At 38.1% G+C, this 124,845-nt stretch overlaps 2 protein-coding genes and 1 long non-coding RNA gene across 3 annotated transcripts; 2 read left to right on the top strand and 1 right to left on the bottom strand.

Annotated features, from left to right (window-relative positions):
• Window positions 1-9,499: 9,499 nt before the first annotated feature.
• LOC117334348 (ADAMTS-like protein 4) lies at window positions 9,500-99,121 on the bottom strand. The gene is made up of 11 exons (XM_033893907.1): window positions 98,841-99,121; window positions 22,787-22,976; window positions 21,929-22,098; window positions 20,241-20,814; window positions 19,711-19,840; window positions 14,730-14,934; window positions 14,219-14,389; window positions 13,319-13,501; window positions 12,538-12,720; window positions 12,228-12,381; window positions 9,500-11,641 (listed from the first exon to the last, which is right to left on the bottom strand). The coding sequence occupies exons 1-11, from the start codon at window positions 98,877-98,879 to the stop codon at window positions 11,520-11,522; spliced, it is 2,121 nt and encodes a 706-aa protein (XP_033749798.1). The 5' UTR covers window positions 98,880-99,121; the 3' UTR covers window positions 9,500-11,519.
• A 6,108-nt stretch (window positions 99,122-105,229) lies between these two features.
• LOC117334347 lies at window positions 105,230-107,420 on the top strand. The gene is made up of 3 exons (XR_004534130.1): window positions 105,230-105,931; window positions 106,045-106,115; window positions 106,682-107,420. It is a non-coding gene; the product is annotated as an uncharacterized LOC117334347 (long non-coding RNA).
• A 5,197-nt stretch (window positions 107,421-112,617) lies between these two features.
• On the top strand, window positions 112,618-114,836 carry LOC117333932 (glycine-rich cell wall structural protein-like). The gene is made up of 3 exons (XM_033893350.1): window positions 112,618-112,696; window positions 113,285-113,511; window positions 113,688-114,836. The coding sequence occupies exons 1-3, from the start codon at window positions 112,618-112,620 to the stop codon at window positions 114,834-114,836; spliced, it is 1,455 nt and encodes a 484-aa protein (XP_033749241.1).
• The last annotated feature ends 10,009 nt before the right edge of the window (window positions 114,837-124,845 follow it).

Here is a 124,845-nt window from a genome sequence, read left to right as displayed (position 1 = left end):
CTCCTCCAGGGGACAGAACCCAAAGCCTTAATCACAAGGGCGAACGCTCAGCTAAAGGCCAAAAGTGAGGCATTGTCAAGGGAGACATTAGGAAGAAGAAAGTTGTTAAGAAAGAAGATATCATCCAAAATTTAATCGCCTCAGACAAATCATGCAACAGGAACAGCAGGTACGATTCCTACGCCCTCCTTGCAAGGTTCCTCTTGTCAGAATATTATGAGATGGATGTTGTTACTCTTTCGATGTGATATGCATTCATTGTCTTACTCTAGCGGTCAAGTAATTAATAGTAACTAGTAATTTAAGTTGCGTTCTGTTACATCCACGCCATTATTTAGGTCACCTGTCAATTTCTATTAAATCTTTTGAGTGAGGAAGATAATGCAAGGATCGTCAATTGCCCCAACCTTCAATGTTCCTATCCTGTTGTGTTTAACTGTTTTTTTTTTTTTTTTTTTTTGATTGTCCAAACCTCTCTCCTGGATTTCCCCACTTTCGGTCCTTAGCATCACAGATCTAGGAGGGCAAAACGGTTGCATGGTGTCCTTAAAACCACTGTAGGGACCTAGAAGGACGAAAAAGCTGTTTGGTGTCCCAAATATCAATGGCAAGACCAATAAGAACGAAACAACTGCATGGTGTCCCTAACATCGCTGAGGAATCCTCGAAGGACGAAACAGCTGCACGATGTCCCTAACATCACTTACGAATTCTCGAAGGACGAAAACGATTAAAGAAAACGATTGAATTGTTTACCTTCTTTCAAAGAGCACTTTCCTCTAGATTTATTCTTTGTGGTAAACAAAGCGAACATTTGTTTTCAATTTTCACAATACATTAATATGGATAGTATCGATTCTATTCAAATATCTCATGAATAGCAAAGGGATCTTACTAGTATGTAAGTTACGTAACAAAACAATCCGTCGCCGAGTGTGGTAGCCTATTTTCTCTATCACCGCACAGAACATCGACTAATTAAGATCAGAGTCCATGACCAGAATTCAGTATCGGAATTTAGAAGATGGCGTCAATGTAACATTCACGTTCATTAAAGACTGGGTTGTATAGCTGCATTGACAAACAAACAATACTCCACTTTCTACATACACAAACAAAGACCGTTCCGATTGATGGTTTCTTTAGAAACATATGAAAGTAATAAAACTGAACTATTTATTCAACGTGTCGTGAATCTGCATCACCGTGGTATCCCAAATGTCATAAACACATGAGTCTAATTGTATTCAATTCTTTGACGGTTCTTTGTCTTTCAGGTAATCAAAAGAGCTGGTTTCTGTGCTGTTTTGTGAATTTGACCCCTGTTATATTGAATATTGATGAAGGCAAAGTAGTTTCGAAACTTTGGCGGGCGTCTTCCCACAAACTTTCCAGCCAAACATCTTGATTTACCTCGTGCTTCATAATGATCTCATAATCTAAACAAAATAATAGGTAAATTCTTTTAAAAGAAATTATTAATTCGCCTGTTACTTACACTGTAAGATTAAAAAAATCAAATTCATGTCCACAAGCATCGGTGATATTTCCCAGTACTAGAAAGAAAATACTAGCGTTGTACAGTCTTACTTTTTGTTATCTTATAGAACTATCAGTCACTCTTTCGTTTCACCCAATGACATTGTAACGTCAACATATATCTACATACGTATGTCATTTAAAAAGTCGGGAGAGGTAATGAAAGAACCGGGAATATTATCTGTTTAGCAATATTGTTACTTCTGTTGTATAGTTAAAAACACAAATTTAGTATTAGACTTTTTACAGCGAAATATGCTGGAAATAAAGAAAATATGTACATACTCGGACGGGAAAACAAAATAATAAATAGATATATTTCCCCCTTGTTATTTGGAGTATCATCTTTATCATATATGTGCAAACACATGCATTTGCTTCCGAGAACAAGTAAATCTAGGTAGGTGTGGTATTAATGGCATTCATAATCAATATGAATGCCAACTGGACAGAGGCAAATTCCATGAAGCGCGCTATGCTTATATTTACCATCTGCGAATTTTTTATGTGTCGTGCGATTTTTTTTGAAATTTTCAAATTCAAATTTCAGTTGGCAGTTCATAAGCTGGTGAACTCGCAACTGAATTGGTAGGGTTATATAGTGGCAGTGCCATACAATGGTAAATATATATATATATATATATATATATCTAAATTATATCTTTCACAAGCAATGCTTTGTTCAGCTAGAAAGTCTGAGCGTGGTAGCTGGCCACAGTCTAGGTACTGCCATCGTGAGTTGCTTTATATATTCGGGAAGAGTATGTAAGTAAGGTCTACTAGTCTGTTTCTTTCTCCTAGATGATTTTGATTAACTTCAACTAGCTGAAGACAATGACAGTGGAGGAGGACAAAAGAGGCTATTGACATTAATTTTGGACAAATATGTTGAAGAGAGCAGTTTTGAATGAACATTTCCACTCAACGATGATTCGGGAAAAGGATTGGTTTCTTGCAGATTATATATAGGCCCTATATGTCAAAGTGTATATGAAACTATGTCCAAATGGGGTCCTTAAAAAATATAACAGCACCAAAATAACACCAATACATAAAGGAATAATGTGCGGTTATTACCAGTTGGCCAGACGATGAATTCTTTCATCAAAGCCATGACAGCGTCGATAACACGGGCTTTTACTCAAGCGACACTACTAACTGTGATGTTGAACCGATCGGCTATTTCCCAATGAGAATCCTTATTCGCCATGTACCACACAGTTACCAAAACCTGTTTCTCTAATTTAATGGGTTCACGACCTTGCTCGTGATACAAAGGAACTTTGTCTGTGGCATAAATCAAATTTGTTAATAAGTTAAATGATCTTCGCGTCATTCTGAAATGTGAACGGAATTCAAGATCATCATATTTGGTAACCACATTCTCGACATAAAGCGGAACGCGGATTCGTTCCCGTGTCATACAAAACACAGCAGCTGCAGTTTGTAGCAGGTCATCCTCCTCATCGTCAAAAATGATATAAAGGAATACATCGCTGTAGCAATGGTGTTGGTGTCCGCCATGTTGGATTTCGCGTGGGCAGAACGTGAATTGGAACGTCATGTACCATTAAGCGGACCAGTTCCAAGTTGGCACAACCGGAACGTTCCGGTAAATGGAACACGCTGTATAGGTCTTTAAGTTAATCAGAAAACTAGATTAAATATTAGAAGAAAAAAAAATCTCCTCCATGATCTTGAATATGGGTCAAGGTCATTATTTTTTTTGCAAACTAGTTGCGGCATCCCAGAAACTTGCTAGTCAAACACTCTGATTCTATGCCTGTTGGATTTTGAGAAGAAGTCGTTTAGAAAAAAAAGTTGTCACCGAACGGATAGACTGTCCACCAGCCCCTAAGTTTTTTGTTAGAACTGCTCCAATAAATTTTAATACTAGATTATCTCCCCCTAGTTTGAAACTTAGGTCTAGAATCAGACATATCCTAGTGATCAAAATCATAAAGGTCAATTTTATTTATATTTTTTTCTATTCTAGAGACAGGGAGCCAGTCTATCGAACGGACAACAGACAGAAAACGGACGTCTTACAGAACGGACAACAGACAGAAAACGGACGTCTTACAGAACGGACAACAGACAGAAAACGGACGTCTTACAGAACGGACAACAGACAGAAAACGGACGTCTTACAGAACGGATAACAGACAGAAAACGGACGTCTTACAGAACGGACAACAGACAGAAAACGGACGTCTTACAGAACGGACAACAGACAGAAAACGGACGTCTTACCGCTAAAATCCGTTGTACTCGTAACAGGATAAACAACACAGTTGTACTTGTACCAGGATAAACTAACAAAGAACGTTCCGATTGGTGGTTTCTTTAGAAACATTGGAAAGTAATAAAACTGAACTATTTATTGAAAGTGTCGTGAATCTGCATCGCCGTGGTATCCCAAACGTTATTAACACAAGGGGTCTATTTGTATTCAATTCTTTGACGATTCCTTGTCTTTCAGGTGTTTTGCAAATTTGACTCCTGTTATTGAATATTGATGAAGGCAATGAAGTTTCGTAACTTTGGCGGGCGTCATCCCGCAACTTTCCAGCCAAACATCTTGATTATAGGTCTTTAAGTTAATCAGAAAAATTAGTTTGAATATTATAAAAGAAATCGCCCCTATGAACTTGAATATGGGTCAAGGTCAATATTTGTTTTTGCAAACTAGGTGGGGCTGTATTCCAGAAACCTGCTAGTCAAACACTATGATTCTAAAACCTTTTGGATTTTGAGAAGTCGTTTCGGACAACTGACGGAAGAGGGACGTCTTACCGCTAAAATCCGTTATTCTCGTAACAGGATAAACAACACAGTTGTTCTCATATAACAGGATAAACAACACAGTTGTTCACGTAACAGGATAAACAACACAGTTGTTATCGTTACATGATAAATAACACAGTTGTTCTAGTAACAGGATGAATAACAGTTGTTCTAGTAACAGGATGAATAACTGTTGTTCTAGTAACAGGATGAATAACAGTTGTTCTAGTAACAGGATGAATAACAGTTGTTCTCTTATTAACATGATAGACCGTGTAGTTGTACCCATAACAGGATAAAAGATACCTAAACAGTGATTCTCAGATAATATACCACATATATACATATGCAGCACTCCACAACAGTACAAATGTTTTAGGACGGTTTAACCGCGGTGTTTCGGTCGTTCTACCACTAGTGTGATGTTCGATATAATTTATAGCTTTGGACACGAATTATATAATTTTTACGTATCTAGTATCCCAATCACGCGAAAATGCATTATTACGATGGTATTTAATATACAAAAAAAAACAGTTAACAGGCTATCTTAATAATGTTCCTATCAATAGAATCAACCAAGATTGACATTGCATTACAATGTTTTGACATGATGAACAAATATATTGTTCACAGATTGTAGTGTGGTAATAAAACTCTACATGTACGTCATCTGAAATATACAGAGCAATTTAAAAATCTACATAATAAGAACATGAACTAGGATAAAACTGGCACCAAATACCATGATAGTTTCATTTATCAAATATACATTCTGTAAAGGTGCGTTTAATAATGGTTGCTTTTGTTGTCGAACAGACATATACAAACTGCAAGTAGACTCCATATATCTAACGCGTCCAAGTCTTTAAAAAGTCGACAAAAAAGATAAGATCTTCACGATTCCCCAAAGGTTTTTGTTTTTTTAATTTATTATCTACAGCGTCGATGGAATAGCGTTGATTAGATATAGATATTACCCCGGACAACAAGTAAGTCACCGCTCGGGTGTAATAACACGAAATTCTGTCGACACATGCAAACTTTAATCTCCCTATATGGAAACAGTACTAGTTTTATCACCCCTTACGTAATTACCTGGACATTTAATCAACATGGCGGAATAGTTTATGTTGAACCTGAGTAGAAGAAATCGATTGGTACCGGTTTGTACGCAGCAGAGAGACCTGGTTTATCAAGGCGGAATACTGAGCCGTCTGGTTCATTTATTACATTTAATATTATTCATTAACATGCAACTCTAATCAAATAAAGACTGAATTGGGTAGCATTATCAAATAATAATAAAAATAGTGCAAACTAAGGTACTAAATGAAGCACCGTTAATTAAAATTTTACATGGCAAAAATATGTATGACGGTTTTCGGCAACCCCACCTAGGCTAGTTGACAATATTATGTTTGCGTAAATGAATATAGACCGTAGGTTGGGGACTTGTGCCAAGTCAATGTTCTATAGTCGCTAGTAGGCTAACTACATTTTGTTGGAATTACTTTCTTTACGCTTTGTTTTGTATGTTTTAAAGTCATGAACAAATGTCATCCTTTTGTTTACCATGACTGTTCTTGATAAGAGTGTATCAATATCTTGGTGAACAGGGTGATCTTCAGCTTGGTTCTCACAATTTTATCTTGTAAACAAAAATCAGAATTAAACGTTCTGTTTTCTACCTCTTTACGTTCTGGTCATCGATCCAAGTTAAAAAAAATGATTTTTTTTGTCGAAGTGTTCAAACAGAAGAGCAAAATCATAACCACAAAAAAAGAAAGAAAGAAAGAAAGAACGAAAACCGGAAGTGAAGCGATGTGTTCAGGCAGGGTATCTGCTTCCAACACCACAAATGGTTCTTGTCAAGATAGCTCTCCCCATGCAAAAGAAGTACTATGATGCAATGGTGACAGTGTTGGAACCAGTCGTTTCTTTGTTTGCTTGCCGGGCTTATCGCTCTGTGAACAGCCAGTGTCACCTTGAAGCGGGGTCTGCTTGTAGTAGGTGGTGACTACCTCACTGAACAATATACGGGAAGCCAGTCGCATGCCATCCAGAACAATGAGGGTGGAATATCTTGCCTACAGACGGGCCCGTTTCTCAGCTTCTCGAGAAACACAAAGAGACACAGGGCGTTGAACCACGCACCTCAGATCTTCACCTGAGGTTACGAATACGTGGCCGGCCATTAATTATCGACTGAGCTGCCATGGCCCTGTGGTTTTGGCTGCAGCTATAGCGGTTATAAAAAGCTGCTAGCAGACTTTGACCAATGGACAATCCATGAGAATGTAGATGCACACATTAGTCAGCTAATTCCGTTTATTTTTTCACCCAGATATTCAGTATCATCATTTACCAGCAATAGTATGACTTCATTGTGAGAGGCTTGGGAATTCGTGAAACATTACACAAGTTTGAAATATTAGCTTTCAAATAACATTTTTCAGTCGATATATGTCATGTTTCAGCTAATTTATTTTCGATCTCAAGAGAATCTCCTCCAAGACCTGTTACATCATCGTCATTCATTTTACCATCTGAATTGTGCGGATATCTTTCACTTAATCCACTGTTATGTAATATTCAGCAATACAACCTTTCGTTGGGGACGATAGTTGGCATGATTGTCTCGTAAATTTGATTTTTAATGGATGACACCACTTATCTGAATCAGTGGCATTACCAATTCCATTATAGACGCCATTATAGTTTATGATTGGCGACATAACCAAAAAGTTAAAAAAAAAATTAAAAAATAAAATAAAATAAAATAAAGATACAAAATGATAAATCGGTGCCCCTTAGTCACTGTCACGTGAGTTCATACAAACAATTAAGGTTTGTTTATAATATTTTTTATTTCATGCACAAAAGTCATTTACCGATATTTTATAAGGTTCTGTTCATGTTCATGAAGGTTTAAAGGCAACCTTCCCTTCAGTCCAGGTCTATGTTTCCGATACATTTACGGAGCAAAACGTCTCGTGAGGCTGCAAGCAATGGATGCAGAACGTCATACGATGCGACAGGTACATGTAAACAAGTGCAAGCAATGATTGCGAGGCGCACCGGCAGCAGCAATCATACTATGCACTCATTTTTATAAACCAAATTAGAAGGGTGTGGACTTACAAGGTTTCCAAAAACTTACCCCAAAATCTTTAAAGTGGGTTTTGGTCCACAAAATGGTAAAATGCAAAAAAAATCACATTTTTTTTCTGCATGATTTTGCCATATTATCCCTCCCGGACCTCTAATGAAATAAGGTGTATACTTTTGGACTAACAAGCTTTCCAAAAGCTTACCCCAATAAGCCGGGTAGGGAGTCACAAAAGGACCCTGGGTAGGGGCACTTAATGACCATGGATAGGGGTCACTAAAGGACCCTGGGTAAGGGTCACCAAAGGATCCTGGGTAGGGGTCACTACAGGATCCTGGGAAGGGGTCACTCAAGAACCCTAGGTAGGGTCATGGAATCACATCATCATAAATAGATCTATAGTGGAAATCCAAAGTACAAACCGAACACCAGAATCGGATACCAGACATGAAGAAAAGAGACGAAGAATCAGGGAGTGCACTAGGACCGTTTGGTGTAATTTATATTGGTAGTATTGTCATCTCGTTATTATAATTATCTAGCGTCTGCTGTTAACCCCATTTGGCCTTTCAATGGGCCAGAATACTATCAGTTCATAGTCAGGGTATTTGGTTGGCGACCAGCCGCAGGGTTCAATTTCCGATCGGATGTAGAAAGTTGTTTAGGTGTATTAATCATAACTAATTAAGTCATGTGTAACACAAAATAGTTTATTTCTATTGTTAAACATAATTACACATATGTAATCGTCACAAGTAACAGGTATATTCATTTCTCAAAGCGCTAACTTTTACAAATGCTTGTTTTGATCAACTCTACATGTAAATGTTCTTCTCTTCATAAGGCAGATTACAATTTATACATTATACAATACATTGTATTTATTGACACATAAAGTATCAAAACAATTATTTTGATATTATTGTATATTGCTCAATATATTTTCCATGCATAATCTTTATCAGTTATATTTCATTACTTATGCATCTACAATAGAATTTTATATAGCTATAAAAAGGTGAAAAATTTTCAAAATCACAATTGTATAACCTAACCTAAAGTTGTTTGTACAGTACATACACTGTACAAGTATACATTTGTACCTGTTTCTTATTTTGAGGGTATTGTAATGAAGACAAAACAAAGGTAAATAAAAAAAATTGTCACCAAATGTCTTTGTTTTTAATGCATCGTATTCGAAGACTGACACATCAATATTTCAAATTCCTTCTATGTTCTCTGTGAAAATAAATATGTGATATTTTTAAACACATAGTATGTGTGAGGCACAGAGGCTCCGTTTTGGGATTTTGAGTTATGTATCTCAGTAATCATACATATTATAAAAAAACTTATAAAATTGGGGTATCAAGGTTTTTTTTGTTATACATTAACACCTCCAGTATTTAGAATGTGTATAGATTATAATAGCTGTATGACATTACCCAAACTGCCCCTGTGGTGTGACAAACACGATCTTACATCACAAGTGTCAGGGAGATAACTCTTGCAAAAACCTTGTCAGTCAAAAAGACCATAAAAGAATTAACTTCCACGGTAATCATCAAATTTAATTCAAAGACTACAAGGAAACAAATTATATTTTGTTTAAAAAAAGCAGAGAACCCAGAGAGACTGAGAGTGACAGTCAGACAGACTGAGAGAGAGAGAGAGAGACAGAGAGACAGAGAGACAGAGCATAAAGAATAGATAACATACACATACAGGGAGAGTGCTTAACATCTATTTCCTTAAAAACATACTGTAGCAAACAAGTGATAAAACAACATTCATCACTATACTGACAGTATATAAAATACAAAAAAATGTATTACTATACTGACAGTATATAAAATATCAATATACTGACTGTATATAAAATATTAATAAACTGACAGTATATAAAATATCAATATACTGACAGTATATAAAATATTAATAAACTGACAGTGTATAAAATATTACTATACTGACAGTATATAAAATATTACTATACTGACAGTATATAAAATATTACTATACTGACAGTATATAAAATATTACTATACTGACAGTATATAAAATATTACTACACTGGCAGTATATGATACATGTAATACTGCATATATTTGCAATAATAAAATTTTTTGAAAAACAAGTGCCCCAAAAAAGTGTATATGTTAATTTGCAAACAAAACATGGATATTTCAGTTTATCTTAATAGCTAGCAGGTAAACTTTTTTGTTTCTAAGAATCGGAATTCTGAAGAAAAAAAAACAACAAAAAACAACAAAAACCCCACAGTACTCCATCGATCTTCTCATTAACTCAGGTATTTACGATAACCATGTAAATAATTACCAACATCAAAAATGTTACATCTGATTAATCCTAAAAAGAGTGCATGTATTTAGATTATCAATAAATCTGAAAATATCAGATTATTACGTAAGATTTATAACCTACAGCCCAGAAAAACTGGGTTTATCATTGTAATAAGGGGAGATAATTCAGATAGGAAAAAGTTGATAGAATCCTTTTATTGAGCATAAAAAGCAGTTAAATCAGAAAAATAAATATCTACAATACACAATGATAACAATTACACACTAAATTGCATAGACAAAGTACATACATTTCTATATACATATGAATTAGGTACTGTACCAAACAATATTCTCTCAAATCAAGCAAGATCTGGTGTCAGAAAAATTATTAACCCAGTGATTCTACATGTATATCCAAATTCTGTGGAATCATAAAGATAAGAAAGTGTGAGCAGTAACTGGATTGTGCAACAATGCATAGAATTTATTTTCAGTTTTTAAAATAGGAGAAAAAAATTGAATAGCGTATACATAACATCAGGTATGAGGAAAACATCATGTCACTGTAACAGCCACAGATACAAGATCACAGCCCAAAGATTTTGTTGCAGTCAGAAAACAGTAGCATTTTGGCAATGTCTAGTAGTGCTTATAGATTTGGGTCTGGTTAAAATATACCCAACCCTTCAATAAGAACAGGAACATTTATTAGCATATTTTTCACAATTATACTGATACAACCCTTTTTTTTCAGAGATTCAAATCAGTTGTAGGCAAGAAAACTTGAATACAAAATTGTCTGACACTTGAATTTTACAAGGCTATACTCTTACTTGACAGAGAATCTCTGTAATTATTGCTATAACAGCAGTTTGATGTATACTTTTGCATGAAGTAATTCTAAAACATTTATCATTAAGACATCTAGGTATTTATACAAAATTACAAAAAGCTACTGTATTAAATTTTCGGTGCGGTTTTCTGATTGTCACAGGAACAGCTGTATATCTACGGTTTTTCTGCTGTTGTATAAACATCCCAGTAGGGTTAGCCATAAACTGTGTATAATATGATTTAGGGAGCTCATAACTTTACGTACAAAATTAAAAAGCTAATCTATACAGGTATATCAATTTAGGTTATAACGAACTATACAAGTCTATCTCTCCTATATATCCACTGTACAAAGTTTAACATGATTTGGTTTATTTTAATTTAAACTCTTTTAGGTACAGGTTTGCTCCACTGAATTCATATCATTCAATCAATTTCCAATCTCAATTAAATTGCCAATATACCAACAAAAAAAAGACAAAAAAAAATATTATGATGGCATTCACAATTTCAAATGAGAAACAGTGATCATTCAGGCGTTGACACAACATATTAACATCAATATATATTCACAGAACTTTCCCATCTATATACATACACACAAAATGCTGCAATATTGTCTTGGGACTTCAAATGCACAAATTGGACTCGATATACCTTTTGCATTCACTATATCAATGCTAAATATGTCTACATTGTATCACACTAAAGCTCCTCTCATAAGACTATTTTTAGTCTTAACCACCAAACAAAAGCCTTAAAATACCAGAATCTTGAGAATATTCACACAGTGACCTATTTTCAAGATCCTATGACCCTAGGATCTCTAACTACTGAATACTTTGACTGAGGTCCTCCATCGTTAGGCGATGTGTCTGGAATGCGGAATATCTTTGTAGGCAGATATGTGTTTAATATCAGTTTATGTGTCAACTGTTAAGTCAGTTAATTGTTTTTTCATGGTAACATGCAGCACAACAAATCTTTCTGTAGTAGTCATAGCGACAAAGGCGAGCCTGAACGACCAGCTGACAGTTACCATAGCGATTCTTACAGGAAGGATCTGAAAGTCAACAAAACAGGAGATTTAACTTGACAAGCTGACATGTAATTCAATGATGCTGCTTCAGTTGAGATATTTTTTCTCTACAATTCGCTTCTACATTATATAAATATCTAGTTCTTAACCTGTTAACCTATATTTCTTTTTCAGTTATAGTTAGTTAGTTAGTGGTTTAATTACCACCTACATGACTCCGTCTATTGCTAGGTTTCGTCTCACCGACTATATAGTCAGTGTTCTGTTAATTGCCATTGAAAGACAGAGTTATAACTTAGAGTCAGTAGAGAAGACATTATGGTTATACATTTCTAATTTATAATACTGTATCCCGTAATTATTTCTATTTCTAAATTATGGTATCCCGAACTCCATTTCTGATATATAATTACCTGGACTCCATTTCTGATTGAATGTTCCATTAATGAGGACGAGGGCTTATCAGGTGTAAAATAAAGCCATCATTTCTTTTTTTGTTATGTAAGAATGGGATTATCAACTCGTCTGATGTAAAAATAGGCATTCCTGCCTCCTTGTAAGGGGGTAGATGGGCTAATTAGTGAATAGAAACTGATCAAGGATATGTTACCTGTGTCTGACAGACTATCAATACATTCCCTCTGATTACAGGTGTCTCTTGATGGTGGGCGGTCAGACTGGTCACAACTGTTTGAAGGCTGTTTATTTTCATCCAGACACATCACAGTACGTGTCACCTGACCCTCTCCACAGGTCACAGGGCACTGCAAAGTCATAGTTCATATTGCAGGCGTGAGGTCAAATGGTAACAACATCAGTTGGTAAATAATTCAATCATCAATCCAAAATGTAATGCATGCGACCATTAATTCATAGGGCAAACCGTCTTTTCTGTAATATAAGGGAGACAACTCTCTTACCTGTGTCCATTCTGACATGTGCCACTGTGCTCCACAGGAAGACTTGTGGCAGGGTTCCTGGGATACTGGTTTTGTACTGTTATCACACAGATCATGTGACACAGCCCGGCTGTTCTGATTGGTTCCCACAGCCAGACACAAGACATGACGCGACTTCACACCTTCACCACAGGAAGTGGAACACTGGGGGGTAAATTGGTAACAATTACATGGACATAATAATGATGTTACCACATACATGTACAGTAAAACCTCGCTATATCGCCACCTTCTGTATGTGTATATCAGCAGATGATGCAGGATATGAAAATATTTTCAAACGTTCAGATATATTTTCACTTCTTCACTCTTTTAGAATGTACAAGCCCTTGGCAATTATAGCTAACCATGTCGGTTTCATTGTGATAATTTAAACAGGTCCCCTGTGCTTTCCTAGTTGTGTCCTTGAGCAAGACATTTTACTCAAATTACTCTGGATTGCATGCGACAGGCCTCCCGTATGTTGTTCAGTGAGGTAGTCACCAGCTACTACAGATAATCCCCACCTCAAAATGACCCTGGCTGTTTTGCACAGAGCAATAAACCAAGCAAACGAAAAAACAATGCAAGAATTTACATGTTACCTCATGGTTATCTTCAATGTCATTTGTCTAAAGTTGAACATTGGATTAGAAGGATTTCACTGATATATTTTCATTTTCTCCAATACAAATTCACACCCACTGAATGCATGTGTGTTTGTGAAGTATTGATTGGGAATGGTAAGAGTTATGTCCCCTACCTGACTCCAGGGGCCGGCAAACCAGTCATAACCACAGTGACGTATACTCCTGCTATTCTGACACTGCTGTTGGTCCCTAGGCCGGCTGTCAAAGTCACAGTTAACATCAAGGGCCTTATAGCCACGAATGGTGGCACAGTGGACGCTCCGAGTCTGTACTCCTCCATTACATGACCTGGAACACTGTCCAGTCACCAAAGATAATGATATTTATCATAAATGTTTTGTATGAGGGAAATCATTACAATTCTTTAATCTAACATAGATGATCCTAAATTCCTGGCTCCAGCAACTAATTCAATATGTAACAATTAGTGTATATTCATGAGATTCATGAGAATTGGATACAAAATTGTCATTAGAAAATGGTCATTAAATGTTCTATTTATAGTAATGGTGACCTTATTTTGACACTAGTTTTTGATATGGAAATTCATACCAGGAGTATATGATTATCTAATAATGCATGTGTGGCAATTGGATTAAAAGCAAAAGGTTCAATGGGCTTGTATCACATACCTATACTAATAATGCAATTTTAAAGTTGATCAAAGACATTAATATATTGATGCTAAGCTGAATTCCACTTTATTCCAATATGACAGTGAGCATACAAGGTAATCATTTTAGCTAAGCCCTTTTTATCCCAGCTAGCGTACTACTGGCCCAACATTATGAGCCTGCATGGCTGAGACTCAAACTTATTCAGAAAAACAATTAAATACTAAACACTCATTTGACCTTTGTGACCTTAAATATGGGTCAAAGTCATTCAATACCAGAATGCTACTGGCCTAATTTCATGACCCTAGACCTTTTGGTTTTTGAGAAGAATTGTCAATGCCAGCTGCTCTAGTTCCTTGGACACAACTCTTGGAATTTGAAATGTCTGATGAATACCTCGTGTGACCACTTTGAGAAGAACCAGTGATGTTCGCATGGCCCCTGGTTGCAAGTCTCTGTATCCCGAGGGGTGGGGGAGTCACATAGCTCTGCCCTAACAGGTCTGTCGCGGGAGTCGACACACTGGACTGTTCTCTGTTTTTCTCCGGTACCACAGTTCACAGAGCACTGTGAACAGAACCTCTCACTCTTTGACATGATATTCTAATAATTTCCGTAAGAAGACATCAAACTTGTAAGAACTGAGTTACGTGGTAGACTGAAAATTTGCACGATAAATAATAGAAATATTTCAGATTTTTTTATTGTGCATGTACAATTACATTCAACAGCAATGAACTTTTATACAAGCGTAAAGCACATACTTTTTTATAGTGGAATGCATGTATGGCAAGAGAAATGGAATCCTGATTTAAGATGGTTATGTTTTGGATTACACTACATGTTTAAACTACCTGTTATTTAGTTCATCATTATTCTACATACTGATTGTTTAAGTAAGATGTACCTGTGCCCATTCTCCAGTCTTCCATCGACTACACGGCTCATTCTCACACTGTTGTACAGTGGCAGGTTTTTCTCCAGCATCACAAAGAGATGCGGAAACACTGATCTGATTCTCCCCGGAGATCCGTCTCTGACACTCCACCCGCCGTGACTGTGTTCCCCGTCCACATGTCACCGAGCACTCCAACCAGGGGTGGAGTTCCCACCTACAACAACATAAATTATAGAGTCATATAAACTCACCTAATTAAACACAAACACAGCAGGATCTGGGCCCAGTTGTTCAAAAGGTTATTAGCTTAACTGGTTGATTAGTGAAAATCTAATTTCACCTTTACTTCAAATCCTATGTGTGTATATTCTTCAAAATAAGCAGGTATGAAGAGACTGATCAGTGTTATAGTTTCAGAAATTTTTGGTCAAATAAGTTTTACCAGAAATTATTTTATCAAGATTTTAATCTTGCTGTTAACCTGTGATATAGCCCGATCACCTTTAGAACAACTGAGCCCTGATGGTGTTTCTAATGATTGTGATATACAGAGGATAAATTTGATAACAATGAGATTTATGATAACAATGAAAAGGATAAGTTAATTTGGTGACCACTTGCTTGTTTAGACTTAAAATCCCATATGAAACAGAAACAAATATAAGATTCTGTTTATCACATAAGGAAGATCTACAAAGTAATTAAAGTGTGGTTAATTTACAAAGTAATTAAAGTGTGGTTAATCCACGAAGTAATTAAAGTGTGGTTAATCCACAAAGTAATTAAAGTGTGATTATATATAATCTACAAAGTAATTAAAGTGTGGTTCATCTACAAAGTAATTGCAGTGTGGTTAATCTACAAAGTGATTATAGTGTGGTTAATCCACAAAGTAATTACTGTGTGGTTAATCCACAAAGTAATTAAAGTGTAGTTAATCCACAAAGTAATTATAGTGTGATTATATATAATCCACAAAGTAATTAAAGTGTGGTTAATCTACAAAGTAATTACAGTGTGGTTAATCTACAAAGTAATTATAGTGTGGTTAATCCACAAAATAATTAAAGTGTGGTTAATCAACAAAGTAATTACAGTGTGGTTAATCCACAAAGTAATTAAAGTGTGGTTAATCCACAAAGTAATTATAGTGTGATTATATATAATCCACAAAGTAATTAAAGTGTGGTTAATCTACAAAGTAATTATAGTGTGGTTAATCCACAAAGTTAATTAAAGTGTGGTTAATCCACAAAGTAATTAAAGTGTGGTTAATCCACAAAGTAATTAATGTGTGGTTAATCCACAAAGTAATTAATGTGTGGTTAATCTACAAAGTTAATCACAGTGTGGTTAATTCACAAAGTAATTAAAGTGTGGTTAATCTACAAAGTTAATTACAGTGTGGTTAATCCACAAAGTAATTATAGTGTGGTTAATCCACAAAGTAGTTATAGTGTGGTTAATCCACAAAGTAATTAAAGTGTGATTAATCTACAAAGTTAATTACAGTGTGGTTAATCCACAAAGTTAATTTCAGTGTGGTTAATCATCTACAAAGTAATTAAAGTGTGGTTAATCCACTAAGTAATTAAAGTATGATTAATCTACAAAGTAATTACAGTGTGGTTAATCATCTACAAAGTAATTAAAGTGTGGTTAATCCACTAAGCAATTAAAGTGTGGTTAATCCACAAAGTAATTAAAGTATGATTAATCTACAAAGTAATTAAAGTGTGGTTAATCATCTACAAAGTAATTAAAGTGTGGTTAATCCACTAAGTAATTAAAGTATGATTAATCTACAAAGTAATTAAAGTGTGGTTAATCCACAAAGTAATTAAAGTGTGGTTAATCCACAAAGTAATTAAAGTGTGGTTAATCCACTAAGTAATTAAAGTATGATTAATCTACAAAGTAATTAAAGTGTGGCTAATCCACAAAGTTAATTACAGTGTGGTTAATCGTCCACAAAGTAATTAAAGTGTGGTTATTCTACAAAGTAATTAATGTGTGGTTAAACCAGTACAAATATCTGTGGAGGAGTCAAACCTCATATAGGAAATTCTGTATAGGCACAAAACATTTTCAGGCCGATTTAAAATCTCTTAGATGACAAAATGTCAGTCCATATTTCTGTCTTCTTTTATATGTCACAGTGGGCACCTACAGCAAATCAGTGTTTTGCTAAGTGTGATTAATTAAAATACTACCTCATAATTCTATATATAGTCATTAATGATCATTGTATTCTCATACTCTGGTACATGTCTAGTGTTTAAATCCAAACCAAGTAAGCAAATTTTTTAATAAGTCAATGTCAGTTCAATAATATAGTCTAAGCAAGTAGAACATCTGAACCTATTGTACTAATATATCAGAAAAATGTTGCTAAATGCTAAAACAGCTTTAATGGTACAAATTAGATAAATCAGGCAAAATTATTTTAGAACCTTACTGGTACCGGATATGTATTTTTATCTAAAAATCGTCAGAGATGCTAGAACATCTCATTGCCCCCTCATCACCCTTCCTTTTTCACGAAAAAAGTTTCTTACTGGGTAAGTTTGTACTTGCATGGGTGTTATCAGGGAGTAAATGAGAATGGAAGGCATTTTTGGAGACTTCTCAGGTTAATTGCTTATTAGAGAGTTTTTGTGATCACAGGGAAGAAAATATGTGGTTACTGCTGGTCAAGTTCAGAGAACGTCACTTAATAGAGTTAAAATATCCAGTGTATAGCAAAAAATGCTAGGAGGGAATTGAAATGGTTGCTTAGAACAGAGGGTTGCCTAAAAGAGTTGATTGCTTGGACAGACTCAACTGTATAACCATTCTGTACTAAAATGTAAAAGCTCACTTTCATTTTAGCTTTGCAGTGCATTTCAGAGTACACTGTATATATACAATGTATTCCCTAATTTTAAAGCCTTCAGGTGTTTTTTTCATTGAATATCAGAAAGCAATGTAACAAAAAAAAAAAAAAAAAAAATTTTACTTATATAAAAAAAAAAAAAAATCAAATTGTTTCTTACATGTTAAATTTTTTTTTTCAAAAGTTACTACATGGAGGGGATAATAAAAGTGTATCAAAGCAAGCATACAGGACAAAGCAATACATGTCCCTAGCTAGCTACTGCAGCTTCCAGCCCCCACTTAAAATGGTAACAATGACCTTGATCTTGACCCCAAATCCCTGAAGATATTATGGTCCTTTATCATTGTGTGAAGTTTGATAAAAATCAATTAAGGAATGAGGCCACTAGAGCGCTGACAAACTTTGATGTGATGGAGAGGAAACCTATAGTCTCCCTGACTTGGTTTCACCTGTAGGGAATTATATATAATGAGCCTTAAATACAGGTGTGTGGTCTTATTTTGCAATGGTAAAATACCACACTGGTATATATGCTCAAATGGATGTCTATCACCTGTAAAACACTATAATTAGCAAAATGGGGACATAAATTTTTCAATTACCAGGTGAATTTACAGCCAGAGTAACAGAGAGTGGATTAGACATCGGATGTCAATTGCATCTGTCATCTGTGTGTGACCAGAATGGGGACACTGCTAAGAATCTCAGGTAGACAGCATGTTCCCATATAAACTGTGTATAGATACAATGTTAATCCATGTAATATGTGTTACAGAGACAAGGTCGCGTGTACTTTAGGGCGGAGGTGTCACACCTCCATGTTTAAACTTATACCTGCCTCCTCATCATCTTGTCAACAGGTAAAGCAGGTAGCTCTAAATTCATTTCTCACGTAAAATCACGTGTAATTACGTAAAATTACGTTACCTGAGTGGGTGGCTTAACAAAGGTGTTACTGGCACGATCAGATTTCAGATACTACACTTAAAACTCATCTATCTCATCAATTAGCATTTCATTACATGGAATAATGTTTAATTTAAAATGTGATGCTGCAATTACAGCTCCATCTAATGAAGGCAATTTTCACATCAATGTCTAAATCTGTTAAAATGAATGATTTCAACATGCATTTAAGAAAAAAATATCAGATGAATACTAGTGTAAATAAAAAACTTGATAGCAACAACATCATTTAATACTACACAGATCTGCAACTAAAACTGTACATCTAAAAAAAAAATTCTTCCTGGGAAAATTTTTTTTTGTTACGCAGGCTGTTTTTAACCTTCAACATGGTTTACAACAATTCTTGTTTAACAAACCACTACTCTGAGGGGATTTTCCAGTTGGAGAGTTTATCTGTCACTCTGAGGGGATTTTCCAGTTGGAGAGTTTATCTGTCACTCTGAGGGGATTTTCCAGTTGGAGAGTTTATCTGTCACTCTGAGGGGGAAATTCCAAGCTGGAGAGTTTATCTGTCACTCTGAGGGGGAAATTTCAAGCTGGAGAGTTTATCTGTCACTCTGAGGGGGAATTTATCTGCTGGAGAGTTTATCTGTCACTCTGAGGGGGAAATTTCAAGCTGGAGAGTTTATCTGTCACTCTGAGGGGGAATTTATCTGCTGGAGAGTTTATCTGTCACTCCGAGGGGGAAGTTTTCCAGTTAGAGAGTTTATCCGTCACTCTGAGGGGGAATTTATCTGCTGGAGAGTTTATCTGTCACTCTGAGGGGGAATTTATCTGCTGGAGAGTTTATCTGTCACTCTGAGGGGGAATGTTCCAGTTAGAGAGTTTATCTGTCACTCTGAGGGGGAATTTTCAAGCTGGAGAGTTTATCTGTCACTCTGAGGGAAAATTCAGTTTTAATCAACCTTTAAGGGCTGTAGGTTTTCCTGTAAGTCAGGATGGGCATGATTAAAAAAAAGAACATCTCCTAAATTCAGACGGAATTTACCGTTAGTTATACATAGTCACAAGGCATTCCTTCTGTATTAATAATTAGCCATTAGTTTCACCATGACAGTGGTCAAGATCCTTTATTTTATTTTATATACATGTAGATTTGATGATAAAAAGGGTAGAATGAGTTTAGAATAAAAACAAATTTACTCTGGAGGACATGGTGACTTGTTACATGTGACGGTCTGTTTGGCGGGGCGCAGTGTTATGTCACAGTTGTCATCCGTAACCTGGACCTGTGTCGTTTTCAGCACACACACAATTTCTGTCTCCTGTGTACCTGAACATTGATCAAAAAAGAAAATATAATCTAATCATAACAAAAGACCTAATGGGCCTGTGTCCCTCAACTTTTACCAATCCAAAGTACAATAAATTTAAAAGTACATGTATGTAGATTACAGCTCACCCATTTATAAAGGATATATTACACAGAAATCGTGAAAATTTTAATCATTGACAAAAAAAAAAGTACATGTAACTATTTATGGAATCGGGACAATCAGGGTTAAGCTATTAATATTGATACAGATTTAACATTCCTTAGTTATCATTAAACTTATTGCACTCCAAAGCATATGAATCGAACCATTCGAGATAAGAAGCTGTAAATATGTTCAATATTGTTATCCTTAACCAGATCTGTTATCATACATAGCCTTGCTCCTTTCCTACCTTACCTGATCCACAAGAATGTGTACAAGCAGTGAAGCCTGATATCCTCCATGAATACAGACTCTGAAGGACAAGAGAGTTGTCCGACCCTGTTGGGATCTCTAGGGGCCGACTCCTGCCTCCCTCCCCACCGGTCAGTTCCTCCGTGTGGTCAGTGTACTGTGGGATTACCCCATATCTCACACTTTGTCCTGCTGACCGTAAAGCCTGGTAACCGGAGTCTGTTTCCAAAGGAGACACATACTCTGGGTGTGGTTGGAGGCGAATATTTCCAGGTTGTTGTTGATCAAATCTACCCTTTGACCCCAAATATGTAGATGGCGGCACAGCTGATTGGTGAGAAAAGCTGGAATCAGTCTTTATACTAGAATGCTCTTCATTGTTATTCTGATTCAGAGCAGTGCTTGAATGGTTTTGTGTGTTTGAGGACGGGTGATGTGTCCGGCGATGATGATGACCATGGCGATGCCTATGAACGTTTTGCCCGGCGGGGACCAGATTGGTGGGAGATGTATACTCCACATTGGGGGGCAGGGTGAAATCGTATGTGATACCTTCATTTGTCCATGCATACAATAGCTGTGGAACAAAAGAAAAAACATTTGTTAAATATGTACAAGATTAGAAGCATATGTGTTATCAACAAAAGGAATAATAAAAAATATCCTGGCCATGTTAGGGCTTGAACTACTGACCTCTGGCTTACTATTGGTGTACACTGTCCCTACAAGAAGGCAAAGGTAATTTTCTATAAGTCTGAAGCAGCTAAGGTAATTGACCTTACATACTGTAGTACCCTCTTCTCTGGGTAGTTAGTGGTAAGTAACTGATATTGTAATTGTTGTTTAAAGCATATTATTTAGCAGAAAGACAATGTGATTTATGATTACATCAATAATTGTTGAATGCAGCTTAGCTGATTTTGTTTACAAATGTCGTAAACAAAATAGGTGCATTTCAGTCATTTTTTATGGTTGCCAGGAGAATAGGGAACAGTTTTATATAGAGTACACTTTCTACTTTTAAACATCATTGCATCAGCATGTCTTCTATTTTCACCTGAATTAATGCTTCTGATGAATGTAATATGACTAGAAAAAACTTTGAAAACAATTTGAGACTGAATGAATTTCACAGCAATTTACTATGTAGTCAAATGATACATTATATATATATATACATGTGTGTGTATCAGACATACTAACTGTACTAAAGTAGGACATACCTGTACTAAAGTGGGACATACCTGTACTAAAGTGGGACATACCTGTATTAAAGTAGGACATACCTGTACTAAAGTGGTACATACCTGTACATAGTGGGACATACCTGTAATAAAGATGGACATACCTGTACTTTAGTGGGACATGCCTGTAATAAAGATGGACATACCTGTACTTTTGTGGGACATACCTGTACTTTAGTGGGACATACCTGTACTTAAGTGGGACTTACCTGTAATTAATTGGGACATAACAGTACTTCTGTACTTTAGTGGGACATACCTGTACTTTAGTGGGACATACCTGTACTTAAGTGGGACTTACCTGTAATTAATTGGGACATAACAGTACTTCAGTGGACATACCTGTACTAAAGTGGGACATACCTGTACTTAAGTGGGACATACCTCTACTTTTGTGGGACATACCTCTACTTTTGTGGGACATACCTGTATCATAATTAAACATACCTGTACAGTAACCTTATGTTTGAGTGGTCCCCGTGCCCAGATACACTCGTTGGGACACCTGGAGCTGTCTCTGTCATACTGAAACCGTGTTCCTGCCCCAAGGTACTCCCCTGGTTTGTTCTTTACCCATCTACCATTCAATATCCAGTGCCCTTTGTTACCTTTTAAAGCTGTAAAATTGGAAAAAAAGAATGCAACTATCAAAATCTTGAAGCTCATCCAGGAAAAATGCAACAGGTGTGGTACATTATATCTCCTGAATTGTTCATAAATACCTGTGTATTTTGTGGTTGAATCAATACCCTTTAAGATGATTACCTTCAAATACTGTACATGTAAATGTATTTATGTTTTAATATGTCAGAGTCATCTTCCTTAAGTTTGATGTCACCATACCTACATTATAGGATTTTCCTTAAGGGTATATGCATCAGAGCATATTTGTTATTTGTGTAAGAGTTATCTCCCGTATGATTGATTTGATGTCACAATAAATATAGGGTTGCTAAAGGGTACATGTATATGTATCAATACATTTGTAATTTGTCTTAGAGTTATCTCCCTTACAATTTATGTCACCATAAATATAGGATCTCCCTTAAAGGTATATGCATCAGTACATTTGTGATTTTTGTAAGAGTTGTCTCCCTTACAATTGATTTAACTTGTGATTGTGATTTGTGTAAGAGTTATCTCCCTTACATCAATATTTACTGATCACTATTATATCTTATTTAAATGAAAATTATCAAATTTAAGATCATGGATGTTATCTTCCAAAAGTGTACCAAACCCCCTTAAATAATTGATGTTTGGATATTTCAGATAAAGTACTTATAATTACATCTTTTTACTTACCCAGGTAGTTCCTGCTGGTTTTGAGTTCTGTGATATTGACGTTACACGCCCCTTCTGGTATATCTATAACAGGATGGTAGCCCTGGCTGAGATATTTGACAGTGTAGATGCCGGTGATCTTCCGACATCTCAGTATGCCACGGTCACATTGGGAACAAGTACTCTCACCCCTCACCAGTGAGCATGCCACCTACACACATAAAAATAAATATAGAAATCAGACTACTATAAACAATTCATTACACTCAAATGATACAAATGTGTAAGTTTAGCAAAATATAATATTAAACATGCCAGCTACACACAATAAGTTTATACAGAACAGGTAGGTAAAATACTGTATATTTGCTGGCTGACAAAACAGGTCAATTAAGGTGACAGGGATTTTTCTCACTGGTTTGGGAAGGAGCCTTTTTGTCTCATTTTGGTAAGAAAACTGATGAACTGGAGAACATTTTTTTAGAGTATATGGTGGATTTTGGGAATTAAATGGCTTAAATATGAAATAATTTCAATCTGGAATGGGGCCTGGAATTAACGGCCCCAGAAAGCCCTCAGAAAAGCCCTGGGTGACCATATATTACAGGTCTTTCTTAGACTAAAACAATTACCCCGATAACATTTTTGACTTTTTGAGGTGATAACTGGTGGCCATACCAGAGTCAGCTACAAATAAGTATGAGTATGTACAAGTGTATATGACTCGAGTGTGTCTGGCAAGAAAATGTCTCTCAAGATGGGGAATTATTTTATAAGTCTTCCATCATGGCTAAGGCGAACAAGGTCTGTCAAATAAGTACTTGGTGCTAAGATGAAGGATATCGGATCTTATTTACATAAACAATGGGGTAATGGTGCAGATGATATTTCATCGATCTCTTCCAAACAACACAAACTACCCATGAAGGTTTTCTCTATGTGTTCTATCAAAATGTAAGGTATAGTATGAACACACAGTAAGAGTTGTCTTTCTTTGTTTAAACTCTGCACAAAAAAAACCAAAAAAAAAACATGATGACATGCAAAATGTTATAAAATACATAATTATACACTACATTCCAAATATTTTAAAGGTAGATAGCAGCTATATTATATTCTGGAAATTTGATACCAGAAATCGAGATAAACTTCCTTTTAACATTCGTATGACAAAATCTTCATATTAAACACACACTATCTACTCTCATTTACTCACACAAGTCATTCCAGTAAAGGTTTAATAGCTTTATAAAGTTCACCAGTTATGATACCTTCTGAAATTTCAAGCATAGATGATGAATGAAGAAAGATCATTAAATGCATGGTTTTATGCTTTATTACATAACTGATCAGGGTCAGTCAGTCTGGTGCCAAATGGCCTGCGGTGTTCCATTATCTTTACAACATACCCTAAATATTTCCTTCTCTATCTTAACTCCAACAAGTACATAGTCATCAAATCTAAATAAACAGGTTACATGTCCTTTTTACGTTTATGATTGAAATAATTTTTTACCTATATATGTGTCCACACTGGGGCTCAAAGCACTGACCTCTTGCTTTCTTAAGGGTTTGACTTACAGAATATATTTATTTGAAGTTGTAGGAATCTTTGAAGTAAATTAAGACACACTAACAAAATATAAGGTAACCAGGACTACATTTATAATGAGACATCTCGATCAACAGGGGTGTAACCATGGTAATAGTTATAGACATAACCATAAACAGGGGCGTAACCAGGGTAATAGTTATAGACATCACCATAAACAGGGGCGTAACCAGGGTAATAGTTATAGACATCACCATAAACAGGGGCGCAACCAGGGTAATAGTTATAGACATAACCATAAACAGGGGCGTAACCAGGGTAATAGTTATAGACATCACCATAAACAGGGGCGTAACCAGGGTAATAGTTATAGACATAACCATAAACAGGGGTGTAACCAGGGTAATAGTTATGGTCATCACCATAAACAGGGGTGTAACCAGGGTAATAGTTATAGACATAACCATAAACAGGGGCGTAACCAGGGTAATAGTTATGGTCATCACCATAAACAGGGGCGTAACCAGGGCAATAGTTATAGACATCACCATAAACAGGGGTGTAACCAGGGTGATAGTTACAGATGTCACCATAAACAGGGGTGTAACCAGGGTAATAGTTATAGACATCACCATAAACAGGGGTGAAACCAGGATAATAGTTATAGATGTCACCATAAACAGGGGTGTAACCAGGGTAATAGTTATAGATGTCACCATAAACAGGGGTGTAACCAGGGTGATAGTTACAGATGTCACCATAAACAGGGGTGTAACCAGGGTAATAGTTACAGACATCACCATAAACAGGGGCGTAACCAGGATAATAGTTATAGATGTCACCATAAACAGGGGTGTAACCAGGGTGATAGTTATAGATGTCACCATAAACAGTGGTGTAACCAGGGTAATAGTTATGGATATCACCATAAACAGGGGTGTAACCAGGGTAATAGTTACAGATGTCACCATAAACAGGGGTGTAACCAGGGTAATAGTTATAGATGTCACCATAAACAGGGGTGTAACCAGGGTAATAGTTACAGACTTCACCATAAACAGGGGTGTAACCAGGGTAATAGTTATAGATGTCACCATAAACAGGGGTGTAACCAGGGTAATAGTTATGGTCATCACCATAAACAGGGGTGTAACCAGGGTAATAGTTATAGACATAACCATAAACAGGGGTGTAACCAGGGTAATAGTTATGGTCATCGCCATAAACAGGGGTGTAACCAGGATAATACTTACAGACATCACCATAAACAGGGGCGTAACCAGGGTGATAGTTATAGATGTCACCATAAACAGGGGCGTAACCAGGATAATAGTTATAGATGTCACCATAAACAGGGGTGTAACCAGGGTGATAGTTATAGATGTCACCATAAACAGGGGTGTAACCAGGGTAATAGTTATAGATGTCACCATAAACAGGGGTGTAACCAGGGTAATAGTTATGGTCATCACCATAAACAGGGGTGTAACCAGGGTAATAGTTATAGACATAACCATAAACAGGGGTGTAACCAGGGTAATAGTTATAGACATAACCATAAACAGGGGTGTAACCAGGGTAATAGTTATAGATGTCACCATAAACAGGGGTGTAACCAGGGTAATAGTTATGGTCATCACCATAAACAGGGGTGTAACCAGGGTAATAGTTATGGTCATCACCATAAACAGGGGTGTAACCAGGGTAATAGTTACAGATGTCACCATAAACAGGGGTGTAACCAGGGTAATAGTTATGGTCATCACCATAAACAGGGTGTAACCAGGGTAATAGTTATAGATGTCACCATAAACAGGGGTGTAACCAGGGTAATAGTTATAGACGTAACCATAAAAAGGGGCGTAACCATGGTAATAGTTATGGACGTCACCATTAACAGGGTGTAAACAGGGTGATAGTTATGGACCAGCAGGGTAATATAGTTACAGACGCCATGATCAGAGTGGCATAACAGGGGCAATAGATAGGTGTTAACACCATAGCAATCAATCAGCAAGGGTACAACTAGGGCAACAGCTCCCATGTAGACCTCCAGATCAGCCATGGCTTACGCAGGACTATATATTTATGAGATTGATTTATTTAACATCAGATTTCACATAAATGAATGGTCTTTATGCTACAGAGAAAAATTACATCATTATATTAGCAAAATGAGATACACAAAGTACATGTTTTATCTGGCCGATTTAGCCAGGAACATAATTATTACATTAATGTGGAATCATCAGTCAGAAACAAATTCAATCAGGAAACAATAAAGATAAGAACTCATTCACTAATGTTAATAGTGTTCATAAAACAGTTAAAGATAGTGGGTTATGTAATGTACAAAAAAGGTAGGACCAATCACTCCACACTCACTGGGAACATGTGTGTCTGACTACAACACTCACTGGGACTGTGTGTGTCTGACTACAACACTCACTGGGACTGTGTGTGTCTGACTACAACACTCACTGGGACTGTGTGTCTGACTACAACACTCACTGGGACTGTGTGTCTGACTACAACACTCACTGGGACTGTGTGTGTCTGACTACAACACTCACTGGGACTGTGTGTGTCTGACTACAACACTCACTGGGACTGTGTGTGTCTGACTACAACACTCACTGGGACTGTGTGTGTCTGACTACAACACTCACTGGGACTGTGTGTCTGACTACAACACTCACTGGGACTGTGTGTGTCTGACTACAACACTCACTGAGACAGTGTGTGTCTGACTACAACACTCACTGGGACTGTGTGTGTCTGACTACAACACTCACTGGGACTGTGTGTGTCTGACTACAACACTCACTGGGACTGTGTGTGTCTGACTACAACGCTCACTGGGACCGTGTGTGTCTGACTACAAAACTCACTGGGACCGTGTATGTCTGACTACAACACTCACTGGGACAGTGTGTGTCTGACTACAACACTCACTGGGACTGTGTGTGTCTGACTACAACACTCACTGGGACCGTGTGTGTCTGACTACAACACTCACTAGGACTGTGTTTCTGACTACAACACTCACTGGGACTGTGTGTGTCTGACTACAACACTCACTGGGACTGTGTGTCTGACTACAACACTCACTTGGACTGTGTGTGTCGGACTACAACACTCACTGGGACTGTGTTTGTCTGACTACAACACTCACTGGGACTGTGTGTCTGACTACAACACTCACTGGGACTGTGTGTGTCTGACTACAACACTCACTGGGACCGTGTGTGTCTGACAGTCTCTGGGACCGTGTGTCTGACTACAACACTCACTGGGACCGTGTGTGTCTGACTACAACACTCACTGGGACTGTGTGTGTCTGACTACAACAGTCACTGGGACCGTGTGTGTCTGACTACAACACTCACTGGGACCGTGTGTGTCTGACTACAACACTCACTGGGACTGTGTGTGTCTGACTACAACACTCACTGGGACTGTGTGTCTGACTACAACACTCACTTAGACTGTGTGTCTGACTACAACACTCACTGGGACTGTGTGTGTCTGACTACAACACTCACTGGGACTGTGTGTCTGACTACAACACTCACTGGGACTGTGTGTCTGACTACAACACTCACTGGGATCGTGTGTGTATGACTACAACACTCACTGGGACTGTGTGTGTCTGACTACAACACTCACTGGGACTGTGTGTCTGACTACAACACTCACTGGGACAGTGTGTCTGACTACAACACTCACTGGGACTGTGTGTGTCTGACTACAACACTCACTGGGACTGTGCCTCTGACTACAACATTCACTGGGACCGTGTGTGTCTGACTACAACACTCACTGGGACTGTGTGTGTCTGACTACAACACTCACTGGGACTGTGTGTGTCTGACTACAACACTCACTGGGACTGTGTGTCTGACTACAACACTCACTGGGACTCTGTGTCTGACTACAACACTCACTGGGACTCTGTGTCTGACTACAACACTCACTGGGACTGTGTGTGTCTGACTACAACACTCACTGGGACCGTGTGTGTCTGACTACAACACTCACTGGGACTGTGTGTGTCTGACTACAACACTCACTGGGACTGTGTGTGTCTGACTACAATACTCACTGGGACTGTGTGTGTCTGACTACAACACTCACTGGGACCGTGTGTGTCTGACTACAACACTCACTGGGACTGTTTGTCTGACTACAATACTCACTGGGACTGTGTGTGTCTGACTACAACACTCACTGGGACTGTATGTGTCTGACTACAACACTCACTGGGACTGTGTGTGTCTGACTACAACACTCACTGGGACCGTGTGTGTCTGACTACAACACTCACTGGGACTGTGTGTGTCTGACTACAACACTCACTGGGACTGTTTGTGTCTGACTACAACACTCACTGGGACTGTTTGTGTCTGACTACAACACTCACTGGGACTGTGTGTGTCTGACTACAACACTCACTGGGACCGTGTGTGTCTGACTACAACACTCACTGGGACTGTTTGTGTCTGACTACAACACTCACTGGGACTGTGTGTGTCTGACTACAACACTCACTTAGACTGTGTGTCTGACTACAACACTCACTGGGACTGTGTGTGTCTGACTACAACACTCACTGGGACTGTGTGTCTGACTACAACACTCACTGGGACTGTGTGTGTCTGACTACAACACTCACTGGGACTGTGTGTGTCTGACTACAACACTCACTGGGACTGTGTGTGTCTGACTACAACACTCACTGGGACTGTGTGTGTCTGACTGCAACACTCACTGGGACCGTGTGTGTCTGACTACAACACTCACTGGGACTGTATGTGTCTGACTACAATACTCACTGGGACTGTGTGTGTCTGACTACAACACTCACTGGGACCGTGTGTGTCTGACAGTCACTGGGACCGTGTGTCTTACTACAACACTCACTGGGACCGTGTGTGTCTGACTACAACACTCACTGGGACTGTGTGTGTCTGACTACAACACTCACTGGGACTGTGTGTCTGACTACAACACTCACTGGGACTGTGTGTCTGACTACAACACTCACTGGGACTGTGTGTGTCTGACTACAACACTAACTGGGACTGTGTGTCTGACTACAACACTCACTGGGACTGTGTGTCTGACTACAACACTCACTGGGACTGTGTGTGTCTGACTACAACACTCACTGGGACCGTGTGTGTCTGACTACAACACTCACTGGGACTGTGTGTGTCTGACTACAACACTCACTGGGACTGTGTGTGTCTGACTACAATACTCACTGGGACTGTGTGTGTCTGACTACAACACTCACTGGGACTGTTTGTCTGACTACAATACTCACTGGGACTGTGTGTGTCTGACTACAACACTCACTGGGACTGTATGTGTCTGACTACAACACTCACTGGGACTGTGTGTGTCTGACTACAACACTCACTGGGACTGTGTATGTCTGACTACAACACTCACTGGGACTGTGTGTGTCTGACTACAACACTCACTGGGACTGTGTGTGTCTGACTACAACACTCACTGGGACTGTGTGTCTGACTACAACACTCACTGGGACTGTGTGTGTGTGACAACACTCACTGGGACTGTGTGTGTCTGACTACAACACTCACTGGGACTGTGTGTGTCTGACTACAACACTCACTGGGACTGTTTGTGTCTGACTACAACACTCACTGGGACTGTGTGTGTCTGACTACAACACTCACTGGGACTGTGTGTGTCTGACTACAACACTCACTGGGACTGTGTGTCTGACTACAACACTCACTGGGACTGTGTGTGTGTGACAACACTCACTGGGACTGTTTGTGTCTGACTACAACACTCACTGGGACTGTATGTGTCTGACTACAACACTCACTGGGGCTGTGTGTGTCTGACTACAACACTCACTGGGACTGTGTGTGTCTGACTACAACACTCACTGGGACTGTGTGTGTCTGACTACAACACTCACTGGGACTGTGTGTGTCTGACTACAACACTCACTGGGACCGTGTGTGTCTGACTACAACACTCACTGGGACTGTATGTGTCTGACTACAATACTCACTGGGACTGTGTGTGTCTGACTACAACACTCACAGGGACCGTGTGTGTCTGACAGTCACTGGGACCGTGTGTCTTACTACAACACTCACTGGGACCGTGTGTGTCTGACTACAACACTCACTGGGACTGTGTGTGTCTGACTACAACACTCACTGGGACTGTGTGTGTCTGACTACAACACTCACTGGGACAGTGTGTGTCTGACTACAACACTCACTGGGACTGTGTGTGTCTGACTACAACACTCACTGGGACTGTGTGTCTGACTACAACACTCACTGGGACCGTGTGTCTGACTACAACACTCACTGGGACTGTGTGTGTCTGACTACAACACTCACTGGGACTGTGTGTCTGACTACAACACTCACTGGGACTGTGTGTGTCTGACTACAACACTCACTGGGACCGTATGTGTCTGACTACAACACTCACTGGGACTGTGTGTGTCTGACTACAACACTCACTGGGACCGTGTGTGTCTGACTACAACACTCACTGGGACTGTGTGTGTCTGACTACAACACTCACTGGGACTGTTTGTGTCTGACTACAACACTCACTGGGACTGTGTGTGTCTGACTACAACACTCACTTAGACTGTGTGTCTGACTACAACACTCACTGGGACTGTGTGTGTCTGACTACAACACTCACTGGGACTGTGTGTCTGACTACAACACTCACTGGGACTGTGTGTGTCTGACTACAACACTCACTGGGACTGTGTGTGTCTGACTACAACACTCACTGGGACTGTGTGTGTCTGACTACAACACTCACTGGGACTGTGTGTGTCTGACTGCAACACTCACTGGGACCGTGTGTGTCTGACTACAACACTCACTGGGACTGTATGTGTCTGACTACAATACTCACTGGGACTGTGTGTGTCTGACTACAACACTCACTGGGACCGTGTGTGTCTGACAGTCACTGGGACCGTGTGTCTTACTACAACACTCACTGGGACCGTGTGTGTCTGACTACAACACTCACTGGGACTGTGTGTGTCTGACTACAACACTCACTGGGACTGTGTGTCTGACTACAACACTCACTGGGACTGTGTGTCTGACTACAACACTCACTGGGACTGTGTGTGTCTGACTACAACACTAACTGGGACTGTGTGTCTGACTACAACACTCACTGGGACTGTGTGTCTGACTACAACACTCACTGGGACTGTGTGTGTCTGACTACAACACTCACTGGGACCGTGTGTGTCTGACTACAACACTCACTGGGACTGTGTGTGTCTGACTACAACACTCACTGGGACTGTGTGTGTCTGACTACAATACTCACTGGGACTGTGTGTGTCTGACTACAACACTCACTGGGACCGTGTGTGTCTGACTACAACACTCACTGGGACTGTTTGTCTGACTACAATACTCACTGGGACTGTGTGTGTCTGACTACAACACTCACTGGGACTGTATGTGTCTGACTACAACACTCACTGGGACTGTGTGTGTCTGACTACAACACTCACTGGGACCGTGTGTGTCTGACTACAACACTCACTGGGACTGTGTGTGTCTGACTACAACACTCACTGGGACTGTTTGTGTCTGACTACAACACTCACTGGGACTGTGTGTGTCTGACTACAACACTCACTGGGACTGTGTGTGTCTGACTACAACACTCACTGGGACTGTGTGTCTGACTACAACACTCACTGGGGCTGTGTGTGTCTGACTACAACACTCACTGGGACTGTGTGTGTCTGACTACAACACTCACTGGGACTGTGTGTGTCTGACTACAACACTCACTGGGACTGTGTGTGTCTGACTACAACACTCACTGGGACTGTGTGTGTCTGACTACAACACTCACTGGGACCGTGTGTGTCTGACTACAACACTCACTGGGACTGTATGTGTCTGACTACAATACTCACTGGGACTGTGTGTGTCTGACTACAACACTCACAGGGACCGTGTGTGTCTGACAGTCACTTGGACCGTGTGTCTTACTACAACACTCACTGGGACCGTGTGTGTCTGACTACAACACTCACTGGGACTGTGTGTGTCTGACTACAACACTCACTGGGACTGTGTGTGTCTGACTACAACACTCACTGGGACAGTGTGTGTCTGACTACAACACTCACTGGGACTGTGTGTGTCTGACTACAACACTCACTGGGACTGTGTGTGTCTGACTACAACACTCACTGGGACTGTGTGTGTCTGACTACAACACTCACTGGGACAGTGTGTGTCTGACTACAACACTCACTAGGACTTTGTGTGTCTGACTACAACACTCACTGGGACTGTGTGTGTCTGACTACATCACTCACTGGGACTGTGTGTGTGTGACAACACTCACTGGGACAGTGTGTGTCTGACTACAACACTCACTGGGACTGTGTGTGTCTGACTACAACACTCACTGGGACTGTGTGTGTCTGACTACAACACTCACTGGGACTGTGTGTGTCTGACTACAACACTCACTGGGACTGTGTATGTCTGACTACAACACTCACTGGGACAGTGTGTGTGTGACAACACTCACTGGGACAGTGTGTGTCTGACTACAACACTCACTGGGACTGTGTGTGTCTGACTACAACACTCACTGGGACAGTGTGTGTCTGACTACAACACTCACTGGGACTGTGTGTGTCTGACTACAACACTCACTGGGACTGTGTGTGTCTGACTACAACACTCACTGGGACAGTGTGTGTCTGACTACAACACTCACTGGGACTGTGTGTGTCTGACTACATCACTCACTGGGACTGTGTGTGTGTGACAACACTCACTGGGACAGTGTGTGTCTGACTACAACACTCACTGGGACTGTGTGTGTCTGACTACAACACTCACTGGGACTGTGTGTGTCTGACTACAACACTCACTGGGACTGTGTGTGTCTGACTACAACACTCACTGGGACAGTGTGTCTGACTACAACACTCACTGGGACAGTGTGTCTGACTACAACACTCACTGGGACTGTGTGTCTGACTACAACACTCACTGGGACTGTGTGTGTCTGACTACAACACTCACTGTGAAACTGTAATCATGCATAAAAACATCAACCTTTGTTATTTAATGTCATTATTGCTGGACTTTACTTGATGTATCACACAATGTTGCTTACATCTGGCAATATGACTTCAAATAAGCCTGGGCTTAGTGTTCAACAAGAGGCCCATGGGACCTGCATAGCTCACCTGGATTTCAGTGATTTTGTGTCCCACCCCTTAAACCTACAGGAAGCAATGTTGATTGTTTTTACATAATGCTAAATCAGACCAAATCCTTTCATCCCTATTGAAGAAGGCTAACAGAAATATTAGGTACTTTGCATAAACCTGATAATCAATATTTGTCTGTCCTTAGAGACTTACAGACCAACAATGGACTGATGTTTTACACTACAATCATTCAACATGTCATCTAACAGAAGAGGTCAAATGCATCAAGGTCTCTTCAAATTTTACACTTGGTATAAAATGTTATCAAAACAAGACAATTTTGCAAATTGCAGTCCCCAACTGAATGTGAAATCATTTGAATATATGCCAATTATACATAGAGGATGAATTTGTGTAAGGAACTAATTCTACACACTGAATAATCAGTAGGTCACAGGAAGCTTGGTGCAAGTGAACTTATGCCCAAGTAAGATGAACCAATATCCCAAGTAAGATGAACCCATACCAAATAAGATGAACCTATACCCCAAATAAGATGAACCCATACCCCAAATAAGATGAACCTATTACCCTAGAAAGATGAACCTATACCCAGGTAAGATGAACCTGTACCCCAAGTAAGATGAACCTATACCCCAGGTAAGATGAACTGATACCCCAATTAAGATTAACCTATACCCCAAGTAAGATGAACCTGTACCCCAAGTAAGACCCCAGGTAAGATGAACTGATACCCCAATTAAGATTAACCTATACCCCAAGTAAGATGAACCTGTACCCCAAGTAAGATGAACCTATACTCCTAGTAAGATGAACTGATACCCCAAGTAAGATGAACCCATACTCCAAGTAAGATGAACCTATACTCCTAGTAAGATGAACCTATACTCCAAGTAAGATGAACCTATACTCCAAATAAGATGAACCCCATACCCCAAGTAAGATGAACCCATACCCCAAATAAGATGAACCTATACTCCTAGTAAGATGAACCCATACCCCAAGTAAGATGAACCTGTACCCCAAGTAAGATGAACCTATACCCCAAGTAAGATGAACCTATACCCCAAGTAAGATGAACCTGTACCCCAAGTAAGATGAACCTAAGATGTCCCAAGTAAAGATGAAACATGAAACAAATAAGACGTTCCAGTGACATTAGTTGGGCTGGAGATCAGACCTGAACATTTTTTTAAATGTAGGTCAAAGGTTAAAATGTAGGTCAGTGTGATATACTTTTGGTACATGAAGCACCACCTCATCTAGGTGATCCCAGGCCTCAAGTATGAAATTCCAGTCACATTTAATGTAGGAGACTGAGCCAGGACAAAGTGCTGAAGGATGGAAGAAAGGACAGACACAGCGAACAATATAGTCCCCTTGGCTCCCAGGGGAACTAAAAATAGCAGGAAACTTAAGCTGCAAGGTTGGAAAATGTTTCATTATTCTTTTTCTCATAACAAGTTTAATTCATTATACCTGTAGATAATGATCAGTATAAAAATATCTGCTATATTTGCTTTTAGTTTAGTAAAGATTGAATAATAGTTCACTTTTCAGAAAGGTACGTGCACTACAAAGGTTCTGTTGTTAAATTGCTTTTATATTTGTTTTAGGTTGTTAAACCTTCATTTATCAACTTTAATCACTTAGGAGTCAGGTCAGTGTGTTAAGATAAATCGCTAGCCATTGAGATCAATCAAACCTTACGTATTAAGAACCTGCTAATGATCATCAATCCTCTCTTATGTCTCGAATAACTAAGTATAGGGTCCCTGAAGGTTGATTCTTATCATAACGGGTGTACATTATCCCAAGGTGTGAATATGCCTATCTTTAATTTTTTGGCGGTACATTATTAAGAATCTAAGCCATCATTAATTATCTGTTAGTGCATACAGAACAGGACAGTCACGTAATTATATATTAAACGTGTCCACCTCTAAGATGGACGAGTTGTAGTATGATTCACACTAAATATATAGACATATCATGTTATACATCATCAGTGGTGTATAATGTGCTGTAAACTATAGGTCTCGAAGTGTCTCCATCACAACTGCACCAACACAAGAACAATCCACCCCGATACCTTCCTGTCACCCAGTCATTTAGGACGATCATCCTGTACAGTGCTAATAAGGTACTATAATTAGTTGACATAATTATGATGGATTAAATTTTGGAATTGTTTTGCACATAATCTTCACAATAATTATAATATAATAATTTGTAACTTTTTATAAACTGCTATAACACAGCAACTTACTTATCTCAAAGTGGTTCATATATTATCATCCATGGTTAATCGGCCTTTAGCTACATTTTGTACCAGCCAATGTCTTTTCTCAACTCCCTGAAGGACATACAGTCGGAGCTGCCATTTTGGCACTAATGGCTTACACACGACATTTCTTGCACTGCCCTACCTTGTATTCATTTACAGCTGAGTCGACTTGAACACAACGGAGTAAAATACATATCTTAATTATCTTAATTTATTAGCCCTGCATAGACCAATATAATGTGCCTCAAATAAGGCTATTTAAAGAAATTTGTTGGTTTAGACAGCTTTGTATACAAGTATCAAGAAATACTTGATGTAGATGGCAATGTTAATGTTACAACAAAAATAATCCACTATAAAAATTAGTGATAGCTTGTGATTTATTCAAAAAGATCAGTTAAAACTAGGTCAAACTGCAAATGTAAGGAATCTTCATATTTTTTCAATCAGGTTTTTTGTTGTTTAATTAACCTAGTTGTTATTCTATTCCCATGTATTAATTTTTCATTAACTTTTTCTAGTTTCAGGTTTTTCTGTTTAGGTCTTCATGGCCAGGAGCCGATCTTTGTAAATAAGAATTCCTGCTGTTTGTGCAGCAATGTTTTCCCTCTGTGGATTTCATTGATTTATATAACACTGCACACTGAGCTGTGTTGAGTACACAAAATTTACCCCAGATCTTTTTTAGTTTATATGTCAACAAGCACAGTACCCTATATATATTTTAAGAACAAAGCCGACAGACAAAAGTTTAAAAATGCCAAGTTGGTAATGTCAATAGTCTTCAAAGTCAGAGCACTTTACACTGTCAGAGAAAGGCTATCAGTTCTAATTTCAAATCACTGTAAAATTTATGCTTCTACCTGCAGCACATGTATGAAAGTAATTTATACGGACGTACATTGAGCTAAGTGTTGGCCATGACATTTCTTGTTGAGCTATTTATACTACAGACATTTAGATCTTCCATGGCAGTTTACATTAATCCGGAGACTTTTAAAAGTTTGTCAGCTGGTAGATTAATTTTGTAGTTGAGGATAATTTCTTAGGCATATAGCATGTAGATTTTCATAAAAAAACAAATGTGAATCATTGAGGAATTTTCAAATTTTCTTCTTAGATTGATCAATAAAAATAAATCATTTTGAGCAAAAATGACAAACTGTTTAACATTGATTGTGCTCAATGGGATCCATTGGTACACCTACACTTGTGTAATCCTACATATCAGCATTTTACCACTTTTCCTATGAAAAATTCCAAACATCTGCAAAATGTTTGGATAATTTGCAGGGATATATATTTTTATAACTGTTATTCAGAACTATTGAATTATTTCAAAAATGGACAAGCTAATTGCTGCTGTTCAATATATACATATGTAACATAATTGATTGTTCTAAGCCCATGCACTTCCAATTTTGAGTCAAAGTTTATCTTATTGTTCAGTATAATTATTTACATGAAACTATGTCATATATTTGTACGTATTTTAATTTGAGGGAGATATAAATTCTTCACAACTTCACTAAATAAAACATTTAAAAATTTCTTGGATGAAAGTAGCAATTTTTTTATTTATTTTTTTTTATCATTGAAATTGAGCTCAACACAATCAATGTTTCATGAAATATATGGCAATATAAAAAAAACTATAGGTAAAACGAAGTGAAAATTGGAAATATTTATTTTCTACCTCAAAATCACCCAATGAATTGACCCTTAGTTGATGGTATAATTTAAACAGATACTGTACCAGGTAATTTTGTGATATGACCCATCAGACATAAAAAAATTATACCACAACATTGTGTCACAGACAACTGTGATCAACAAGACAAAAGTAATGAATGGAAGCTGGCAGTGTGGTACAAAAACGGGCATCTCAACTTACTGATTAACTACTGTACCCATACATCAAAGTCACACAGATTTGTTATTCTATACTCCTACAACAACATCAGTCTTCAGTAATATCATTGAATGTGTAATGAACAAAGACGTCCGAAATCCAGTGTCAAAAAATAAATGCAATGAATGTTTGACTCCCTCACAATTCCTTTTAAATTGTTTGTAAAATACCCTGAAACAAATGGAACTGCTCTGTCTTAAATGCAATTTTACCCCTAATGTCTAAGTTTGACAAAATGGTGTGTGACATAAAATTGAATATCTTAGGACAATCTGACACATGCCACAGTAATCGATATCACCAATCTCAGCGAGCCGGTCTCCATACTATACCGGACTGGTACAGGAAAATATCAATTTCTGAAAGTGTGCTCAATAATATTTTGAACTTTGATATCTGGACAATTCATCACTGATGAAATGAATGAAATGAATTAACATTTTTGTTTTATTTTGAAACACACAGTCATGATCACACAGCTTCTTGTAACACAGGGTAATCCTATTTGAGTTGAGATTTTTATTCTCTACACTACGGCACGTGACTATACGGACATTTTTCTGTCTATTGAACATATAACAAGGACAACCTGAAAAGATTAACAAAGAGATACCGTAACATTTTTTTTGTTTTGGTTTATTTTTGTTTAGCATCCTTATAACAGCCAAGGTCATTTAAGGACATGCCTAGTTTTGGAGGTGGAGGAAAGCCCATGTACCCAGGGAAAAACCACCAACCTACAGTCAGTACCTGACAACTGCCCCACATAGGTTTAGAACTCGCAACCACGAGGTGGAGGGCTAGTGATAAAGTGTCTGAACACCTAAACCACTCAGCCACCGCAGCCCCAGACATATAGGAAGGCAATTGCAATGTTACAACTGTCATACAACACCCATATATAGGAAGGAGAGTATTTATTTTTTACATTAAGTCTCATTAAAGAGGCAGAATTAATAAATCTTTCATTTTGTTGAAATTCCATTTATTTATTTAATATTACTGATTGAACATATGGAATTCTACATCATCAATTTGTCACAATTAACATATCTTTGTTGGAAATGTTAAGAATCTTGACGCCCAACAATATTTTTGTAAGGAAAAACAATCTGATACAAAAAAAAAAATCCTTTTGAAATACCTTACACCAAGTATTGCACTTTGTTGACCTGTACATGTATACATATCTTAGACTCAGAAAAGAAGTAAACTTTGCAGTATAAGTAGACAGGTCATGTAGCCAACATTTTTCATCAACCATATCACAGAACGTAGGAATTTAATTGATAGTATATTCTGACCCTTTTTATCTGGCTTCATGTCGAAAATGTCATGTGTCACAAAGAATTTAAAAGTTTTCTTACAAATAAGGTGTCATGCACTCCATTCTACTGCAGGGCTCAATGCTTAATGAGGTAGAAATCATTTGAAGTTTTGGCTTGTTTTTATCCCTCTACAGCAAGGTCAAGGTTGTTTAGTTTAATGAACCTGTTTTTTTATTTTTGGTGCAATGTTACAATCATATCTTTAGGTCAAGTCACCTAAAGGAAGACATTAAATGACTACAAAAACTTTGATGAAGCATGCTAATTATTGTGAAGGGAAACCAAATGATGTAAATTTCTTAAAAAGCATGCTAATATTACAGGGACAAAAAGATGATGACCTTCCCCAATAGCCATAGTATCAATATGTTTGGTATATTAGTACTACAGGTTTAATATGATGTCTTGATCATTTGTTAGTGCATTTGTTAATACATGTATATGAAACCTCTACTACACCTCATTACAAGTAAGTAAATGTACTTCCTGATCCCAATCTATGGTCGATAAAACTACATAACTAGACACCAACAACCAGACTGTGATATTAAAACAACTCCATTATCTTATAGGCACTGAGGACAGAATTTGTGAAGCAATTTGTAAATGGCTAATTTACATATCTGTTATGCCAATTTAAATAAATTTTTACATGTTACATCAGGAGCAGACCATTTACCTAATGTTAAACATTTCTGATGGCCTTTTCACAGTGATTGACTTTCATCTGTCACAGATGTTTGAACCAATGTCACTGTTTATCATCCAGCTTATACCTAATCTATACTTTTAATTACCAGTTTTTTTTACATTATCATATACTGTCTGCCTACAAAACTAAGGCTACAGAGAAAAAATAGACCAAGCATGTCCTAGGGTGGCTTGTACTTTACTTTTAACCATCCAACTGGTTCATTTAACTCTTCTGTGGATGAGATAGCCCATTAAATGTCTTATACAACAATTTTGTTTGTTTCTCATTTAATGGTAGGGTATTTTAAAAAGTAGTCTCTTGGTAGTAGCTGGTGGCTACCTAACAAAACAACATACAAAAATACTGCCAATGCTATCACGAACAATTTTCGGTAAAGCATTTTCCGAGCATTACTGAAATAGCAAAATATGTTGTGTACATGTTACTAAAATAGCACAAGATGGTCTGTTAATGTAACCAAAATAGCACAAGATGGTCTGTTAATGTAACCAAAATAGCACAAGATGTTCTGTACATGTAACCGAAATAGCACAAGATGGTCTGTTTATGTAACCAAAATAGCACAAGATGGTCTGTTAATGTAACCAAAATAGCACAAGATGTTCTGTACATGTTACCAAAATAGCACAAGATGGTCTGTTTATGTAACCAAAATAGCACAAGATGGTCTGTTTATGTAACCAAAATAGCACAAGATGTTCTGTACATGTAACCAAAATAGCACAAGATGGTCTGTTTATGTAACCAAAATAGCACAAGATGGTCTGTTTATGTAACCAAAATAGCACAAGATGGTCTGTACATGTAACCGAAATAGCACAAGATGGTCTGTTTATGTAACCAAAATAGCACAAGATGGTCTGTTAATGTAACCAAAATAGCACAAGATGTTCTGTACATGTAACCGAAATAGCACAAGATGGTCTGTTTATGTAACCAAAATAGCACAAGATGGTCTGTTAATGTAACCAAAATAGCACAAGATGTTCTGTACATGTAACCAAAATAGCACAAGATGATCTGTTTATGTAACCAAAATAGCACAAGATGGTCTGTTGATGTAACCAAAATAGCACAAGATGTTCTGTACATGTAACCAAAATAGCACAAGATGGTCTGTTTATGTAACCAAAATAGCACAAGATGGTCTGTTTATGTAACCAAAATAGCACAAGATGTTCTGTACATGTAACCGAAATAAGCACAAGATGGTCTGTTTATGTAACCAAAATAGCACAAGATGGTCTGTTTATGTAACCAAAATAGCACAAGAGGATCTGTTCATGTAACCAAAATAGCACAAGATGGTCTGTTTATGTAACCAAAATAGCATAAGATGGCCTGTATATATAGCCTCATGCCATGAGAAACAAAAATTGTCCCAGGTATTGATCAAAACTACATTGTCCAACAATCTACCCACTGAACAATTGTGACTTCCAGTACAATGATAGATTATACTTACATAAAATGAAGTATACAACAGGCTAGACATTGAGGACAACATTCCAACCCTTTAATACCTTTGAACTTTAGATGGAATTGCTCTGATTCTGCAAATAGGTCAATACATATCTGGCTTCATGTATTTTTCTGACTATTGAATTATATATAAAAGTAAGGCTTCTGTTAAGTTGCATATCTCCCTGTGTAAATGTTGATAAACAACATGTACTAGCAGTTTGGCTGTATTAATGAGAAGTCGCCCATTGACTTGTTTCAGACAGGTGTGTAATTTGAAAGGAAGGAAAGTTCAATTGGTCCTAATTTTACATAATTTGTAATCAGAAGCATTGTTGACTGCAAGTTGCATATCTCCCTGTGTAAATGTAAAAACAACATGTACCAGCTATTTGGCTGTATTAATGAGGCCTGGGAAGTCGCCCATTGACTTGTTTCAGACAGTTGTACGTGTAATTTGAATGGAAAAAGTTCAATTGGTCTTTATTTTACATAATTTGTAATCAGACGCATTGCTGATTGAAGGTAATGCCAACTGTTGGCCATTTTAGGTGTGTTGATTACAGCTAAGAATGTAGCTCCTGAAGACCTACATTAATCACACAGCTGAAAAATCTGTCTCTCTGTATAGTCTTCAACAAAAAAAAATAAAAAAAAAATAAAAACCTTCAGGAATGCAACAACAAAAACTTGTGCACATTTCTTTATAAAAACGACAACCAACCAAAAACCAAAGAAATGTTACCAAACAAACAGTATCAAACAAAAAAAAATATGGAATGAAAATAACATTGTGTGTAACTGAGTGTGAAACTTATTGTACAGACAATGGGAGGTAACTGATTGTATAACAAAAGGGGTTAACTAATTGTATAGACAAAGGGATATCATTTATTGTATAATATATATATATAAGGAGGTTACTTATTGTATAACAGAAGAGGGTAGTTTATTGTACAGACAGGGGAAGTTAACTTGTTGTATAACATAAGGGGGAGTATCTTATCATACAGACAAGGGGAGGTAACTGATTCTATAACATTAGGGTTAACTTATTGTGTAGACAAGGGAAGGTAACTGATTGTATAACATAAGGGGTAACCTATTGTACAGACAAGGGGAGGTAACTTATTGTACAGACAAGGGGAGGTAACTGGTTGTATAACATAAGGGAGATAACTGATTGTATAACATAAGGGAGGTAAGTTATTGTATAGACAAGAGGAGGTAACTGATTGTATAACATTAAGGGTAACTTATTGTATAGACAAGGGGAGGTAACTGATTGTATAACATTAGGGGTAACCTATTGTACAGACAAGGGGAGGTAACTGATTGTATAACATAAGGGGCAACCTATTGTATAGACAAGGGGATATTAAGTAACTTAATATATAGACAAAGGGAGGTAACTGATTTTGTATTACAAAAGTCTATGGACACAGAAGGAACCAAATTGTGTGGGCTTCTGTTTTAGAGCTGTTCATCCATATTTAAACACTTCACTTCTGTCTTTGTTAGTCGTGACATACAAATCATTATATCAATTCAATATGAATGATAAGCCGAATCACTACAACAACTGAGTTGGCGACTGGAGAGTTGGACAAATATTTGTTATTCTGGCAATTTTTCTCCATTCTGATCCGGTTGTGTGGTAACAAACCCTGGAGTCAGGAAGTGGATGACACTCAAAGGTGTTTTATCATGTAACATAGCAATGTTAAAGGGACCGCAGCTTACTCTCACTAACTCTCACTGACTCCTAATGACTCCTCATCCTTCATCCAGAATCAGCCTACGATCAGATCTACGTTTAACTAATGTACAGAAAATAAAAATATATTAAGGGATATTCGACCAGATTTCAACATGGGGCATTCTTCAGCTTTCTCCGTACACAGCTTGTTCACGAGTTCCCTGCTGTCCAAACATGAAATGTACACTGCCCTGTACACAGTTTGGTTTTCTCAGTCCCCCTGCACGCTTGCTATCACTGTCAGCATCAGTGATGATCAATATCAGTTGACAAGTGCTATTTAACGGTTATAAAATAATCATTGAAAATTTTGTCAATTTTCGGCAACAGATTAACAGTACGAAATACACCCTGAAAGAAGAGAGTGACAAGTCAATTAAGAGAAACACATTAAGTTCTGATACAGAAACATGCTCCAACAGCAAGTTAAGGTTGTTATCCTATAGCATGGTAAATGAAGCATCTCTAAAAATGTCTTCAATCCAATCCTATTCTACTACATTAAAATACCAGAGCAATGCATTAGGTCAACTTTGTTATAATTCAAAGAATAATTATTTTGTTTTCTGCTCTTATCAAAGTATATTAGCATCTTATCTAAATGAATAAGATAACTTCAATTATCGGCAGATTGTTGACTTTATTGTGTGCCAAGTGTCTGTAACTCGGTAGGAGTGTACAGTTATCATACCTAAAACTTTGTTGTGTATGTCTGACATTAGGGCAGAGAGTCTCGGGAAGCTACCACACAATATACTGGTGTTTGTCAGCAATCATTTAAAATGTCTATAAATACAGTACTATAGGAAAAGTACAAAGAGGTCAGGATATTGAATGGTTTCTCGTTTAATATAACGTATTATATTTCATGAGTATGACAGAATATCGATATTTTCACGAGTGCGCAACAAGAGTGAAAAATATCGAAATATTCTGTCATACGAGTGAAATATATGTTATATGAAATGGGAAAGCATTTAATTTTCTTTTTATTGCATCTAATAAACTTAATTAAAAACAAAATTAGAAACATCAACAAATTATAGTGTCAAAAAGTGTGGGAATTAGTAACATAATTCATGATGTCACCTCTTTGTGATGTTACTGCTGTTATCGGAGAATCTGTGCATGAATAGCTTGAACGTCAAGTGAGCATTTTGTCAAAACCTAGTCTGAATACTTCAGAAAAACAGCAAAATAACCAATTTATCCATCTTTGCTTCGATTAGAAAAATCGGCAAGTTTCACTGAGGTGAATATAAAGGTTCGCTCTGATTGGTCAAAAACGAAAAACTTACATTTTCACTGCAACCATGGTAACATTTCATTGATAGCTATCATGTGACCATTGTAGCATTTCATTAATAGCCATGCATGTGACCATAGTAATATGATTTCATTCATAGAAATGTGACCACAGTAATACAATTTCATTGATATGTAGCCATGTTGCCATGGTAATATGATTTCACTGATAGCAATGTGACAATATGATTTCATTGACAGCCTGTGACCATATGATATTATTTTATTGATAGACATGTGACCATAGAAAATTGATTTCATTTATTGCCATGTGACCACTGTAATTGCAGGGTTTCACTGGAACTGTCCATACATTTAGGTCAACCAATCGTCAATAAGTTAGTGTTGAATATAGTTCGCAAAAAAGAATGAGTGAAAACTCCATCAATAGAGGGTATTATTCCCTGTGGAGTTTCCTTGGTAACAAATACAAACGAAAACTGTCATGATTATTTCTGACATGTTTACGATATACTCTATCAATCTTGGTCCCAGATCAACCAAGGTCTGTGTCCTTTGTAACTTTCACATATCTGAAGGACATTCTGAACGTCCCAAATTATTTCTACAGCCAACTGGCTATACATGTGTCAGCTCATTATTGCTTCATGTATAAATATTTAAACCCTAATACATGTAATCATTACATTCCAAAGACATCCCACCTCACAATTCCCTCCTCTGTATCCCTCTGGGCCTCGTGAAACACATAGGTACTTATTAGATTCCCTCAAACAAGATGGAGTACAGATCCTTACAATGAAATTATTTAGCAGGCTCAACAAAGCCACTTTAAAATGGAATTTAAAAGTTAAACTAGATAAAAACAAAGTGAGCTCACACAGAGAATTTCAGCCCTTGACTATGTATTAATACAGAGCCTCTTGACTGACTCGCCACACACTTATTTCATTTCGTTTTATCGAAATAGTTTTATCGAAATAATATTTTGCTTTATCGAAATAATAACCTGTTTAAAAGAAAAAGTATTTTGATAAAATGAAGTAGTATTTCATGAAAGCGAATTGATATTTTGATGTAACATAATACTTCGGATTTTTAAAATGAAATACATGTAGTATTTCAATAAAATGAATTATCATTTGATATAATGAAATAATATTTCTATAAAACAAAATAATATTTCAATAAAATAAATTGAAATAGTATTTCTTTAAACCAAATTATCATTTTGATAAACTGAAATGATATTTTGATAAAATGAAATAATATTTTGAAATAACAAAATAAAATAAGTGTGTTGCATGTCAGTCAAGGGGCTCCGCTCATGACCCTTTAATCCTAATTAATAACATCAACATCTAATTATATGTAGAACTGTAAAATAAATCTGTTGGTTGCTTGTCATTGAAAGGCAGGAAGGATAATGTTTAAAAAAAGGTTGTTGGGAGGAAGGGGGTTATGAAATGTGTCATGCATACACCCTTTTTGAAATGTGGACAGATGTGAACGTTGACCTTGAATGTTGACTACTTAAATCCCAGCAGATGTTGAGCTTGATATTATAATACTATGGTTGGAATGTGAACAAGATCTATTGGAAATTGTTGAGGATGTCTTGTATGAAATCTGTTTGGACGATGTATACATGATATATTACAAAGTGTTGTAACCTCCCTGAAGTTTAACATTCCTTGATGATTACAAAAAAATTTATTTGATGTCCGGCCCTTACTTCTTTTTCTATTTTCTTTATACCCAGGTAGTGTAACACTGTTGTAGTATTTACCGACTATCTCCAAACCTCGATAATGTTGGATGTTCGTGCTAATCATCACGTTTATGTCAAGTTTACATAACAGATCACCAGCTACGTAGATTTGTCTGTGTCTTGTGATATATCCAAGGTGCTAGACAATCTGCCAAAGAGAGCCGCTAGACCACTCAAAATTAGACTCGATTTAACTTTTCAACCTGAAGGAATCTCTAAAGCGGAAGACATGCTAGTTTTACATGACAAATTGATATGTTTTTAGATTATTTTAAAGGGGTTTACACTGATTCGATTTGTCTACTAAGTTCGTTGTTATCAAAATGTTCATGTTTACACTTCCAGCAAAGTTGCATTATCACTTAAGTTAACGTGAAATTTAATTCCGTGATCAGATATTCTATTTGAAATGTCTGACTTTTGAGTTGGGGTGGAGAGAGACTGTCGGTAAACACTTGTCTGTGAATAACAATACTGCTATTATCCACATTGATTTAAAACACAGATTCTCAGCCTTTAACAAATTATAAAGACATTTAAAACTATTTGCTTATTCAATTGCATGCATACAATTTTTGACATTATTCAGATATTTTATAGAAATACCATTTAAGTCAGATCAATTGTCATTAGGCCATATCATGTTTCAAATCAGCAACCATTTTAATTCTAGATAGAAAGCCTAACATAAAAATACTACCTGCATGGTTTCTGGTAGTTACCTATTAATCCAACACTGCCACAGTCCTCCCTCCATTAACACCTATACAATCCAACCCTGACACACTCCTCCCTCCATTAACACCTATACAATCCAACCCTGACATACCCCTCCCTCCATTAACACCTATACAATCCAACCCTGACACACCCCTCCCTCCATTAGCACCTATACAATCCAACCCTGACACACCCCTCCCTCCATTAACACCTATACAATCCAACCCTGACACACTCCTCCCTCCATTAACACCTATACAATCCAACCCTGACATACCCCTCCCTCCATTAACACCTATACAATCCAACCCTGACACACTCCTCCCTCCATTAACACCTATACAATCCAACCCTGACACACCCCTCCCACCATTAACACCTATACAATCCAACCCTGACACACCCCTCCCTCCATTTATATCTATACAATCCAACCCTGACACACTCCTCCCTCCATTAACACCTATACAATCCAACCCTGACACTCCTCCCTCCATTAACACCTATACAATCCAACCCTGACACACTCCTCCCTCCATTAACACCTATACAATCCAACCCTGACACACTCCTCCCTCCATTAACATCTATACAATCCAACCCTGACACACCCCTCCCTCCATTAACACCTATACAATCCAACCCTGACACACCCCTCCCTCCATTAATACCTATACAATCCAACCCTGACACACCCCTCCCTCCATTAATACCTATACAATCCAACCCTGACACACCCCTCCCTCCATTAACACCTATACAATCCAACCTTGACACACCCCTCCCTCCATTATCATGTATACAATCCAACCCTGACACACCCCTCCCTCCATTAACACCTATACAATCCAACCCTGACACACTCCTCCCTCCATTAACACCTATACAATCCAACCCTGACACACCCCTCCCTCCATTATCACGTATACAATCCAACCCTGACACACTCCTCCCTCCATTAACATCTATACAATCCAACCCTGACATACCCCTCCCTCCATTAACACCTATACAATCCAACCCTGACACACTCCTCCCTCCATTAACATCTATACAATCCAGCCCTGACACACCCCTCCCTCCATTAACACCTATACAATCCAACCCTGACACACTCCTCCCTCCATTAACACCTATACAATCCAACACTGACACACCCCTCCCTCCATTAACACCTATACAATCCAACCCTGACACACTCCTCCCTTCATTAACATCTATACAATCCAACCCTGACACACTCCTCCCTCCATTACCACCTATACAATCCAACCCTGACACACCCCTCCCTACATTAACACCTATACAATCCAACCCTGACACACCCCTCCCTCCATTAACACCTATACAATCCAACCCTGACACACCCCTCCCTACATTAACACCTATACAATCCAACCCTGACACACTCCTCCTTCCATTAACACCTATACAATCCAACCCTGACACACTCCTCCCTCCATTAACACCTATACAATCCAACCCTGACACACTCCTTCCTCCATTAACATCTAAACAATCCAACCCTGACACACTCCTCCCTCCATTAACACCTATACGATCCAACCCTGACACACCCCTGCCTCCATGAACACCTATACAATCCAACCCTGACATACCCCTCCGAACATTAACACCTATACAATCCAACCCTGACACACTCCTCCCTCCATTAACACCTATACAATCCAACCCTGACACACCTCTCCCTCTATTAACACCTATACAATCCAACCCTGACACACTCCTCCCTCCATTAACACCTATACAATCTAACCCTGAAACACTCCTCCCTCCATTAACACCTATACAATCCAACCCTGACACACTCCTCCCTCCATTAACACCTATACAATCCAACTCTGACACACTCCTCCCTCCATTAACACCTATACAATCCAACCCTGACACACTCCTTCCTCCATTAACATCTAAACATTCCAACCCTGACACACTCCTCCCTCCATTAACACCTATACAATCTAACCCTGACACACTCCTCCCTCCATTAACAACTATACAATCCAACACTGACATACCCCTCCCTCCATTAACACTTATACAATCAACCCTGACACACTCCTCCCTCCATTAACACCTATACAATCCAACCATGACACACTCCTCCCTCCATTAACACCTATACAATCCAACCCTGCCACACTCCTCCCTCCATTAACACCTATACAATCCAACCCTGACACACTCCTCCCTCCATTAATACCTATACAATCCAACCCTGACACACTCCTCCCTCCATTAACACCTATACAATCCAACACTGACACACCCCTCCCTCCATTAACACCTATACAATCCAACCCTGACACACTCCTCCCTCCATTAACACCTATACAATCAACCCCTGACACACTCCTCCCTCCATTAACACCTATACAATCCAACCCTGACACACCCCTCCCTCCATTAACACCTATACAATACAACCCTGACATACCCCTCCCTCCATTCACACCTATACAATCCAACCCTGACACACTCCTCCCTCCATTAACACCTATACAATCCAACCCTGACACACCCCTCCCTCCATTAACACCTATACAATCCAACCCTGACACACCCCTCCCTCCATAAACACCTATACAATCCAACCCTGACACACTCCTCCCTCCATTAACACCTATACAATCCAACACTGACACACTCCTCCCTCCATTAACACCTATACAATCCAACACTGACACACTCCTCCCTCCATTAACACCTATACAATCCAACCCTGACACACCCCTCCCTCCATAAACACCTATACAATCCAACCCTGACACACTCCTCCCTCCATTAACACCTATACAATCCAACCCTGACACACTCCTCCCTCCATTAACACCTATACAATCCAACCCTGACACACCCCTCCCTCCATTAACACCTATACAATCCAACCCTGACACACTCCTCCCTCCATTAACACCTATACAATCCAACCCTGACACACTCCTCCCTCCATTAACACCTATACAATCCAACCCTGACACACCCCTCCCTCCATTAACACCTATACAATCCAACCCTGACACACTCCTCCCTCCATTAACACCTATACAATCCAACCCTGACACACCCCTCCCTCCATTAACACCTATACAATCCAACTCTGACACACCCCTCCCTCCATTATCACGTATACAATCCAACCCTGACACAATCCTCTCTCCATTAACACCTATACAATCCAACCCTGACACACCCCTCCCTCCATAAACACCTATACAATCCAACCCTGACACACTCCTCCCTCCATTAACACCTATACAATCCAACACTGACACACTCCTCCCTGCATTAACACCTATCCAATCCAACCCTGACACACCCCTCCCTCCATTACCATCTATACAATCCAACCCTGACACACTCCTCCCACCTATACAATCCAACCCTGACACACCCCTCCCTCCATTAACACCTAGTGCTACACACTCTGCCCTCTGGACACCTATATTATCAAATTATTACATATTGCAAAACATGTATACAGTTAAAGACAGTTGCCAGTTAAAGACAAGTGGTAGTTATAGACAGGTAGAATTCATACACAGGTGATATTTGTAGATAGGTAGTAGTTATTGACAGGTGGTACTTGCAGACATGTAGATGTTTTGACAGATAGTAGATATAGACATGTAGATGTTTTTGATAAGTGGTATGTATAGGCATGTAGATGGTATAGACAGGTGATATTTGTATACAGGTAGCAGTTATAGATAAATGGTAGTAATAGACAGGTAGATGTTTTGACAGGTGGTATTTGTAGACAGGTAGATGTTTTGACATGTGGTACTTGTAGACAGATAGAACTTATAGACAGGTGGTATTTGTAGACAGGTTGTAACTGGTAGACATTACAGACAGGCGATACTTGTAGACAGGTTGTAATAGGTAGACATTACAGACAGGCGATACTTGTAGACAGGTTGTAATAGGTAGACATTACAGACAGGCGATACTTGTAGACAGGTTGTAATAGGTAGACATTACAGACAGGCGATACTTGTAGACAGGTTGTAACTGGTAGACATTACAGACAGGCGATACTTGTAGACAGGTTGTAATAGGTAGACATTACAGACAGGCGATACTTGTAGACAGGTTGTAACTGGTAGACATTACAGACAGGCGATACTTGTAGACAGGTTGTAACTGGTAGACATTACAGACAGGCGATACTTGTAGACAGGTTGTAATAGGTAGACATTACAGACAGGCGATACTTGTAGACAGGTTGTAACTGGTAGACATTACAGACAGGCGATACTTGTAGACAGGTTGTAATAGGTAGACATTACAGACAGGCGATACTTGTAGACAGGTTGTAATAGGTAGACATTACAGACAGGCGATACTTGTAGACAGGTTGTAATAGGTAGACATTACAGACAGGCGATACTTGTAGACAGGTTGTAATAGGTAGACATTACAGACAGGCGATACTTGTAGACAGGTTGTAATAGGTAGACATTACAGACAGGCGATACTTGTAGACAGGTTGTAACTGGTAGACATTACAGACAGGCGATACTTGTAGACAGGTTGTAATAGGTAGACATTACAGACAGGCGATACTTGTAGACAGGTTGTAACTGGTAGACATTACAGACAGGCGATACTTGTAGACAGGTTGTAATAGGTAGACATTACAGACAGGCGATACTTGTAGACAGGTTGTAATAGGTAGACATTACAGACAGGCGATACTTGTAGACAGGTTGTAATAGGTAGACATTACAGACAGGCGATACTTGTAGACAGGTTGTAATAGGTAGACATTACAGACAGGCGATACTTGTAGACAGGTTGTAACAGGTAGATGTTATAGACACATTTGATTTACCTAGAATTTGAGGAAAAACTAGAACTGTCTCCAGGATGGCTGACTAATACATCCGCAATCTGCACGAGTCAATGGTGAATTGGAACTGTTAATTAGAGGCTAACTAAGATAACCCAGTAATATAGTGACCAGTTGCCATAGCAACCATAATTTTGAGAAAAAGAAAATGGCATGCACATCTACACATGGTCCTGTATATTTGCGTGAAGTTTCATTGAAATCGGCCCTTTGGTTTAGGAGTTGTCCGGACAAACTGAAAGTTATGGTTCTTTTAGGAAAACCTGTTTATAGTGACCAGTTGACATAGCAACCATAATTTTGAGAAAAAGAAAATGGCATGCACATCTACATATGGTCATCTATACTTGTGTGAAGTTGTTTAATTGAAATCAGCCCTTTCAGTTTAGGAGAAGTTGTCTAGACAAACTTAAAGTTATGGTTTTTATAGGAAAACCTGTTTATAGAGACCATTTGCCATAGCAACCATAATTTTGAGGAACAGAAAGTCACATGCACATCATCTACTCATGATCATTAATATTTGTGTGAAGTTTCAATGGAATCGGCTTATCAGTTTAGGAGGAGTTGTCCAGACAAAATGTGCCTACAGACAGACAGACAGATGGACGGACGGGCAACCTAATTCCAGTATACCCCCCTAACTTTGTTGCGGGAGTATAATGAATGACGTGTGCAAGCCCTACTGTGAGAGGACATATATTTGTAATATATAAACATGTTTTGCCTGAATGAAAAGATATTAATCAAATAAAAAGAAAAAGAAAAAAGAATTTGAGAAAGAAATTCTATTGTAGACTTATATATGTCTGGTATTATTACTCCAGACTAAATAGTTTGTAGTGTTAAAACAGATCTGATATTGATTGATATACAGCTAAATATTTACATGTATTCACATACGTGACAAATATTTTGTACTTATCTTATAAAATATAAACATATCTAGCCTAGAGTTGGCAGTTTGTGTTTAAAACATGCGACATTCAAGGCATGTTTCTCACTCAACGAGACTAGTGTCTCACTCAACGGGGCTTCAACTCACATTTTTCACACTTTTTATTCAATGAACTACACAGAAACCTGAAATCAGTTTACAATTAATGTCACAACAGATTTTATAAAGTTTATTTTAAAAAAGGAAAAAGAGATAATTATAGCACAGTATACATCACATATGATTTTGTTTAGCAGCAAACAGCCATGAACTCTTTAAACTATGGTCACGAGACTGTCTTGTTCACACGTTCAGTGACAATCCCAAGGTATATTTAGGTTCAGCCTTCGTTCAGCATGACAACCACCAAGAAAAGGGTTTGTTTATAGAAAAGCTCTCAAGTTTTAATCTCCTAGAAGATTTGCACTTCAGAATGTTTTTTTATGTGGGATTCTCCCTTGTAATATATTATATATAAAAGATAAAGTCACACAACAAAGAACATCTTCATGGTTTAGAGTTATCTCCCTTTGTAGGTACTCCAAGCCCCTAATATATGTGATGTACATGTGATTTTAAAATTCCTGGACAGCAACATTTTAAATGAAGGATTTGTATTGAGTATAAGTCCTGAGTTCAAATGCTGGTATTTCTTGTTTAATTTTTTCTTATTTTATCATTTCATTTAAAATACAATAAAACAAATCTTTAATTTATGTGAATACCAGACATGATGTGCTGTATATATACCACACATAGATTATAGATACATACATGTAGTATATCAGCAGTCATAGAAGTTTAGCATTTCTCAACTCTGTGTCACTAGTAAAAATATTTTTTACCTGATGGCTATCTTTTACATTTAAAAGAAAAACTTTTTCCCCAGAAAAACATAACCTCAAATTTTAAGAAGTTTCAGAAGTGAAATCAATATCCCTCCTTACTGTATATAGCTAATACTTTAATTGGTTTGCCTACTGACCTATAGTACTTTATGATAGACAGGTATATGTCTGAAGACTTCAGTCGATGTTTGTGAGTTTACATTGAAAGGAAATATGCAGCAAGCATGTATCTGTAACAATGAGGGACAAACCATTAGAGACTATTCGGGTGTGTCTCGGGTTCACTAAGTGGAGAGCAAAGCCTGCGCACACATGTTTACATACAGCTGAATACCCCTCTGGTCCAAAATGTATGACAAGCTTAATATTATCTACAGGGAAATAATTGATATTTTCTTTAGAATTATTACACAAAGAAAATACATATATGAATATTGAACTTAAATGAACATCAAAACTTAATTTTCATCTTAGTTTTAATTTACAAAATTTAGTATATTTTTATTTCACTTTCTTTTGGGAAGATATCAAGAAATGTATCTCGTTAAGTAAATAGAGCTTGATTAACGATGCCACATTAACAGATGCAAGAAAGATATGCACCATGAGTTAGCACACAATTACAGTAACACTCCAAACAACTGGTACATACACATACATTATTCATACTGATGTTTCACAGTTCACGGAGATTGTTTTACTTACTCTCTCATTAGAATTCAGATGGGAGAGCATGTCTTTTGTCAGATAGAGCCGCTTTTTGAGCTCTAAATGTCAATTCCAATTCATAACTTAAGACAGATTTTGTAAAGTTTTACAGCTGCAAGAACTAAGAATATATATATACATGTATTTTTCATAAGGTAAAAATCACAGTGATACATTTTCTTCATGTGTTGATTATTTTTAAATGTCGCCTAGAAATCTTGTTTTTTGTTGGTGAGAATGGACACAAAATAAAAGATAACACAAAAAACACACAATTATTCATGCAAACACCATTACACTCTGTTTTGTTCAGGTGTTCATATCAGGTAAACTTATTTATGTCTGGTGTGTGCAAACAAATGCACAAGTACATATTCTTAATGAAATTTCCAGTCCCATTATAAGGTGGAGATAATCACATCCAATAATCATATCTTTAGAATTTGGAAGTCAGAGAACATACAAAACCTTTATGCAAACAAACAGGAAATATTTTATATACAATTGCTATTGTTATAAAACATTATAAAGTTAAACTATATTATTTTTTAAGTTTTAACTGCATTTTTTATTTGAAATTAAAGTGTTTTGATTTGGTAGCTATAGTGTAGTCACTTTAACTAAACTATTTATGATTTTGTCATAATATTGGTTTAAAAATTGACTGCTAACTTTTTTCGTTTTTTTTTTTTATTTTTCTCAGGTCAAGTAAATCATGTATCAACCTTATCAAACGACTTTAAATGTAAAATATATGTAGGGTTTTATAAAATACAGGTATAAAGATATATAATGTAATTATATTACATTATAATACAGTATTTTTAGGATAACGTTTTTTAGCACCGATCTGTTCTGTATGACATTTATGGTTGGCGTGAATGACACAGCTGTGACACAAACCACCCTGCAGAAAAACTTATAATTTAAACAGCAAATACCTACTGGACATATTTCAATCTTTTTTTCTGCTGCATAACCATGATAATATAAATTCTATCTATTTTACAGCAATTCTGAATCATGTTTTATCAACTTATATTTAATCACACATACTTGTTGCTCCACATATGGTATTCCTAGTTTTATAACTATCCAATACATGTATTACTCAGCAAAACAATTTTATAATGAAAACGGCAACAAAAATATAAGTACATATTCACTGTATTCACTTAAAAAATTTGCGAACAATTGAAGTGAACAATGAAATTGTATGATACATTGCTCAATTTCTTTACAAATTTCATGCCTGGGTTCCTCACAAAACATATTCTGTTAGTTTACACACCCTATATACATCAGAAGAGTTGTACGCCTGATAAGCTTACCTGAGTTTTACATAAAGGAACTAACAATATTATTTTTTAATCTTTTCTTAAAGAAACCAGTTGATTCTTATGTTTTTTTATGCAAAAACAATTGTTATAGAGCCACACACATGTAGATCTCCAAAGGCATTGTAGATTATAAAGAAAACATCAAGGTATCTTTTTATTTTTGTATACTCAAAAGATAATGCAACTTTGTTTACCTGTACACAGGTGTGCACTGTCATCTGATGCATCCTATTAAACACAGCCAGGTATGACCAGGGTCCCCCCAGTCTATACAGCTTAATTCTATCAAATTCTTTACCTATAAATTATTCTCCAGATTTTTTTTCTTAATTAAAAAAAAAAAAAAATGTGGAGATGCAAAAATAATTAAAATCTTCACTCAGACACCAAAAAAACATAATTTTCTTAAAAATGTTTTATTTTTGATTTTGAGATAAAAATTGGTTATGCTAACCAATAACAAGTGCTGTTGATCCAGAATGCTCATCATCTGCTACTATGGTGCATTAATTATACGTCTACCATAGGCAACCACAGGTAGAGAGTGACAGGTAAGAGACAGGTGCTCGTTACAGGTACATATTATACTCAACAGGACTTAAAATATCAGTGATATGTTTAAATTTTAATCAAAATTCTGTTTACTTTGTAAATTAACTAACATAAATCGTTTTCCTACAATAAAAAACTAATTATACAGAATAAATATAGTTAATATCATACCTGGTAGGATTACCTGTCTAAGTCCTCACAAGTAATTAAAGTCAAGGTGTTAAAATGGAGGAGGTCCATACTGTTTTTATGTTAAATACTTCAGATTCTCAAAGAAACACATATAACATACATCTTGAAATATGATCAAGCCTTTTCATCGGGCTTGATGTCGACAGTGTAAGTAATCCTATTTCAGAAATATTAAATTGGATGAGAATACCCCAAGTTGTTATGCAATGGCAAGAAGAATGTAGTAAATTAGAAAAATGGTCAAACACCCAAAGGACATTTATGTGTTAAGATAAAAGCTTTGAGACATAGCAATTGCTTGGCTAATCTAGGTGTATAATTTAAAGTCTACAGGAGATATACAAGACACCCTGTTCTGTACATCATATATACATTACTTATAATGTCTACACCAGTCTGTCACATGTTATCAGCTTGTCTCTGATGACATATGCTATCAGTGTCGGTATCATTTTGCCAATGTATGTATTTAAATATATACTATCAGAAATCCTCCACGGAAAGTCCAAAATGGGTCTCAGGTGTATCTTAAATGTAATACAGGTGGTCTTTTAAATGCAATATAGATGGTATCTTAAAAGCAATACCAGTAGTCTCTTAATACAAATGGTCACTGAATGCAGGTGGTCTCTTAATATGACACAGGTGGTCTCTTAACACAGGTGGACTCTTAACACAGGTGGACTCTTAACACAGGTAGACTCTTAAGACAGGTGAACTCTTGATACAGGTGGTCTCTTAATATGACACAGGTGGTCTCTTAACACAGGTGGACTCTTAAGACAGGTGGACTCTTAACACAGGTGATCTCTTAACACAGGTGGTCTCTTAACACAGGTAGTATCTTAACACAGATGGTCTCTTAACACAGCCGATCTCTTAACATAGGTGGGTTCTTAACACAGTGTTCTCATAACACAGGCATCCTCTTAATACAGTGTTCTCTTAAAACAGACGTTCTCTCAACACAGGTTGTCTCTGAACACATGTGGTGTCTTAATACAAATGGTCACTAAATGCAGGTGGCACACTACAGACGGTCTCTTAGCATAACACAGGCAGTCTTTTAATACAGATAGTCTCTTAATATAACACATGTGGTCTCTAATACAAATTGTCTCTTAAAACATGTGGTAACTTAACACAGGTGGTCCCTTAACACAGGTTGTCTCTTAACATAGGTGGTTTCTGAACACATGTGGTGTTTTAATACAAATGGTCACTAAATGCAGGTGGTCTTGCACTACAGATGGCCACTTGATATAACACAGGTGGTCCTTTAATACAGTGTTCTCTCTAAGCTAATTGATCTCTTTCATAATACAGTTGGTTCCTCAACACAGGTGGTCTCCTAATATGGGAAGTCTCTTCATACAGGTGGTCTCTTATTACAGTAGGTCCCTTAATATTGATTGTCTCCTTAACACAGGTAGTTTCTGAACACAGGTGGTCACTAGGTCCAGGTGGTCTCAGAATACAGGTTGTGTCTTGATATAGTACAGGTGGTCTCTTAATACAGGTTGCCTCTTGATAAAGGTGGCCTCTTAATACAGCAGATCTCTTAACACAGGTGATCTCTTAATACAGGTTGTCTCTTGACACAGGTAGTCTCTTAATACAGCAGGCCTCTTACACAGGTGATTTCTTAATACATGTGATCTCTTAATACAGGTGGTCTCTTAATACAGTGTTCTCTTAATACAGGTGGTCTCTTAATACAGGTTATATATTGACAAAGGTGGCCTCTTAATACAGCAGGTCTCTTAACACAGGTAATCTCTTAATACAGGTGGTCTCTTAATACAGGTGGTCTCTTAATACAGGTGGGCTCTTAATACATGTGGTCTCTTGATACATGAGGTCTCTTAGCAGAGGTGATCTCTTCACAAAGGTGGTCTTTTAACACAGGAAATCTCTTTACACAGGTGGTGTCTTAACATAAGCTCAGTCAATGTACAAATTATACTGGGTAATTATCATATAGGTCTCTCAAAACGGGTGATGTGTGTTGGGAGAACAACTTAGGTTTAGTCAGTAATCAAATAATTATGATGTTAAACATTTTGCTTGCTAACATTTCCAATCTAAAATAAACAAAGGGAACAAGCACATTTTCTGCCATATGCATTAATTATGAGAAATTATATTTGTATACCATTCTCATAGAGATTTTGATATTCATTATCCCACACTAGGAAAATTTATCTTTTATTTCAAATTTGCATATTCACTCACAAAATAATCAGTTGAAATTTTGTTCCCTATATTTTCCTATTTGCTCGTTTTTAAAGACAGATACCGTAGTTCATATCTTGCAGCCATTCATGTTGCAAAGCATGTCAGCTTAGCATACAAGGATTCACATCAATGATCCTATCCCCTTCTAAATGACCTCTGCAGTCTGCATCAATGATTTATGAATCAGATCTTTTTATCTGGCATATCATACCTCAGGATCATAATTATAAAAGGTGTGTACAGAAATGTGAGATTTCGTCATATTAACATGATACCAAAAAATGACAGGCAACATCAAATACTAATACGAACATGAGAATAATTTCCATGACAAAAGAGTAACTGGTGGGATATTTCATACTGGAACATCTTCAAGACAAAGTGGACAAGAACATAAATATATAAAATACACAGTGTAGACAAAATTTACATAGGAAATTAAGAATGCACATATTAGAATATCTATACACTGCTTTACATATGCATATATAAAAACAAGGTTCTAAGAAAAAAGGTGCTCATAAAACAACATACTGAGACAAGAAATGCTCATGTAACTAGGGCTTGAGACAAGAAATACTTATTTAAGAAGGTCCTGAGACAAGAAATGCATGCTGATTTTAAGAGTTCCTTAGCCAAGAATTTGCATTCTCATACTCATACAACAAGGCCAGCTCTGAGACGAAAGTGCTCATTTAACAAGGTCCTGAGACAAAAGTGATCATTTAACAAGGTCCTGAGACAAAAGTGATCATTTAACAAGGTCCTGAGACAAAAGTGATCATTCAACATGGTCTGGAGACAAGAATTGGTTTTGATGCAACATTAGGTTCTGGGAGAAGATGAGACAAGGTCCAGAGACAAATAGTGATCATTTAAAGAGGTCCTGAGACTAAAAAACGGCTTGTGCAACAAGATCTGGAGACCAGAATTGGTCATGTAGTGAGGTCCTCAGACAAGAACTGCTCTCATAACGAGGTCCTGAGAGAAAACCTGGCAATGTCACAAGGTCCTGAGAGAAACACTGGTAATGTTACAAGGTCCTGAGAGAAACCCTGGTAATGTTACAAGGTCCTGAGAGAAACCTTGGCAATGTAACGACCAAGGTTCTGAGAGAAAACCTGGCAATGTCACAAGGTTCTGAGAGAAAACTGGCAATGTCATGAGGTCCTGAGAGAAACCCTGGCAATGTCACAAGGTTCTGAGAGAAAACCTGGCAATTGATAAAACGAGGTCCAGAGAGAAAACCTGGCAATGTCACAAGGTCCTTTGAGAAACCCTGGTAATGTCACAAGATCCTTTGAGAAACCCTGGTAATGTCACAAGGTCCTTTGAGAAACCCTGGTAATGTCACAAGGTCCTTTGAGAAACCCTGGTAATGTCACAAGGTCCTGAGAGAAAACTGGTTATGTCACAAGATCTTGAGAGAAAACCTGGCAATGTCACAAGGTCCTGCGAGAAACCCTGGTAATGTCACAAGGTCCTGAGAGAAACCCTGGAAATGTTACAAGATCTTGAGAGAAACCCTGGTAATGTTACAAGGTCCTGAGAGAAACCCTGGTAATGTCACAAGGTCCTGAGAGAAACCCTGGTAATGTCACAAGATCCTGAGAGAAACCCTGGTAATGTCACAAGGTCCTGAGAGAAACCCTGGCAATGTCACAAGGTCCTGAGAGAAACCTTGGCAATGTAATGAGGTCCTTTGAGAAACCCTGGCAATGTAATGAGGTCCTGAGAGAAACCCTGGCAATGGAACAAGGTCCTGAGAGAAAACCTGGCAATGTAACGATCAAGGTCATGAGAGAAACCCTGGTAATGTCACAAGGTCCTGAGAGAAACCCTGGCAATGTCACAAGGTCCTGAGAGAAACCCTGGCAATGTCACAAGGTCCTGAGAGAAACACTGGTAATGTTACAAGGTCCTGAGAGAAACCCTGGTAATGTTACAAGGTCCTGAGAGAAACCTTGGCAATGTAACGACCAAGGTTCTGAGAGAAAACCTGGCAATGTCACAAGGTTCTGAGAGAAAACTGGCAATGTCATGAGGTCCTGAGAGAAACCCTGGCAATGTCACAAGGTTCTGAGAGAAAACCTGGTAATTGATAAAACGAGGTCCAGAGAGAAAACCTGGCAATGTCACAAGGTCCTTTGAGAAACCCTGGTAATGTCACAAGATCCTTTGAGAAACCCTGGTAATGTCACAAGGTCCTTTGAGAAACCCTGGTAATGTCACAAGGTCCTGAGAGAAACCCTGGTAATGTCACAAGGTCCTGAGAGAAAACTGGTTATGTCACAAGATCTTGAGAGAAAACCTGGCAATGTCACAAGGTCCTGCGAGAAACCCTGGTAATGTCACAAGGTCCTGAGAGAAACCCTGGAAATGTTACAAGATCCTGAGAGAAACCCTGGTAATGTTACAAGGTCCTGAGAGAAACCCTGGTAATGTCACAAGGTCCTGAGAGAAACCCTGGTAATGTCACAAGATCCTGAGAGAAACCCTGGTAATGTCACAAGGTCCTGAGAGAAACCCTGGCAATGTCACAAGGTCCTGAGAGAAACCTTGGCAATGTAATGAGGTCCTTTGAGAAACCCTGGCAATGTAATGAGGTCCTGAGAGAAACCCTGGCAATGGAACAAGGTCCTGAGAGAAAACCTGGCAATGTAACGATCAAGGTCATGAGAGAAACCCTGGTAATGTCACAAGGTCCTGAGAGAAACCCTGGCAATGTCACAAGGTCCTGAGAGAAACCCTGGCAATGTCACAAGGTCCTGAGAGAAAACCTGGCAATGTAGCAAGGTCCTGATAGAAACCCTGTGTCACAAGGTCATCAAGACAATTATCACCATGTCTTAAACACATTTCACTATCTATAAAAGGAAATCATATTTCAATGAGTATGAAATCTACAATAATAGTTGCTTTAAGTGTATAGAGACCTTTAGATTTATTGACCATGGAAATTCTTACTTTAAACAGTCAAATAGGATTGTCAAGTCTTTTCTTTAATATCGTACAAACAAAAAACACTGTTATGCAACTTTAATAGAACATGTCCGTATTTGAAATATAAAATCAATACTCCAGAGATAATTTATTGGACAGTTTTATTAAAATACATAAATGTTTGTTTGAACAAAATTCTGGCTAAGTCTGCATGTCCTCCAGAACCTGTATAATCATAAATGTGTAGTTAGCATATATATTTTTTATAGAAAGTTTCATGAATTTGACATTTTAGGTAACTGTTTACAGCTACTAAAGCTTTAAGGCACATAATATTCCCATCGCTGTGTTTGACATTGGAAGGTAATGCCGCTCAATTTACTCAATTCTGTTCAAACGATTAGTATGTGAAATACCCTGAATTATATATATGTGTACAAAGCATGACAATTCCAGACAGACAATTAATGACATTATTCTCCAGACAAGAATAACGATAAATCAGGAAATGAAGCTAAGAATGGCATCATGTTAGAGTGCAACACTCCCTTATCCTATATAGTGACTAGCTACCCCCCACCCCCACCCCTTTAAAAATGGTAACAGTGATCTTGACCTTTACTGAAAAACCCTGAAACTCTAATTTGTCCAAGATATTATGACTCTTTATCATTGTGTGAAGTTTTATCAAAATCCCTCAAGGAATGAAGCCACTAGAGTGGTGACAAACTTTGGCCTTATGTACATACGTATATTTGTACAATATATATAGTACATACAAGAGGTTGCAGAAGAAACCAACCGAACTATCGCAGTGCTCCTGTATAATGTAAGTCACAAGTACTGTTCATTAAAAAACATTCCACAATTCCAAAAGGTATTTGCATACAAAATTTGGCAAGTGTTAGAAAGAGCTCTAACAAATGCTGTGATGCATGAATGAATTAACAGACAAACTAGCAGAACGAGGGCAAACTCATGACTCGCTGTCCCCTATGCCAGAGTTTCCACTGGCCCTGACACCATGTCTGGTGTAAAATGGTGCCAGGACCAGAAGAAATTCGGCCTACAGTCCCCTATATGGTAGTTGGGTGATACACAATCATCACCAATTAAGTTTTCATATAAAGGTAAAATCTAGAAGTGTTCTGATTCAGAATATATGACTTTTTATAGATATACAACTATAAGGACTATCTTTTTACCATTACACATGTAAAAGGTGATGACAGAACAGTTTTGAGATAAGACAGTGACAGAGTCACCAGGAGTTTCCAGGTTATTTCCTCTCAGTGTACAAACCAAGCCAATCAAACACAAGCTTCAGCATTAATTCTCGTTGAAAAATACCTCACCCTCAGTGGCATTTCTCGGCAACCGTCTGAGGACCTAGTGTGATACTTATCCTAATTGTCACCTTTCACCTCCCCTTTTTACAAACCACATTACCTATCATCTCAAAACACTATTCATAAAAGGAACCCTGGGTATCAGATTTTACCTTGACCAACACCGCTCTAATCTTTAAAAAATCATTGTATACCAAAAACCAGACAGTGCAAATCCTGATTTCTGTACAACACACTTGATCTACACAACAAATACTGTCGTATTTTAAGGTCTAGGGTATGTGTTTTGTCAGTACATATACCTTGGCCACACTATATTAGTGGACTAAAACATTTTTAGTCATTCAGCTGGGCAAAATTCATATAGCCTTTCCCCAACAAAATTTAGTTCTTGTCATTGAGGACAATACATGAACCATTCTTCAACTGTTCATATTCAATTTTCAGGAAAGTTCATCAACTTGAGTTGTTGAAAATTTCTTTAACAGTTTATTGAACAGATCAAGAACAGTTCATGAACTTTAAAGGCTCATGTCCTTGAAACATTTTAAGAACAATTCAGGAACTTAAAACTGTAAAAAGAACCTTTTAAGACCAGTTCAAGAACAGGAATATAACTTGAAAATCACCTACAACTGCTAAATTTTGCTTGCAGTTAATTTTTGAAATGGAAGTAGTGCTGCTATAAACCCTGTGAGCTTTCACATCCTAGAACAGAGTTATTGCCCTTTATTTACTGTGTATCAGTTGGTCAGAGTTATTGCCCTTTATTTACTGTGTGGCCTCAGACCACAATTATACTTCCGGGTCGTTGTACACGAATGTAGTACATATTGAAATTTCAGGACTGTTGCTAAATATTTTTTCCTGACTTAGCTGTTACAGATATGGACATAATTTTAGCACAGATTTATAGTGCAATATTTAATCTAGTGGCAGAATTTTGTTTTGACACCATTTCCATGTTTGTTTGTGAGGCAGGACACGGGGAGTTATAAGGCTTGAGTAGTAATATTTTGTGATTTTCCGGATTTTCCTACAATATAATAGGGTGGTTACACTTAAATATTAATAACTTTGTTAAATGCCGGTCATGGGGTACTTTCCAGCTCACTGTATGTTCAGCTTGAATAGTTCTACACGTGATGTGAAAGCCAGATTTTTTGCAAACTTCTGAAATATTTTAATTTCGATTTTTCTTTGGTAGAACAAAGAGGGAAATTAATTGTGGTCTGAGGCCTGCATAGAACGCACCTTTCCGATGTAAACATTCGCGCGTGGACCTTAAATTAGAAACATCGCGAACTTTTAACATTTCCTGTGCAGTTGTGTGTATTTTACCTATATGCAGATGACATTTCACGTACTTTCTGTGAGTTTTTAATTAATGACAGCTTCATTTTAGTAACTACACCCCCAATACACCTCGTTTCGATGATCGTTTCTATTGCGGATCCTTGTCTCTGATCACACTGGACATGTTTGTCGAGAAAACATGTTGGTATTTGTGTTTGCTACACATTTCTAGTATACGCTTTGAGGTTACTTTAAAGTTTCAGATGTGTACTAGCACTGTTTATGAAGATAAACGGTTTTGCACTATATTTTGGTATAACTTTTAGGGTAAAAACCGTAATACTGTTAACCGCAGTTTTGCTCATTTCACTATTTACATGTACTGTACAAAGTCAGGGGCTATATTTTCCAATAGTACATAGTGTGCTGACATGTTAAATGACTGGCCACATAGCAAATGTCGATTATTTTGTAAAATTGTGATTAAAAAATCATGATTATTATTTGAATTAATCACAAAATCTTCTAAAATTTCACATTTTCTGTCAAAAATCTTTTCTACATGCAACAAAGCAGGTGCTGTTGTTATAAGCTGGGCATAAAGTGTAATGTATGTATCTTGTGATGTACTGTAGTGGTTTAAATTAATTTTAATTCAAAATTTGAAAGAAAACAACACGATATTGTTCCCCCCTCCCAAATATTTGAATTTCACTCAATGTGATATAGTGTATACATTCTAATTCACAATATTTCAACACATTTTTCTCAGAACAGGTTTTTCCTTTATTATTTCCTTCGTTCTATGTAAGCGAATGGTTTAAATATGTTTTTTGGCATTTTAAACACAGATCATTGAACATTTGGTATTCATGCAAAAACAGATGATAGGATTTTGCCCTGTCCAAGGACATGGTCTCTCAGAAGGACACATAATGTAGATATACAGTGAAAATTTACATCAGACTTGTGAAACTTTAATTGATAATTAAACATTTCCTCTGTCACAAAGGGAATTTGTTCAATTGTGACCTTTGTTTTAAAGTATTCATGAGTTTAAATAGGTTCAAAGTTTGTCCGTCACGCCACTCCAGATTTGGGTCTGAAAATTAGTCAAGTATGAGGCATACATATGCACATTAAACTCACTGTAATTTCCATACTTGTGCAAATATATTAATTGTCTTTGCATATTTGAGTACAGATTTAGTATCACTTTATATAATTGAAGTAATGATTTTAGAAAAATGAATTTAACTTCAAATTTTAAGCATTTAAATGAAATTTTTCCTTAAAAAATTGTAAAATCCCATTTTAATTTTCAAAAAAATCATTGGAAACTTGAATTTATGCCAAAAATTTAAACGGTGAGATGTTGTGTAACTTCCCAGAATTACTTAACATGAAAATTCAGTCACATTACTTGGTGCCAGTACAAGTTATGCTCTCTTTAATACTCTGAGGTAGACTTCCAGAACAGTGTACCCCCAGGGGACCCTTGACCACTTGACCACTAATTACCTGATTACTACTAAGTGACCCCCAAGTGTGTCTATGTAAATAGTATCTTTAAAAACTGGTCTTTCAGAATATAAAAAGTTAGACAGGCTGAGACATCAAATAAAAAAGTTATTCACTAATATATACAAAAATCTTTTTTAAATCTTGAATTTTCAAGTTTTTCTTAATTAACATGTTATAACATCTTTATTTTTTTCATGAGCATAATAAAAATATGACACAAGTTAGTCTGCTGAATGTGTGTTATTGTCATCAATTCATTGCAACTCTTCCATCAACATTGTGTGCAAAACAGGGATGTTTGCATGGTAACCCTGCTCAGTTAGTGAAAATTGGCCCCTGGCCAGGGGTAGGGGTAGTAAAATGACCATAGAATTTTTAGTTTTGAACAGAATAACTTCAAATTTGATTTTAAACTTAATCAATAGCATACAATACTGTATACTTAATAAGAATTTTATTTTTCAGCATTTGACATATATACAGGCCTCAGACCACAATTATACTTCCGGGTCGTTGTACACGAATGTAGTACATATTGAAATTTCAGGACTGTTGCTAAATATTTTTTCCTGACTTAGCTGTTACAGATATGGACATAATTTTAGCACAGATTTATAGTGCAATATTTAATCTAGTGGCAGAATTTTGTTTTGACACCATTTCCATGTTTGTTTGTGAGGCAGGACACGGGCAGTTATAAGGCTTGAGTAGTAATATTTTGTGATTTTCCGGATTTTCCTACAATATAATAGGGTGGTTACACTTAAATATTAATAACTTTGTTAAATGCCGGTCATGGGGTACTTTCCAGCTCACTGTATGTTCAGCTTGAATAGTTCTACACGTGATGTGAAAGCCAGATTTTTTGCAAACTTCTGAAATATTTTAATTTCGATTTTTCTTTGGTAGAACAAAGAGGGAAATTAATTGTGGTCTGAGGCCGTGTATCAGTTGGACAGAGTTATTGCCCTTTATTTACTGTGTATCAGTTGGACAGAGTTATTGCCCTTTATTTACTGTGTATCAGTTGGACAGAGTTATTGCCCTTTATTTACGGCATATCAGTTAGTCCTGGACCTATAATAAAATGATAATAAATTATATCACCTACAATATACTGTCACATTTGCATGTGACTTCCTATTAGGGCGACACTATGTCATGCAAATAAAACTAAGTGATTTGCTCAACTATTTCGAGTTATTGGCCTTTTTTTTAGTTTTGTTATCAAGGTGAAATTGGCCTTTGGACAAATGATATCTACTCTGTTTTGGCTTTATATCATCTGTATATTGTTCAAAAATTTCCATCCTTGCAGTGTTCCTGTTGTTGGCAGTAATAATTATGTAGATTCAGCTTATGAAGAGACACAACTGAAATTGGTCCATTAATTTGTGGGGAGTTTCCAACTGAAAAGCCCCTACAAATAATTGTCTGTTTACATAATGAAATGGCCGGAACAACAGTCTGTGTTGTATCAGAATCCCAGATATTACTTAATCGATGCTATTGAAAAAAATCTTTTTATGAGTTAGTGTAATGAATAATAATTCACAGTTAACTTGCCCAATAACCCCATGATTTGGGGAAATAACAAGGGGAAGCCTTATGTTTCATTAAATCATACAAAAAAATAAGGATATTGTTCCTAATATCTGAGAAAATAACAGCTCAGAAATTGATTGTTATAGCTATTCTCCATTTATCCAGTTCTATGATTGAAAATTCATATGTTTTCTTTCCAGAAGAGACAACAAGAAGTTAAACAAAGGAATTATATTATAAAAATGGAATAAAAAATTATGTGTTTTTTTGTTGTTGTTTTTTTTACGAAAATCTATGAGAAATATTTTTGACATTTATGAAGTTTTCCAGGGTCCAACATTATGTTTCTACGCCAGAAAGATTGAGTAGAATTATTAGACGAGACCATTCAGGGCATTCCACTTAAGTCTCGTGTTTTGTGGTTTGGACGTACAAAACAGGTATATAAAACAATCTAGCAGTCTGAACTCTGACCCCTATTTAGAGTGTTAGTGTATGCTGAGTGAGAGTTTCGAGGCTGTGATCGGCTAATGGGGGACACAATACCTACACACACGATAGAATCAATGGTGTAATGATACCTAATTCATCCACAATGTATACATGATTTATCATAGAATGCACAAAGTTCTCCAGAACCAGACTTCAACCACCAGGATTAGGTGCATTTGAAAGATAATAGTGCTGTTATTTCCAAATAAATGACGCAGATTTAAAATGTCGTAACTCACACGAAATCATACTGCACTATGACATGGAGGGGTTATGGGTATAGCGCACAGCTTTCATGCCACAATTTCCCGTCACTGTTTACAGTAGAAGTCCTGACAGACTAATTTAGATTCCATCGAATCACCTGTCTCTATAGTTCCAGGTTAATTGGAAGCTCTCACACTGTGACAACCTCCCACACACTTATAGTGTCTTAAACTGTTATCTAAAGTTAAATGATTTATTTAGACTTGAAATGATCCTGTTCAAACTAGAGAAAGTTCTGTCAGGTTAAATTCTACTTTTTCTTTATCACCCTTCGATAATGTCAAACTTTGATCTCTCACTTCCTGTTTAATGTTGACTTTCATTTTTAAAAAATCGGTCAAGAATTTAAATCCCACTCCTAAAAATTATTTCCAAGGGCTTGATGACAGGGAACTAAAAACGAACCTTCTGTTTTTGTATACCAATGTAAAAATCTATACACATAAGACTTCTCTACTACTGGGTAAACTTCAGTAGTTTATTTCAAGCAGGTGTCAGGTTTGATTGCAGAATTCAGAAAGCATTAAGAATGAAAAGAAGAGATGAATAAAAAATAGATATAGAAAACAAGGTGAGCAATCCAAAGTCCTCTACAGCTATATATCTGGCCAGACTTCAGTACAAAAATCATGGGGGCACATCAGACTACTGCCTATTAAGAACTAAGGTCTATTTCGAGCAGGTATGGCCTGATTGCAGAATTCAGAAAACATTCAGAGAGAAAAAAATAAGTAATGACAAGAAGAAAATGAGGAATGTAATATATCTTAATTACAGACATAAATACTTTCTATGCCTCAGGTATGGATTGAACTCAAGGCCTCTCATGACCATGATTGAAACTAAATTAAGGCTCAGTCAAATAAGTTAAAGAGAAATTCTCCCTAGCTGAGTCAGTATAGGGAGCAGCTATTTTCTACCCAGATTTTCATTCTCCCTTTCAGGAAAAACACATCACTAAAAAAAATTGATTGAAGAAAGGCAAAGATAGACTTGTAAACAGATACAAAAAGAGTAAGACCAAATGTCGAGGAAAAGTAAAAAGTGTCCTCTGCTTCATTGACCCATGGCTTGGTTTAGGGTCATTAAAGGAAGTGCCAGGTTTGGTAGGTGGAGGAAAACCAGAGTACCCGGAGAAAAACCACTTGCCTACGGTCAGTACCTGGCAACTGCCCCACGTAGGTTTCGAACTTGCAACCCAGTGGTGGAGAGCTAGTGATACAGTGTCGGGACACCTTAACCTTGACCACATATAAGTAAAATGAAGGTTAGATCAAAGCAATGGGCGTTAGACATCAGACATATAAGACACATCACACATATTATACACATTAGACATATCTGACTTCAGATCAAATAGGGAAATAGAATACTTTCCAATGAGATCAAGATGTTGACTATATGGTTTTCATCACCCTGCATGTCTTGAAAGCCTATGTTGTCCGCTTTTGAAAAGTTATGCTTGATGTAACATGACATGGTAGATCTAACACTGACTGACAGATTGATGACTGATTGATGAAGAATCTGTATCTCATTTTGAGAATAGGTATCAATGTAGTAGCTGGTGGCTACCTAAGTAAACAACATAGGAGAGGCCCACTACATGTTAGCCTGAGGAACTGTGGTAAAGTTTATTTTTCAAGAACACATCCAGCAGGACAGTAGAGAATAGACTCAGCTTCGCGAAAAACGCTAACCACCCCATGTATGGATCAAACTATACATATAGAAAAGGCCTAATTAGAATCCTCCCCTAAGGTTCCTTAATCAAACACTCGTCTGACTCCAGCAATTATGACTCCCTTTTTCTCCTCTTCATACAATTCTTCCTGTGTTATGAGTTTATATGATCTAAGGACAGAGGTATCACAGTAAAAATCAATTTCAGATCTTTAAAAATTAATTTTTTTTTTTTCTAAGCTTCAGCCCACAGTTAAGCTAACAAAGCATTGTATAACCTTCACCTGTGACAACATAGCCATATGAAATTGTAACCTATAGCTATTTACCCAATTATTCTCTGAACATGTGGAGATTTGAAGAAGACTCATTGGTATCTGGGCAATCTCCCATATCTCCCAGTGTAGGTTACAACCCATGCATGAGGAAGGGAGTATATAACGATAATTACCCCAGTATTTATGTCCTGTCTACCAACAATATCAGCATCCACCAACAATAAAACTACTTATATGATGTACATTTCATGTAACCCACTCAGTTGTTCTACCAATATTTGTTTGTTTATTTGCTGCGTATATCGCCCCATGAACAGTCAGTCATTTTGAGGCAAGGTCTCCTTGTAGTAGTTGGTGACTACCACACTGAACAACATACAAGAGGCCTGTCACATGCCATCCGGAGCAATTTGGGTAAAGTGTCGTGCCAATGGACATAACCATTACAGCACAGACCAGCCAGTTTCTGAGATTCTCGAGAAACACAATCTGACACGGGTGGTTAGCCTTGAACCAAGCACTTTAGATCTTTACCTGAGATGACTTGGTCTGAGTTAAAACCGCCCGAGCTATTGTGACCCCTCTGCCAATGTCTCTGAGACTTAAGTTTTTATCTTTATCTGTGAAATATACCGTTGTAGCAGGACTTTTTAGTACATTTATAAATATTTATATTTCCACTCAATTCAGATTCAGTGAACCTACCACAGTTAACTCTAGTCATTTTTCAATGAACTATATCAAGTCCGGCGTAGGAATACATTTGTCGAGCTTGGACTATATTTTTTTAATTCCTTTTCAAAAGTGATCATATTTATATGAAATAAATTCCTTCAAAACTAATATTTGTTTTAATTCGCTATTAAGTTTAATGTTCACGAAATAAATCCTAAAAGTATTAACCATATGTAGACGAAGAGTGATGACGTACATTTCGGTAAGTTCCGTGGTAGACTTGCACAAGTCTCTATTTGTCAAAGACAAAATATTGTACAAAATATCAAAAAAATATATATATAAGGATTGAATAAAGTTATGTTGAGGTGTATGGGGGTATAAACCTCAATAGGTCTTGAGACAAATTTATTATGAACTGCTTTGCAGTTCAAAAAATTTGTCTCAAGACCTATTGAGGTTTATACCCCCATACACCTCAACATAACATTATTCAATCCTTAAATGAAAACTAATTGATTAATAGTTATATCATTCCATGACTGTGCAATATGTAAGCCATTGCTTTATGACCTGGATTCATCATTGTTCATAAAAACTGGCAAAAAGAACTTTTAGTGATAGCATGGTTCTTGCTGCCTCAGGAACTTCATTAGTCCTTCCCACCCTCAATAAAGTATTAAATTGGTCCAGTACTGTTACAGAGAACAGTTCAATAACAAAATGAAGGGATAAAAGGTTTGTGAAACCATGGTGACAAGGTATAAGCTGATCAATCTTTGGCCATGCAGATGAGTTGTAATGAATGATCTTCAGTCATGAAACTTGTGTCGTATGACGCTTATATCAGACATCCCTTTCATGTAATTCGAGATGTCCCTTGTCAGCTTTTCTACAAACCATGTCGATAGACAGCCCAAGAAAACCTACTACAAAGCCGTCATTGAAAACTTTGGATATTTAATACTTTCTAAACTATATACAGTAAAGCTTGCTATTTTCAGAGAGTTCAAATTTTAGCTTTTTTAGTATGTGAAATAAAACCTCCAAAAATACATAGAAGCAAAGAACTGTTCAGAAATTACATTCCATTTCACAATATTTGTGAAAAAATACATCTATAGTCCGCTTTAAACTTTCAGTTTAACAGAAAAAGCTGGAACAGTCAGAAAAAATATCTTCACAAAAAGTTTTAGCTTGATCTTAATGTACGGCATGTTTTCTCAGAATCGGAGGCAAATGTGATAACATTGGTCTTATTTACTAAGTTTACAACTTATCAACTTATATTTAGTATCACCAAATGCTGCCATACAATAAACAATATTTAAACAGCTATTTTATAGCCATAAATGTAAAAGAGTTCCAATAGACATTGTATCCAACACTAGGAGTTGACCCCACGCCTTTAGCTACATGTACCAACACATTTGGGTTCAAACATAAGACCACGCCTTTTACTGTAGAACCACAAGTATTCATGTCAGTTAAATGACTCAAATTAACATACAAAACCAACCATAAAACTTATGTATGAATAGTTTTGAGAAATAATTTTTTTTTTTCACTTTATGCAGAATACTATTAATGTAGTACCCATGTATTTAAAATCAATTTCATGTTTAGTACTGAGTTTGGTTTAGTCTGATTTGTTTTATTTAACATCCTATTAACAGCCAGGCGGGTCATTTAAGGACGTGCCAGGTTTTGGAGGTGGAGGAAAGCCGGCAAAAAACACCGGCCTACGGTCAGTACCTGGCAACTGCCCCACGTAGGTTTCAAACTCGCAACCATTTTAGTAATGAAGGGCTAGTGATGAAGTGTCGGGACACCTTAACCACTCGACCACCACAGCCCCTCTAAAGTACCTAGTACTGAGAGTAAATTTATCTTAAAGTTCTAGCTATATACACACAATCGTATCATTATCTACAACAAAAAAGATAAAAATCATAATTTCAAAGAATGATCTACATCATAATTAAACATGTATGTCTAAGAAAAAAACACACTTTACAATGACAGATTATATATAGAATCAGAGTCGTGGTGTCTTTGAAAGCTTGGTTTAAGCTTATTGTTGACACATTTTTGTCATTTCTTTAAGGAGTAATGGTTACATCTCCATATAAGAGAGATCAACAAATGAATATATTAACACCTGAAGTTTATTATGTATCTGAGATTGAATATCACTGATAAGGACGAAACTTTGTAATCAACAAATCCGGATCTTCAGCAAGCCTGTAGCTGCAGGATGTATACGTACCCTCCAGAATTAAACATATTGCTAGCTCTAACATGCAGGTTATTATAAAACCATCACAGCCCCTAATTTTATGTTGCTATGACAGAGGTGTGATTTTACAAATTCTGACACTTCAAAATAAAACATTAATTTCTCACAGCAGAACCAATTTTGCTGAAATATTCATGATATTTTGTTTTTTACGATTCTGGAATAAGATTCTGATAGTCTTTTGCAGTTTTCGAGGGCAACAACACATGTGAACTACAAGGAATGCAGATATAGGACAGAAAAGAAGTAAATAAAATTGATTACGGCATCACCGACATAAAATGCGGAGTAAGAAATGTGTGAATATACAGCATGTCTGTAACACTTTATTCCAACTCCGCTATCAATTCCCAAAAACAATTTCCTGCACTACTAAATGGTCGGTATTGAAACTGAAATTGTTTTCAGGGTTCATATCGAAAATGAATGTGCCTTTTGTAAGATGCATAATCAAAACCATCAGCAACCCAACTGTTTTTTATTCTTGGAAGGGACATTCAATTCCTAGCAAATCTATCTTTCAACATCTCAGGATCACAGTAATCAACTAAATAACCTTATGGATACTGAGCTTAATATTGCACGCTGTTTATTTTTCTATGTTCACATTTATTATATATACTATGTCAGCTCTGCACACCTGCAGCAATTATATCTAATTCCAGGATTTATTATTATACTTGTGATACTAACCAAAATACTTTATTGAACAAGAGACCCAGAGGGATCTTCAAGGTGTCCACCATAGAACAATCTTTATTGGGTGGATCTTTTCTGCACTTTTCTCGCCCTATTTTTTTTATTTATTTATTTTTTTGCTTTTTGTTTGTGTGATATAATAAAACCCATAATAATGTTTTATTGAATAACATTTGCACTCTATCTTAACCGTAATAATCAGATGTACCTTACCGTAATAATCAGATGTACCTTACCGTAATAACCAGATGTACCTTTATAATCAGATGTACCTTACCGTAATAATCAGATGTACCTTACCGTAATAATCAGATGTACCTTTATAACAGAATAACCTTATTGAGATCTCTGCTCTAATTTTGTCTTTATTTCATTTTTTTTTATTTATCCTTTTTTTTTTATTTCAATACAATTACATAATTTATAAGAATATTTTTTCCTCTTAATCATTTGAAGATATGGTGAAACTAAGTATGAAATCTGAGAAAGCTCCGTCAAGATTGGACAGATCATAGACAAAAAGCAATTTGAATTTGATTTGGTTTTAATTTTGAACAATCTGATGAAGGTGGGCTATACTATTAACATTTGAATTGAGTCGATAGACCAGCAATTATTTAACTATAATAAAACAATGTCAGTCCTATGTAAAAGCACATGATTGATATTGTGCAAAATAAAATGGATATCAAACAGGTGTGAGATTTAATAAACTGCTTATAAAGTTTTGATTGTTCTGATCCGACAATAGTAACTCAAGATAAGGAGTGAAAAAATGTTCAGCAAAAGGCATAAAGGGCCATAACTCCAAAAATAATGATAGGATGATATAATAAACAGATATTAAAACAGACTGAGTTTTATGGTAAGTACATGTACACTTGCTATAAAATTCTAAGATGATCAATCAAGAATTAAGCAATATATTAAGTGAGCAGAGTATCTGCCGACTCAGACACCTGCATGTCCTATATAAATGATGAGCCATTACTACATCCTTGTCTTTGATGAGCAGCCATATAAAATTCCCTATTTTAATACGAGGAAGCAAAAATTTTAAAAACTTTATTTCAGATAAAACATGTTTTTCACAATTACTTCTTTATTTTCTTAGTCAAGGAAGGCGGTGGGATGATGTACCATTCCACATCCCCCGACTCCTCCCCTCATCCCCAACCCTTCTTCACATCCCCCACCCCCTCCCCTCATCCCCACCCCTTCTTCACATTCCCCACCCCCTCCCCTCATCCCTACAACCTCCCCTCATCCCCACCCCTTCTTCACATCCCCCACCCCTCCCTCCATCCCTACCCCCTCCCCTCATCCACCTCCCCTTCCCTAATTCCCCCACCCCCTTCCCTCATCCCCACCCCCTCCACAAGTTCTGGATCTGCAGCATAAAGGATTTGACATTTCTAACTGTAAACTTGTCAAGTGTTTCCCAACAAGTTTACACCCTCAAACTTGTGTGTGTGGCACATTATAAGTAAATATATAGGCACATCTTTCCCTTTATATTCAACTAAATCTCAGATCTACATCTTTTAAAAATGAAGACTGAAATAGATGGCAGCTGATGACGGAATTAATTGCTAGTATATCAGGCAACAATTTCTGGGTTCTATTTCCACAAAGCGAAATAAATACTCTGAAAATAGCCTCGGTATTCCCAGGCTATGTCAGACTTATGGTTTCAGTAAACATGTTTCCCTTTATTGTAATTCTGGTTTGGATAAAAATGGCTGCTGCGTAATTACAGCAGAGCTATACTTCTCTTCAAAGCATGGTCAACTTTTTAAATATGCTTATTTTTGATAAAGATTTGAAAATTTTCATATATGTATTGTTATTATTTTTACTTTTTCCCTTAACCTATATATGTTGAATCTGAATATATTTAAACTTTCATTCTGAATTTCAAATTTTTTTTGAAAATATACCAGATGAAATATTGATTCTGTAGCTATTTGGTTGTGAAGCTGGTCATCCTTTTTATAACAAAGTTGAAAGTTTGGTCAAAATTCTTGTACATATGTTAATTAAAGATATAAATATTCCAATCCTTCTATTTACAATCAAATCATTGAAATATATTCCAGATCTTTCTAGATTGTTTCTTTCCGACCCTGAACATAAACAACCAATAGGTGACTAGCCGTCAGCCATTTTTTATGAAAACAGGATAATGTTTACCTGTTATTATCGGTACCGACATGCGTCACAAAATGTCATAAAAAACGATCAAGAATTTTCATCATAATTTGAGTTTAATACATGTAACATGATTGGTTCTAATTATTTTAATATTATGACGGAAATTAAGATTCAATAAGTTTCCAACTGGAAAAGATCCACCTGTGGTATACAGTTGTTATTGGAATAAAGAAACATTTTTGTTGGTGACATTTTTATTGTAAAAATGAATTAATTAAATTAAATATCAATAAAGAGGAATTACAAACTAGAATTGATATAATTATTGGGAGAATATTTTTGTACAATATTTCTTGTAATGTACCAGGTTTAATGACTAAGCTGACAAATCTCATTAAGACCTTGGTACAGGTAATGGATGAGTCCATTAAAATGTATTTAATGGGTCCATTAAAATGTAATGATGAGATAAATGGGAAATTAAACTAAATATATCAACACATAATTTAGTTTATTTTGTGTTAATCCCATGGCAGTCTTTTTACTGTCCTCCCAGCTTAAAGAATCCATTTTTACAGCAAGCAAGTTGGGAAGATCTAAATTTAGTTAAGAAACAAACTAAAAAATAAATGAGAAAAACAAGAAATGGAGCTGAGTTTTAATATGTATATCCTGTGCATTTGTCTCTGATAAATATGGTTTAAATCCTTTCCCAAAGTTATTGCACAGGAGTATAAAAATAATGCTCCAGTTCATTTCACACAAAATGTAAAAAAAAAAAAAAAAAAAGTAGCATTTATCTCCCTTGGTTATAACCACTGTGTTGTATCACATTTTTACATTTGTAATACATTTAACGGAAATAATGTCTAAAGAGTTTTAAATTGACTCTCTTATTGGGAGATACATTTTAGAGTTTTTCATCATTTTCTTGAAATTGATAATCGTATCATATGACCAACAAAATCTAATATAATTATATAGTATAGATGTAAACATGCAAAAAAATCCAGAGACTTTCATCATCAAATAGATATGCGAATATAAAAAAAAGTATGTTGATGAAGAAAACAGAAAAAAAAAGTATGAAATGAAACTTAATGTGAAACCACAAAATATCAAGAAAAAAATGATCTAATCATGCTTCAAATTAAACTATAATTGTATATAAGGATGACCTTTATTATTGGATTACTTACCCAGGCAGTACTGTCCAATTAATTTTAACTTACATAAAATGATATTTAAATTAGTTATCTTCTACAGTAAGAGATAGGGTGTCTACATAAGTAAGCACCAGCTAGCCCAGGTAGAGGAACTCATTTGTACCGATTGACCTTTACAGGTGACCCTGACCTTTTATCTATGCTTTATGTGGTAGGTAAAAACATTCCTCCACATCAACTCATGTTTAACTTTCATCTCTATAAATTGAATACATCAGGTTTGAGATGTGTATGAAGACCGAGTGATATTATCATACCTCAGCAAACTGAATCAAAATTTAAGTCTTTGAAATAAAAAAATTATTGAAATTTAAAGAGATTTTAAATCAGCATTTCAAACAATTTAATGAAAATGTTTAATTTTTGATAAATTGAAACAGGCTTTTCCACCATTTTTTATCAATGAAATGATATGTTTTCTTTAAATAATACTTTGAGGTGAGATAAACTTCTTGATTTTACCTTACAAGACACCATGGTGACCTAATTATTATATATGGCTATGTGGTGTATTCAGGATAAAAGGTAAGGTAAGGAGGACGGAGGACTCCTGTTCGTGTTGTGTAATTGCGGTGGTTCCTGTTTATTTCTGTCTGGGGTTGTATAGTGTTAGGGTTTAAAACCCCAGTGGGATTTGTATATGCCAGATCATTTGTTATATAATACCCAGGCCGTGAAATCCTAAATGGCTAGTCAGAATTTTTATATAGAGTTTCCTCTCAGTCTATATTTCCACCACCTCTAAACACTGACCATTTCTAGAGTGTTCCTCTGTCTATTTCGACCACCTCTACACACTAACCATTTCTATAGTGTTCCTCTGTCTATTCCGACCACCTCTAAACACTAACCATTTCTATAGTGTTCCTCTGTCTATTCTGACCACCTCTAAACACTGACCATTTCTACAGAGTTCCTCTGACTATTCCCAACACCTCTAAACACTGACCATTTCTAGAGTTCTTCTGTCTATTCCGACCACCTCTAAACACTGACCATTTCTACAGAGTTCCTCTGTCTATTCTGACCACCTCTAAACACTGACCATTGCTATAGTATCCCTTTGTCTATTCCGACCACCTCTAAACACTGACCATTTCTACAGAGTTCCTCTGTCTATTCCAACACCTCTAAACACTGACCATTTCTACAGAGTTCCTCTGTCTATTCTGACCACCTCTAAACACTGACCATTGCTATAGTATCCCTTTGTATATTCTGACCACCTCTAAACACTGACCATTTCTATAGTGTTCCTCTGTCTATTCTGACCACCTCTAAACACTGATGCTTTCTATAGTTTTCCTCTGTCTATTCCAACACCTCTAAACACTGACCATTTCTATAGTGTTCCTCTTGTCTATTCCGACCACCTCTAAACACTGACACTTTCTATAGTTTTCCTCTGTTTATTCCAACACCTCTAAACACTGACCATTTCTACAGAGTTCCTCTGTCTATTCTGACCACCTCTAAACACTGACCATTGCTATAGTATCCCTTTGTCTATTCTGACCGCCTCTAAACAATGACCATTTCTATAGTGTTCCTCTGTCTATTCCGACCACCTCTAAACACTGACGCTTTCTATAGTTTTCCTCTGTCTATTCCAACACCTCTAAACACTGACCATTTCTATAGTGTTCCTCTGTCTATTCCAACACCTCTAAACACTTACCATTTCTACAGAGTTCCTCTGTCTATTCCCACCACCTCTAAACACTGACCATTTCTATAGTGTCCCTCTGTCTATTCCGACCACCTCTAAACACTGACCATTTCTATAGTGTCCCTCTGTCTATAGCCATCACCTCTAAACACTGACCATGTCTATAGTTTTTCTCTGTCTATTCCCACCACCTCTAAACACTGACCATTTCTACAGAATCCCTCTGTCTAATTCGACCACCTCTTAACACTGACCATTTCTACAGTGTTCCTCTGTCTATTCCCAACACCTCTAAACACTGACCATTTCTATAGTGTTCCTCTGTCTATTCCGACCACCTCTAAACACTGACCATTTCTACAGAATCCCTCTGTCTAATTCGACCACCTCTTAACACTGACCATTTCTACAGTGTTCCTCTGTCTATTCCCAACACCTCTAAACACTGACCATTTCTATAGTTTTTCTCTGTCTATAGCCATCACCTCTAAACACTGAGCATTTCTACAAAATTCCTCTGTCTAATCTCACCACATCTTTACAGAGATGATTCTCAATATTCAATCCATTATTACACAGTGACCATCTCATTATAATGACCATCTCCAAATAAATTCAACTTTTTCGAAGAGATTTGTCAAAGGAATTTTCCGCTCAGCATTTATGTTTCTCTTACAGGACAGCAAACTCTGTTTACTCAGACAAAATTATTAACAAAATGAGTTTATATTTTAATTTTCAATTTAATTAATAACCAAGTTCCTGAGAAAATTTCTGTAACACTAAGCGATTTCTACACCAATCTATCACATCCCTAACCCATCAGTGTTATATTACAATAAATCAATATCATCATCGTATAATTTGACTGCTGCCAAATAATTTAGATATCCACCGGACCAGTAGTCAGATAAAACGACACATGATTGGGACTGACAGTTGACCTTATAAGGTCGTGTGCCTGGCGACAGGGTCAGCTGATACAGGTATCATTAAGGTGTCTTAATGCCGAGTTTTATCATTACCTGACATTGATTAAGTTTGATCCTACTACCCTGACCAGGATACGAAACACTGTAACCAATACTTAACACTATCCAAGGCATTCTCTGTCAGTCGGCATGAAAACAATCTTATCATTGATAGACCTGCTATACTATGGTGGCATTTTATGGCTGATCAAGAACTTCATAGTCCCCCTCCCTACTACACCATAATATCTTACCCCATAGTCCCCTCCCTAATACACCATAATATCTTACCTCATAGTCCCCCTCCCTAATACACCATAATATCTTACCTCATAGCCCCCTCCCTAATACACCATAATATCTTACCTCACAGCCCCCCTCCCTAATACACCATAATATCTTACCCCATAGCCCCCCTCCCTAATACACCATAATATCTTACCCCATAGCCCCCCTCCCTAATACATGTACACCATGATATCTTACCCCATAGTCCCCCTCCCTAATACACCATGATATCTTACCCCATAGAACCCTCCCTAATACACCATCTTACTTCATAACCCCCCTCCCTAATACACCATGATATCTTACTTCATAGAACCCTCCCTAATACACCATCTTACTTCATAACCCCCCTCCCTAATACACCATGATATCTTACTTCATAGAACCCTCCCTAATACACCATCTTACTTCATAACCCCCCTCCCTAATACACCATGATATCTTACTTCATAGAACCCTCCCTAATACACCATCTTACTTCATAACCCCCCTCCCTAATACACCATGATATCTTACCTCATAGAACCCTCCCTAATACACCATCTTACTTCATAACCCCCTCCCTAATACACTATAATATCTTACCTCATAGTCCCCCTCCCTAATACACCATGATATCTTACTTCATAGAACCCTCCCTAATACACCATCTTACCTCATAGTCCCCCTCCCTAATACACCATAATATCTTATCTCATAGTCCCCCTCCCTAATATACCATAATATCTTACCCCATATGCCCCCCTCCCTAATACACCATAATATCTTATCTCATAGTCCCCCTCCCTAATATACCATGATATCTTACCCCATAGCCCCCCTCCCTAATATACCATAATATCTTACCCCATATGCCCCCCTCCCTAATACACCATGATATCTTACCCCATAGCCCCCCTCCCTAATATACCATAATATCTTACCCCTATGCCCCCCTTCCTAATACACCATAATATCTTACCTCATAGCCCCCCTCCCTAATACACCACAATATCTTATCTCAAAGTCCCCTCCCTAATACACCATAATATCTTACCCCATAGCCCCCCTCCCTAATACACCATAATATCTTACCTCATAGCCCCCCCTCCCTAATACACCATATCATACCTCATAGCCCCCCTCCCTAATACACCATAATATCTTACCCCATAGCCCCCCTCCCTAATACACCATAATATCTTATCTCATAGTCCCCCTCCCTAATATACCATAATATCTTACCCCATAGCCCCCCTCCCTAATACACCATAATATCTTACCCCATAGCCCCCCTCCCTAATATACCATAATATCTTACCTCACAGTCCCCTCCCTAATACACCATAATATCTTACCCCATAGCCCCCCTCCCTAATACACCATAATATCTTACCCCATAGAACCCTCCCTAATACATGTACACCATAATATCTTACCCCATAACCCCCCTCCCTAATACATCGTGATATCTTACTTCATAGAACCCTCCCTAATACACCATCTTACTTCATAACCCCCCTCCCTAATACACCATGATATCTTACCTCATAGAACCCTCCCTAATACACCATCTTACTTCATAACCCCCCTCCCTAATACACTATAATATCTTACCTCATAGTCCCCCTCCCTAATACACCATGATATCTTACTTCATAGAACCCTCCCTAATACACCATCTTACCTCATAGTCCCCCTCCCTAATACACCATAATATCTTACCTCATAGTCCCCCTCCCTAATACACCATAATATCTTACCTCATAGTCCCCCTCCCTAATACACCATAATAGCTTACCCCATAGCCCCCTCCCTAATATACCATAATATCTTACCTCATAGCCCCCCTCCCTAATACACCATAATATCTTACCCCATAGTCCCCTCCCTAATACACCATAATATCTTACCTCATAGTCCCCTCCCTAATACACCATAATATCTTACCTCATAGAACCCTCCCTAATACACCATAATATCTTACCTCATAGTCCCCTCCTAATACACCATAATATCTTACCCCATAGCCCCCCTCCCTAATACACCAATAATATCTTACCCCTATGCCCCCCTCCCTAATAAACCATAATATCTTACCTCATAGCCCCCCTCCCTAATACACCATAATATCTTACCCCATAGCCCCCCTCCCTAATACACCATAATATCTTACCTCATAGCCCCCCTCCCTAATACACCATATCATACCTCATAGCCCCCCTCCCTAATACACCATAATATCTTACCCCATAGCCCCCCCTCCCTAATACACCATAATATCTTATCTCATAGTCCCCCTCCCTAATATACCATAATATCTTACCCCTATGCCCCCCTCCCTAATACACCATAATATCTTATCTCATAGTCCCCCCTCCCTAATATACCATGATATCTTACCCCATAGCCCCCCCTCCCTAATATACCATAATATCTTTCCCCATAGCCCCCCTCCCTAATACACCATAATATCTTACCTCATAGTCCCCCTCCCTAATACACCATAATATCTTACCCCATAGCCCCCCTCCCTAATATACCATAATATCTACCTCATAGCCCCCCTCCCTTATACACCATAATATCTTACCCCATAGTCCCCTCCCTAATACACCATAATATCTTACCTCATAGTCCCCTCCCTAATACACCATAATATCTTACCTCATAGAACCCTCCCTAATACACCATAATATCTTACCTCATAGTCCCCTCCTAATACACCATAATATCTTACCCCATAGCCCCCTCCCTAATACACCAATAATATCTTACCCCTATGCCCCCCTCCCTAATAAACCATAATATCTTACCTCATAGCCCCCCTCCCTAATACACCATAATATCTTACCTCATAGCCCCCCTCCCTAATACACCATATCATACCTCATAGCCCCCTCCCTAATACACCATAATATCTTACCCCATAGCCCCCCTCCCTAATACACCATAATATCTTATCTCATAGTCCCCCTCCCTAATATACCATAATATCTTACCCCTATGCCCCCCTCCCTAATACACCATAATATCTTATCTCATAGTCCCCCTCCCTAATATACCATGATATCTTACCCCATAGCCCCCCTCCCTAATATACCATAATATCTTTCCCCATAGCCCCCCCTCCCTAATACACCATAATATCTTACCCCATAGCCCCCCTCCCTAATACACCATGATATCTTACCCCATAGCCCCCCTCCCTAATATACCATAATATCTTTCCCCATAGTCTCCTCCCTAATACACCATGATATCTTACCCCATAGCCCCCCTCCCTGATACACCATCTTACCTCATAACCCCCTCCCTAATACACCATAATATCTTACCTCATAGTCCCCTCCCTAATACACCATGATATCTCACCTCATAGCCCCCCTCCCTAATACACCATAATATCTTACCTCATAGTCCCCTCCCTAATACACCATGATATCTCACCTCACAGCCCCCCTCCCTAATACACCATGATATCTCACCTCATAGCCCCCCTCCCTAATACACCATGATATCTTACCCCATAGTCCCCCTCCCTAATACACCATGATATCTTACCCCATAGCCCCCCTCCCTAATACACCATCTTACCTCATAACCCCCTCCCTAATACACTATGATATCTTACCTCGCACCCCTCCTCCCCCCTCCCTAATACAGCAACCCTCAGTCCCCCTACTACATTCCTGCTACCGCCAATGTACATGTACACTTGTGCTACCGCCAATGTACATGTACACCTGTACAGCTCATACAGTACATATACTCTTTCCATTAACAGATATTCAGTATGAAATAGATTATCAAATGCATTGCATATTTTGTTGTAAATTATTTTCATTTTTAGAAAAATACACATTCTGTGTTGCAACATTTATTAAGATTTGCTACATTTGTATTTCTGTCATAAAATCTTGGATAAAGGCAGAAGTTGAAGTCACTTAACCTCTTTTTAAATATGAATAACTTATATTTCACAATTTTTAAAGTATTTTCATTTTTTTTTTAAATTCATACCTGCTTCAACTTAACATAATACCCCTAAACACCTGTTTATCAGTGATGGGAGGAACTGTAGCATACCTGCAATCACCTTTTGTCGTAACTGGTCTACATTTAAGGGGACAACATGCTTGGTTAGATAAATACAGCCACGTAAACCAGTCACTGGATTCCAATACTCAAATGATTTTGGTGTAAATTTCTTCCATAGCCATTTTTTTTTTTTTTTTTTTTTGGAAAAGTGCTTAAAGACATTTCATTACAAGTACAGTGAATATTAACTCACACCTGTTATTTAGATACCTGTATATACTTGTATTATTGGTAAGTCTTTTAGGGCTTTGACAGAAAAATTACCCTGCACAATTTTCTATGATTTTATGAAACTGACAATTCTTCTAAAAATTCAGTCACTAGAAGTGATAGATTTGGAACAAAACTGTTTAAATCACCAAGGAACCATTTTCTGTGATTGTTTTCAGTTTGAGGCAAAACAAATTTTAATAGAGGGATCCCTATTTCATCTATTTCAATATTCCTGATACAGTTTTATTATCTGAAATGACAGCAGAGATATAAAATTTATATCAGAACTATGACAACAAAAGTTTCTTCAAATCAAATTCATTTTAGAAATCTACACAAATGGAAAACTATGTAGAATGACAGGGAACCAGTATAATTTGACAGTATCCATGGCAATACCATGCATGTAACTAATCTATATATCATACAATACGTCAGATTCATGTTAATGATTTCCCATAAGATATCCAGAAGCATTAGTTGGTAATACATCTGTAATATCAGCTTGTATACATATTTCACATAATGAAGTGTTAATGTTAGAAGTGTAGCTGTACAAATGTCACCATAAAATACAACAAAGTTGATGATAACAGATGTCGCCACTGTTTAAACAGTGAGAACATGCTGTATAGGACTAAAGGTGACTTTTAACAGTCTATACCTCTGGTGGAGAAAACCCACAAAAATACTGACATGTACAGAACTCCACCTCCTGCTTCACATCATAATCAGATCAAACATATTTTCCTTTAATGCACATGTATTCTATGAATTTTGTGTAACTTATAAACTGCAGATACAAGAAATTATCTCTTGCATATATATGACCAGCATCCCAATGTATAATCATGACCTATAACCATGACCTCTGACCCACGACCCCAATGTATAATCATGACCCCTATTCATAGCCAAGACCCCTGTTTATATTCATGGCCCCTGACCAGTGTTTATAACCATGACCCCTGTGTTATATTAACCTTGACTCCTATGTTGTATCAACCTTGACCCCTTTCATATTGGTGTTATATTAACCTTGACCCCTGTGTTATATCAACCTTGACCCCTTTCATACTGGTGTTATATTAACCTTGACCCCTGTGTTATATTCTATAATAACCATGACCCCTGTTTTATAACCTTGACCCTATTATATAAAAACATGACCCCTCTGTATTACTATGACCCTTGTGTATAACAATGACAGTGTGTATACATCAGGTCATGTTCCTATTGTTTGGCCAATGACCTCTGTTGATGGCCATGTTTCAATCACTCAAATCATAATCATTCAACCTGTGATAAATTAAGTCTCCTCTCATTGGTGAATCCTATTGACAGAGACATTAACATGTTTAATGTATACTCACAGACCTTCAAATGAATATGTTTATAGATTAACTTGCAGTCTAATATTTCTCACATTACATTTTCTATTTCCTGGAATGTGTATGTAATTCTCAGCCCTTAATTTCCGTAATAGGAATTTCCTGTTTCCTGTTCCCAGTTGCTTCAACTTAATAGCAAAACATTGTGTCATTATCATTAATTTTGAAAACGAGATATTGCATTTCAAATTCAGAAAACAGTTTATTTTAAGAAACAGTTGTGTCATCTTGCACCAAATGTAATATTAAATACCAAAGCTCTTTGTCAAACTCTGGTTGTGGTTTGTCATTCTGAACAAATACATACACATTGAAATGTGATGTTTCATCTCAAATACTATCATATCATGTCTTAAAATATTCTGACAAACAAGATTTCAGGGTTTAAATGAAGGGTATAGCTTTTGAACTCTATAAGTTTCAAACAAAAGGCCAATTGTATAAGCTGAGGGAAAGATATTTGTCAATTCAGACTGTCATAAGTGCCTCACACTGATGTCCTGATTCATACAAATTAATCTGTAAACAAATCCTGCACCTTTAGTTGCATGTCTCTAGAAATTTCTAAAAGAAAAGTAGAATATACGACGTATTCAATTTAATTGTGACATAATAATGGGGCACCCTTTTTACATGTGACATGCATTCATTTAACTTTATTTTTCAGTTTGTCATCTGAATTCTTGGGTAAATCTCTCAAAATGTGTCATCAATTCTTGTGTACAATACAATTTGTACCCCTTAAATGTGTCATCAATTCTTGTGTACATCACAGTTTGTACCTCTTACATGTGTCACTAGTTCTTGTGTACATTACATCTTGTACCCTTTAAATGTGTCATCAATTTTGTGAACATTACAATTTGTTAGGAGCTACACACAGCTCAGTGCTACATGTACAACCATAGGAGCTAGGTACAGTTGAGTGTCAAAACGATAGAAGTTAGCTACAACTCAGTGGTACAACCATAGGAGCTAGGTACAACTCAGTGTTACAACCATAGGAGCTAGGTACAGCTCAGTGTTACAACCATAGGAGCTAGGTACAGCTCAGTGTTACAACCATATGAGCTAGGTACAGCTCAGTGTTACAACCATAGGAGCTATACAGCTCAGTGTTACAACCATAGGAGCTAGGTACAGCTCAGTGTCAACCATAGGAGCTAGGTACAACTCAGAGTGTTACAACCATAGGATCTAGGTACAGCTTAGTGTCACAACCATAGGAGCTAGGTACAGCTTAGTGTTACAACCATAGGAGCTAGGTACAACTCAGAGTGTTACAACCATAGGATCTAGGTACAGCAGAGTGTTACAACCATAGGAGTTAGGTACAGCTCAGTGTTACAACCATAGGAGCTAGGTACAGCTCAGTGTTACAACCATAGGAGCTAGGTACAGCTCAGTGTTACAACCATAGGAGCTAGGTACAGCTCAGTGTTACAACCATAGGAGCTAGGTACAGCTCAGTATTACAACCATAGGAGCTAGGTACAGCTCAGTGTTACAACCATAGGAGTAAGGTACAGCTCAGTGTCAACCATAGGAGCTAGGTACAGCTCAGTGTTAAAACCATAGGAGCACAGCTAAGTGTTAACCATAGGAGCAAGGTACAGCTCAGTGTTACAACCATAGGAGCTAGGTACAGCTCAGTGTTACAACCATAGGAGCTAGGTACAGCTCAGTGTTACAACCATATGAGTTAGGTACAGCTCAGTGTTACAACCATAGGAGCTAGGTGCAGCTAAGTGTTACAACCGTAGGATCTAGGTACAGCTTAGTGTCACAACCATAGGAGCTATGTACAGCTCAGTGTTACAACCATAGGAGCTATATACAGCTCAGTTGTACAACCATAGGAGCTAGGTACAACTCAGTGTTACAACCATAGGATCTAGGTACAGCTTAGTGTCACAACCATAGGAGCTATGTACAGCTCAGTGTTACAACCATAGGAGCTAGGTACAGCTTAGTGTTACAACCATAGAAGCCAGGTACATCTCAGTGTTACAACCATAGGAGTTAAGTACAGCTAAGTGTCAACCATAGGAGCTAGGTACAGCTCAGTGTTACAACCATAGCAGCTAGGTACAGCTTAGTGTTACAACCATAGGAGCTAGGTACAGCTCAGTGTCACAACCATAGGAGCTAGGTACAGCTCAGTGTTACAACCATAGGAGCTAGGTACAGCTCAGTGTTACAACCGTAGGAGCTAGGTACAGCTCAGTGTTACAACCATAGGAGTTAAGTAAAGCTCAGTGTTACAACCATAGGAGCTAGGTACAGCTCAGTGTCACAACCATAGGAGCTAGGTACAGCTCAGTGTCAACCATAGGAGCTAGGTACAGCTCAGTGTTATAACTATAGGAGCTAGGTACAGCTCAGTGTTACAACCATAGGAGCTAGGTACAGCTCAGTGTTACAACCATAGGAGCCAGGTACATATCAGTGTTACAACCATAGGAGCTAGGTACAGCTCAGTGTTACAACCATAGGAGCTAGGTACAGCTCAGTGTTACAACCATAGGAGCTAGGTACAGCTCAGTGTTACAACCATAGGAGCTAGGTACAGCTCAGTCTTACAACCATAGGAGCTAGGTACAGCTCACTCTTACAACCATAGGAGTTAGGTACAGCTCATTCTTACAACCATAGGAGCTAGGTACAGCTCACTCTTACAACCATAGGAGTTAGGTATAGCTCAGTGTTACAACCATAGGAGCTAGGTACAGCTAAGTGTCACAACCATAGAAGTTAGGTACAGCTCAGTGTTACAACCATAGGAGTTAGGTACAGCTCAGTGTTACAACCATAGGAGCTAGGTATAGCTCAGTGTTACAACCATATCAGCTAGGAACAGCTCAGTGTTACAACCATAGGAGCTACGTACAGCTCAGTGTTACAACCATAGGAGCTAGGTACAGCTCAGTGTTACAACCATAGAAGTTAGGTACAGCTCAGTGTTACAACCATAGGAGCTAGGTACAGCTCAGTGTTACATGTACAACCATAGGAGTTATACAACTCAGTGTTACAACCATAGGAGTTAGGTACAGCTCAGTGTTACAACCATAGGAGCTAGGTACAGCTCAGTGTTACAACCATAGGAGCTATACAGCTCAGTGTTACAACCATAGGAGCTAGGTACAGCTCAGTGTCACAACCATAGGAGTTAGGTACAGCTCAGTGTTACAACCATAGGAGCTAGGTACAGCTCAGTGTTACAACCATAGGAGCTAGGTACAGCTCAGTGTTACAACCATAGCAGCTATACAGCTCAGTGTTACAACCATAGGAGCTACGTATACGTACAGCTTAGTGTTACAACCATAGGAGTTAGGTACAGCTCAGTGTTACAACCATAGGAGCTAGGTACAGCTAAGTGTTACAACCGTAGGAGCTAGGTACAGCTCAGTGTCACAACCATAGGAGCTAGGTACAGCTCAGTGTCAACCATAGGAGCTAGGTACAGCTCAGTGTCAACCATAGGAGCTAGGTACAGCTCAGTGTTACAACCATAGGAGCTAGGTACAGCTCAGTGTTACAACCATAAGAGCTTTAAGGTACAACTCAGTGTTACAACCATAGGAGTTAGGTACAACTCAGTGTTACAACCATAGGAGCTATACAACTCAGTGTTACAACCATAGGAGCTAGGTACACATCACTTTCACAACCATAGGAGTTAGGTACAGCTAAGTGCTACAACCATAGGAGCTATACAGCTCAGTGTTACAACCATAGGAGCTATACAGCTCAGTGTTACAACCATAGAAGCTAGGTACAGCTCAGTGTTACAACCATAGGAGTTAGGTACAGCTTAGTGTTACAACCATAGGAGTAAGGTACAGCTCAGTGTTACAACCATAGGAGCTACGTACAGCTCAGTGTTACAACCATAGGAGTTAGGTACAGCTCAGTGTTACAACCATAGGAGTTAGGTACAGCTCAGTGTTACAACCATAGGAGCTAGGTACAGCTCAGTGTTACAACCATAGCAGCTAGGTACAGCTCAGTGTTACAACCATAGGAGTTAGGTACAGCTCAGTCTTACAACCATAGGAGCTAGGTACAGCTCACTCTTACAACCATAGGAGTTAGGTATAGCTCAGTGTTACAACCATAGGAGCTATGTACAGCTCAGTGTTACAACCATAGAAGCCAGGTACATCTCAGTGTTACAACCATAGGAGTTAAGTACAGCTAAGTGTCAACCATAGGAGCTAGGTACAGCTCAGTGTTACAACCATAGCAGCTAGGTGCAGCTTAGTGTTACAACCATAGGAGCTAGGTACAGCTCAGTGTCACAACCATAGGAGCTAGGTACAGCTCAGTGTTACAACCATAGGAGCTAGGTACAGCTCAGTGTTACAACCGTAGGAGCTAGGTACAGCTCAGTGTTACAACCATAGGAGTTAAGTAAAGCTCAGTGTTACAACCATAGGAGCTAGGTACAGCTCAGTGTCACAACCATAGGAGCTAGGTACAGCTCAGTGTCAACCATAGGAGCTAGGTACAGCTCAGTGTTACAACCATAGGAGCTAGGTACAGCTCAGTGTTACAACCATAGGAGCTAGGTACAGCTCAGTGTTACAACCATAGGAGCTCAAGGTACATATCAGTGTTACAACCATAGGAGCTAGGTACAGCTCAGTGTTACAACCATAGGAGCTAGGTACAGCTCAGTGTTACAACCATAGGAGCTAGGTACAGCTCAGTGTTACAACCATAGGAGCTTAGGTACAGCTCAGTGTTACAACCATAGGAGCTAGGTACAGCTCAGTGTTACAACCATAGGAGCTAGGTACAGCTCAGTGTTACAACCATAGGAGCTAGGTACAGCTCAGTGTTACAACCATAGGAGCTAGGTACAGCTCAGTGTTACAACCATAGGAGCTAGGTACAGCTCAGTGTTACAACCATAGGAGCTAGGTACAGCTCAGTGTTACAACCATAGGAGCTTAGGTACAGCTCAGTGTTACAACCATAGGAGCTAGGTACAGCTCAGTGTTACAACCATAGGAGCTAGGTATAGCTCAGTGTTACAACCATAGGAGCTAGGTACAGCTAAGTGTCACAACCATAGAAGTTAGGTACAGCTCAGTGTTACAACCATAGGAGTTAGGTACAGCTCAGTGTTACAACCATAGGAGCTAGGTATAGCTCAGTGTTACAACCATATCAGCTAGGAACAGCTCAGTGTTACAACCATAGGAGCTACGTACAGCTCAGTGTTACAACCATAGGAGCTAGGTACAGCTCAGTGTTACAACCATAGAAGTTAGGTACAGCTCAGTGTTACAACCATAGGAGCTAGGTACAGCTCAGTGTTACATGTACAACCATAGGAGTTATACAACTCAGTGTTACAACCATAGGAGTTAGGTACAGCTCAGTGTTACAACCATAGGAGCTAGGTACAGCTCAGTGTTACAACCATAGGAGCTATACAGCTCAGTGTTACAACCATAGGAGCTAGGTACAGCTCAGTGTCACAACCATAGGAGTTAGGTACAGCTCAGTGTTACAACCATAGGAGCTAGGTACAGCTCAGTGTTACAACCATAGGAGCTAGGTACAGCTCAGTGTTACAACCATAGCAGCTATACAGCTCAGTGTTACAACCATAGGAGCTACGTATACGTACAGCTTAGTGTTACAACCATAGGAGTTAGGTACAGCTCAGTGTTACAACCATAGGAGCTAGGTACAGCTAAGTGTTACAACCGTAGGAGCTAGGTACAGCTCAGTGTCACAACCATAGGAGCTAGGTACAGCTCAGTGTCAACCATAGGAGCTAGGTACAGCTCAGTGTCAACCATAGGAGCTAGGTACAGCTCAGTGTTACAACCATAGGAGCTAGGTACAGCTCAGTGTTACAACCATAAGAGCTTTAAGGTACAACTCAGTGTTACAACCATAGGAGTTAGGTACAACTCAGTGTTACAAACCATAGGAGCTATACAACTCAGTGTTACAACCATAGGAGCTAGGTACACATCACTTTCACAACCATAGGAGTTAGGTACAGCTAAGTGCTACAACCATAGGAGCTATACAGCTCAGTGTTACAACCATAGGAGCTATACAGCTCAGTGTTACAACCATAGAAGCTAGGTACAGCTCAGTGTTACAACCATAGGAGTTAGGTACAACTTAGTGTTACAACCATAGGAGTAAGGTACAGCTCAGTGTTACAACCATAGGAGCTACGTACAGCTCAGTGTTACAACCATAGGAGTTAGGTACAGCTCAGTGTTACAACCATAGGAGTTAGGTACAGCTCAGTGTTACAACCATAGGAGCTAGGTACAGCTCAGTGTTACAACCATAGCAGCTAGGTACAGCTCAGTGTTACAACCATAGGAGTTAGGTACAGCTCAGTCTTACAACCATAGGAGCTAGGTACAGCTCACTCTTACAACCATAGGAGTTAGGTATAGCTCAGTGTTACAACCATAGGAGCTAGGTACAGCTAAGTGTCACAACCATAGAAGTTAGGTACAGCTCAGTGTTACAACCATAGGAGTTGGGTACAGCTCAGTGTTACATGTACAACCATAGGAGTTATACAACTCAGTGTTACAACCATAGGAGTTAGGTACAGCTCAGTGTTACAACCATAGGAGTTAGGTACAGCTCAGTGTTACAACCATAGGAGCTAGGTACAGCTCAGTATTACAACCATAGGAGTTATACAGCTCAGTGTTACAACCATATCAGCTAGGAACAGCTCAGTGTTACAACCATAGGAGCTACGTACAGCTCAGTGTTACAACCATAGGAGCTAGGTACAGCTCAGTGTTACAACCATAGAAGTTAGGTACAGCTCAGTGTTACAACCATAGGAGCTACGTACAGCTCAGTGTTACAACCATAGGAGCCAGGTACATATCAGTGTTACAACCATAGGAGCTAGGTACAGCTCAGTGTTACAACCATAGGAGCTAGGTACAGCTCAGTGTTACAACCATAGGAGCTAGGTACAGCTCAGTGTTACAACCATAGGAGTTAGGTACAGCTCAGTGTTACAACCATAGGAGCTAGGTACAGCTCAGTGTTACAACCATAGCAGCTAGGTACAGCTCAGTGTTACAACCATAGGAGTTAGGTACAGCTCAGTGTTACAACCATAGGAGCTAGGTACAGCTCAGTGTTACAACCATAGCAGCTAGGTACAGCTCAGTGTTACAACCATAGGAGCTAGGTACAGCTCAGTGTTACAACCATAGCAGCTAGGTACAGCTCAGTGTTACAACCATAGCAGCTAGGTATAGCTCAGTGTTACAACCATATCAGCTAGGAACAGCTCAGTGTTACAACCATAGGAGCTACGTACAGCTCAGTGTTACAACCATAGGAGCTAGGTACAGCTCAGTGTTACAACCATAGAAGCTAGGTACAGCTCAGTGTTACAACCATAGGAGCTAGGTACAGCTCAAGGTGTTACATGTACAACACCATAGGAGTTATTACAAACTCAGTGTTACAACCCATAGGCAGCTAGCGTACAGCTCAGTGTTACAACCATAGGAGGTTAGGTACAGGCTCAGTGTTACAACCATAGGAGCTAGGTACAGCTCAGTGTTACAAACCCCATCCATAGGAGCTATACAGCTCAGGTTACAACCCATAGGAGCTAGGTACAGCTCAGTGTCACAACCATAGGAGTTAGGTACAGCTCAGTGTTACAACCATAGGAGCTAGGTACAGCTCAGTGTTACAACCATAGGAGCTAGGTACAGCTCAGTGTTACAACCATAGCAGCTATACAGCTCAGTGTTACAACCATAGGAGCTACGTATACGTACAGCTTAGTGTTACAACCATAGGAGTTAGGTACAGCTCAGTGTTACAACCATAGGAGCTAGGTACAGCTAAGTGTTACAACCGTAGGAGCTAGGTACAGCTCAGTGTCACAACCATAGGAGCTAGGTACAGCTCAGTGTCAACCATAGGAGCTAGGTACAGCTCAGTGTCAACCATAGGAGCTAGGTACAGCTCAGTGTCAACCATAGGAGCTAGGTACAGCTCAGTGTTACAACCATAAGAGCTTTAAGGTACAACTCAGTGTTACAACCATAGGAGTTAGGTACAACTCAGTGTTACAACCATAGGAGCTATACAACTCAGTGTTACAACCATAGGAGCTAGGTACACATCACTGTCACAACCATAGGAGTTAGGTACAGCTAAGTGTTACAACCATAGGAGCTATACAGCTCAGTGTTACAACCATAGGAGCTATACAGCTCAGTGTTACAACCATAGAAGCTAGGTACAGCTCAGTGTTACAACCATAGGAGTTAGGTACAGCTTAGTGTTACAACCATAGGAGTAAGGTACAGCTCAGTGTTACAACCATAGGAGCTACGTACAGCTCAGTGTTACAACCATAGGAGTTAGGTACAGCTCAGTGTTACAACCATAGGAGTTAGGTACAGCTCAGTGTTACAACCATAGCAGCTAGGTACAGCTCAGTGTTACAACCATAGCAGCTAGGTACAGCTCAGTGTTACAACCATAGGAGTTAGGTACAGCTCAGTCTTACAACCATAGGAGCTAGGTACAGCTCACTCTTACAACCATAGGAGTTAGGTATAGCTCAGTGTTACAACCATAGGAGCTAGGTACAGCTAAGTGTCACAACCATAGAAGTTAGGTACAGCTCAGTGTTACAACCATAGGAGTTGGGTACAGCTCAGTGTTACATGTACAACCATAGGAGTTATACAACTCAGTGTTACAACCATAGGAGTTAGGTACAGCTCAGTGTTACAACCATAGGAGTTAGGTACAGCTCAGTGTTACAACCATAGGAGCTAGGTACAGCTCAGTATTACAACCATAGGAGTTATACAGCTCAGTGTTACAACCATATCAGCTAGGAACAGCTCAGTGTTACAACCATAGGAGCTACGTACAGCTCAGTGTTACAACCATAGGAGCTAGGTACAGCTCAGTGTTACAACCATAGAAGTTAGGTACAGCTCAGTGTTACAACCATAGGAGCTACGTACAGCTCAGTGTTACATGTACAACCATAGGAGTTATACAACTCAGTGTTACAACCATAGCAGCTAGGTACAGCTCAGTGTTACAACCATAGGAGTTAGGTACAGCTCAGTGTTACAACCATAGGAGCTACGTACAGCTCAGTGTTACAACCATAGGAGCTATACAGCTCAGTGTTACAACCATAGGAGCTAGGTACAGCTCAGTGTCACAACCATAGGAGCTATACAGCTCAGTGTTACAACCATAGGAGCTAGGTACAGCTCCTAGTGTCACAACGATAGAAGCTAGGTACAGCTCAGTCTTACAACCATAGGAGTTAGGTACAGCTCAGTCTTACAACCATAGGAGCTAGGTACAGCTCAGTGTTACAACCACAGGAGCTCAAGGTACAGATCAGTGTTACAACCATAGGAGCTAGGTACAGCTCAGTGTTACAACCATAGGAGCTAGGTACAGCTCAGTGTTACAACCATAGGAGCTAGGTACAGCTCAGTGTTACAACCATAGCAGCTATACAGCTCAGTGTTACAACCATAGGAGCTACGTATACGAACAGCTTAGTGTTACAACCATAGGAGTTAGGTACAGCTCAGTGTTACAACCATAGGAGCTAGGTACAGCTAAGTGTTACAACCGTAGGAGCTAGGTACAGCTCAGTGTCACAACCATAGGAGCTAGGTACAGCTCAGTGTCAACCATAGGAGCTAGGTACAGCTAAGTGTTACAACCATAGGAGCTAGGTACAGCTCAGTGTTACAACCATAGGAGCTTTGAGGTACAACTCAGTGTTACAACCATAGGAGCTAGGTACAGCTCAGTGTTACAACCATAGGAGCTTTAAGGTACAACTCAGTGTTACAACCATAGGAGTTAGGTACAACTCAGTGTTACAACCATAGGAGCTATACAACTCAGTGTTACAACCATAGGAGCTAGGTACACATCACTGTCACAACCATAGGAGTTAGGTACAGCTAAGTGTTACAACCATAGGAGCTATACAGCTCAGTGTTACAACCATAGGAGCTAAGTACAGCTCAGTGTTACAACCATAGGAGTTAGGTACAGCTCAGTGTTACAACCATAGGAGTTAGGTACAGCTCAGTATCACAACCATAGATAGGAGTTAGGTACAACCATAGGAGCTAGGTACAACTCAGTGTTACAACCATAGGAGCTAGGTACAGCTCAGTGTTACAACCATAGGAGCTATACAACTCAGTGTTACAACCATAGGAGCTAGGTACAGCTCACTGTCACAACCATAGGAGTTAGGTACAGCTCAGTGTTACAACCATAGAAGCTAGGTACAGCTCAGTGTTACAACCATAGGAGCTAGGTACAGCTCAGTGTTACAACCATAGGAGCTATACAGCTCAGTGTTACAACCATAGGAGTTAGGTACAGCTCAGTATCACAACCATAGATAGGAGTTAGGTACAACCATAGGAGCTAGGTACAGCTTAGTGTTACAACCATAGAAGCTAGGTACAGCTCAGTGTTACAACCATAGGAGCTAGGTACAGCTCAGTGTTACAACCATATAAAGATGCGTTTTACTGCTCTGTGTTACAATAATCTGATAAGACAGGATTTTAGTTAACATTTCTTCTAATTTAGCAGCCAATATTTTCCCAACAATAGATATGCTACATGAATGCATGATAGTATGTCCTGCTCGTTTGAGAACCATACGTGCCAATTTGTTGGCCAGATTAATTATTCAGCAAGTAGATGTCAAATGCCACTCAGCGTAAACATTGATCGACAGATTTTGGTAGCTCTCACAGTCAGTTGTAATTATACATAAAACTGCCATCTTCACATCTAATATTCTTTAATAATTAACTGCATGTTGATAAAGGATAGATTTCTGGCATGGGTTAAACCAGGGTCAAAAGGTCACCCTTTTTTGTTGTCAGCAGATTTATTCCCTCTCCAAACTTCATAATCAGTCCAGTCTCTCTCCAAACTTCACAATCAGTCCAGTTTCTCTCCAAACTTCACAATCAGTCCAGTCTCTCTCCAAACTTCACAATCAGTCCGGTCTCTCTCCAAACTTCACTGTTAGTCCAGTCTCTCTCCAGACTTCACTGTTAGTCCAGTCTCTCTCCAAACTTCACTGTTAGTCCAGTCTCTCTCCAAACTTCACTGTGTTAGTCCAGTCTCTCTCCAAACTTCACCCTATGTCAAGTCTCTCTCCAAACTTCACTGTTAGTCCTGTCTCTCTCCAAACATCACTGTTAGTCCAGTCTCTCTCCAAACTTCACTGTGTTAGTCCAGTCTCTCTCCAAACTTCACTGTTAGTCCAGTCTCTCTCCAGACTTCACTGTTAGTCCAGTCTCTCTCCAAACTTCACTGTTAGTCCAGTCTCTCTCCAAACTTCACAATCAGTCCAGTCTCTCTCCAAACTTCACTGTTAGTCCAGTCTCTCTCCAAACTTCACTGTTAGTCCAGTCTCTCTCCAAACTTCACTGTTAGTCCAGTCTCTCTCCAGACTTCACTGTTAGTCCAGTCTCTCTCCAAACTTCACTGTTAGTCCAGTCTCTCTCCAAACTTCACTGTGTTAGTCCAGTCTCTCTCCAAACTTCACCCTATGTCAAGTCTCTCTCCAAACTTCACTGTTAGTCCTGTCTCTCTCCAAACATCACTGTTAGTCCAGTCTCTCTCCAAACTTCACTGTGTTAGTCCAGTCTCTCTCCAAACTTCACTGTTAGTCCAGTCTCTCTCCAGACTTCACTGTTAGTCCAGTCTCTCTCCAAACTTCACTGTTAGTCCAGTCTCTCTCCAAACTTCACAATCAGTCCAGTCTCTCTCCAAACTTCACTGTTAGTCCAGTCTCTCTCCAGACTTCACTGTTAGTCCAGTCTCTCTCCAAACTTCACTGTTAGTCCAGTCTCTCTCCAAACTTCACAATCAGTCCAGTCTCTCCCATAACAGCAGAATTAATCATGGTCTTTTTTCCAAATTACAGACATGTTTCAGCTTCTCTCTAAACTACAGAGACAAAGTCCAGTCTCTCTCGATTCAAACTATATATCTATCTCTCATAAACCACAGTAGTCAAGTCTGATCTTTATGCTTATAATACAGCCTAGAATCCATTCAATCAAAAATGATTAAATTTCTTTTAAAATAAACTTTATTTTTCTCAAAATTGCTCTTTCCTTATTTATTTACAAAATAGTGAGACAATGTCGCTATTTAAGTCCTGGAACGGCCACCACAGATATTTTTTTTTTTTTTTATTGTCTCAAATATCAAGTTGTTAACTCCACAAATGGCCATCTTTCTCAAAGTTACTACATTGAGTTTTAGGTACCTAAACTAATTATCAATGTACTGTAGATTAATTCTCCAACTGTGTTACAACACCACCAAACAGTGATTAAAGTCTTATAAACTATTGATAAGGAAACATTTTCATTTCCATTTTGTTTCGTTTGTATCACACTGACTGTTTGCAATTGCAGCTTGCTTTCATTCAAAATGATAAGAAAGAAAATAGAGGAACTACACTGATTAGTTTTCGAACATTTTCAAACTGTTAAAATTAGAATTCTCCTTATCAGGTGTTAAGGATCTACCACCAAAGTTTAATTTACAGGTATACTAAAAGTAATTTATCACAGGTGAAAATACAGAAAAACATTTACTGTATAAATGATTAATTTTTTTTTGCATTACCTCAGATTTTATTGAAAATATTCTACTAGCAGACAAGATAGTCTGCAGATTCAATACAGGTACATGGTTCTTATTTTTAAATTTTTAAAGAAATTTTATGTAAATTAGGTAAATACATATTGTATATTGTCACATTTATCCTTCACTATGGTTAGTATACCGGACAGGTAACTTCAGGTGTAGCTCGACAACAAATCCTTATATAACAGTTTATTTGTGAATATCAATTACCCTCCGAAACATCCGACTATATAATATATGGGCGTATATACACTCTTATAACCGAGGAATAAGTACATGTTCATTATTTTAGAAAAGTAGTTGAAAAAGTCATAAACTGCGACTTAATATTGATAAATTATAGTCCCTCCATATTGGCAGGTGATAATCCCACAGGTGAACATCAACTGATTAAATTTTACCGTACAAAATCCATGATACATATCATAATAAACTTAAAATTTTAATGGAAATCAATATGTAAAATAAAATATTATTCCACGATATTCTATAAGGTTAAAGGATAATTCATTAGTTTTATGATAAGCAACTAACAGAAGCTGAAAATCAATTGATTTCTTAATTAAGATTATCCAGTAAAATAGAAATGACTTACCTGTAAAATGAGAAGCACACAGAGTTTCCAGTGCAGCATCCTTGTGTTAGTCCTGTAACAGTTAACACCTGAGGTCTGTACACCACCTATAACCAGCTTCCATCATATCACTGCTAGTGTAGCAGATTTTTGTGAATGAGTTTTCTCACTTGTCATTCACTGCCCTTCATCTGAGGGTAGAACATACTAGTGGGAGGGTATCACAGCTCTCTCACATAGGTACACAGTGTGGGAGGCAGTTCCTACTGTACGACAGCTATCAGCACTGCTACACATTACTATTATACAATGTCCTTGGTATTACATCCTCGATCAATATACACACTGTCATTATTATATACTGACTGAAGAAATGATACATTTTATATACAACACATTGTACATATCACATACACTATCTTTGTATATAAACTGTTATACAATATCATATTGTAGAGTATATACTGTACTGTGGTACTGTGATTGTCATACCGTATTTGGGATTCAAACATACCAACTGTTCTAAAATATTGCATGCCTTGATAAAGCATATAAACTGTCTTTTGATAGTGTCTTAATATCATAATAGCATATCTTGTCTTTTGATTGTGTCTTATTATATCATATATATATACATGTACTGTCTTTGGATAGTATGTCTTAATATATCACATATGCTGTCTTTGGTTAGTGTCTTAATGTATCATATAGACTGTCTTTTGATTGTGTCTTAATATATCATATAGACTATCTTTTGGTTGTGTCTTAATATAACATATATGCTGTCTTGATATATCATATATACTGTCTTAATATATCATATATGCTGTCTTGATATATCACATATACTGTCTTTGGATAGTGTCTTATTATATCATATATACTGTCTTTGGATAGTGTCTTATTATATCATATATACTGTCTTTTGATAGTGTCTTATTATATCATATATACTGTCTTTTGATAGTATACCTTACTTCTCTAAACCAAATAAATAGAATGCCAAACTTATGAAAATTTGTAGGTGCTATGTACCAATTTACCTATCACATGCATATGCCCAAAGACAACAATCGCTACAGGTGTTGATTTCATGGTCGGTTGGCCAGTCACCTGTTATGTTCGTCCAGGTAAGGCCGGTTTGCATAAGTAATTTTGGGAATATTTTAACCATTCTGGACACAAAATCTGATCGGTATTCAGAATTCAGAGAGAAACTTTTATTACTATAATAAGGAAGGATTGATTCCATACTTTGCTATTTCCATCTGTATCAAGAGGTGATTGGTTTTGAGAAGGATTGGTTTTTCGAAATGGTACCGTATCAATTTACCCTCTTTGGAAAGTGTCTTATCATATCATCTGCCTTAGTGTATCATATACTGTCCTGCCTGTCCTAATGTGTCTTATGTCATAATATATCATATAAACTGTCCTAGGTTATCGTGTTTATTAATATATTATTCATACTGTCTTAATATGTCTTATGTCATAATATATTATATATACTGTTCTAGGGTATCATATTTGAAATATATGTATCATTTATACTGTATTAGGGTAATACATGTTGTATCTATATACATTATGATGAAATATGCCAAAACCTTGCATGATTATTATATAAAATTACACTATGATCAAATACCTGATATTACTCAAACATACAGTAAGACCTATTAATACCTACAATCAGCTCTGTAATATATGCCATCCTTAAATACACAACCGTATTAGATTTAAGATATATACACCACCTGTTTAATCCAACAACCTGTCTTGTCTGAACACAAACTTCAGAATATCGTTCTCGGGATTTCTAGTTGTGGCTTTATCCTCACAGCTGCAGTATGACATAACTACATAACTCCTATATCCTATCAACAGTGTAGGGGTATTTACTTAACTTGGGCAAATGCCCTAAATGGGTATCACTAGTGTTTGGCAGACTGGATATATACTTGATAAGTACACGTTTTGACTGCTGGCAATATGTGTACCATCTCCACAGAGTCTATAGCGTGCCTCTACTTACAACATACCTTTCTATAAAACGTACCTGGCCATACCTCTATAAACAATTGACATTACATAATATGCAAATTTGCACAGGTAAAAACCTAGAGTAGAAGTGCAAAGAAGCAAATAAATCTATCAGAAATTTTTATTAAAAATATGACAGGAGAAATGAAAAAAAAAAAAATTAAGGGTAACATTCTTTAGTCTGCATGTGATATGAATCTTGATCACTGTAACAAAAATTTTAACAACCAGACAGTCTGATAACTAAGTAACCGCTAAAAACAACCGATGTATGGAAATATGTCCATCTAATGAATATCTAATATTTAACATGCAGGTATAGCTATAAATTGGCTTTAAATACCGGGAATGGCTTTAAATACCAGTCAGATTAAAGCACCAAGGTTGGCATATGATTTCCTTAGGGTCTATCCAAGCCGTTAATACACTACCCGGATCTTGTCAGTGTGCAGGTGCCCTACTGATACTTACTAACATTCCCCAGAATATGCATCAAGCTTCTAAAATTGACAAATTATCACACTGACATTGAATATAAGAAATACACAATGAGTGAAATGAAAATTGCACTCCTTGCAGATAATAACCACATGGCCTAATATACATGAGTATAAAATACAGAAGGAGTGTCCATCTTTGTTTTTATTCAGAAATGTGCGGGAGTAGAGCCAACGCCATTCGTTTTCCTTTGTCTTTATTTGTTACACCATTCACATATTGACAGATCATGTGAAACAATAATCTATGGTTGAGCTTAAACGAAATACCCTCCAGAACTGCCCTCAAGGGAAAGAAATCATTCCTTATAGTTTAAGACTCAAGAGAGAAAATTAAATATGGCACCTTGTTGTCACCAATATAACTGTTACTGGTTGCTTCTCACAAAATAACAGGTTATTCCTTCTGGTTCAGATAGTAACAAGTTACAGTTGGAAGGTTCACTAGAGTGGCACAAACGATTAAAGTCACCATGGTAACTGAACATTAGGTCAAACATACCAAGGCAGAAATACAACATCCAACAAAGGTCAAGGAAGGAGAATACAGCTTCTGAGCAAAGATTAACTTAAAGAGCATAGCTTAATTCTTACCAAAGATGAAAATCCAAAGCTTCTCAACAAAAGTCAAAGTTAAGACAGCAAATCTTCTCAACAAGGCTCAAGGTTAAGACATCAAATCTTCTCAACAAGGCTCAAGGTTAAAACAGCAAATCTTCTCAACAAGGCTCAAGGTTAAGACATCAAATCTTCTAAACAAGGGTCAGGGTTAAGACAGAAAATGTCAAGATAGACAGCAAAGCTTCCAAGCAAAGGTTAAGGTAGACAGCAAAGCTAAACAAAGGTCAATGTAGACAGCAAAGGTCAAGGTAGACAGCGAAGCACAGTTTCCAGACATATTATTTTGAGGAAGTGGTGTTAAGTGACGTAGAGTCTGGACATATTCTTCTATCAATATAGTAAACATAACAAGAGGCTTATCTGTACATTACAAATACTCATGGATGTATTAAAACCACTTTCAACACATTTATGAGTCAAGTAGTGCTTTAGATATATCCGGTTTATTTTCCTGAATTTGATAAGACATGCACAGTAAGTATGTCTTTACTTCTAATGTGACATGACATTAATCCCTTGTAATATATTTTGAGTAATTTGTCAATCACCTCTTTGAAATTTGTTTGATTTGTTCTCAATGAAGGGTAAGAACTGCATGCTTTGACGTCCAGCTAAAACTATAGACGTCCCACTGTCTGACTGTTTCATAGGATTTCTGTTAAAACTAGAAGTCCCACTGTCTGACTGTTTCATAGGATTTCTGTTAAAACTAAATGTTCCCACTGACTGTTTCATAGGATTTCTGTTTTTAAACAAGACGTCCCACTATCTTACTGTCTCATAGGATTTCTGTTTTTAAACAAGACGTCCCACTGTCTTACTGTCTCATAGGATTTCTGTTTTTAAACTAGACATCCCACTGTCTGACTTTCTTATAGGTTTTCTGTTTTTAAACAAGACGTCCCACTGTCTTACTGTCTCATAGGATTTCTGTTTTTAAACAAGACGTCCCACTGTCTTACTGTCTCATAGGATTTCTGTTTTTAAACAAGACATCCCACTGTCTGATTGTTTCATAGGATTTCTGTTAAAAATAGACGTCCCACTGACTGACTGTTTCATAGGATTTCTATAAAAACTAGACGTCCCACTGCCTGACTGTTTCATACAATTTCTATAAAAACTAGACGTCCCACTGTCTGACTGTTTCATACAATTTCTATAAAAACTAGACGTCCCACTGTCTGACTGTTTCATAGGATTTCTATAAAAACTAGACGTCCCACTGTCTGACTGTTTAATAGGATTTCTGTTAAAACTAAACGTTCCACTGACTGACGGTTTCATAGGATATCTGTTAAAACTAGACGTCCCACTGTCTGACTGTTTCATAGGATTTCTGTTAAAACTAGACGTCCCACTGTCTGACTGTTTCATAGGATTTCTGTTAAAACTAAATGTCCCACTGTCTGACTGTTTCATAGGATTTCTGTTTTTAAACAAGACGTCCCACTGTCTGACTTTCTTATAGGTTTTCTGTTTTTAAACAAGACGTCCCACTGTCTTAAGGTCTCATAGGATTTCTGTTTTTAAACAAGACGTCCCACTGTCTGACTTTCTTATGGGTTTTCTGTTTTTAAACAAGACGTCCCTCTTCCCTTATCAATTTGCAGCATGGACTGCAATGCAGCATATGCTGCAATCATGCTGCTTTTATGCTGGCATCATGCTGCTAGTTTCACAGCATGATTGCAGCATGTGCTGCATAGCAGCATGGTACCATGCTTCTGTACAGCATGTACTGCAACCATGCTTTAAAAATTGAGGTAATTGAATATCTGAACTCTATCATGCTGCAATCATGCTTTGTCGACTTTGTTAATTTATCATATGCACTGTATCATGCTGCAACCATGCTGCAATAACTTTGCCAGTTTGGATATCAAATCATATCATGCTGCAATCATGCTGTGTGGACTTGGTAAATTTATCATATGAATTGTATCATGCTGCAACCATGCTGCAATAACTTTGAGTCATTTTAGACAGGATATGTACCATGCTGCAACCATGCTGCAATAACTTTGCCAGTTTGGATATCGAATTATATCATGCTGTAATCATGCTGTGTGGACTTAGTAAATTTATCATATGAACTGCATCATGCTGCAACCATGCTGCAATAACTTTGGCATTTTAGATAGGATCTGTACCATGCTGCAACCATGCTGTATTAACTTTGCCATTTTAGATACAAACTGTACCATGCTGCAATTATGCTGTATTAACTTAGTTAATTTAATGAACTGCACCATTCTTTCATGTATTAACATGAATTGTTTAAGTTGAAATGTGTATATGCTTGGCCATTCTGCATTAGCTTAAAAGGGCATTCCTTTGTTCGGACATCACAAAATTTCTGTGGGTGAAATGTAGGTCCAAGCGAGGATCCAAAATCTAGGACCAAATTTCCCAGGTACCAAGATTAACCTAAACAATTATTAATTAATAAAATAAGATACAGAAAATTAACAAAAGTTGGTATTAGATATTTTATTATCTTTTTTTTTAATTTTAAATAAAATATAGAAAATTTCCAGGTATCAATGGTGATAACAAAATAATTTTTAATAACACGTTTGTGTTGGAGAATTTCCTTTTTATACTTGATCAGTACCACACATATTTATTTAAAATTCAATAACAATTATTTTAATTAAGTATTTCGTTTATAAGTATGTTCTTTGTTAGTATAACGGTTCACAGCTTTTAAATGTGATATTTTGTCAGCTTTCACTTGTAGTTCTATCTCAGAAGGAATTAACTTAAACATTGATGAATGTTGCAAGTTAGTACATTCGTGTGATGACTTAAAACTCATCCCTATAAAAATTTCATTCAAATTTTCAGAGTTTAGATCGTTTTTTGAAGAACCAGTATATTGACTTTTGCTTCGATTATACACTTTTTATCGGAGATAGAATCAGTCACTTTATCCAAACACTGACATAAACTAAGACGTTGCCATTTACCATGCACCACCTTACTACCAGGTGGCTATATATACATGTAACATGTTCGCCAAAACAAAATCGGGGTCACTCTACCAACAGTTACACATGATGACATGTGCTTGGAATATCGCTTTTAATTCAATCAAATAAGATTAAAATCACCTGCTCTTTGTCTTTGTATCGCATACTTTCTGGATATATGCGGTGTTAAGATTACATCTGATAATAGCATACGAAATCACGTCGTGTTTGACACAACATTCATCGCTATAAACTCCAATAAACATGTGTCGAACTTACGTTGTCACTCGGACGCTTCCTTGTAAAACGTATATTGAAGTTAAGCGCTGTGATGATCTCGACCTCGACATGAGTTTACTAACAACAGACGATATTCCCGTACTTTAATCTGAATTATTTGAAATCGTGAACATAAAAAGAAAACGTGCATTGGTCGGTTCCTCGCCTGAAAATACATCCATATTAAACAATAGGTGTATGACAGACGAGGCCAAAACCTCTGGTCAGATTACATGTTTATCGTTCGGTTCACCTATGACCTCGTTTGTTTACCTTGCTCCCGAGATGTGACGAGAGTGCTCCTCGAGCTCGTGCGATCTAAATGTGCACGATGCAAGTATTAAATACTGTAATATTTATCTTAAAAGTATGACACAATAGAAGTTTATGATTTAGAATAAAAAACACGCACAAGTAAAAATGAATCGTGTTAATCTCTGGCAGTAAAATATTTATCCCATGATGCAACACACACGAGTTTAGCGGGAAGTCTGATAGCCATGTTTGAATTCACCGGATGTTTATTTCCAGAAGAAAAGTATAAACAAACACGACGATAGCCTAAAAACGAAGTTTGTTTCCCGTCTTACTGAAGAAGATTGACTTACTTCAAGTTACCGACGAATGAATATCAGCTTTCTCGTTGTTTTTGACGACCGATGCATATTTTTACCGACAAACATCGTTACGAGACAGGGTAAGTTTTAATTATATAATCTTCTTCACGTTCTGACATCGTTTCACATTATACGACAATGAATTTGATATAGATCTATTCATATCAATAATACCTAATTATTTATTTTTCAGGGTTTTGATGATTAATTTATCACAGATTACACGACCGAAGGAAACGCAGTACCGATCCATGTGTTACAATCGTAAGTTTTCAATTTTATTTATTTATTATTAACGATCTTCGGCCCGACTTAAATTGCATTTTTTCCCCACTCACACAACCCTTGTTATGATTATGACGTACATACGTATTCACAAACAATGGTGAGGAAAATTTGTGTTTTGGATAATGAAACCTTTCGTGAAAGATCTTTACCTCCACATTCTTTTGAGGATCGATGTTTGCAGATTATTGCATCAAATTGAAACGATTAAATGAAATAGGTGAATTAAGATGAATTATAAGTAAGTAACATTGTTTTATGTATAGTATATTGCAGTTTCACATTGATATGAACTGATGGAGAATTCGGGAGTAGCTTGATTTAATTAATAATTAAGTCATCCTGGCAAGTTTTATTTTGTAGCTTTGTGTGGCTGGCTTAAATTTTCTTGATAAAAAGGCTTCCAAAGCAAACATAATGAAAATGATAGCAAAGTGATCATGAAAAGTACATAAGTTAAATACATACATTATCTTCAAAAACTTGACAATTATTCTAATTTTGAAATAAAAGAATATTCTAAAAGTCTTTCTTTCTTCCAACAGAGACTGAGTCTTCATGCAGTACATTCTGGAATGAGGAACACCGCATGCATTGTGGTCCAAATTGATGGCATTGACTTAACACAATTAAAGCAGAAAGGAATGAAGAGAAATTAAGAAGTTTATGTTTCACATTAATTAAGATTATTCGAGATATGTTATCTGTCGAGGTATACAACATTTCCTTTCATAATAAAAGTGTAAACATTAATATATATACAAAAAAAAATCATGTATATAATCTAAAAATCCTTGTTAGTTATTTGTTGTACTAGCAAAAAATATAATATAGTCGTCTCAAGCTTGGTTGTATTGAAATCCCCGGGGACAGTGACAGAGATATATCACTACAGTACGTGCTACATCAAACAACACACCATTGTTCAAATTGTCAATCAACATTTCATTTAGTCAGTATTTAGAATTGATTCCAAAATTATGATAATCTTTTCACAGTTTATTAGAAATAATGTTAAATTCGATAGAAGAAGTCTTCGACTGTTGCTTGTTTTTGTTTATTTTAAGTTCACGGACACACATGAAAACAGTTTCCAGTACATCTGGGCTACTTCGAGGAAACTACGTATACTGTCTGAAATCAGTCTTGTGCGTCGGTGACAAAATGTATACATATACTACTATAACTCTGCTTGAAAATATTATTTTGTACTATTTTCCTACTATTTTAGAAAAAAAAAACAGAATTATAAATACATACTGTAGTATATACTGACATTGAACTTGTATATCTTGTTGACTATTTTTGTTGAAACAAACCACTTCTAGCTAGGATGAATTGATATTAGTTGTATTTGAAAATTGTACTAGAAAAAGATAGCTGTGTTGTGTATGTGATGGAAGTTTTGAGAAAAAGAATATAAGAGGCAAATAAAATAAGTACCATGGGTAAATTAGAATTAAAATTTGTTTTGTCACATTCTCATTTCATTGATAAGTTTTAAATGTTTGAACTAGAAAAAACAGCCTGTATGAAAAGTTTTATACCATGTTAATTACCAAATAAAATGTAATACAAAAGTATTCTTCAAGTTTTTATTGCATGATTTTCATTGATTTTGTAAACTATGCTGCCATGAAGCATGATTGAAGCATGATCCCAGCATAATTTGCATAATTGAAACATGCTGGGATCATGCTGCAGACCATGCTGGGATCATGCTGCAGACCATGCTGGGATCATGCTGCAAACCATGCTGGGATCATGCTGCAAACCATGCTGGCATCATGCTGCAGACCATGCTGGGATCATGCTGCAGACCATGCTGGCATCATGCTGCAAACCATGCTGGCATCATGCTGCAGACCATGCTGGGATCATGCTTCACAGACCATGCTGGGATCATGCTGCGGCCATGCTTCCTTAAAGCATAAATGCAGCATGATCCCAGCATAATTTGCATAATTGAAACATGCTGCAATCATGCTTTAACTAGTAAGAATATATAGTGAGGTAAATTAGGCACCATGCTGCAGTCATGCTTCATTCATGCTGCAATTCAATGCTGCATTCATACTGCATCTATGCTGTGATCATGCTGCAAATTCATAAGGGTTCTGACAGATTTGTATGATTTCTATAAAAACTAGACGTCCCACTGTCTGACTGTTTCATAGGATATCTGTTAAAACTAGACGTCCCACTGTCTGACTGTTTCATAGGATTTCTGTTTTTAAACAAGACGTCCCACTATCTTACTGTCTTATAGGTTTTCTGTTTTTAAACAAGACGTCCCACTGTCTGACTGTTTCATAGGATTTCTGTTTTTAAACAAGACGTCCCACTGTCTTAAGGTCTCATAGGATTTCTGTTTTTAAACAAGACGTCCCACTGTCTGACTTTCTTATGGGTTTTCTGTTTTTAAACAAGACGTCCCTCTTCTGACAGATTTGTATGATTTCTATAAAAACTAGACGTCCCACTGTCTGACTGTTTCATAGGATTTCTGTTTTTAAACAAGACGTCCCACTGTCTGACTGTCTTATAGGTTTTCTGTTTTTAAACAAGACGTCCCACTGTCTGACTTTCTTATGGGTTTTCTGTTTTTAAACAAGACGTCCCTCTTCTGACAGATTTGTATGATTTCTATAAAAACTAGACGTCCCACTGTCTGACTGTTTCATAGGATATCTGTTAAAACTAGACGTCCCTCTGTCTGACAGATTTGTATGATTTCTATAAAATTAGATGTCCCACTGTCTGACTGTTTCATAGGATATCTGTTAAAACTAGACGTCCCACTGTCTGACTGTTTCATAGGATTTCTATAAAAACTAGACGTCCCACTGTCTGACTGTTTCATAGGATTTCTATAAAAACTAGACGTCCCACTGACTGACTGTTTCATAGGATTTCTGTTAAAACTAGACGTCCCACTGACTGACTGTTTCATAGGATTTCTTTCGTGTACCACCAACGACAAAGAAGAAACCACATATTGAAAATAGTGATCACAAATTTCATCTGTCAATATAACAGATTGAGGGTTTTTTATTTTCAGTCTCAAAATTTAACGTGCAAGAGACGGTAACTAGGGAAACTATCCAAGAAATTTGAGAAAGACCCATGAAGTACTTTCTGAGAAATAGAGGTAACAAACTTCTACTGCCAAAATCCAAAATGGCCACCTGTTTGCCAATTTGTTTTCCCAATTAAACTCAAAATTAAATGGACATAACAAGGGACCAAGGGATACTTATATATGACATTTAAGAAAAATCAATTTAGGACTTTTTTGAGAAACAGCAGTAATAACAAACTTAAACTGTCAAAATTCAAAGTGGCTGCCTGTTGATAATTTTGTGTTTCAATCAGTTTCAAAATTTAACATGTACAATTAGGGACCAAGGGGAACCAATGCATGAAATCATTCGAGAAGGATCAAAACTACTTTGTTCATTATATTACAAATCAGGAAAATTATGAAAAATATTTCAAAGTATCAAACAATCAAAAGAAAACAAACACAGATCATTGAACTACAATTATTGATAATTTAGAAATCTAAAAGTTTGCACCTGTTTGAACTGATGATGCAAGTGTATCTATATATAACACAGGTAGGCTAACTTCCAGCAACATACATAGAGAATTCCTCATCACATATCATTCACAATATTAAGTGTATAATACCAGGCTAATATCATATACAATTTTGTTTTTTTCAGTGGGCTGGTCGTAAAACTTTGTAGATGACCTTTGCTGACCTACAGGTCAGAGTTGACCTTGACTGACCTTTACACTAAAAGGTTCAGAAGAAGACCACAGGAGAGGAAGGTGTTGGGATCATTCTGATGTAACCCCTGTCGGAACAAAGGACATGCTCGTGGCTAATGCTTTAGGTATTCTGCACTTTTACCATAAAATAATGACCTAGTGTGTCCCATTATATCCTTAAGAAGCAGAGTTATCTAAGTGAAAAACCTTCCATTAACTGACATGCCTTAACACACAGTGATGACCTCATGTGACCTCCAAAAAACATTTATGTCATTTATATGAATGCATGAAACACTGACTGAATTATATACTTATAACCTCTGATGACCTTGAGGATCTTCATAATAAAAGGTATCTATGAAACAAAACTCACGATCTTTATGTACATGTATATTTACACTGCCGGCATACTAATGATGACATTAGCTGACCTCTGATAAGGTTTATGAAGTGGTACTGTAACCTGTTAGATGTTTTTTATGTGCAAGCATATCACAGCTAGCCTCTTTGAGGAACAGGACCATCAGAGGGGTGGATCCGTTACCATGGCAACTTTATCAGTTTTTATGTTTTATTAATGATGTAATTGTAGTGTTTGGCTTCTCATTAAGAAAGTTTTCTCGAACACCAACTAAGACATTTTAAACTTGTCTGCTCATATTCTAGATATTTAATCAACCTATTTCAGACTGACTAGTGCCACAGATAAATACCCATTATGACAGTACATTAACTACTACAACATTTTCTCTTAATAATAAGATACCATCTCTTATCTTTTTTATCGTGTAAAAAGTGCTCCTGATAATTTGCTATATAAGAGGCACAATGGGCCTGTTAGGCTTACCTGCTACTAATGCAGTTGATCTATGTAATGTGACTGCTAGGCTAAATACCCCTTCGTTACAATATGAGATAACATTCATTTCAGCAAACTTTGTAGCTCATCAATCTGGCACTTATCACAAATCCAGCTCTCTTGCTTATTTAGAAATTTTGACACCTATGACCTTGAAAGTAAAGGTTGTTCCTTTGAACAAAATCTGTACCTGACTTCATCCCAGGATGCTGGCCTGACCTCATGATCCTGGACCAATTGGTCATTGTGAAGTTATTTAAAGATATTAGCCCATTTGACCCCTGTGACCTTGAAAGTAGATCAAGGCAATTCATTTGAGCTAATTTGGTAGCCTTTCATCCCAGCAAAGATAGCTAGGATTTCATCATGTGTGAATCAAACTATGTTAATTGACATCAAGGACATGTATTCTACTAACTCCAGGGTTTATGATATTGAACCAAGAGATCTGGGGTATGCAAGTTACTGACCCCAGAGAAAGCATATTTATGTTACTGACCATAGAAACATGTAGCATTTATGCAGTTTACCCCAGGGACAGTCATTATGCTGCTGACTTTGGAAGTTAGCTTGGTTTGGTTTGGTATTTTAAAGGTCCTATTATACATTAACACAATAATGTTAATTAGAGACAGTGTCCCAGGGGAACAGGATGTGAACTACTGCCTCCTGGGAACAGGATGTGGACCAATGATCCAGAGAACAGGATATGGACTATTGATCCAGGGAACAGAATATGGACTATTGATCCAGGGAACAGAATATGGACTATTGATCCAGTGAACAGAATATGGACTATTGATCCAGGGAACAGAATATGGACTATTGATCCAGGGAACAGAATATGGACTATTGATCCAGTGAACAGAATATGGACTATTGATCCAGGGAACAGAATATGGACTATTGAATGTGGACTACTGACCCAGGGAACAGGATATGGACTATTGACCCAGGGAATAGGATGTGGACTATTGACCCAGGGAACAGGATGTGGACTACTGTCCCAGGGAACAGGATGTGGACTACTGTCCCAGGGAACAGGATGTGGACTATTGAATGTGGACTACTGACCCAGGGAACAGGATGTGGACTATTGATTCAGGGAACAGAATGTGGACTATTGACCCAGGGAACAGCATGTGGACTACTGACCCAGGGAACAGGGTGTGGACTATTGATTCAGGGAACAGAATGTGGACTATTGACCCAGGGAACAGAATGTGGACTATTGACCCAGGGAACAGCATGTGGACTACTAACCCAGGGAACAGGATATGGACTATTGACCCAGGGAACAGGATGTGGACTATTGACCCTGGGAACAGGATGTGGACTATTGACCCAGGGAACAGGGTGTGGACTACTGACCCAGGGAACAGGATATGGACTATTGACCCAGGGAACAGGATGTGGACTATTGATCCTGGGAACAGGATGTGGACTATTGACCCAGGGAACATAATGTGGACAATTGACCCAGGGAACAGCATGTGGACTACTGACCCAGGGAACAGGATGTGCACTACTGCCCAAAGGAACAGGATATGGACTATAAACCCAGCGAAGATGATGTGGACTTTTGACTCAGGAAACAGGATGTGGACTATTGACTCAGGGAACAGGATGTGGACTAGTTTCCAAGGGAACAAGATGTGGACTATTGACAAAGGCAACAGGATATGGACTACTGACCCATGGAACAGGATGTGGACTATTGCCCTAGGAAACAGGATGTGGACTATTGACCAACAGAACAGAATATGAACTATTGACCCAGAGAACAGGATGTAGACTATTGACCCAGGGAACAGGATGTAGACTATTGACCCAGGGAACAGGATGTGGACTACTGACCCAAGGCAGACGTGTACTGTAAAACTGATTCCAAGAAGACCTGGATCTACAGACCTTGAAGCCAGTAACAGCCAGACTCATGTAGTATACACCACAGCTATCCTAAAAGTTATCGAAGACCATTACGTGACAATTTATACATGGAAGCAATACCCAGACCTGTTCACACTGATTGGATTCATCCTCTTCCAATCAGACAAACAACCCTCCAAAGCAAATTCAATTTACTTCAGCATTAACATGGATGTTAGGAATAGATGTAGTTAATCTTGGTTTTATTGATTATTGATGAATGAACAAGTTTAATCTTTATCAACTTAAAACCATATAACCCTCAATTTGAGAATATTCACAAAAATGATGTGTAAAATACTTAGGTGGGAGGTTCACCTCTGAAGGTAAGGTGGTCAGGTTGTTGTGGGGAAATTTCTCTGTGATTGGTTGTGGTGATGGTGTGGGAGATTTCTCTCTGACTGGTAGAGTGGTGGTGTGGGAGATTTCTCTCTGACTGGTAGAGTGGTGGTGTGGGAGATTTCTCTCTGACTGGTAGTGGTGGTGGTGTGGGAGATTTCTCTCTGACTGGTAGAGTGGTGTGTGAGATTTCTCTCTGACTGGTAGAGTGGTGATGGTGTGGGAGATTTCTATTTGACAGGTAGTGGTGGTATGGGAGATTTCTCTCTGACTGGTAGTGATGGTGGTGTGGGAGATTTCTCTCTGACTGGTAGTGATGGTGGTGTGGGAGATTTCTCTCTGACTGGTAGTGGTGGTGGCGTGGGAGATTTCTCTCTGACTGGTAGTGATGGTGGTGTGGGAGATTTCTCTCTGACTGGTAGTGGTGGTGGTGTGGGAGATTTCTCTCTGACTGGTAGAGTGGTGATGGTGTGGGAGATTTCTCTCTGACTGGTAGAGTGGTGGTGGTGTGGGAGATTTCTCTCTGACTGGTAGTGATGGTGGTGTGGGAGATTTCTCTCTGACTGGTAGTGGTGGTGGTGTGGGAGATTTCTCTCTGACTGGTAGAGTGGTGATGGTGTGGGAGATTTCTCTCTGACTGGTAGAGTGGTGGTGGTGTGGGAGATTTCTCTCTGACTGGTAGTGATGGTGGTGTGGGAGATTTCTCTCTGACAGGTAGTGGTGGTGGTGTGGGAGATTTCTCTCTGACTGGTAGTGGTGATGGTGTGGGAGATTTCTCTCTGACTGGTAGTGGTGGTGGTATGGGAGATTTCTATTTGACTGGTAGTGGTGGTGGTGTGGGAGATTTCTCTCTGACTGGTAGTGGTGGTGGTGTGGGAGATTTCTCTCTGACTGGTAGTGGTGATGGTATGGGAGATTTCTCTCTGACTGGTAGTGGTGGTGGTGTGGGAGATTTCTCTCTGACTGGTAGTGGTGATGGTGTGGGAGATTTCTCTCTGACTGGTAGTGGTGGTGGTATGGGAGATTTCTATTTGACTGGTAGTGGTGGTGGTGTGGGAGATTTCTCTCTGACTGGTAGTGGTGGTGGTGTGGGAGATTTCTCTCTGACTGGTAGTGGTGATGGTATGGGAGATTTCTCTCTGACTGGTAGTGGTGGTGGTGTGGGAGATTTCTCTCTGACTGGTAGTGATGGTGGTATGGGAGATTTCTCTCTGACTGGTAGTGGTGGTATGGGAGATTTCTCTCTGACTGGTAGTGGTGGTGGTGTGGGAGATTTCTATTTGACTGGTAGTGGTGGTGGTGTGGGAGATTTCTCTCTGACTGGTAGTGGTGGTGGTGGTATGGGAGATTTCTCTCTGACTGGTAGTGGTGATGGTATGGGAGATTTCTCTCTGACTGGTAGTGGTGGTGGTATGGGAGATTTCTCCCTGACTGGTAGTGATGGTGGTGTGGGAGATTTCTCTCTGACTGGTAGTGGTGGTGGTGTGGGAGATTTCTCTCTGACTGGTAGTGGTGGTGGTGTGGGAGATTTCTCTCTGACTGGTAGTGGTGATGGTGTGGGAGATTTCTCTCTGACTGGTAGTGGTGGTGGTGTGGGAGATTTCTCTCTGACTGGTAGTGGTGGTGGTGGTATGGGAGATTTCTCTCTGACTGGTAGTGGCGGTGGTGGTATGGGAGATTTCTCTCTGACTGGTAGTGGTGGTGGTGTGGGAGATTTCTCTCTGACTGGTAGTGGTGGTGGTGTGGGAGATTTCTCACTGACTGTCGTGGTGGTTTGGGAGATTTCTCTCTGACTGGTAGTGGTGGTGGTGTGGGAGATTTCTCTCTGACTGGTAGAGTGGTGGTATGGAAGATTTCTCTCTGACTGGTAGAGTGGTGGTGTGGGAGATTTCTCTCTGACTGGTAGAGTGGTGTGGGAGATTTCTCTCTGACTGTCGTGGTGGTTTGGGAGATTTCTCTCTGACTGGTAGTGGTGGTGGTGTGGGAGATTTCTCTCTCACTGGTAGTGGTGGTGGTATGGGAGATTTCTCTCTGACTGGTAGTGGTGGTATGGGAGATTTCTCTCTGACTGGTAGTGGTGGTGGTGTGGGAGATTTCTCTCTGACTGGTAGTGGTGGTGGTGTGGGAGATTTCTCTCTGACTGGTAGTGGTGGTATGGGAGATTTCTCTCTGACTGGTAGTGATGGTGGTGTGGGAGATTTCTCTCTGACTGGTAGTGGTGGTGGTATGGGACATTTCTCCCTGATTGGTAGTGGTGGTGGTGTGGGCGATTTCTCTCTGACTGGTAGTGGTGGTGTGGGAGATTTCTCCCTGACTGGTAGTGGTGGTGGTGTGGGAGATTTCTCTCTGACTGTCGTGGGGGTTTGGGAGATTTCTCTCTGACTGGTAGTGGTGGTGGTGTGGGAGATTTATCTCTGACTGTCGTGGTGGTGGTGTGGGAGATTTCTCTCTGACTGGTAATGGTGGTGGTGGTATGGGAGATTTCTCTCTGACAGGTAGTGGTGGTGTGGGAGATTTCTCTCTGACTGGTAGTGGTGGTGGTGTGGGAGATTTCTCTCTGACTGTCGTGGGGGTTTGGGAGATTTCTCTCTGACTGGTAGTGGTGGTGGTGTGGGAGATTTATCTCTGACTGTCGTGGTGGTGGTGTGGGAGATTTCTCTCTGACTGGTAGTGGTGGTGGTGGTATGGGAGATTTCTCTCTGACAGGTAGTGGTGGTGTGGGAGATTTCTCTCTGACTGGTAGTGGTGGTGGTGTGGGAGATTTCTCTCTGACTGGTAGTGGTGGTGGTGGTATGGGAGATTTCTCTCTGACTGGTAGTGGTGGTGGTGTGGGAGATTTCTCTCTGACTGGTAGTGGTGGTGGTGTGGGATATTTCTCTCTGACTGGTAGTGGTGGTGATGTGGGAGATCTCTCTCTGACTGGTAGTGGTGATGGTCTGGGAGATTTCTCTCTTACTGGTAGTGGTGGTATGGGAGATTTCACTCTAACTGTCGTGGTGGTGTGGGAGATTTCTCTCTGACTGGTAGTGGTGGTGGTGTGGGAGATTTCTCTCTGACTGGTAGTGGTGGTGGTGTGGGAGATTTCTCTCTGACTGGTAGTGGTGGTGGTGTGGGAGATCTCTCTCTGACTGGTAGTGGTGATGGTCTTGGAGATTTCTCTCTGACTGTCGTGGTGGTGGTATGGGAGGTTTCTCTCTGACTGGTAGTGGTGGTGGTGTGGGAGATTTATCTCTGACTGTCGTGGTGGTGGTATGGGAGATTTCTCTCTGACTGGTAGTGGTGGTGTTGGAGATTTCTCTCTCACTGGTAGTGGTGATGGTATGGGAGATTTCTCTCTCACTGGTTGTGGTGGTGTTGGAGATTTCTCTCTGACTGGTAGTGATGGTGGTGTGGGAGATTTCTCTCTGACTGGTAGTGGTGGTGGTATGGGAGATTTCTCCCTGACTGGTAGTGGTGGTGGTGGTGTGGGAGATTTCTCTCTCACTGGTAGTGGTGATGGTCTGGGAGATTTTTATCTTTTGGATTTGATAGCACCCTCACATTTTAAATTACAGTCAAGTGTAAATGGTTGATGGATTGCAAAACAAATATCAAATTTCAAAAAATCACTAATTCTCATTTTTGCACAAAAAATCACTCTTTCTGAAAAGCTGGAAAAAAACACATTTCGTTTATTATAGAATTAATTCCAATTTGGCAATAAACTAAGTTTTAATCAATTGGAGAAGCAATTAAGATTTTATATCAATTTCAACCCAAAAATACACACAAAATTTCATGTAATCCATGGGGAACAATGAAATGTCAATACTACAATACAACTATAATACAGATTGGTTGAAATGATTGATACTCTTTTGAAAATCTGATTGAGCTAAACACAGCACATTAAAAGTCCAGATTTCCAGCATCCCAAATTTCCAGAGTCACTGGACAAAATATTCTGGACGATATTCCCTATATGAAGGCTATGTTAAGATGTCAACCATGTGATCTAACTAAATTTATATACACCAAGTATATCATTTTTCTCTTTTGGTTAAAGTAGAGCTTATAATTTCTGAGTGACCAATCAAAACACAAAACATCAAATTGAAATGTTGACAAAACCATGGAACAGTATGGACAATGGCACAGGAACAGTACTGAAAGTGGTACAGGAACAGTACTGATGGTGGTACAGGAACAGTTCTGATGGTGGTACAGGAACAGTACTAATGGTGGTACAGGAACAGTACTGATGGTGGTACAGGAACAGTACTAATGGTGGTACAGGAACAGTACTAATGGTGGTACAGGAACAGTACTGACGGTGTACAGGAACAGTACTGACGGTGGTACAGGAACAGTACTGATGGTGGTACAGGAACAGTACTGATGGTGGTACATGAACAGACATGATGGTGGTACAGGAACAGTACTGACGGTGGTACAGGAACAGTACTGATGGTGGTACAGGAACAGTACTGATGGTGGTACAGGAACAGTACTGATGGTGGTACATGAACAGACATGATGGTGGTACAGGAACAGTACTGACGGTGGTACAGGAACAGTACTGACGGTGGTACAGGAACAGTACTGACGGTGGTACAAGAACAGTACTGACGGTGGTACAGGAACAGTACTGACGGTGGTACAGGAACAGTACTGACGGTGGTACAGGAACAGTACTGACGGTGGAACAGGAACAGTACTGACGGTGGTACAGGAACAGTACTGACGGTGGTACAGGAACAGTACTGACGGTGGTACAGGAACAGTACTGACGGTGGTACAGGAACAGTACTGACGGTGGTACAGGAACACTACTGACGGTGGTACAGGAACACTACTGACGGTGGTACAGGAACACTACTGACGGTGGTACAGGAACACTACTGACGGTGGTACAGGAACACTACTGACGGTGGTACAGGAACAGTACTGACGGTGGTACAGGAACACTACTGACGGTGGTACAGGAACACTACTGACGGTGGTACAGGAACACTACTGATGGTGGTACAGGAACAGTACTGACGGTGGTACAGGAAAAGTACTGACGGTGGTACAGAAACAGTACTGACGGTGGTACAGGAACAGTACTGACGGTGGTACAGGAACAGTACTGATGGTGGTACAGGAACAGTACTGATGGTGGTACAGGAACAGTACTGACAGTGGTACAGGAACAGTACTGATGGTGGTACAGGAACAGTATTGATGGTGGTACAGGAACAGTACTGATGGTGGTACAGGAACAGTACTGATGGTGGTACAGGAACAGTACTGATGGTGGTACAGGAACAGTACTGATGGTGGTACAGGAACAGTACTGATGGTGGTACAGGAACAGTATTGATGGTGGTACAGGAACAGTACTGATGGTGGCACAGGAACAGTACTGATGGTGGTACAGGAACAGTACTGACGGTGGTACAGGAACACTACTGACGGTGGTACAGGAACAGTACTGACGGTGGTACAGGAACAGTACTGACGGTGGTACAGGAACAGTACTGATGGTGGTACAGGAACACTACTGACGGTGGTACAGGAACAGTACTGACGGTGGTACAGGAACAGTACTGATGGTGGTACAGGAACAGTACTGACGGTGGTACAGGAACAGTACTGACGGTGGTACAGGAACAGTACTGACGGTGGTACAGGAACAGTACTGATGGTGGTACAGGAACAGTACTGATGGTGGTACAGGAACAGTACTGACGATGGTACAGGAACAGTACTGATGGTGGTACAGGAACAGTACTGATGATAACAACGAAACAGTACTGACAGTGCCAAACGAACAGTAACAATTGTGTCTTAAGTACAAGTTGATGAATGTATGCAGTAAAACTTCACACACTTAACTATACATTGTCAAACGAAATGACCTTGGAAACTTATACATCATGTATTTGTCTTCTTTTAACTGCTTCTGCTCAATCTGTTTATTTCGGTCACGACAAAATTACCAACCCCCACACACTTTATCATCATTTGGTCCATTATGTCTATTGATTATCCATCAAACACGAACATCACGATCTATCAATCAACTTTTTTATCCCTCCTGCTTCATAATTTGATTGCAAGCATGTAACAACAAACAGTTGGCGATACAATACGATATTAAACGAAGGGCTAATTCTGTAACACTCGAACACAAAACAGAGGGTTAGCCTAACTATTAAGTAACAATGTGAAAATCATTGAAGACACCTCATCGATCAGAAACGGAGAATAAGCAAATCATTTGAAGGTCATCATTCTGTAATACATGTAATCTGTGGGAGGAAAGTATCTAACTGTGATATTTCTCTTCATCAATCAGTACGCATTATCATGTGACTGAGTAAGATTTATCACTCAACGTCTCTAACAATGTATTGAGTTAATATACCGGAATGGATTAGTCACTACTGCAGCAGCTTCAAAGTATTGAGCTTTGGGTTGTCTGTTAGTGTCACCATGCTTCAAAATGATTTAATAATCTTATATCACCATAATGATAAATGCAATTTTTCAGCGAAAGGATTGTGTAAGATTTGTAAGTCAGAGAGTCACCATTATATTGTGTAAGATTTGTAAGTCAGAGGGTCACCATTACATTATGTAAGATTTGTAAGTCAGAGAGTCACCATTATATTGTGTAAGGTTTGTAAGTCAGAGAGTCACCATTATATTGTGTAAGATTTGTAAGTTAGAGAGTCACCATTATATTGTGTAAGATTTGTAAGTCAGAGGGTCACCCTTATATTGTGTAAGATTTGTAAGTCAGAGGGTCACCCTTATATTGTGTAAGGTTTGTAAGTCAGAGAGTCACCATTATATTGTGTAAGATTTGTAAGTCAGAGGGTCACCCTTATATTGTGTAAGGTTTGTAAGTCAGAGGGTCACCCTTATATTGTGTAAGGTTTGTAAGTCAGAGGGTCACCCTTATATTGTGTAAGGTTTGTAAGTCAGAGGGTCACCCTTATATTGTGTAAGGTTTGTAAGTCAGAGGGTCACCATTATATTGTGTAAGGTTTGTAAGTCAGAGGGTCACCATTATATTGTGTAAGGTTTGTAAGTCAGAGAGTCACCGTTATATTGTGTAAGATTTGTAAGTCAGAGGGTCACCATTGTATTGTGTAGGATTTGTAAGTCAGAGAGTCACCATTATATTGTGTAAGATTTGTAAGTCAGAGAGTCACCATTATATTGTGTAAGATTTGTAAGTCAGAGGGTCACCATTGTATTGTTTAGGATTTGTAAGTCAGAGGGTCACCCTTATATTGTGTAAGATTTGTAAGTTAGAGGGTCACCCTTATATTGTGTAAGATTTGTAAGTTAGAGGGTCACCATTATATTGTGTAAGATTTGTAAGTCAGAGGGTCACCATTATATTGTGTAAGATTTGTAAGTTAGAGGGTCACCCTTATATTGTGTAAGATTTGTAAGTTAGAGGGTCACCCTTATATTGTGTAAGGTTTGTAAGTCAGAGGGTCACCCTTATATTGTGTAAGATTTGTAAGTCAGAGGGTCACCCTTATATTGTGTAAGATCTGTAAGTTAAAGGTCACCATTATATTGTGTAAGATTTGTAAGTCAGAGAGTCACCATTATATTGTGTAAGATTTGTAAGTCAGAGGGTCACCATTATATTGTGTAAGATTTGTAAGTCAGAGGGTCACAATAATAGTTCTCAGTGACAACACTGACACACTCTACTCCTTGAATATGTGTTTGTTTGCTAGGTTTATCGCTCTTTGAACAAGCAGGATCATATTTAGATTAAGATGTCTTGCAGTAGTTGGTGGCTACCATACTGAAAAACATACAGGACCTATTGCATACTATCAGAGATATTGGGATAAAGTGCAAGTACACAACAACAACAACAGCAAAGACTGTCCATTATATTGGCTTTTATGAGAAACACACTCTTTAAGTCGGGATCAAACATCACCTCCAACCTTCCCCTCAGATCACATTGTCGGATACTATATTGACCAAGCTGTCATATCTCCCTCAACTTATCTATGGCTGAAATCAGAGAGAGCATTATCTAGTCTATGAGTTCAAGTTGTCTAGAATAATTTTATTTTGAGATAATTTTGTGAACAAAATTGCACTTTCTAATGTTCAAAACCATGATTACACTATCAATTGCTGTGATTTTCACGTTTTCAAGTTGAAAATTTGTCTTACTGATTCACAATTATAGGGCAAATATCAATACATGCTATACATGTATAATAGTGACAATTTCTCAACTACAAAAAAAAAATAAAGAGTTTCTTATCATTGAAAAAGAAAAAAAATAATTGAGATCAAAGTCCAGTGAAGAAGCTCAGTGGAGTTACTTCCCTTTATGCTCATTTAAAAACCTGCTATAGTGTTAACACTGGAATGGATCCAATGTCAGTGATCATAAACAGCATTTCTCTCTGTTTTCTCAAGGATCATCAAACTGTTTTCTTAGGCAGGCATTTCGTGACATGCTGTGAAACACTTCCAGATCACTTCATACCATCTTAAGAATTTTGTTTATATTTGACAAATACAACTAAAAAAATCAACCACCGCCAATTCTTCAATCATTTGAGCATGTTATTGCAATGTTTTGACAAAAACATTGGGCCTATAAGTTATGTATACCTAACAAACAATCAGGTAAATACATGTATGTCTTTATAGCAGGCGAGGGAAAATGCATCGACCACACTGTATGGGACTTGAACTCAGAAATAACAAATGTTCAAGTTTTATTACGCTCCTATCAGACTGCACCTCAAACAAATCTTCCACCCAAAAGACACAAGATCCCGTCAAAATGTTGGTGGCTTTGACAAGCTATTCTCAACATCTAATGGAAAAGAGGAAGCAAGGGAATGACCAGGGCCAGTTCTAATGAAACACTGTTGTTTCTGCAACTATTTTTGGCGAATGCAAAGATGTAATGTTATCAAGTGGCTCAATAATTAAGCATTGATGTCATTTTTTTTTAGTTTCATCGGGGTATGAAACAAATTTTGTTTGCAAACTGTATGAATCCGCGAAGCGGATTCTTACAGAAGTTTGCAAACAAAATTTGTTTCATACCCCGATGAAACTAAAAAATAATTGATATCAACGCTTATAATTAATTTTTGAAAATGATTTTCTAATTTAAAACATGTTTTATGTACAATTTTACTGGTTTTAAATGGGATTCTTTTTCTCAAATCAATACGCAACGTCAATTGTCGTATTGTGACGTCACATTTTTGCGCCATTCTTGGAATTTCTTTCACAGAAGAATGAAAAGATTTTTTGGACCAATCACATTTGAGTATTTACCATGAAAACAAAGAAAAATTAATTATACAGTTTTGGAAGGAACTAAAAAACAGAAAGGGGACAAAATAACCCAACAATTAATGATGATATCCTATAGCACATTGTTGCTCAATAGAGAAGGATGCTGCAACAAATTTACATGTACATATACACCTACATGTACATGTATTTCCAAAAGTAATTCAGATCTCTTCACAGCACAACTTAACACTCTCGAGACAAAAACATCCACTTTATGTCTACCAACCTTAACAATTACATATCTCTCAAGGACCAGATAATGTTGGTTTAGATTTAACAAAAACAAAACCATTTCTCTCCATAGACTTAATATCTCCACGCAAGCTGTTTTGCAATAATTAAGCCACAAGAAATGATAGAGTAATGTTAGCTATCGGTTTAAACTGTACAGTTTCAGAAAATTGTAGGAAGCTTCATAAAAAGGATAGCTGTTACCTTGAGGTTTTATGAACATCAATCTTGAGATGATAAATAAGCTTAGGATTTCTCAAAAGGGAGATAACCCACATAAAATAAATGATTATGTCTCATTTGTGTCTCATTAAGTTTCAATCTGATATATCTGACAAATTTTTATAGGTGCATAACTAGCTTAATGATTATTTCAATAGTTTCACAAAATTCTCATGAGTTTGGTTTCACACAAAAAAGGCAAAACATACTGTAAAAGGGGCATAACTCCTATTAATAGGTGTAATGAAAGCGGTGGAAGTTGTCCAGATGAGAACCTGTCACAGATGGACAGACAAGCACCACCCATGAATGTGTGCTTCTGGATGGTAAAATGTTTTTGGCACATAATGTTAGAAGAATCTGGGCATTATATACACTGTATCTTATACATGCATATATAAACTGTAAGTGTATAGAATTTTAATTTTTCTCTGCATTATTTCACATTAATGCAGATGAAAACACCTGGTACATACTGTCATACTAGCTACTAGAAAAAGTATTTGAACTTGAAAATCTACTGTTAATTATAGAAAGTCGTTGATACTTGTGCTGAGAGTGTACTCCCTGACAAAGGCATGACAGGCATATGGACAAACTAACAGACAGACAGATGGACAGATGGATGGACATATTGATGGACAGATGGACTGACAGATGGACGGACAGGTGGATGGACAGATGGAAGGACAGATGGATGGACAGTTGGATGGACATAGGGACAGACAGATGGATGGACAGATGAACACATTAACCAAATTTGTTCTCCCTCACAATTAGTTGTGAATCAATCTGTTAGTTTGTCCATTACCTGTCATGCCTTTGTTTTTGCATTAACTTCCCTGAATATAATCTGATTTACACCAAATTGGTCTGTAGGATGGACAGAGGGACGGACAGATGGATGGACAGATGGACACATTAACCAAATTTGTTCTCCCTCACAATTAAGTTGTGAATCAAAAAAAAGTCAATGGTGTTGTAATATTTCCTGAGCAAGAACAAAAAGAAAAACTTTCCAAGCATTCATACGATCTAAGTTTACTTACAGACTCGACTGTCTTTTATGCCTGCCCACAACTCAGACTCTCCATCCATAAAACAGCATCAGCAAATTCCAAACAAAACCTGCTGATAGAAAGGAGACATTTAAAATGCAAAAATGGAATTTCAAGAATTTAACCAATTAAAATGGTTAACTTTGAAGCCAGGCATTCCATCATTATATATGTTGGAAAAATGGTATTGAAGAAACAGGAAACATATTGTCTCGTAAATAGACAAATTTATCTGTAAAAAAGGCTCAGCTGAAAACCATTGGCTGCTATCATTTGGCAAGTCTTATACAGTATTTAATTTTATATTGTGAGATAACAAAAATTATGTGGTAGTATGGCCATGGGCAGAAACAGTGTTAACAGAGGGAAGGATGAATTGTAGCAGAACGGGACACAATCCGTCCTGGTAACCAGGACAATTGGGTTTGTTTGCTGGTTTTATCACCCTGGGAACAACCAGGGTCATTTTGAGGCAGGTTCTGCTTGTATTAGGTGGTGACTACCTCACTAAACAACATACAGGAGGCCAGTCGCATGCCTTCTAGAGCAATTAATGCAAATTTAAGTGTCTTGTCCAAGGACACAATCAAGACACCACAGACAGATTCGTTTCTCAGCTTCCCGAGAAACACAAACCGATATGGCAGGGAGCGTCATGGTAACCAAGACAATTGGGTTTGATTGCTGGGTTTATCAGCCCGGAATGGCCAGGGTCATTTTGAGGCGGGATTTCCTTGTATTAATTGGTGACTACCTCATTGAACAACATACAGGAGGCCTGTCGCATGCCTTCCAGAGCAATTAGGGTAAAGTGTCTTGTCCAAGAACACAACCAGGACAACACAGACAGATTTGTTTCTTCAGAAACACAAACCGATATGGCAGGGAGAATTGAACCATGCACCCCGGATCTTTAGCTGAGGTTATGTGGTTGGCCTTTTAACCGACTGAGCTATCA

Source organism: Pecten maximus, chromosome 9 (assembly GCF_902652985.1).
Source record: "Pecten maximus chromosome 9, xPecMax1.1, whole genome shotgun sequence".
Classification (NCBI taxonomy): Eukaryota; Metazoa; Mollusca; class Bivalvia; order Pectinida; family Pectinidae; genus Pecten; species Pecten maximus.
This window is presented reverse-complemented; position numbering and strand designations above follow the sequence as displayed.

Excerpts from the sequence above, each read along its gene's own strand:
- LOC117334348 (XM_033893907.1), bottom strand. The coding sequence starts at position 98,879 with ATGCTGCACTGGAAACTCTGTGTGCTTCTCATTTTACAG. Across the intron at positions 22,099-22,786 it reads AACCAGCAGGAACTACCTGG|CTTTAAAAGGTAACAAAGGG; the intron begins GTAAGTAAAAAG and ends CCAATTTTACAG. Across the intron at positions 14,390-14,729 it reads AGACTGGAGAATGGGCACAG|TGCTCTGTGAACTGTGGTAC; the intron begins GTACATCTTACT and ends TTCTGTTCACAG.
- LOC117333932 (XM_033893350.1), top strand. The coding sequence starts at position 112,618 with ATGTGGACTACTGACCCAAGGCAGACGTGTACTGTAAAACTGATTCCA. Across the intron at positions 112,697-113,284 it reads ATCTACAGACCTTGAAGCCA|GTAGTGGTGGTATGGGAGAT; the intron begins GTAACAGCCAGA and ends TCTATTTGACAG. Across the intron at positions 113,512-113,687 it reads TGACTGGTAGAGTGGTGATG|AGTGGTGGTGGTGTGGGAGA; the intron begins GTGTGGGAGATT and ends TCTGACTGGTAG.